Source organism: Protopterus annectens, chromosome 3.part0 (genome assembly GCF_019279795.1).
Source record: "Protopterus annectens isolate FY-2018-M chromosome 3.part0, PAN1.0, whole genome shotgun sequence".
In the NCBI taxonomy this organism is placed as follows: domain Eukaryota; kingdom Metazoa; phylum Chordata; order Ceratodontiformes; family Protopteridae; genus Protopterus; species Protopterus annectens.
Genome location: NC_056731.1, coordinates 1,857,005,827 through 1,857,150,005, shown reverse-complemented (window position 1 = coordinate 1,857,150,005; position 144,179 = coordinate 1,857,005,827).

Genomic DNA, 144,179 nt, shown 5'->3' with positions numbered 1-144,179 from the left:
ATATTGCCTATCTTCCAGAGCCATAATGAACTTATTAGGCCTCTTCGGAATGGGGTCCACTGAGTCCAGAGAGTTCCACACCATTCGACTCACCAAACCCGGGAGAGAGTCAAAAGGTGGAGACACCCAAGAGGTGGAGGGGTGAGAGACACATGCCTCCAGGTATACCGACTCATCTTCAGAAGGGGAAAGGGACTTCCAGCCACCCCTCTGCTTAAGGATCTCCAGGGTGTCTGAAAAAGAGACATCCTTAGAGGGTGACTGTGGGAAATCTTCTGAATCCTCTAAGTCAGTATCAAAAGTGACAGACTCAGGGGAGTCTATGTGCTTCCTTTTACACTGTCTCTTCAAAGGAACCTCCTCGGGGGGAATGCTCTGGAGAGGTATCAGAAGAGGAGGATCTACCCATTGTGGCTTCCTGAGGCACTGGCTGTCTACTCTGTGGGTGATGGAGGGATAATGAAGAGGTGGACACCAGTCCCTTAGGGGGGAAGAGAGGCTGGAGCCAAAGATGGAGCAGACTCAGTGGAGAGCACACTTCGCATCACCTCGAAGGCACCACGGTCCTGGGTCAAAAAAGACTCCAGCCCCGAGAAGCCAGGAGATCTCTGTGGCACCAAGGAGGGTGGCTCCGAGGCTGATGTGGGAACCAAACTCACCTGAGTCAAGGCGCCGAGTGGGAGAACCGGTTCCGACAAGGGTCCGACTTGACTCTCCCCCCAGAGCTGAACAGGGAGTGTCAGCCCCCAGGCCCCTCAATGGACGACATAGAGGAAACCAGAGCAGACGTCAGAGTGAGATATCGGTAGTGATTACTGGCTCCGGAAGTTCCAGCACAATGACTTCCATACTCTCTGGTTCCAAAATCATTCGAGTTGGGGAGGAATAGGTGTAATTGGAGGTACTGTTGTTGGCTCCATGATCCGATGAGCTGGGCTTGAGAGAATTTCTTCTAGGGCGTGGGTGCCGGAGCAACCTCTTCACTACCCACTTGACATCATTGTCCAATAGCCTGGAGGATCTAGAGGAATGACTAACGATTTGTGGCTACCTGCCACCGACTGTAATATAGGAGAGTGTGGCACTGAGCAAACAGGCTCTAAGGACAGTGACTGACTCCTTTTTTGGCTCCACAACAGTTACGATGAAGCAGATGGAACCGAGGGAGAACTATGTTTCTCAGGCCTGACAACTTTCGGAGCCGAGGAAGTAGCAACTTCGATGCTGCTTATCAGCTCAGACACAGGAGTCGATGAAGCAGCCCTTTTTGAAGTATCCAATTTGGAAGTCTGATTGCCTTCATCCACTTTCAATAAGCCCCTTAAAATGAGCTTGTTTTTCTTCTTCTGTAAGACCCTGGTGGTAAAACTTTGACAGATGGAACAGGAATCTTGGAGATGGACTGGTCCGAGACAGTACACACAATTAGTGTGTCCGTCAGTTATGGACATTTTTTAAGTGCAGGAATCGCACTTTTTAAATCCTGATTTATGTTCTATAGCTGTTTCTTTTGACATATCTACTGTAAGGAAGACACACTATAACCATAAACAAAAAATGTAAGAATTAACACAGTAATGGTAATAGAAAGGTAGTAAGACAGGAAGGTTTTTTTTTTTTAAGAAAAAAGGAAGGAAAGGAAAGAGAGGAGGAGAAGTCTTTAAGTTAAACGACTTTCTCCTCTGCCCAAGGAGACACCTCTAACTTAAACGGTGACTCCTGAGAGGGGGAGAGAAAGGGGCAAGAATCCTCTCACTAAAACAGATTCTTGAAGAGATGACAAGGCTCAAAGAAAAACAGCCGCAAGGGAAAAAATTACCAAGGATAAGAAAAAATGAGTGCAAAGGCTATTACAATAAAAACTAATAGGTTATAAGAGATGGTATTTAGAAGATTAGCAGTATTATGTTATAAATATGAAAATTTTACAAGCCTGAGCCAGTGAAGTCAATCCCGAAGCTTCAAGCAACAAACAAGATCTGGGGAGCAGTCGCTAAGCATCATGGGATAGGACTTAGCCTCGAGGCAGTAGAAGCTCTCAAGCTTTAGTATATGGCCGAGTTGGAGCCGAATTTCGGCTCCAGACCCAACCAGCAAGAATGAAGGCGAGATGGCACAATGTAACATCAACAATTTTGTAGACTCCCGTTATTCAAATCAAATCTCAGAGAAATGGAACTCTATCCCTCAGAGCATTCTCACTACAGAAAACCCAGAATCATTCAAAAAGCAAGTTATTATATACTTTAATGAAAACTGGCATGGTCCTGCACATCCCCAGGCTAATAAGCTGCATCAGCTCATTTTCCTGCAAATCTTTACTTCCCTACTCTTCCGTTTTTTTCTCTTCTGTAGCCTTAAATATCTGGGCTGCAATCTCTCGCAATACTATAAATTAAATATTGCAATCTGTTTCAATTTTTCTGCTGCATTCCCATGGCTGTTCTAAACTATTGGTTGATGTTCTGACTGGCTGAGTCCAATACATTTTTCTTTCTGGACTACAATTGAGTAACCTGTGACTAACATAAATAATTGCATGTTAGCTGAGGTAATACAAGCCTTTAATCCTGTAAACTTGTTACAGTTAAAACTATCACTGAATGCATACATTCATTGTTGGACGATATGCTGGTTAGTCTAGTCCAAACACTCTTTTGTCCTGTTGGACTTCAGTGAAAAGTATGTGACTAAATTAAATAATGTATATTAGATGTTATAACACGTCTCTTGTTCTTGTAAACTTGCAATATTTATAACTATCATTGAATGTATCTATCAGTGTTGGTTCATGTATATAACATTACATTGTATCGTATTGCATTCCACTTTATGTGGAGCTTTTCTCCCTGGGCCTCTGCTGAAAATGGGCTACTAAGCCCAGTTAGACCTCTCTGGTAAACAAATGTCAAATTAAGAAAAAATAAATAAAAATAAATTTTGTCCCTGAATTTGACTTTTTTTTTCTCTCCCCTTCCCAATATTTTTGATTTTGTCCCCAGTTCTTGAGCTACGAGGCTATGCTGTATAAGGATACACAGCCTAAAGCTAACATGTCTGTGATTAATTGGTGACCACTGTGCTCAAAACACAAAATCTATTGTAGCAGTCCAGGAATGTGGCAGTGGATTGGACAAGCTGATCACGTGTTGCCTGATATAGCAGCATACCTCCATGGTGCATGCAACTACATGGTAGTTCATCTTGTAGAGCCCAGTGTTACGATAACACCCATTACATTTGCCTCCAGCCTGGTGTCTACAGTTCGCATCTCTCAACTGTCACTTGCTGTGTAATACACAATACTGTGCAGTGGGGGGGTGGCTGAGATGCCCTTGAATGGCCAGCACTGCAGATGATACGGGAAGGCAGTGAATTACTTTTGCAATGGTGCAGCAATCAATCGTGTAACTCACTCTCCTGACCCCTCCGCCTGAGGAGTCATGGTCAAACACAGCTGCGGCATCCTGAGCGTCAACGTGTTATCGGCACTCATTGAAATTTGTAGTCTGCACATCAGACAATGTAGTTAACCGTGTGAAAATTCATATTAGTTGACATTTTTGTTTAAAAGTTTTTATTTAACTTTTCATTACATACAGCTGAACACAACAAACGTGTAGCATGTCAATCTGTCGAAGCTGACTTCAGTGAATGCAAGGATACCAAAGCCAGTTTGTAGAAACCGCTTTCGATGAAAATAGAGCTTACCTTTTTCTCCATTGTTGTGTGGCCTCACAGTTGGTATATACAATTCCAGGGGGTGTGGGTGTTCAGGGGGATTGCCCCCACCAAAAACAAATGTTTCAATGTTCACTGAAGGTAGTTTTGTTGAACTGATTTTGGTTTATTTGCATTTGTTGAAACCACCTTCGATGGAGTGACATGAATGCAACAAAGTCACCCCTGTACAAAATTGGACATGTATACAGGATTACTAATGTGCAAGTATTTAATCAGTTGTCCATACAACTATTACAGCGTATTGAACATTCAGCAGTGACAAAAGCAATAAGGACATCTGGCATCAAGAAATCATTTTATTAGCATACTTCCTTTCAGAAAACCAAATTCATATTTTGGTTTAGGTATGTAAACATTTCATCGTAGCACAATTTGTTTTTTATAAATATTTCTCATTCTGAAGATTTATGTAACTATCCTTGGTTATTTTAGGTAATCACATTTCAGCATCGGTGGTTTTCCTAATAAATATTTCCATTCCTCAGCAATAATTGATTTGAAAACAATGGATAGCATTGTTTTAACTTAAATTTCTTCCTTTATCCAAGTATTACTATGCTTTCCTCTATTCCAAAACCACATGCCTTCCATCATCACTGTACTCATTTATCAAATATTTCATACCAGTATTTTATTTTTAGTAGAATATTGATATAAACTCTTCCAAATGTATTGGCTGTAGCAAAGGATATTAGTGTATTTTCATTTTACTGATTCTAAAAACAAGCAAATGATTCATTTTTCATTTAAGCCTGAGTCAGATTTGTTGCCTTTCACTGCAAAAGTAAAATGATTTAAGCACTACTTATATTATTTACTTAATTTTATCATCTTGGCTGTATTAATTACTACATTTAACATCTTAGCAAAGTTTCAGTAAAACATATTTAAGATTAAATCAAATACAAATAAAACAAAATGTATTTGTATATTAATTGCTATGACACCAATGTTAGCATACTGTCTCATCTATTTTTTTTGTGGTAATATGGATCTTATCTTAAATAAATGGTTTACTACATGCCATTAAGGGATAATAAGGATTTGTTACCACTGATCTTTTAGCCTGTTGAGTTCCAGAAGGATTGAAATGTTTTAGAAGAGCAGTGTTCCAAAGATCTTTAAGGGTGGGAGTCTAAGATCAGATCCTAAGGTTGTCCTGGTACTTGTTAAGCTATGATTCTCCAGAAAGTAAATGGACAGCTCCTTATAAATTACTCTATAAATCCAATAAAAAATATACCCACATGACTGTTGTTCGAAAAGGATATGATAGCACAAAATTTGATCAAATGATAATTGTAATATCAATATCAACATCAGCATCCACAAAATCCAGCTGTAGTTTCAGTTCATGAAGCGCAGAACAGGAAGATAAATCACTAAGTAGCAATATCCAGTATATTACACGATGTTCCAGTGCTGTAGAGTGATAAAGCCATGAGTACAGTCGAGGCAACCGAGGTTTGATTAGGAGTAGCAGGAAAGGATGGGTGGTACCATCTTGGGTGGGGAGGGTTAGTTCTGTGGGTGTCTCCTGTGACAACCCCTGGTGGAAGCTGGGGATGTCACATTTCTGAGGCATAGTCTAAAGGGGGATAGGGTGGAGACATGACTGAGTGAAGGTGAGGAAAAAATGCTGCAAGTCCTTCTTGCATGCCCACCCATCAGTCATACCACTGGGACCACGATGGAAAGAGGAGTAATGAGGCAGGTCATAAAGGGAAAACTACTGATGGACATTGTCAGACAAACTCCCAGGATACCCTTAAGATCAGTGCCACACCAAGTCCTATTTGAGGAAGTCTGGGGGGCAGTCAGTGACTGGTAGACCTGGCTATATATGTGGAGCACTGAGTAAGAAAAGGAGGCCAGAAAAGTCCACCATACTACATTAATACCTTACACTTTATCAGAAAATACAAGTAAAGAAAACAGCATGATACTGTCAATATTCTTCCTATGAGTAAAGAGTTTAACAAAGCAAGAGTAAATGTAAATACAAGTATAACAATTAGCATTATTATGACATAAGAATAAAATTTAACAGTATAACCTGGCATCAGACATTAGTCGTACAACTGGCATGTGACTAGCACTGGTGCATAAACGATCTGATGGAACACCCACTGTCAGGGAAACAGACTAAATGGACTGGACAGTTGATAACTGATCTTGCCACCGTTGGTGACAAATATATCATTGATGATAGCCAATAACTATTGGGTGGTATGAAGAAAGGGAAGGGTCAGTGGCAGCAAAGTAATAATATGCATTCATGCAAGAAAGGTACAGCCCTCTTGCGGAAGAAATAAAGCATACCAGTACCTACAAGATTTGTCATAGTTTTAAAGATCGCTTGTGAAACTTATGACCAAAGGTCATCTTGAAGTTTGAAAGCCATTAGCTATGCTTGTAATTTTAAAACCCCATGTAAATATCTCTAGTTTTTATCCTCACCCAAATATTTTTTTTACTGCCCAACAATATGTTGGTCATCTACTATTTATTCCTTGACACTCAACTGACCCATTTATTCCCTGTGAGGTGAAACTGGCCCTTCCATTCCTGGACCCTGATGAGGCTTTACAGTCCATGAGCCTGTGGGCCCATTCATTTCCCAATGGGACAAGATTAGCTGTGGCGACAAGTTGTTATTTTGGTGGCTGTCATACCTCCTCCATCTTTCCTCCCATGTACAGCTAAGACTCCTATTAATGCCATCTTAAAAGTGTGCATACAAACTAGCATACATGCATATCCATAAAAAGAGCATAACCCTGACAAAAGAGCAGATTCTGACCCCTACAAGGACCAGCCACACACTCTCAAACTGGGCCTCCCAGCATTTCCCAAGATTTCCTTCTTCCATGCTGAGCATTTTTCGTAGATGTGAAGCCACTACCTAAACTCTGGTTGTGTGGACTAAAGCCAGGGCTTTATCCATCTTTGGCAGTGGAGCTGACCACCCAGACATGTACTGTAATTTATGCCTAAATATATTTACATCTAGAGGCTTGAAAGATGCTGGGTCATAAACACATCCATTTTCCAGCAATTTCTTGCAGATGTCAAGTAGCACATTAGGAGACTTTGGCTGAGACTTGTAAAGGTTTGCAGTTATCTACAAGGGTTAATTGCAAAAAAGCAAAGTTACAAATGACAAATCACAATTTAGAAAACTGATAGTCACTAATTATTGACAACTTGCACTTCAGTGCAAACTGAACTTAGTGCACTTAGTAGGCTCCAGCATCCAAAGCATAAACCACAAAAGATTTTGGAGAACAGTAGGCCACAGGTGTGACTATTTTATACATGAGTAGTGCATGTTGAAATTTCCCATTCCTTGTAGAGATATTATGCACTTCAGTCCATGGAAATACAATCACTCTGCTGCCATAGTTGCACAGTGTAGCTATAGTGACTTTTAGAATTAATGCTGTTGTTTTCACTTTGTTTAAAATTATGTTTTCTTTCCTAATTGTGAGATAAGCTCTTCGTGGGGCTAAGCTTCCTGCCAAGCTGCTTGGGGTGGGGATGGGGGCAAGGGCACTATGATTATGGAATACATGCAAAGTGGCACTCTGCAGGTTAACTTATAATTTCCCCAAGGACCCTTCTTTTTGAATTGTTCTTCAGGGTTTAGCAAAACATTACTTTATGCAGGCTAACATTAAGCTGTCTCGACGTTTCTGAAAATCACCCATTATATTTAATTGTTTGCCATGTAGTGCAGGTTAGATATAGGTACTAAAGCAATATGGCATCAAGAGGGGCATTAAAAGACTAAATCCAATTTTCACTCTAAATAACATGCAATATAGTAAAAACAAAGATGTTTTCAAGAAAATAATTCATAACTTTGTTTAATAAAATGTCTGTTCTCTTTTTTCTGCTGTAATGAAATGTATAATTAAATGCACAAGGCAGCATTGTTCTCAGTTATTGATCTTTAAAGATATGAAGTCTTATAATGAGGAATTAGTATGTGTGATGCTTTACTAGCAATACATGTTACAAGCATATTGCAATGTTGAATGCTTTCTTTATTGCTAAGTATAAACAGATAAAAAATGATAAATCTACTCTGTAAAATGTTTATAATATTTAATGGTTATCTGCATAGCTAAGCACTTTTTTGTTCATTATGAAATGTTCTTATCAAAAGTTAGTGTAACACTTTTGCTAACACTGAGATTTGGGCTTTTCTTGGTGTGCCATTTGTTCACTTTTTAATGTAATTGTAAAGTAGGTGTGTAACCATTGGTAACATCATTAGACTTTTTGTATGGTTACCTGTAGGAATCAAAGAAGTTACACTGGGTCCACTAGCAGGACTCTGTGCAAAATAATTTAATTCAAGAGATTAGCACTGTCATTCAAGTAAAGGACTTCTTCAGAACTGAATACAATTTACACAGATACACCTGATTGTATGAATAGTTGGTCATGTGATCACCATTGGTTTTAAAAGGCACCAGATGAAAAAAACATAAAAATCATTGTTGAACATTAAGTATAAATAACTCTCTATAAAAGTGTCTCAAAACACAATAGTATAATAAAAAAATATTCTATTGTTATAAAAATACTATAACCTTGTACCTCCCATCTGGAAAATGCTGCTGATTGAGATGCTATCATTTAGCCACGACGACATTCCTACATCCAGAACTAGCTGCCAACTGAGTTCTCAGACTTCAGTTCTTAACTCCCATGGCCCACTGCTGGGGTCAACTGGTATATTTTCCAGGATGCATTATAAATATCCATCAGCATTGCATTCTAAGGTATGTCTGTAAAAGCCATTAGTTTTCCTTCTTCTTGCTTATGTCATACAAATTATTGTATAGTCTTTTTTTGAAACTTCTTTCAGTTTTCCTGATATAAAAGGAAGTACAGGCTTTATATTTAGCCAAATAATTCACCTACTTACTGCCATGGTTGTACAATGTTGTGGCTTTTATTGACTGTATATCAGTATTTCCACCTACTGCTGCAATTTTGCAGTAATGTCAGTAACCACATTTAGTCCTAACCTTTTTTCCAGAAATATTTCATTATTTTTATGATTTCCCCAACTTCTCTTTAGTATTACTTCTGTTTTTTATGTACAAAAAAATGGTCTTTTACCTTGTGATGATGTGAGGTAGTGCAAGCTGTGCCAGGGGGAGTAGGGTAGGGCATGTGTAATATATGGCAACATAGCTAGCTGGAGTTTTGTAAAGAATTATGTCATTTGAATATCAATTTGATTTGCACAGTTGTTTGAGTTAAAAATGTATCAACAGTGGGTCCTGCTGGACAGAAAAGAAATATACATGTATGTCAGACTGTATTGTTGTAACTGATGAAATGTATATATTGTGACAGAGGATACTGGAAGGGATGGTGTTAAACTCAGCCCAGCTAACCTTAGAAAAATACGCTGAATTAAATGACTTGGTTTAGGCCATAAAGATTTTATCTGACAGGTCTGAATACAACCAGAGATGCAATGTCTGTGAAAAGCCTGGGCTGGGATCCTGCTCTATCATCTTTAGTGGTGAACTAATTGCTATGCTAAGGTGCCAGTAAATGGCTTGTTAGTTTTATCAGGAAGGGTGGAAGTGTTGGAATTGTTTTACAGTTTCCAGATACAGTAATAAGCCTTAGCTAAAGTTATGTGTGTGTTGTGACACATCAGTCCCAGATCTTGGCTCAGTTTCTAGTGAGTGGATAGCGTGGGAACCAGGTGACCATATGTGATGTCATTCTGTAGCCAACACTGAAATTGTTTTTGAATACTAGTGAGAGATGTGAGGAGTGCAGTCTGTTTTTGGACCTGATAAGACACTCTTCCACATTCATCTTGCCTGGCTTTAGTAAGTAACTAAGGAACAGTAATTCATCAGCCAGTTAGAAAAGTATAGTGAGATTAGCTATGTTTTTTTTTCTGTATCTGAGATTTTCAATCTATGTTGTTGTTTTTTTATTTACTGTGATTGAAACTCTGGTGTTTATTGTGAATAAATATTCAATATTTTCATGTTTTTTATTATACAATATTAAATATATCTAAACTTTTAATTGTGGACGGTCTTTTAGAAAATATTTAACCTTTGAGAGTACTTGCATTTATTTAATGGCACTGTTCGTAAAAGTCTTGCTGCTTGGTTAAACACTCCCATTTGTAAAACTATTAATTTTAATAAGTGTAATTGGGTACCCTGGTAAGAGCCTTAAAGTGGTTTCAGGTGTTCTGGTGGCAGCAGATCTACCATATAGTCTGTGTGGAGGTGGCAGAGCGGTTAAGCTGTGCAAGCCTTTCTAAGGTGTGTGTGTGTGTGTGTGTGTGTGTGTGTGTGTGTGTGTGTGTGTGTGTGTGTGTGTGTGTGTGTGTGTGCGCGCGCGTGTGGAGCTGGCTTGGAACACCCAGCTAAGGACTCAGCTTTATAGTGGTCAGTGAGCAGTCTTATTTAGGGTCTGTAAAGAAAGCCCAGCCCTAGGACTGAAGTGTGCATTTCCTGTGTGCTCTTAAGAGAAATTGTACTTCATGCAGAGAGCTGCATGTGAAAATATTGTGTTTGTCTATTTTTCTCACAGTGAACATTGCCCACTGGTATCAGTGGTGAAGATTGAGGCTCCTTGATCACTGGTCCAGAGGAGGGACATCACACACCTAATGTGTTTTTTACCTCAGGAAAGTAGGAGATTATCCAGCAGATGGCAATTAAAATGTGTTTGATTGCCTCAGAATCTTGGTTGTAATTAAGGATCATAGCTGTTTGGAATGAGGCCCTGAATTGTTAACGTTTTCACTCATTTTTGCTTGTTCAAATAATGACACAGATTTTGTACCCTGTCCCCAGACTATTTCCTTCCCTTTCTTGCTTAGCGAATTTAAGGAGTAACCACTCTCCAAAAACATGTCATTTAAATCTTCAGTCTCAGTTAAAAACATTTTGTAGTCTAATATTATCCTATCTAACAAACTGTATTGTGACCAGTCATTTTTATGGGGGTGGATATGGGTGCTGACTTGCATAATAGAAGTAAGAATTAGAAAATGTTGGTTTCCTGTACATGGTTGAGGTTAATGTTTTATGGCTTTATTCTTCAAAATCATAATTTTAAAGAAGTGTATTTTTTTCACTTAAAAATAGTGTGTGAATTTCAGACAGGGGGTGCTTGTGCCAAGTATTGTAAAAATTATTTCAGGTGCTCATTAGTTTAATTCCATATGATGCAGATACCACCCAAGAATATGTTATAAGAAGTTCAGCAGTTGATATATCTCAAGTTAAAGATGCATTTATTCTCCTAAACCAATAAAACTAAGTTGGCATTTTTGGGGTCATAGGCTGCCCCATAGCTGCACCTTGCTTTTGCTGATAGAATTTCCCTTCAAAGTAGAGAAAGTTATTGGTAAGGACAAGCTCCATAAATTCCACTACCAGTTTGATGTTACTAATGGAAAATAACTCATTTTTAGAAACAACTTCTTCAAGAAATTCTAGCACCTGGAATTGAGGGATGGTATAAAATAAATCAACAACATTGATGATTATGAATATTAAATCCTTTGTGTATAAATAATTTTCAAGTTTGTCAAACAAGTTCCATGAGTCTTTTAGCATGTAAGGATACTGTTGATAGAATGGCTTCAGTTTCCATCTACATAAGTGGCCATTGGTTAGGTTTTGGATGTTTCTGCAGCTAGCATTGGCCTAAGCTGATGGTCACAAATATATTATGGGTCTTAGTTATTCCAAAATGGTAAGAATGTTCTGTATTTTTGGATTTTCTATCTTTAAAAAGTCGTACATTAATGCTGCCAATATGCCCTGATGTAGCAAGTCATGTAAAAATAAATCAATGTTCATGTAGGCAGTGTTGATCTAATTTTGAGATACTGAAAAATATTTCTCTTAAGTTAGTAAGTGTATTCAACAAACAGCTGTTGTAGTCTGTGGTATTCATAATAACCAGTCGCTTGCCTTTGTTAGGTTTCATCATCTGAAGGAATCTGCCACTGGCTCACATTCATTCAGGAGTTCCCTTTCTTCTTTCTAAATATTGTGACAAGCATGTGTTATATGAGTTTTGTGAAGTACAGGTAAATCAATTTCAGCCATTTTTTTAATATAAACTAATGGCTGGATGAAGTCCTTGATTATAAGTTTTTTTTTTATATAACCCATCTTGCTATTGAGGTTTGCCTTTGCTGCAATCCTTGTAAATAATGCTAAAATTCATCTTCTATATAGTTTTAACTCAATAAAAGCAACTGTTAAATTTACCCTACTCTATGGAACAAACATCACAGTCCTTTTCAAATAATGTAGAAGGTCTCTCTTCTATGTTCACTTGGTATACTTGAATATCCTGCAGTTACTGAAAATATTTAAAATTCCATCATAGGTTCTTAGGTTCATACTTTGTTACAAGGCTAATGACCACTAGGGCCTTTACAAGCTTAGTCGCTCACTCCAAATCATTTGGGTCTCAGGTACGATGGGCATCTATAAGGGGGGCTATGTTAGTACAGACGTGTGTTAGAATAATAATAGTGTTTTTATTGATGGCCTCTGTCCATAAGGGACATGGGGGCCAGACCAGGGGTAAATATACAATTTGTCATTCAGATGTCAAGGTTTTGTTTGAATGGGGTCAAGGATGAAGTCTGTTTTACATGTATAGGGAGCCTATTCCATACTGTGTGTATCCTTTGGGACAAATAGCTCTCTTTCCAGTACATTCTATTTATGTCACAAGTGATGTTCATATCCCTGGATCTAGTGTTTCTGGTGTTGTTTATTTTGCACATGTGCAACAAATCCATAAGGGCTGGGTCTGAGAAAGCCCTATAAGCCAGGCAAAGATCCCCTCTCAGCAGCCTGTAGGAGACTGAATACAGAGACAGAGCCTTTAGGCAATCAGTGTAGGACAGGATATTTATTCCCTGAATTATCCTTGTGATAAATCTTTGTGGACATTCCAGCTGTTGCAAGTGTCTGGTTAGATGCATAGCAAAGGGACATTGTACTCAATGACAGGTCTGATAATGGTCAAAGTAGAGTGGTATTATAACGTCCATAAACCTGGATGCCATACCCTTGTCTATAAGTTGGGTGAGGTAGAATGATTTCCTTACTATCTTAGTTACATGTTGGTCAAAGGTCAGATTGTTACATACATATGTTCTCAGATCCCTTACTAATGGATCAATTCATAGAGATGTTTTATTGATGAAGTAATTAACTTGGATTGACATTTTCCCAAAGGGCATTCTAATGCATTTTTTTGGCACTGAGTTTTCAGCCGTGGCTCTGACAGCAATCATTTCTCTGTGTAAAACCCTCTTGCAAGATATTGGTGTCTTGGGAGGAATCTATGTGAAGTTCAGTGCTGCTAATAGTACCAGATTTTAGTAACTTCTTCCCCTCTCCCATCGTTGTCCTCTTACCATTGACATTTTTTGATGGATATCCCTTGATCAAGAACATTCTGTGTTCCCTATGGAAATGGGTCATTCCCTATTTGGGGGGTTGTACATTTGGTTGGTCATTGGGAACATCTTGGTGGTGGGTGTTGTAAAGGGTCATCAGGATGGAATGTGTCGAGTCTCTTCCTTGGTTTCATGTCATGTATATTAGTGTAAGTGGAGGTATAATTTGATTTATAATAGCCATGAGGTGTTTGGAGCTAATGCACTCTGTCAAAGTGAAGGACAATGGCTTTTTATCAGAAGACAATGAATTAAGAAAACTGTTAGTATTAGAAACTCTGCACCTAAACAAAAAAAATCAGGCTACATGGATAAATAATTAATACAGGTACTATTTAATTCATATTTGCAATTCTTGGCAATACTAAAGCCCATTGTACACTTCATTCAGCAGACAGATTATCATGCTATATAGAAGTTGGATGCTCAGGTGATTTACTATGACCACTTGTTAAAGTGCTGTTTTAACAATAACCAGCTTTATTCTATTGTTCTGTAGTAAGAGATTAATAGCATTTGAGATTCATTTAATTGAAAAAGACCAGTGCAGTTTGTATTGATTATCTATCATTGTTGATGCACAGTTTAATTTTATTCATCCCCCCACAGAAAGAGTGCACAATCTTGCTGTTAATTCCTACCACTGGCAGATAACATATACTGATTGCATTCTTTTGGGTTGTGTTTTGCAATGAGAGCGGGTCTACTTCAGTTAGTTGAACTCACTAATTGTCGAATCCCTCTTCATCAAATCCTATTTGTTAAAGTCTTCATCTGTCGAACAATCGTTTCAGTGAACTTTTTCCCATGGTAAGTATCCAGTGGGCCATTATCAGGAGTTTGCCCTTTACCCACTGTAGTGCAATCTCATAGTTGGTATATTTAGTTAGGGGAGTTGTAGGGGGTGCAGCCCCCACTAGGGTGGGTTTTAAAAATGCTGTTTTTGTTTCAGTCGGTAGGTTGGCCATCTTCTTATTTACCATGGCAAACAATTTCACTGAAATGATCGTTCAACAGATGATGTTTTGACAAATAGGGTTCAACGAAAAGGTGTTTAACATTCAGAGGCTTTGATGATGAGATATAAACCCAATGAGAACTTGCAGTGTAGATCAGTTATGCAGCTTCTTTTCTGTACTGGCATAATGTTCTTGTGCTGCTGAGAGCTACATTTGGATGAATTCAATCGTTACTGGCATTTACTAACTGGAATTTGGGCACTAATCTAGTAGCATTAAATATAAGAGAGAATACTTTAATCCTGCTAAATTTGTAGTGCAAGTAGCCTTTGTCCTCATATTATATATACCAGACAGTGGTTTCCATAAAAAAAAATTCTTCATCTGTTTATACATTGTACACATTTTCATTGCACATTTTGGGCAGTTGCATTTCTGCAACAGGAATAGTTTATTCAAAGTATAGAATCACAGAAAAACATGCATTAACTTGCTCACTGAATGTGAAGTACAGCAAACTTTGTTGTTCTTAATCAGTCTGCCATTTTTTTCTGTTGTTGCTAAAACACACAAAGTATTTGAAATCAGGAAGTACATGATAGTCAGCCAACATTGTCCTTTTCAACTTGCTTTAGTGACAAAATAGCTAAGGCAAAACTTTTTAAAAGGGATAGTTTTACAATATTGGACCTGGCATTAATTGTATATTTTGATTAGTATATGGGGAGTACTCTTAGCCTAATAGATTACTTTAGATCCTTCTCAATGTAACATCAGTATTCAGTATGTGCTATTATTTTTAGAAAAACTTGTATCAGCAGAGTAGTGGGCACAACCGCTAGCAAGTATTAACGGACATTCAAAGCTTGTGTTTAATGTTAAGATAATTCTATTATTATATTATTATTTGATTAATGGAGTCTGCATGTCTTCCCTGTGCTTGCGTGGGTTTCCTGTGTTTAATGCTAAGATAATTCTATTATTATATTATTATTTGATTAATGGAGTCTGCATGTCTTCCCTGTGCTTGCGTGGGTTTCCTGTGTTTAATGTTAAGATAATTCTATTATTATATTATTATTTGATTAATGGAGTCTGCATGTCTTCCCTGTGCTTGCGTTTCCTGTGTTTAATGTTAAGATAATTCTATTATTATATTATTATTTGATTAATGGAGTCTGCATGTCTTCCTGTGCTTATGGGTTTCCTGTGTTTAATGTTAAGATAATTCTATTATTATATTATTATTTGATTAATGGAGTCTGCATGTCTTCCCTGTGCTTGCGTGGGTTTCCTGTGTTTAATGTTAAGATAATTCTATTATTATATTATTATTTGATTAATGGAGTCTGCACGTCTTCCCTGTGTTCATGGGTTTCCTGTGTTTAATGTTAAGATAATTCTATTATTATATTATTATTTGATTAATGGAGTCTGCATGTCTTCCTGTGCTTATGGGTTTCCTGTGTTTAATGTTAAGATAATTCTATTATTATATTATTATTTGATTAATGGAGTCTGCATGTCTTCCCTGTGCTTGCGTGGGTTTCCTGTGTTTAATGTTAAGATAATTCTATTATTATATTATTATTTGATTAATGGAGTCTGCACGTCTTCCCTGTGCTTTGCGGTTTCCTGTGTTTAATGTTAAGATAATTCTATTATTATATTATTATTTGATTAATGGAGTCTGCATGTCTTCCTGTGCTTATGGGTTTCCTGTGTTTAATGTTAAGATAATTCTATTATTATATTATTATTTGATTAATGGAGTCTGCATGTCTTCCTGTGCTTATGGGTTTCCTGTGTTTAATGTTAAGATAATTCTATTATTATATTATTATTTGATTAATGGAGTCTGCATGTCTTCCCTGTGCTTATGGGTTTCCTGTGTTTAATGTTAAGATAATTCTATTATTATATTATTATTTGATTAATGGAGTCTGCATGTCTTCCCTGTGCTTGCGTGGGTTTCCTGTGTTTAATGTTAAGATAATTCTATTATTATATTATTATTTGATTAATGGAGTCTGCATGTCTTCCCTGTGCTTGCGTGGGTTTCCTGTGTTTAATGTTAAGATAATTCTATTATTATATTATTATTTGATTAATGGAGTCTGAACGTCTTCCCTGTGCTTTTGGGCGGGCTTCCTGTGTTTAATGTTAAGATAATTCTATTATTATATTATTATTTGATTAATGGAGTCTGAACGTCTTCCCTGTGCTTGGGCTTCCTGTGTTTAATGTTAAGATAATTCTATTATTATATTATTATTTGATTAATGGAGTCTGAACGTCTTCCCTGTGCTTGCGTGGGCTTCCTGTGTTTAATGTTAAGATAATTCTATTATTATATTATTATTTGATTAATGGAGTCTGAACGTCTTCCCTGTGCTTATGGGCTTCCTGTGTTTAATGTTAAGATAATTCTATTATTATATTATTATTTGATTAATGGAGTCTGCACGTCTTCCCTGTGCTTGCGTGGGCTTCCTGTGTTTAATGCTAAGATAATTCTATTATTATATTATTATTTGATTAATGGAGTCTGCATGTCTTCCCTGTGCTTGCGTGGGTTTCCTGTGTTTAATGTTAAGATAATTCTATTATTATATTATTATTTGATTAATGGAGTCTGCACGTCTTCCCTGTGCTTGCGTGGGTTTCCTGTGTTTAATGTTAAGATAATTCTATTATTATATTATTATTTGATTAATGGAGTCTGCACGTCTTCCCTGTGCTTATGCGGCTTCCTGTGTTTAATGTTAAGATAATTCTATTATTATATTATTATTTGATTAATGGAGTCTGCAAACTTTGTTGTTCTTAATCAGTCTGCCATTTTCTGTGTTTAATGTTAAGATAATTCTATTATTATATTATTATTTGATTAATGGAGTACATGATAGTCAGCCAACATGGTCCTTTTCAACTTGCCTTAGTGACAAAATAGCTAAGGCAAAACTTTTTAAAAGGGATAGTTTTACAATATTGGACCTGGCATTAATTGTATATTTTGATTAGTATATGGGCAGTACTCTTAGCCTAATAGATTACTTTAGATCCTTCTCAATGTAACATCAGTATTCAGTATGTGCTATTATTTTTAGAAAAACTTGTATCAGCAGAGTAGTGGTCACAACCGCTAGCAAGTATTAACGGACATTCAGAACTTGTCTTTAATGTTAAGATAATTCTATTATTATATTATTATTTGATTAATGGAGTCTGCATGTCTTCCCTGTGTTTGCGTGGGTTTCCTGTAGGTGCTCCAGTTTCCTCTCACATTCCAAAGACTGCAGTTGGTGAATTGGACAGTCTAAGTTGGCCATAGGTATGAGTGTGTGTGTACGTGTGAGTGTGTGGTGTGGAAGAACTACCATGGCAGGGCTAGCCACCCTTTGGTGTAAACCTTGGCTCTATATGATTGTCACTGTTGAAGTGACACTCCGACCCCATGTACAAACATGGGAAAAGGGGTTGTGGATGGATGGATGGATTATTATTTGATTATTCTATCAGCTAAGAGGATTTCCCCAACTTCCTTTATCAGTCTATTACAGTGTAAAATGTATAATCTAGAATGAAGTAATAAATTGCATTTATACTAAATAGGTCTGTACTTTATAGACAGTTTTTTTTCTCTTATCAAGCATTAATGTCACATTAAAGTTATAACAACATGTGTTATTCACATCTTTTAGCTTATATTTTAACACAGGTTATACAATTCACTAACTAGTCATTTTTTATTCAGAGAAAGTTGTAGCTTATCTCTATATCAGTTGTTGAATGTTTTTATTTGTTTTGCCTTTTTAAAGCTTTTTTTTTTTCTGTGAGTGACTTTTTTGAAACTCTTCTAAAGGCAATGTTGAGGCACCACAGAATTTTCTAAAGTGTGTTTTTTAGGCTACCTGTTGTTTTTAAAATCAGATTATTTCAAACTGGAATGTTTTTGCTGCAGTATGCTCATGTAGTGGGTCAGATAATACCAGTTACTCAAGCAATGTTTTCCACAGTAGTGTTCCCATTTATTATTGTTACTATTTTGATGTACTTCATTTAAGAACCTTAGCTTTACAAAATGTGCAAAATGCGCAACCTGGAGTGATGTGATGAATTACATTTATTTTAAAAAAGACACAATTGCATTATTTACCTTTGGCATGGCAATTATTTTTTTAGATGTTGGAGAAAGCAAGCTTATAATGTGTTCCATTTCATGACTGCTTTATCCAGACCAGTATGATGTTTTATAATTGATTGAAATTAATTAAGTTATCTAATAAGTACATTTTTCTTAACATAACCAATGATATTGAGCACTGTGCTGCTTTGGGATTGTGTAGTTGGATTGTGTAGTTGCTAGATTTATTTTACTGATTATTTATTTTGACACATATTAAAACCAAATCAGCTACACAACAAATTTGTTGAAATAAAACTGCAGTCCATTCACGACCCATGTGATTCTAATTGTATTATTGGTGATGCTACGCAACCTCTAGGACAAAGGAATTCTGAATTTTAATCAAAATAAAACAACTCCCTTGTCTTCATCTTTGTAAGACACCAGACTTGAAGCACCTGAAACATAAGTTAAAATGTCTGTGAAAATGAGCTTTCAGGTAGCTGGTTTTGATTTTATGTCACTCATCAAGCTCTTGTAGTTCCAATAAATGTTATTGTTTTATAAAAATAGCCTCTGCATCTTGAAATAACACACAGAAAGTTATATAACTTGAAAATTGTATGGCATGTGGGAAACAGTTAGATTTGCTCATAGCAATGAGAATAAACAGAGATGTGTAAGAACAAGTGACGATAAGACAGAGGAAAGTTGGAGAACTAGCAAGCAGGAGTAAATGCAGAAGGACTTGGACAGAGGAATATTTGAGGAGGATTAGTCAACTAAGGGAAGGTTTCACTCTTTTGATAGGGTGAATCCCCCAATTTTCATAGAGTATCAAGGAGTAATGCATAATTAAAGATGTTACAGTCACATGTTTGCTGCAAGCATGTTTATCTTTACAGGTGTTTCATGCAAATGACATTACTGTGTTTTCATCACCCACCAAGAAATAAGACAGGTGTATCAGCATCAGATGATGTCAGGCCAAGAAGGGTATATGTGCTGAGGTGGCATGCAGCATTGCTGGTGTGCAGGTGAATTGTGTTTGTGAGTTTCCTCAGCAATGAAAAGCTTTCATGCGTGCCTTTCCTGTCCAGCTAGGGTCATAAATTATCCAAAACATCCAGTAAGTTTAGTATGTGGTGATGAATGTGATTCTCACACTTACATGCAGTACATCATTTTCTTATAGCATCTACATCATAAGTACAGGCAATGCCCATAACAGGCACTATTACTGAGCCAAAATTCAGGGAGTGTGAGGCTATTAACTTACTATTAGGGGTGGACATTTTTTATTATGACAACAGTGACTTCCACAGCATGGTCATGGATACAGAGGACATGCTGCACATGGATAAGTTCCTTCCATCCACTGACAGACATTTAACATTTATGGCTCATAACCCACATTATGTGAAGGGTGAAGAGATGTAACAGAACTCTGTGTTCAGTGTTTCCAATGTAGTTATCTGGACAGGGAGGTCTCAACGCTCATCTCCTATTAGTAGGCAGAGTTTGGCTATAGAAGGTGGAGAGTCAGATTTTCTTGGTAGTGTGAGAGATGACAACAGTGAGAATCAGTGCTGTACAGAACTTATGGGATATGCATGGTCTACTTTTACACATACATGTGTTAGTAAGTCCAGTGAGCTTCTACAGATGCTGATCATGGAATTTAATGTTGGACACAGCATTGCCCTTCAAGATACGCCACATATTCTGATCATAATGCATGATGGATCCAAAAGACATTATACAATAGCATCTAGGATTTCGGAGAGGATATTTTCAAATGATAGCAAGGCTGTTAGAGTACAACAGATGCAGAAAATGACAGTACCATACACTGTTCATGACCTGGTATATGTACAGCGTGCCTTGTCATGCATCAGACCACAGCAGGGAGTTACAAGCATTGTCAGTTACCAATGACATTGCTGTGCAGTCTGTGGATGGAAGACATTCAGTCTTAGGTTTTATTGTACAACCACTGATGATTATCACCTGCTATTGGTGCCCCTCCCTAGACAATGACATCACAGTCTGCCAGACATAGCCCTCCTGTGCCCTGGATCCATCTCCCCTGCAACCAATAGCAATAGCAGGTGTTCTGAGTACAGCATGGGTGTTATGTCACAGAGGTCACCTACACTGCTTAATGTATCCTGTATGGGTCTTTAATGGCATATCCATGGTTCTAGATGTATATCTCTGTACTATACTGTAGGTACTATACTGTAGACTGTGTGATTTATATATCAGTACAGCTGATAACTGTCATGCCTACTGTGGTAACAAATAATGTATGAAAACAGAGTTTCTGTTTGATGGCACAGGTCATCACAACATAGACAGATCAATGTGCTCTGGGTTATAATTTCCATAGCAGCTGCACTCTTCTGTCATCATCTTTTTCTATGTTTGTGCATGCTGTTCAGCACTGTAGCATTATCAATATCTCTGTTTAGGTGCTAACTTAATGGTGAATGGCATTGACATATGTGTACTGAATACCCACCTGCCATGAGATGTTCCTGGTTTGCAAGACATGTTCATGTCAACATGCTCTGCATTGATAGAGCATGCTGACATGAGCAGCAGAATGCCCTGCATTAGGACTGAAATGTCAGCCAGGCCCTTATTCTTCGAATACCTGCATATATGTAGGTGTGCCAAGGTGTCCTCTGGTCATGATACCATTAACATTTTAGCTATGCTGCCAGCTATCTTCCAATTTGTGTTATAGTCACATAGGTGTCTTATTATGCCATATGTTGACAGAATATAAACATGTCTGTATGCTCTGAGAAGTTTCCGACATAATATTTGAAACATTCAGAATATCAAGTCCACCTTATGCAAATGTACCTCCTGCACATGCTATATGCCTGTGAGTCTGTTGTACAGCCTTGTCAATGCACAGATGTATGCATTGCTTGAGTATGACTTCTGCACTGTTGGAATTATAGTGGGGGTGTCTGATGCCACAGTTTGGAAGGCAAGTACAAGCTAGTGAACCCTGTGCTAGTTTTCTTAAAGCATATGTACAATAACAGGCATCATAGTTCTCTGTGTATGATGTATATGTGCACCATGTTGTGGAACAACCTGTATCAAATGTTACCTTGTCACTGAATGCTCAGACATACTGTTAGCACCTCCCTCTCACATAACAGTGTTCTTCTTCAGGAACTACCTGGATCAGTTGATGTTCCACCTTTATGCAAGAGGGCGACTGTCACTGTTCTCACTCAAACTCATCTGGCACAAAGACTATGTTGAGGTTGATATTAAATTACTTCTGTAGAGGATCTGACAAGTCATGTTTCAGACTGACCAGAAGGCAGCATACTATGTTCATAGGTTCATAGGTAGGTACTAGGCTATCAGCCCTAGGACCTATACAAGCCCAGCCAAAAAGTTCCCTGGCTTTTGCCACCCAAGAAAGTTATTTTCCTGTGCCACTGTCGAGCAGAGCCACAGAAGTGATCCCCGGGGTGAATTTCCTATTTCCCATCCAATCATCAAGATTTTACTTGATGAATCCTAATGAGGAGCTCTGTTTGATATAGATAGGTACTCTATTCCAGAGTATGGGAAGCCTCTGGAACAGGAATCTATCCCTCCGGCATGTTCTGTTTATTGTGGTGACAAGGTTTAGGTCCCTAGAGCGTGTAGCTCAGAGGGATTGGGATTTCTTTAAGTGAAGCATGTCCAACACCTCTGGGTTTGACATAGCTTATTATGTTAGGCAGAGATCACCTCTGAGTAGGCAATATGCAATGGAGTAAAGCTGGAGTTTTTGAGACGGCCAGCGTAGGGCATCTGTTTGAGGCCGGTAATCCTCTTTGTGAGGTATTTCTGCAGCCTTTCCAGTTGTTGTAGAAGTCTTGTGAGGTACATACCAAAAGGGGCGTTGTACACTATAATGGGTCTAATGAGTGATGAGTAGAGGGGAACAATGATTATCAAAGGAGACACTACTGTCCACCTGTGTCCCAAGGTCTCTTATCACACTTTCTGTGTTAAGTATACTACCACCTATGTTGTAGTTCATGGGTACAGAGTTTTTGCTAATGGGGATGACAATGCACTTTTTGGCATTGAGCTTGATGCCATAGCTTTGACACCAGGCATCTGTTTCAGTGAGGCCCTTTTGTTGGATGTCCACATCGTCAGGAGTTTCGATTATGGCTCCTAGTTTGCAGTCATCTGCGAACTTCATTAGCCAAAGACCTTCTGTGTTAGCCTGTACTTCAGAGAAGTAGATACCAAACAGGAGAGGACCCAGGACTGAACCCTGTGGTACTCCACTTGTCACTGGTCTGAGTTCGGATTTGGAGTCTGCTACTTTCACAGTGTGGGTTCTGTCAGTGAGCCAGTTGGCAACCCATCTTGTGACATAGGGATTTATACCTAGTTTAGTGTGTTTATCTATAATTCCAGAGTGGGGGATGGTGTCAAATGCCTTGGCAAGATCTAGATAGGCTGTGTGAGCCACCTTACCCTTGTCTACGACTTTGGTGACTGCTTCAAAGAAGTCTATCAGGTTTAGGAGACATGATCTGCCTTTTACAAAGCTGAACTGGGTGGGGTCCAGAGTTTGGAGATTACCAATGTCTTTGTTTATATGTTCCATGATGATAATTTCCATGGCTTGCAGACCAGGCTCGTCAGGCTAATGGGGCGGTAGTTCCCAGGGTTCATGGTGGCTCGCCCCTTGTGGAGTGGGATAACCATTGCTGTGTGCCATTCAGCAGGCACAAAGCCTGAGGTGAGGCTATGATTAAACATGGTACTTAGGTGGGGTGCCAATTCGTTCTGTAGTTCATGTAGAATGCAGCCTGGGATGTTGTCTGGTCCCATGGATGCTGTGTTCTTGGCTTTGGAGAGTGTGTTTTTTACCTGTGCAGCCATGATTGCAGGAACTTTGCATTCTTCCGCTATAGAGATGGGCTCTTTAGGGGGTGAGAGGGGGGTAAATTTAGTACTGAACCTATCTGCCAGGATGCTGACAATATCAGTTGGGTCTGTATATTTAGTGCCATTGTGCTGTAACTCAGAGCAGATCTGAGTGTTGCCATTGAGATTCTTGACATAGCTAAAGAATGCTTTGTGGCTGTCTTTAGAATCAGTGGTGATTTTGTTTTCGTAACTAGCTTTGGAGGATTTTATCAGGGATCACAGTTTCTTACTGAGGCTGACCATGAAGCTCCTCCACTCATGGGATTTTACTCTCTTTTGCAACAGTTTCTTCCTTCTGTTGTACAGTTTGTTTATGGTAGGGGGACCACCAGATTGGCTTCCTTTTTTTGGAGGATAGTGTCTTGGTTCAGTTTGGGATAGCACAATTCTACACTCATGTAAGAGCTTATAAAGTGCAATTGTGTAGGATTCAGTAGTCGTAACTGTATTGTCCATCTGCATGGGTGTCAAGAAGTTTACCACTTCTGTCTTAAAAAGCATGAAGTTGTCTTTGGAGAAATTTGTTACCATGGTTTCCTTAATGGGGGGGTGGGAGCAGGATGTGGATATCTAGGGTAATTAGCTTATGGTCAGATCGGACCAATGAGGCATTGACTTCAGGTGTGGAACACCGGTCACTTATATTAGTAATGACTAGATCTAGGATATTGTTGCCCCTGGTGGGGGTGTGGATAAGTTGATCCAGGGCATTGGAGTTCATGAATTCCAGAAAGCGTTTAGTGAAGGAGTGGGTACATGAGTTGTTTTTCCAGTTAATGGTGGGGTAGTTGAAATCGCCCATTATTAAGGTGTTTGGTTGAACCCTAATATTTTCCAGTACATCAAGAAAAGAGGAGTAGGAATCTTGGGGCATGCTACAATTTGGATTGCAGTTTTGCCCAGAGTTAGTTGCACTTGGATAACCTCAGCTGCATTATGCTGAGCAACTAGCCTGGAGGTGTGGATATCCTTAATGAATATAGACACACCTCCGCCTTTGGTGTTCCAGTCCAGGTTACATGACCGAAAAGTGTGGTATGAGTTATAGCCTGGTAGTGCAGGGGTGCTCTCTGGAGCTTGAACCAGGTCTTAGTCACTGCACAGATATCAATGTTCTCCATTTTAAGGAATGCCTCGAGTGAGTGAATTTTGAGATTTAGACTTCTAGCATTGAGTAGCATCACCCCCAGTTTTTGCTTGCCTGTTCCTGTTACAGTGGTGAATTTATCATTTGAACCTTGCCTAAAAAAAGGCACTATAGGGGTGGCAAGAACCTTAGCCAGTATCCGGAATCCCAGGGGTGACAGGTGCAGGCCATCTCTGGCAAAGCATCGTGGTCTGTCAACCATGTCATCGCAGGCAGACAGATACTGGATCCCCTTAGAATGACACCAGAAGCTTAGCCAATTGTTGAAGTCAATCATTTTGTCCTTGTACTGCAGTATCATTCTGGGTGATGTCAGAATGCTACTCAGGGCTAGGGTCATACTTGCCTGGGCTACAAGATCGGAGAGCTCTTCCATGTCTCTTTTCATGTAGTCCAGGGAGGTATGTCTCAGGTAGTTCACAGCAACATGTTATCTTGCCAGACAGAAGTAGAGTTTTTGGCCTTGGATAGTGCTTTGAGGACTTGATGCTTATTATTATAATCATTGCTGCAGTAGCCTAAGCTTTAATAGGTTACAGCCTGCATAGGCTGTAACAACCGGACAGCCTAGAAAACTTCAGGGCATCTTCCACTTGGCCAAACCATTAGTCAACTTGAGCAGAGTTGACTGAAAGTCAGGTTTTGGAGCCAAACCCATCAGTTCTTTCAAGGATTCACAGACAACTAACACTGTTCATCTCTAGGCAGATAAGTTCCCTTCAGGGAAAAAAAACTTCCACTTTACCATTTTCTTGATGAAACTTACTTTTTTTCTGAAAAAGAAGCACTTTTTAGCTATGAATAAAATACCTTTGTTGACTGTCCTGTGACTTTTATGTACTTTTAAACCAGGGTGCACGTTTTCCTTTTATGATAAAAAGTTGTTAAAAGCTGTTTAAAACTACTTTTTTCTATTGCTGTTTTATTTTTGAGGGCTGGGGAAAATGTTTGAAATGCTTTTAGGCTGTGCTTTTTTTTCTGAAAAAAAAAACTTTTCGTTACGTCCTTGTTTTCCTGACCATTGCTGCTATGCTTCTCAGGGAAACGAGCACCATTTTCAGCTTAAACTACCTGTTCATTAGTTAAAAAGAAAGAGATTGTTAAGCAGCCATTTCCACCCCAGCAGGCTGGTAATTTGCCTCAGCCACAGATTCTGGGTCACGTGGCATCCATAGTTCTCATGATACCGCTTGCAAGATTCCACATGAAAAAGATACAATGTTATCTGATATCTCTATGGTGCCAACATCTACACCGATTAACTTTCCAAATTCCAGTCTTGGGATTTGTAAAAAGCGAGATTATGTAGTAGAGGCACCAAAATTTCAGGATCCTAGTCTGTCATTCTCTTGTCCTGCTCCAAAGTAGCCAGTCAAAACATGCACCTCAGACTTTGATTCGGGGGCAGTAGTAATGGGAATAAAAGCACAGTGTCTCTGTTACAAAAAAGATAGATGAAAACACATAAACATAAAACACGTTTGCTCTCATAAATGCTCTCACCTCTGAATCTTCTTTGGCCCACAGGACCTCTTCATGTATTTACAGACAACACCAAATTTATGTGGTACATAAATAAGAAAGGGGGAACCACATCCTGCCCTCTCTGCAGATTAGCTATGTTACCATGGGATATACCTTTAGAGTACAATCTCACCCTATAGGACATGAGAGCAAAACTGTGTGGCAAACAAACTGAGTAGCACTAGGGCAGACCCTCACAAAAAGAAACTGAATTAGGATTCTTCCAAGATCTGATATGTCTGCAAGGAACATCTCAGGTAGATATTTTTGTCTCATCTCTGGAAGAGAGATGCCTTTTCTTTTTCTTTGACAGGAATGTTTTGTAGAACTTTCAACCCTTTCCCTTGATTTAGTGGTACTTCTGAACATTCAAAATGACTCCCCAAAGATCATTATGGTGGCTCCAACCTGGCTCAGGCGACAGTTGTTCTTTCTTCTTTGGCCAGTGGTAATTATCAAAAACTTACTGACCGACTAGATCTGCTCACACAAGATCAGGTGTGTTTGATACATCCTGACCCCAAACAACTGCTGCTAACTGCCTGGATGATAGCATCTTAATACTGTTTTCGGGGGACATGTAGCAGGTATTAATGGAGGCAAGAAAGACTGCTACTAGAAAATTATATATTATCAAATAGAAAAGGTTTTCTTCTTGGTGCCAATAAAAGAACCAACACTCGTTCAAGACTAGTTTTTTTATGGTTTTATATTATATGTATGAGTTACTATCCAATGGCCTGTCTTGCTCCTCAACCAAAGTTTATTTGTCTGCCATTTCAGCATATCTGTCCATGTATCCCCCTGTCACAATGCAGTCTTATGTTAAAATGTTTTTGAAAGGGATTCTGCATGAGGAGCTTCCTAGAAAACTCCAGTGGCTCCTCCTTGAGATCTTAATTTTATGTTAAGAGAAGCTAACACTTCTCCATTTGAATCAGCTCATCAGGCTGATTTAAGGTTCTTAACATGGAAGACAGTCTTACTTACTGTTCTGACTGCAAGAAGAGCATCTGAGTTGCAAGTTCTTATGGTGGGTCAACCCTATCTCAATTTATACAGATATAGGTTGCTTTGAGAACTAATCTATCCTATATCCCTCAACTGGTATCTGAGTTTACTTTAAGCCACTCTATGCATCTCACTGTCTTCTTTCCAGAATGTAAAAGTGAGGGAGAAAGGATACTTCACACCTTGTATGTCCACAGACAACTCAGGTAGTATCTTGATAGGACAAAATCTTTAATTTGTTATGACAATTTGAAGAAAGAACAATCTGTGTCAAAGCAGGCTGTTTCCAAATGGTTCCAAAAACCACAAAGCCATGATATGAAAGACACCAAAACAACTGACACCAGTTCCAAAAGTTTATTAAACTTTAGCGCCTCAGCCAAACAGCCTTCAAAAAGTAACACTCATTATGAAACCTCCCCTTTATACCCACATATCAATAAAACAATGCCTCGGTCTATTACCTTTTGTTACTCTCTCCCACAACAAAACTATTCCAAGCAGGGTCAGGGGTCACTCTACCAGGGCCTTGGTTTTATCTATGACTTTTTGGAAAGGGGTGGGTTCTAGAAGTACTCTAGAAGCAACAACTTGGTCCTTTGTGCACACATTTACAAAACAAGATGAAATAGACTCCTTCTCCAAGTCTAGGACAGGCTTTGTTAAGACCATTCCCCTAGGGTCTCATGGGCCCTTCTCCTTCCTTCTCCCAGTTTCTTTAAGCTATGGTATTCTACTCATATAGTTTAGGCTACTAGAGGTGTGATCATGATGATGAGCATAACAGAACTGTGTAAACAAATTTACAATAAATGTAGTCATTCAAATGATCACTGCTGCAGTAGCTACTCTTTCACTCCATCCCCCTTATTATTGTTTCTATTGCTTTTTTTTTTGTGCCAGGGTGTGGGCATGTATTTTTTCTTTTCCTAGAAATGTACTCTCAAAGCTTAAATTTCCTCTCTCAATTGGCATGAAAACTCTAAAGGGATTGACCACCAAACTTGAAATTTAGCCAATTCAGCTTGAGGTTGTGACATCCCCACTCTAGGCCAGTAATCAAGGAGCCTGAATCCTCACCACTGGCACTGGAGAGGGATGTTCACTTGGGACAGAAATGGATACACATAGTATTTCCAGATGCAGCTCTTTGCATCAAGCACAATTTCCCTTAAGACTACACAAGGAACACACTCAGTACAGGGTCTGGATTTCTCTAGCTGTCTCCCTCTAGGTCCTCAATAAGACTCCCCACTGGCACAGGTATAGAGTTGAGACCTCAACTGAGTATCCAAGCCAAGCTCTCCAGCACTCCCTCTGTGAAATCAGTACTTCATGTCCCTGCTCCAAACAGCTGACACACATGCACACTCTTTGAAATTTGATTTACACACACACACACACACACACACACACACACACACACACACACACACACACACACACACACACACACCTGGGAAAAGCTGACACAGATTTACTAGCTATGCCCCCTTCTGCCCAGACTATAAGGTAGTTACACTGCTAAAAGGACACTACAAAGCCACCTACTCTAAGGCTCTTGCTAGGGTAACCAATTATAGTGAGTAAAATTAATATTAATACAAATGGTAGTTTAACCAACAGCAAGGCATTCAGGAGCAGCCAAAGCTGTCAACAATTATATATAAGTACTCTCAGAAATTAAAATATTCTCTAAAAGACCAGCCACAATGAAAAGTTTAAATATATTTAATAATAAATAAGAAAAGAACATGAAAATACTAAATATCTATTTACAATAAGCACCAGAGTTCCAGTTACAGGAAATATTAAAAATAGCAGAGATTAATAGATTCACACAGATACAGAAAAACAGTACTTAACTAATCGGACTATATTTTTATGACTCATCTAAATGATTACTATTTCCTGGTTCACTTACTAGAGCAAGGCAAAATGAAGTAGGTAAGGGGTCCTTCTCTGCCAGGTTCCAAAAACAGACTGCAATGAGACTTCAGTCTCATCTAATATTAAAACATAAATTTTGTCCCAGATTACAGAATGACATCACATATGTCTGGTCATCTGACTTCTGGTTCCCATGTTACCCCCATTGCTAGAAACAGCCAGGATTTAGCACATATGTGTCAACAATGCACACACAGAGTGTTGCTCAGATCTGTTGTAGCTTTTGGAAATCATAAAACAATTTCAAACCTCCAGCCTTCCAGAGAAGCAATTAGTTCACCCCAAAGGCAATACAGAAAGCTTCCTAGTACAATTTTATTGTCACTGGCTGCTATGAGAACTGTAAAATATAATCTTTATGGCATAAGCCAGGTAATCTAATGTCAAACTATTTTTAATGTTAGGTGGATTGAGATTAACCACTTGTCTTCCAGTATCCTCTGTTAAAACATATACATTTAAGCAGTTGCAATAATATATGTATATATTTTTTCCTGTCTAGCAAGGCACACTGTTGGCGCATTCTTAAAACAAACAGCTTTGCAAATACATTTTTCAGCACAAGCATCTGTAAAAACCAGATAGATATGCAAATGACATATATATTTTTTTTAAATTCCAGCTAACTGTGCTGGCATATGTTACACATCCACTGCCCTACTTTTCCTGGCATAGCTGGCAATACCTCACATCATCACATCTCTTTCCCTCCTTTGAAGACTCAAGCTAGCTTTTCAAGTCACCCTTGAGAAATGTTGCTTGAGAGTAATGCATCTATCTGGGAATACATTAACCCATACCCTGTCTTGAGAACCCATCTGCATTGGCATTGCTAACTGCACTACAGTGCTGCATTGTCATATCATATGCCTGCAAACTTAGGCTGCAACTTATTAACTTGGTAATTTGCTGGCTAGCTCTATATAGCCGTAGATCACCCTCAGACTCCTCCTGCCTCCTACTGCAAATACTTAGCAGAAGGGCCTCCCTATCATGGTAAGGTTTCATCATGTTAACATGGTACAATTTCTGCCCCTGCCTCCTGCTTAGCAGTTCTGCCATGCAATTAATATCACTAGCATTCCTTACCACTTTGAAGGGTCCCTCCCAAGCTGCAGGCAGCTTACTGTTTCCGGCATGAATGAAAACCATAACCTGCTGTCCCACAGCATACTCTCAGGCTCGAGCATTCCTGTCATACCAGACCTTTTCCTGATGTTGGGCTCCTGCCAGGTTCTCCTGGTTCAAGACCATGAGATCCCTAATCCATGTCCTGAGGTTTATGACATATGCCACAACAGACTTAGTGTGGGATTCACACTTACCCTCCCACTCATCACAAATCAATTCTAAAGGCCCCTTCACCCTATGCCCATACAGTAACTCAAGGGATGAAAACCTGTGGATTCCTAGGGTACCTCTCTGTATGCAAACAGCAGATGTGACAAAAATGGATCCCACTTTATCTTAAACTGCTCTGCAAATGCCCATACCATGGTCTTAAGTGTAGAGTTTAACCCCTCTACAAGACCATTAGTTTGGGGATGGTAGGGGGGGTTAGGTACTTCACCCCACAGCACCTCCACAGACAAGCCAGCAGGTCTGACATGAAATTGGCACCTCTGTCAGTCAGTATGTCTCTCAGAAGACCAACCCTGCTGAAAATCTCTATAAAGCATTTGCCACATTTTCTGCCTCGATGGAGGACAGAGCCACTGCCTCATGGTATCAAGTAGCATAATGTACTACCACCAGGATATACATCTTTCCTGTTGCCTGTGGAACTTGGGATACTCAGAGGCCCCATAATATCCACAGCTACCCTCTGAAATGAATCCTCAATCACAGGCAAAGGCATCAAAAGAGCTTTGACCTTGCCTCCTGCTTTGCCTACTTTTTGGCACTGCTCACAGGTCCTGTAGTACCCTGTTACATCCCATGCAATCCCAGGCAAGTAAAGGTTCTGCATAATATGTCTCTTGGTACACTTTATGCATATATGACTTGCAAAAGGAATGTCATAGGTTATGGCTAAAAGTACCAGATGGTAGGCTATAGGCACTACAAACCACTGTATTACCTCACCCTCTTAGCCCTTTCTCAGAGGCCCACTCTCTATACAATAATGCTTTGTAGTAGTATACAGACTCCTCTTTTCATTGAGAATCAGGCACCTCCCTAGCTACCTCCCTCAAGCCTCTGAGTGTAGGGTCTGAGAACTGAGTCTGTCTCAATTCTATCTTTGTGACCCTTCCCAGCTCCCCTTGCAGTCACCCTGCCCAAGGGAACACCAGTACCTACCAGAGGCTGTGGCTCACATACAGGCTCACTGCTACAGGGTAGCTCCCTCCATGAAATAGTCACCTCACCAGCCTTGGCTTCAGGTGTGAGGTTTTTCTGGGTCTCCCCTAGGCTATTAGAACCACATGCCTGTCTCCAAGCCTGACTGCATATAACTGCATGCACACAAGGTATTGCATTATCTATCAAGACATCTGCAGGGATATCCTCAAACACACCTTCTTGCTTCCATCCTTTTCCACCCTCCCAGTCAAGGTGAACCCTGGGCAGATGCATTTGCAATAGGGTCCCTCCTCAAGCTCTGAGTTCAGTGGATTGCCCAAGCATGTACTGCTCCTCTTTAACCACTGTAGGCTTCACAATGGTTATGTCAGAGGCTGTGTATCTCTTAGCAGTGGACTGTTTTCCATCCACTAAGATAGGATACAACCTCTGGTGATAGCTTTGTACCCCTGTTGTCTCCAGACAACTTACCACTGGCTTACTGTTATTCTCACTTGCTGGCATCCCCATCTTTTGTTCCCCACCTTGCCTCCATGGACATCTATTTGATACATAGTGCCGCTGGTTAGCATCAAGGTTAACCTTTGATCCTGGCTGTGTACCTGAACTAGTGGCTTCCCCTGTTACAGGTGGACTCTGTTGGTGTGGTTTAGGCTGCGCACCATGGGTTCCCTTATATCCATGTGCAGCATTGGGTATCCATTTCCTGTGGAGTGATGCCGTGCTTGCTAAATAGAGATCCTCCTTTTACCCCAGCTCATCTGCAGAGTTACACTCTCGGTCTGCCAACCAGGTTCGCATATCCTCAGGAAAAGTGCTAAGGGCTTGTTCCCTAAGCAAAAGGTATGCCAGCCCTCTAAAAGTGGTGACCTGACACCCAGTCACCCATCTGTGAAAATAAGTGCTTAACTCAGCAATATAATCACACACACATATTCATCTGCCTTTGCCTCTATGCTCACAAATCTTTTTTTCCGGTAAGCTTCAGGTATAAACTTAAAACATTCAAGTAAACATTTCTTTATTTTATCATAGTTTATACAATCAATATCAGACAATTTGGAAACAGCAGTTACAGCTTTACCATTGAGTAAGGGGGTCAGGAACCATACCCAGAACCCTTGGTCAACATTATACTGTTTACATACGCTTTCAAATTAATGAATAAAACTATTAAAATTATCACCCTCTGTGAAATGTGGAAAAAGTCTACTGACTTTTATTGCTTCTGGGGTTCAGTTATTCCCTTCCCCATTACCTCCATGATCCTGGCAAAGAGTCAGCATCTCCCTTTCATGCTGACACTGCTTCTCATTTTCTTCCACCTCCAAACACTGCAGTCTCTCATCTTCTTTGGCCTCCAAATGCTGCAGACTCTCTGCTGATTCTAATTTCATCTGTTTCACCTTTTCTTCAGCCTCTAAATTCTGCAGTCTCTCTGTTGTTTCTAATTCTAGGTATTTTGCCTCCAGTTCAAGTCTCTAACTCCAGATGGATTTTTAAGTCCTCTTAGGGTGGCCATGGTGGTGCAGCGGTTAGTGTTGTCACCTCACAGCAAGAGGTTCCCTGGTTTGATCCTTGGCTGAGATGCCTTCTGTGTGGAGTCTGCATGTCCTCCCTGTGGTCACGTGGGTTTCCTCCGGGTGCTCCGGTTTCCTCCCACATCCCAAAGACATGCTGTAGGTGGACTGGACTCTCTAAAAATCGGCCCTAGGTGTGTGTGTGTGTGTGTATGTGTGTGTGTGTGTGTGTGTGTGTGTGTGTGTGTGTGTGTGTGTGTGTGTGTGTGTGTGTGTGTGTGTGTGTGTGTGTGTGTGTGTGTGTGTGTGTGTGTGTGTGTGTGTGCCTTCTGTGGAAGGTTGGGCACCAGGCTGGCAACTTGGCACCATAAAACTCCACTGCCAATCATGAGCGGACAGGTGATCCACTGTGGCGACCCCTAACCAGGAAAAGCTGAAAGAAGAAGAAGAAAAAGGTGAACTATCCTGTTTCTGAGGGATGCAAAGTTCCATCACCAGACTAGTTATCCTTCTGGTTGCTGGTCTGAGCTGTAACTAAGGCTGAAATAATGTCCTCCTTTGTTAGGTTGGGCATGCACCAGTTCTTTGGCTTTGCACACCTTGGACAACTGGTTCTTTGTCAGTTTGCCATAATCCTCTGCTGATATCTTTGCCTGCTTTCCCTGACTAAACTAAACTAACAATAAATAAATAAATAAACAAACAAATACAACTGTTGTGAAATGAAACACTGAATGTTACCTTGTGGCTGCTTTAGAGTACATCCACCTTCAGTGACAACTGCCTACAGGTTACAAAAGTTCAATTATTATCCACACCACTGCTCACCAATATGTGATGTTTCCATTCTGGGCCAGTAATCAAGGAGCCGAAATCCTCATTACTAGTACCAGAGAGGGACGTTCACTTTCAACAAAAATAGATGCACCCAGTATTTCCAGATGCAGCTCTCTACATCAAGCACAATTTCTGTTAAGAGTACACAGGGAACATACTCAGTCTGGGGTCTGGATTTCTCTGTCTCCCTCTAAGTCCCCAATAAGACTCCCCACTGGCACAGCTATGGAGTTGAGGCATCTGCTGAGTGTGCAAGCCAAGCTCTCCAGCACCCTCTGTGAAACCAGTGCTTCATGTCTCTGCTCCAAACAGCTGACACACACTCTTTGAGATTTGATTTTCACACACACACACACACACACATACACACACACACACACACACACACACACATCTGGGAAAGGCTGGCACATATTTAATAGCTATGCCCAGACTATAAGGTAGTTACACTGCCAGCAGACACTCTAAAGCCAGTTAATCTAAGGCTCTTGCTAGGGTTCCCAATTATACTGAGTGAAATTAATATTAAAACAAATGGTAGTTTGACCAACAGCAAGGCTTTCAGGAGTGGTCAAAGCTGTCACCATATATATATATATATATATATATATATATATATATATATATATATATCTATATCTATATCTATATCTATATATATATATATATATATATATATATATATATATATATATATATATATATATATTAAGTACTCTCAGAATAAAATATTGTCTAAAAGACCAGCCACAATGAAATGTTTAAATATATTTAGTAATAAACAAGAAAAAAACATGAAATGCTAAATATCTATTTACAGAAAACATCAGAATTTCAGTCACCGGAAGTATTAAAATAACATAGACAAACAGGTTCACACAGATACAGAATAACAGCACTTAAATAATCTCACTATAGTTTCTTGACTGATGTAAATAATTACTATTCCCTCATTCACTTACTAGAGCAAGGCAGGATGAAGTAGATGAGGGGTCCTTCTCTGTCAGGTTCCAAAAACAGACTGCAATGAGACTTCAGTCTCATCTAGTATTAAACATAATTTTTGTCCTCGATTACAGAATGACATCACATACATCTGGTCATCTGACTTCTGGTTCCCATTCTGGAATTATAGCTAAACTCATTAAACTAGGTAAAAATCCTTACATCACAAGATGGGTTGCCAACTGGCTCACTGACAGAACCCACACTGTAAAAGTTGCATACTCCAAATCTGACCTCAAAGCAGTCACAAGTGGAGTACCACAGGGTTCCATCCTGGGACTTCTCCTGTTTGGTATCTACTTCTCTGAAGTACAGTCTAACACAGAAGGCCACTGGCTAACGAACTTCACAGATGACTGCAAACTAGGAGCCATAGTCAAGTCCCCAAATGATGTGGACATCCTACAGAAGGGCCTCGCTGAGACAGATGCCTGGTGTCAGAGCCATGGCCTCAAGCTCAATGCCAAAAAGTGCAGTGTCATCCCCTTTGGTAAAAACTCTGTACCCATGAACTACCACATAGGCAGCAATCTACTTAACACCGAATGCGTGATAAGAGACCTTGGGGCCCAGGTGGACAGTAGTCTCTCCTTTGATAGTCACATCACCACAGTAGTCAGGAAGTCCTTCTACATGTCACACCTCATCATAAAAGGGTTCTCATCCAGGAAAAAAGAGGTCATTGTTCCCCTCTACTTGACACTCATTAAACCCATTACAGAGTACAACTCCCCTTTTGGAATGTACCTCACAAGACATCTGCCGCAGCTGGAAAGGCCACAGAAGTACCTCACAAAGAGGATTACTGGCCTCAAACAAATGCCCTACACTGACCGCCTCAAAAAACTCCTGCTTTACTCCATAGCGTATCACCTACTCTGAGGTGATCTCTGCCTAACATATAAAGCTATGTCAAACCCAGAGCTGTTGGACATGCTACACCTAAAGAAATCCCAATCCCTCCGAGCTACACGGTCTAGGGACCTAAACCTTGTCACCACAATAAACAGGACATGCTGGAGGGATAGATTCCTGTCCCAGAGACTTCCCATACTCTGGAACAGGCTACCCATCTATGTCAAGCAAAGTTCTTCATTAGCACTCTTCAAGAAAAATCTTGATGAGTGGATGGGAAATAGGAAATACACCCCAGGGATCACTTCTGTGTCTCTGCTCGACAGTGGCACAGGAAAATAACTTTCTTGAGGGGCTTAAGCCAGGGAACCTTATTGGTTAGGCTTACGTAGGCCCTTGGGCCGATAGCCTAGTACGTACCTATGAACCTATGAATCTATGAACCATACTATTCCCATTGCTAGAAACTGCCAGGATTTAGCACATGTGTGTCAATAATATACACACACATAGAGTTTTGCTCAGATATGCTGCAGTTTATGGAAGTCATAAAACAATTTCAAACCTCCTTCCTTCCAGAGTAGCAATTAGTTCACTCCAAACGCAATACAGAAAGCTTCCTAATACAGACATTTTGTCGCTGGCTACAATGAGAGCTGTAAGATACAATGTTTATGACCTAAGCCAGGTAATTTAATTTCAAATTATTTTCAAAGTTAGGTTGATTGAGATTAACCTCTTCTCTTCCAGTATCCTCTGTTAAACCATACGTTTACACAGTTGCAAAAACACATGTATGTTTCTTTTTCTGTCCAGCAGGGCACACTGTTGGTACATTTTAACACAAGCAGCTTTAACAATACATTTTTCAACACAAGCATCTGTACAAATCAGTTGATATACAAATGACATATAATTCTTTACAAAATTCGAGCTAGCTGTGCCTGTATCTTACACATCCACTGCCATACTGCTCTTGGCATAGCTGGCAATACCTCACATCATCACAGAGCTGACTAATGATTTGGGCATGTGTAAGGTGCCCTGAAGCTTTGGAAGCTGTCTGGCTGTTTCATCCTATGCAGGATATAGCCCATGTAGCTTAGGCTGCTGCAGCAGTGATCATTCAAATATCTACAGTTATGGTACATTTACTTACACAACTACACTTTTCAGTGAAATCTGAGGTAGGTGTAGATACAGGTATGTGAAATGGGAATATAGGAGGGGCAAGGGAAATGAAGTTTGAACTTAATTTGTCCGCTTGAGATTGGCTATGTCCACTTGATTTGAGTATCTGATATTCTTTAATACTAGCTCTCTGCAACTCAGATACCCAAGGAAGGTTTTTAATAGCCCAACAAAATAGTTTTAGATGTCTCATCAAAACAGATTTTTTTCCTAAAATAGTGAATCTGATTGCATTAGTAGCGATGCTACACTGTTTCTTGTGTGCTTAGAATTCCTGAAAATTGATTGAGTCCCATCTCTTTTTTTCATGAAAACCATACCCACTCTTTTATTTCATCCCAGTACTTCAGAGAAGTATGTATTTTATAAAATTGTATTTCCGATAATAGAAAGAGAAGTATATGCATTTGTGTTTATTGCAATGAATGTAAACTCTCCACTCTGGAAGATTTAAGTCCTTCATCAACAGTTTAAAAAGGGTCTCTGAAGATCCCTTCATGAACAAAAGTGGTTATAATTCTGCAAAGCCACATGAATGGAGATTTAAAAACAATAAAATCAATATTTGAAACAGAACTCCATAGCAGCATGAAAGTCATTCATGTAGAAATCTCATAGAAGGTAAGCTACAAACTCTAGGGTAAAAAGACAGTGTTCGGCCTACAGGTATTTCATTTAGTTCGTTATACTGCTGTTGAATCTGCACTGGTGAAATCCATTATACGGCACTTACCTCAATCAAAGGTTCAGTACTGAGAAATGAAATCTTATCTGCAGTTTGGAGAAGGTGACAATCACAGAAATTTAGTTTGCTAGCCATGTGAAAGGAAGCTGTTGGCTGATGATTATGTGGTTTGAGGGCATTGATAAAGAAGAACCATTTTCTTGTTTACATGTTTAAAGTAAAAAATATAAGATGCACAGTATTTTTGTATCCCTTTTTTTTTGTCTGACACTAGATGGTTTGAAGTCTGTCTGTATCGTAATGTGCTCAGCTAAGCTTTTTAGGTATCCCCATGTGTATTTTTTGCTGATGCAAACAAGAAAGCAATGAGCAGAAAATAGAAATGTTTTGCTGGATATAACTACAAAATCCTGCCTTTTCTAATGTTGCTATATATATGGAGGTTAGGCTACAGCCTATCTCCAATAAAGAAATGTATTGTGTTGGAGCATCTAAATAACCATTTATGTTCATAAAATAATCACAATTTGCCACACTACTGTCTGGAACGCTGGTATGGAGAGCTTTTAGGATGATTAAGGTTCTGTTAACACCTACTTGGTTCACCAGTTTAGTTACAGTGCTTAATTGCTGGACACCATATACCAAATGACTGTTATGATCCTTGGTTCTAGGTCTTGGGTGTCCTGCAGAAATAAATGAAAACAATCTAAGTAGACCACCTATACAGTAATCTCTTAGATGACCTACTGGATATGAGAATTCAGATGAAATAAGATAAAGTTTTATTCATGTTCTAGATGGGAATGTTGAAGTGTTTCTACTTTAATGCAGATCTGAATGTGCCACTGAGGAAATTTAATTGCGAAGCATGATGTTTCAATTCGGACTGCCTGTAGTACCTCTTGTATAAATTCCAGTGTGTACTGTTAAGCTCGTTATATGTTGAACTGCATTAGTTCCTTAAGGTATAGAAGTAATCAACGTGCCAAAAGGTGGACCCTACTATAATCCTGGTATTTCTTCATTGTGACAGTATCAATATGGTAAATGGATGCCCAAGAAGCAGTAACGCCGCACATTTATTTTATAAACATTGAGAAATCACAAATATTTCTATGCACAGAAATAAATGTTGCACTGTGAAGGCTTTGTGAATATTATTTTCTTTGCAATAAACAAAGTAACCCAAAGTGAAACTACTACATGTTGAGAAATTACAGCATTACTGAATGTAGGTGCCCAGACAATATATGACTGTTCTGTCTTATTTGAATTAGATTTTTTTCTCAGTATGGGCCATTTTCAGTGCAGAGCCAACAAAAGGTGTTTGATTTGCTGAACTCTTTGACCCATATTATAAAACAGTTTGATACTTAGGAATAGACATGATTTTTGGAGTTCTATGCCAGCTTCTGGAATGTTGCCATCTTCTCTCATAAGTATTGACCCCTCCCTCGTACCAAGACAGTATATATTTCTGGACAGTATGCACTTTTATTATAAAAAAAAAACAGAAATGACAAGTTAAAACAAAGAAACCAACATAAAACAGCTAACAAAACATTCTGAAAGAAGCCATTTAACAAAACATGTACATATAAGCCATGATAAGTATGGCAGTTAAAAGAATAACGTCAAGCATATCAGATATTTTTTAAAAGATGCACACTGTGGCATATGTAGCATATGCCTGGCTATGCCCATGGTTAAAATGAACACATTGGCACAATGGCTGCCCTAGATGTTTACTGCTGCATGCAGATTTAAATGTGATAAGACTGCAGGTCTAGGAGTACCTTCATAGCTGAGTGAAATCAGATACAAGTAGACTTTCTTAAGAGTATTAAGTTAATTTTAAATGTAGCTAATGATAATATTCCAGCAGCTTCATATGTTTATCATTTCGTGTTCTAGATAAATGTAGTGAGTCCATTTTAGCCATGAGTCAGGTCTGTTACATAAGTTACATTTGTGTATGACATTTAGAAATGCATCAAAGATTCAGCAGTATTTCAGTTTACAAGACAAAATAAGTGAAAGATCACACAAAAAGTGACTTACAAACAGTCCGTAAGAGGTTTATAATTACTTTGCATCTAACAATAACAGTTTTCAAAGTAGTTCAGTCTTAATTAATGATCCTCCAAGACATGCACATCAAAGGGATACAGTTAGAGTAAATCCTACCAAAACTGTTATGTTATATAGTATACAAATTTTAATTTAACCCATTAGTTACAGTAATTAGAAACAAGACATTAGGAGTCGTTTCCTATGCTTAGACATCTAAGGTGCCAATACATTCAGTGGCATCCAAATGGGTGATATTTAGGCCATATATTTACAAAATTTGTGTGAAGAGGCTATTTTCAGGGCATATAGTATTATAGATCTAAAAGTTAGGGGATCTCTATTTCCAAGACCACAAAAAAAAGTAATTCTGTTTGCTAGGCCTTATCATGGAGGAAACTTTTCATCCTTGCTAAAACCATAAGAAAATGATAAGGAGTCTAAGTGCCCCTACTATGTGGCTGTGGAAATTAATTTAGATTTATTCCTGAGTTCTGTAAGGGCAGTAGTCCCCACTTTGTAGTTTATGTAGTCAACCCTCCAAGGCAAGGGGTAAATGCAATGTAAGCACACAGAAGTTTTTAGCACTTATCTTTGATGCTAGAAAGATCAGAAGACTATGCATTTTATTAGCATACCCTCTGCTTGGTGCTATCTCCTCCACTGACAATGCCGTACAACATGTGAAGAATGCTGCATTCCTCTGGAGCCATCCTTCAGGTAAGATGTTATGCTCAGGGTTTATCTGCTCAAAGTGGTAGTAGCTAAGATAAATGTTAAAGATCCCGTGACATGTGAAAACAATAGGAGAATTCTCTGATATTCTGGCCAGTTTTCCCCTAACATGTATAAATGTCACCTTAGCTTTCAACAGAAAACATAATGGATGCATGGTGGAACTAATAGTAAATTAACAGTAGATTTCAGCCAGGTCACCTTGTTTGGTTTAAGGTAATGGCATTTCTATTTTCTTGTAATAGTCAAAAGTCTAATTTTTTTGGACACCACTTGTTGCTTTTGTCCTTAAGTGTTTGTTTATCACAAGTTCACTAAGGACATATTCTAATTTGTGGAGGAGAGTATTCTTTTCAGTGGCTCTGTTTACATTACCTATGGGGTGAAGTCTAATTTTATATTAAGCTTAAGTTGTGCAATGGTATTATTTATCATTCAATTTGTGTGGTGATGGAAATTTGTGGTAGGGTCAAATCATATCCCAGGACAGTTAGAACTTGGAGTAATTAGTTATTGTAAATACCACTAAGTGAAAGAGTTTGCAACCTTGCTTTTCTGTGACACCAAATAACATTAACCGAGTCTTAGGCTAGTTAGTTATTTGTTGGCTGTATTCAGATAACCCCATTTTATACGATCCCCAGTCTTTAAGTCCAGTTTTCTTTTAAAACTCTATACTATCCACTCGCCTAACTTCTAATAGCAATAAATTACACCTATATCCAGCGGTAATCTAAAAAACAAAAATGTTCCTCCCTGAATTAGATTTCATCAATGTCAAATTCACAGTGAACTTTTTATTCCTAGCAGATGATCATCAGTTCCTCTCTAATGGGTCTTGATAGAACTGTAGCTGTCCCACCTAGTGCCAGATGCCATTTCTCAATATGGCACCCCTGAACTACTGTAACTGGAGGAGCAAAAAAATCTGTATAGCCCCCCCCTAAAAGTCATGTGTACCTGCTTTATAGAGAAAGGATATTTTTTTCTCTCCTAGCTACACTCCTCTATCTTGTTCTTATATTAAAACATAAGCCATAACTCCTAAAGATCTTTATCACAAACCAGGGGGGCCTCCCTATGTTGTAAAAATGTAAATTTAACTTAATATTCATCTTCCTGTAATAGTAGTATAGTAACACCTACTTCACAAAATTTCAGTGAGTACAGCCGCAGCACTAATCATCACCCCCTCCTCTGCTTCATCTGCTTCTCTTATGACTTTGTAATTTCTCCACAATTCTCAGGCCATACTTCTCTTTCATCCTCTGATACTTTAAATTGTTTTGAATTGTTGGACTGTAGAAAATGTTATTATGTGCAAAATCTGTGTAACCAAATGTTGTGTACTTGTGTAACCTTTGAAGTATTGTACTCAGATCTTCTGCTCACACTTTTGGGCCTTTTGCACATAAGTCACAGCTACAAAGAGTCCAAGGTGCAGCCTACCCAGCAGGTCAACAAGGAATTAATACATAAAATAAAATATCTCCGGAGCTGTGTACTGGATGCCTGTTTATGATAAGAGGTAGTACTGCAATGCCAAACCACAGCCTTCCCCAGGATGGATAAACATGTGTCAGTCACCTGATCCCTCTCTGCTACCTGACTCCTTCACTGCCTGAGTGATTTTTTAAACTTAAATTGTCTAAGATATGATCCAGACTTAATCTCCCCATGTAACTGATACAGGCTTTGAGACTAGAATATTCTGTAAGTTCACCAGCAGGGTGATAGATAAGAAGCAAGATGCTACACAGGTACTGATATCCAGGTAAACTCCTAAATGTAGTTGGGCAACAATCCTTCTGAAGAATTAAATATCACAATGGAAGCGCAATAGCTAATCTTTATAACTGACAGTGACCCATGTTCAAGTCCACCTTAATGGAGATCACACTAAAAACAAGTATTACGTTTATTTCTAAAAACTGTTATGAGTCTGTTGTTAAGATTAAGTCAGGATTTTACTTTGTTAGCATGGGGTCTTTGCTATGATTCATCCAGTTCAGCTCATTCCTTTCATGGCATAAGCATGAATAACTTATCCACTTTTTACAACAGAGGAAGAAGATGTTTTGTGTAATGAAGTTCTGCTTTTATATCACCACTTTGCCATTGCAGTGCTTCCACACAGAAGGCAGCGCCCATTCAAAGGGCAATGTAATACTGTTGTATGTAGGACTGTATTCACTACTCTTTTTGGCAGTTTGTGCCTAGCTATTTTAAATTTAATTTTGCCAAGCATTAAGCTAACACTAGTACTACTATCTGTTATCAATACAATATTTTTGTACAAGTTTTTTTTGAAAATTTTGAATACTTGAACTGAACAATACATGAATTAAATCTTAGTATGAAATTATAAACTGCTGTAATCTTTTTGTAACTGTTGTTTTGAAGCTTTGTATTTAACCTACAAATGATTGAAATTGTAAACTGCTGTAATCTTTTTGTAACCTTTGTTTTGGAGCTTTTCTGCCCAGGACTCCATTGAAAATGGTTTCTTATTGGACCGGTGGACTATCCTGGTTAACCAACTGCAAATAAATAAATAAAAACAGAATTAAGATGAGGAAGGGATACTCAATATGAATTTTCTCAAAAAAAGTTTATAATGGCTTTTTTATCTGCCTTTTAAATCCTTACAATTCTGTTTGACCAGAGGTCTAAAGAGGTAGAGTTAATGTACGCCAGTGCCAAAAACAAAATTTACTTCACGGTCATATATGTTGCATATGATTGGTAAACCTCCCAAATTAATCCAACTTGTGGGTTAGTTAAAGTGATTAAAGATTTAAGCAGAAACTAATAATTTCTTCACAGAAAAATCTGTATGACAACTGGGCAATCTGTGAGTGATTGGGAAGTAATATTTCTAACACTTAATATTTTTCTGCAGTTTAAAATAATGGTTGAATTTTAATTTTTGTTATTTATTTTTTATTTGTTTCTTAACTAGTTAACCCCACTGGACAAACTAGGAGTGATTCTGGAATACTGTCTAGTCGAGTGACTTGCTCAAAGCCACATAGTAAGCAAATGGAAGTTTATTCAAATATAAGTTAAAAAGGGCTTATATTGTCCATAGTATTGCTTGAGTTCAAGCATGCTGTTTTGCCAGTGTAGTATTGTTAAAGTTCTTTTAAATTGAAGTACTGCTTTATTTAGCAAGCATACACGATAGGTTTGCAAATTCGTAAGAGAAGGGGTAAGCATTTGTCTTCAATCTTGTGAGACTAATTAGATAGCAAGTATTTCATGGAATGCCAAGTGACTGAGGAGATGGTTAATACCAAATCATTTAGCATCTTGGCATAATTGAAGCTGAAGTGTTTTTTCCTATGGAAAATAAAATTAAAATTAAAAGAAAAGTTATGATTCTGCCTTAATTGGAGAAGAGAAGGACTGAGGTGTCTAGAATTCTTACTCCTTTTCCAAATAGGGATGCATCATTTCCATACCTCTCAACATTTTAGCACCAAGAATCTGGAGAAAGCATAAAATAAAGAGGGGGCAAAGGCACAAAATAGGGGCATATTTTTAAATATTTCTCTTACAAACAGAAAGTTGCTAAAATAAAATGGTTTATGCTCGCATGCATTTTCTAGAGGATATAAAGTCTGAAACTCAAGTATATACAATTATTTAGTGACTTCAGTCCTCACTTATTTGTCAGAAAATCACAAAATTTTATGAGGAACAGACTGAAAATATGAAGCAAAAAATCTGGACATTCTGCAAAAATCTGTACAGTTGAAAGTTATGATCATTTCTAAGTAAGATATAGCTCTACAATGTCACTCAAACGCAAATGGAGAGACAAAAAAAAAAATGGGTACTAACCATATTAATGATAACACGCTCAGTATCATTCAGGCATACATAACGCTTTCTGGTATTAAAAAGTGTGTTTTTATCCAGTCGAGACCTGTGTATTATGATCCTGTACACCCACTATTCAGTGTTTTGGTTATCACTCAGGTGTACATGGTATATATGGCATTATATTTATACTGGACTCTTCTACCAGTTTGTAGGACATACAACATAATATGGACACCGTACTTCACTGATATTCTAGGATAAAATTAACTGTATTTATTTATTGTATTTAAACTATTCTTTATTAAGCGTTTTACATATAAAAGGTCAGATTGAAAAACATGTCTACTAAACTAAATTAAACTGACATAGGCTAATCTCAAACATAAAAATGAATATAAAGGCCAATCCCAGGTATAAACATAAAAATGAAAAAGAATGCAAAGATGTAATCTAGCACGTTGGCTTTGATTTAAGTGCACCAATTTTAAATGCTTTAAAGAAACCTTCTAAAGGGGGCCTCCAAGTCACAAGCCTTTAACAAACACAACTGATCCCAAAGGAATAACATCAGGTGTGCAAATAGCAAATGCCTGAAGTATTCATGTAGGGCCTGTCAAGTAAGTAGTACACGGATTGTGTAGCATTCGCTACATCAGTGATATGATATTAAATACTGATCTGGCAGCGATAAGCTACCAGAGCAAATCCCTCAGGAAGGGATTATATGATAACTGTGAAAGTGACCAATTAGCAACTTTGTTACAGAATGTTGCCCTTTATGCAGGTGCACCAAATTCCATTTGAGTGGCCTAGGCAGAGAGCATTGCAGTAATCCAAGTGAGATCATACAAACACATGTATCACTGTGTCAAGGTCTGCAAGTGGAATAAAGTTCATGATGTAGGTTATAGTCTTCAGACAGAAGTATGGCCCTAAATGGAGTAAAGTTCCTGATGTATTCTATAGTATTCAGATAGAAGTATGATGTGTTGATGTCACCCGACACACACCCTTTCAATGTCAGCCTCTGCTCAGGAATGACGTCTGATCATGGACTTGTAATACAAATCATGTGCATCTCCTCATACAATGAGAAGTGGGGGGGAGATGGAATGGGCATATGGTGGCATGAACCAGTATCAAACTGATCTGTATGGGGTTGAGATTCAAACAATTCTTACATAACAAGTGAGAACTGATTTGAAAATGTCTTCTGCTGCAGTAAACTATGGCAGTAATTTCAGGCAGAACAAGAGACAAAGCAGAGTGTCATCAACATAAGATGGATACAAAATACCTTTCAATCTTAAAGTGTCACTTGGTGGCAATAAATGCACAGAGAATAGTAATGGTGCTGTGAGAGATCCCTTTGGTACTCCTCACTGCAGATAATAGTCATGTGACTAATTTAATATGGACACAATCCTCAGAGAATGGCCCATGAAGTACTAGACAACCCAATGAAGCATTATTCATGTAAAAGCTAAAACAGGTTCTATGATAATCGATATCCCATGGTACTCAATGTCAAATGCTGCTTTGAGTTCAAGGAGGACCAAGATGAAACAAAACCATTGATAATGAGCTATGAAGAAATATACATACTATAATTAAAATGGCTGTGGCTAGGAAATTTATTACTAGAGAGCAGGAAAAGAATATTGTTCTTCAGTTTCAAGAATGTTTAAATTTAATCACTGATGTATACCAAAAGGAAATTAGATTACATTGTAATTTAAAGTGCTGTTACAGATTATAAGTAATCGACAAAAGTGCTTATCCAACTAGATAAATATAATATTATTTATGGTACTGAACCAGATTAAGGATTAGATAGTTGATTTGTCATATTATAAGATATTACGAATATTTTAGGAATACAGGTATAAAACCGTACCTATAAAAGGAGGGTTAGAAACTGAACATTAATTGTACAGGCAGTCTGGATTCAGTGATGACCTTTTGAGGTGGGATAATGAAGGCCTCCATTAAAACAATTGAAACAATAGTCTCAAAGAAAATGAACAATCTGGAGTATTATTAAACTAAGAACCTCCAGACAATATTTTATCAACCTGATTGGTCTTGATGAAGTCTACACTCAGTAGGATGCAAAGCTGAAAACTAATATCACGGCTTTCCTATACACAATGTAACCACAAACTAGCATGCCGATCAAAGATCTACTGCTCCTGCTGCCAATTGTTGCACTTTTGGGGAATGAATCCTTGATCTTTGCAACATTATTGGGAAAGAAACATTGATTTTTTTACAATGATTGGTACAAATGGGTTTGCCTACACACCACTCAGAAAACATTGCTCGACAAGCAGCCACCACAGATATCTCATTAAACAGTTAAAGGTCTTCTAATGTGAGATTTCTATCAGATATACAGCTTACTGCACTCCAGGAATAAATGTACCCTAGAACAGGTATGCTTCTTGCCAACTGCATTCCAGCATTTGTCCAGGAAAGGACATCCAATATGCCAGATACAGCATTGATGTTTCCCATGACAAATAACTTATTAGTTGCACTGACTATGCAAAGAAACTAGTCAAGAATGGATAATAAAATATCACAAGTTATATTTCTTAAACTCTTACATTTAGGCAACTATCAGGCGAAATCACTGGTGAAAGTCTAGGACTCAAGCAAACCAGGTAATTGTCTAATCAAGAAATTGATTTTACCACCAAGTCACTGGCTACCCGACCAAGTAAAAAGATTGTGCCGAGAGAGTGTCTCAATTTATGGGTAGTAGAGATTATGTGAGGGAAATCAAGGATATTCAAAAGTTCAGAATTTTCATGGTGAGTTCACAGTTGCTCACATCAAGCAAGGCACTGAAATTACCAAACATAAGCTATCTTGGTGATTCACTGACCAAGTCAACAAAACGATCCTTCAACTCCTGAATATAATCCTCCAGATAGCCAAATGGGCAGTGAATAAGGAGTCTCTGCAGTTAAATCCTGTCATAAGAGCATACTCAAAGGCATATCTCTCAACTGTCCAGATTTATGTCTTGTATTTTTGGTCATTTCCTCAAAAAATATGTGGTTTTCTGGCAAATCAGTGAGGGCTAACATCACTAAATAATGACATATGTTTGATTTTCAGAGTTTATATCCTTCAGAAAATGCATCCTAATGCAAAATCTGCTATTCTAGCAACTTTCTAAATTTATAAAAGCAATACCTAAAATCTGTCCCTATTCTTTTTTTTTTTTATTTTTAAATATTTTTATTCATTTCCAAAAACAAGAAAACATGAATGCAGGTTATTTATGACAATGAAGTATTTACAAATTATTTAGAAAGGTAGGCTAAAACCACTAAACAGATATCAAACATTAAAACCAAAATAAAGTATTTACAAGGGTGTCTATTGTTGACATATAATTGACTTTCTATACAATTGTTTCCTGATTATAATCTGCTGCAGTCATTATTCTCCAGTATTTCAGTTACTTTTTGCCATGCTACGTATAATGATGTAGTTCTTTTAGTTCTTCCTTTAATAGTGTTCATTTCCAATTGTGATACTGCTGACACCATATTCATGAATTGCTTAAAAGTTGGAGAAGCTTTGGATTTCCAGTTTGATGTAATGTTCTTCCTTGCAATAGCTAGGAGAGTCCATAAGATTACATATTTTGTTCTTGGCACACAGTCGGGTACAGGTGCATTAAACAAAATAATAGATTTGGAAATCTGGAATTTATCATTGAATACCATTTGCAGAAAATAATTTATTTTATCCCAATATGGTTTAATCAAATGGCATTCGTAGAACATATGTTGCCAGTCTGCTTTTATTGATAAATCACATCTCCAGCAGCCAATATTTTTCTTAAACATAAGTTCCATTTTATGAGGGGTTACATAAGATCTGTGTATGAATTGCCATGTAAAAGTCTCTAATGTAATGAAAGTGATGTCTGCTTTGGAGAGAAGAATTAGTTTTTATCTCTGTCATTTGGCACATGTCCATTAACTGATCTATAATAATTCCATATTTTGTCATTATTATGCATTTTATTTTTTTGTTTGTTTTATAAATAGATGATAAGTATCCCTTTCCAGTAATGGGTTGATTCGTTAGTAATATTATATGTTCTATAAGGTTAGGAACATTTTGTCTTATTGATGGTTGCATTGTTTCTTGTTTGCTTAATATATACTGTCTTAATTCTTGTACATGTAACCACGAACTATCTTCCATATTTCATTTCTGTTTAATCTGGTCTATTGTCAGAGGTTTTCCAGAGTTTAGCAATTGATGCCAATATATTAATCCCTTTACTTTAGGCATGTTGACTACTTCCATATTAAATGTTACTATATTACCTTGTGTGTACGCTACTGGATATAAAAGAAATGACCATGCTTTAATATCAGGATTGCTATTAATAAGATTTTGGAAAATTTTTAATGTATAAGTAATGTATTTGGAACTTATATTTTTATTCTTATGTATCATCATATATTCCTTCATCAGCCATAGAAAATTGTTTGGTATGAAATCTGTATACTTATTTGCTACTACAAATCCTGATTTTAACCAGATTCTCTCATGAACTAGCTTCCATTTTGATGTATATTTTGTATTTAGCCATAATGATATTGTTTTAATAATGGATGAATGCAAATATATTTCTATGTCTGGTAAACCTATGCCACCTATATCCCAATCATCTAGATGATACTTCATAGCTATCCTTGTTTTTTTTGGATACCATAGGAGTCTTACCATTAAATCATTTAATTGTTTTAGGTGCGATTTAGCTGGTGGCAAAGAACAAGCTTGTATGACATAAAGAATTTTTGGAAATATAATCATTTTAATTATATAAAGCCTTTCTTCCATTGAAAAGAGGAATTTATTCCATCTTTGTATTAGATTTTTAATATTATTTAAGGTCTCTTTATAATTTGTTTTAATTGTAGTATCTAGGTTTTTAGTTATTATAATTCCCAAGTATTTAATTATATTATCGGTAGAGATATATTTATGGTATTTTTTATTTAGATCTTATTTATTAGTATTTATAAGCAATACATTTGTTTTGTTCTCATTAAATTTAAGACTTGAAAAGTTTTGAAAGTTTTGAATTGAGTCCCATAATGCTTTTAAACTGCTATTATTATTTTTTAAGGTAATTAAAATATCATCAGCAAAAAGTTGAATTTTAAGCTCTAGGCTGTTGTCTAGTTGTATTCCTTCAATATTTTTATCCATACATATATTATTTGCTAAGGGTTCAATGACTAGTGCAAACAATAACGGAGAAAGAGAGCAGCCTTGTTTTGTGCCCTTAGTTATTTTAATAGATTTAGACAGACAAGATCCCAGTTTTATATAAGCCAATGATTTTTCATATAATGATTTTATTAACAAAGTGAAGTTGTTTGAGAAGCCATATTCTTCTAAAACTAACCACAGATAATCCCAGTTCACTGAATCAAATGCGCTATTTATGTCTAAGCTAATAACATTAATTTTGTTTTTTGTGACATTTATATAACCAATTAAGGAAATAATTCTTTTAATGTTGTCATAAGTGTTCCTATCTTTTATAAAACCTGTTTGATCCTCCTCTATCAAAAGTGGTAGTAATTGTTTTATTCGAGCAGCATGTATTGCCATAAAATTTTATAATCTATATTAAGAAGTGAAATGGGTCTGTATGATGAACATTCACTGGGATCTTTATTTTGTTTCAGAATTGGTGATATTAATGTGTACTTCCAAGAAGGAGGAATGTCTTTACCATTTTTAACTGATGTAAAGACATTCAATAACAACAGCAAAGCCTCATTTGATAGTAATTTAAACATTTCTGGGGTGATATTATCTATACCTGGAGCTTTGTTTAATTTTAGCTTATTTACTTCAGCTTTAAGTTCTGTCATTGTTATTTGTTTATCTATTAGTTGTACCTGCTCCTCTAATAACCTAACTTTAACATTGTTTTTGAGAAAAGATTTCATGCTGAATGTGTTTCTGTTTTCTCATTTTGATTATTAAGTTTATGAAAAAATAGCCTAAAAGCTTCTAGTATTCCTTCTAAATCAGATACTTTCTTTTTGGTTTCTATATTATGTATTTCCTTGATTTGATTTGTTTTAGTAATCTTTTTAGTCCTATTTGCTATTCTTCGTTGGTTTTTAGGGTTCATTGAATAGTAACATAGTTTAATTTTTTCTAAATTGATCATTGTTTTGTGGTGTAGCGTCTCTGAGTATTTTTTATTAGTATCTTCTAGTTCTTTATTAAGTTGGTGTTTCCATTTTGAATATCAAGCTTTAAATTATCTACTTTTGACTGTAATTCCATTAATTCCTTATTCCACTGTTTTTGTTTATTTTATACCATCCCACCGCTCTTCCATATAGGTATGCTTTCAATGCATCCCATATATATATTTCAGATACATCTTTTGTAAGATTGATATCTAGGAATGTTTGTGTCTCTTTAATATAAAATTCCTTAAAATCTTTGAGATTTGTTATGTAAGATGGTATTCTTGTTACTGATATCCTTCTCTTGAAACATAAGTCTATCTCAAACGTTATGGTGTTATGGTCCAAAAATGGACATGAAATTGTCTTGACTTTATTTAATTTAGAGGTTAAATCATTTGTTATGTACACTCTATCTATTCTAGAGTATGTATTATGTCTATGGGAAAAATGTGTAAAGAGTCCCTATTCTGGGGGCTTTGTCACCCATTATTTTAAGCTTTGTTGAGATTTCTTGCACTAAGAAGGCAAGATGTATGCTCAAGGGTGTTAGTCATTTCAACATTTACCTGATTTAAATCATGACCTGGATTACAACAAATAATGACTCCCCCACTGATACTGAAAGGCAGAGGAGTGTGATTAGCACGATGATCTGTTAAGATAACCAATGTGATTTTAGATAAGATGATAGGTAAGACCATCCCTTGGCTTGGAGAATGTTATAACAGATGAAGTAATAGGAAACATTTATATCTAAAGATAGTCTGCTATATATTTGAATGACTGTCTACTCTGCTGTCTGACCTTGCCTTGTCTTTGTTGAACTTAGATATAGAGGGCTTCTTGCCCATTGGTTAGTCTTTTTAGTCATAATTTCATCTTCTAAAATGGTTGCTTTTAAGTCAAGTCATTACCATGTTGGTAAGGAAATTGAGAGAGGGTCAAAGAAAGGCCTACTACAGAAGCAGAGCACTCTTTTCCTGTCACATCACATTGTTTTGCATTTTTCCGGGAATATTAATGCTTATCTTCACTTAAACCCAATCTCATCTAAGTTGTAAGTGCTTTGACTAGAAAGTCTCAAATCTGATATAAAAAGATTATCAAAGTGTTTAGCTTCACTCAGAAGTGATGAAACTGCAAAGGAAAATTCTGATCTAAGAAACAGCAGCTGCCCATTTTTTTATACTCACTTTAAAGTTAGAAGTTTTAAGGGTGCCAACCTGAATGATCTGCACAGAGAAGTTTTTCCTAATGTGAAAATACTTCTTCATGGGACAAAGAGTATTAAACATCTAAATTATACTAATTACATACATTGTGAATAATAAAAGCTTCCCTAAAAGTACTTGGTCTTAGCCAAAATAAGGTCATCCAGCAGAATCATTATAACATAAGTAAGGTAGGATCTAATTTTATAAATGAGCCCAAACCTTTTCTGAAATGGTGAAGCAAAAATTTCTAAAACAGTTTGTTTCACCAAAACTGAAGCAAGATGTGACAGCTATCCTAAATCCCTTGCTCATCCTGAATTAGAGGGAGTGATGTTGGCATAATGGTTAATGTCATTACTTCGCAGATACAAGGAACGAGGTCTGATTTATGCTGGCTGTTAGCTTATTCTGTAAAGAAACAGACTAGCATGCATATATCTAGGTGAGATAAGGGTTCAAATCACATAGGTGAATGCTCTCACTATGGGACTGCAAACTGCATAATGGTTAAGGTGTTTACCTCACAGAAAAAAAGTACAAGATTTGATCCTCAAAAAAGAAAAATTGGCCAGGGTTAAATTGGTCCAAAAGCACAGCCAGCATAGTATTTACCTATGAACATATGAATGAACTAGACAAAGTGAATGTGCTATTCCCCACATCTAAATTTCTTGACACTTTTTTTCCTAGCATTAAATCCTGTCCTTCTCCTACTAGTACTAAATAACCAACTTTCTCTCAGAGACTTTCACTCCTGTCTCCATTGAGTGAAGCTTTTATTATGGCTCTACCATACAGGGTAAATGGCAAGAAAGTCAAAGTTCGTATCATACCTTATCCCACAGTCATGCAGATTCTAACTTACATGCAATTGCATTTTCCACTAAACTTAACTAGATGACCTTATTAATCTACCATTTAAAAATGATTTCCTTTGATTTATTTCACTTCTTTGCTGGTTATCTCAATGGGATGCAAAATCACTAATAAAGAGACATCATAGTGACATCTACCTTACCATACGTACTATACTAAGGATAGTCTACACTATACTAAGGATGGTATACACTATTATAAGGATGGTTTACACTATACTAAGGATGGTATACACTATACTAAGGATGGTTTACACTATAATAAGGATGGTTTACACTATACTAAGGATGGTATACACTCTATAAGTATGGCCACACACACTAATGATATGGGTACTACTATACTACGGATGGTATACACTATACTAAGGATGGTTTACACTATACTAAGAGTGGTATGCATGGTTTACACTACACTAAGGATGGTTTATGCTATAATAAGGATGGTATACACTGTATTACGGATGGTATACACTATACTAAGACTTGTACACACTATTATAAGGATGGTATACACTACACTATGGATGGTATACAGTATACTAAGGATGGTATACACTATACCAAGGATGGTATACATGGTTTACACTACACTAAGGATGGTTTACACTAAACAAAGGACGGTATACACTGTACTAAAGATGGTATACACCATACTAAAGATGGTATACACTGTACTAAGGATGGCATACACTATACTAAGGCTGGTTTACACTACAATAAGGATGGTTTACACTATACTAAGGATGGTATACACTCTATAAGTATGGCATACACTACACTATTGATGGTATACACTATACTATGGATGGTATACACTATACTAAGGATGGTTTACACTAAACCAAGAGTGGTATGCATGGCTTACACTACACTAAGAATGGTTTATACTATACTAAGGATGGTATACACTGTACTAAGGATGGTATACACTGTACTAAGGATGGTATACACTGTACTAAGGATGGCATACACTATACTAAGTATGGTATACACTGTACTAAGGATGGTATACACTGTACTAAGGATGGCATACACTGTACTAAGGATGGTATACACAATACTAAGGATGCTTTACAAGAATGGTTTACACTACACTAAGGACTTCATACACAACACTAAGGATGGTATATAGTACACTAAGAATGGGATACACTATACTAAGGATGGTTTACACTATACTAAGGATGGTATACACTGTACAAAGGATGGCAAAAACTATGCAAAGGATGGTTTACACTGTACTAAGGATGGCATACACTATTATAAGGATGGTATAAACTACACTAAGGATGGTATACACTAAACTAAAGATGGTATACATTATACTAAGGATGGTAAACACTATACTAAGGATGGGTTACACTATACTAAAGATGGTATAAACTATACTAAGGATGTTTTACACTATAATAAGGATGGTATACACTATACTAAGGAGGGTTTACACTACACTAAAGATGGTTTACACAATACTTAGGATGGTATACACTATACTAAGGAAGGTTTGCACTGTACTAAGGATGGTATACACTACACGAAGGATGGTATGCACTATACTAGGGATGGTATACACTATACTAAGGATGGTATACACTATACTAAGGATGGTTAACACTATACTAAGGATGGTATACACTGTTATAAGGATGGTATACACTACACTAAGGATGGTATACACTATACTAAAGATGGTATGCACTACACTATGGATGGTATACATTACACTAAGGATGGGTTACACTATACTATGGATGGTGTACACTACACTAAGGATGGTATGCACTATACTAAGGATGGTATACACTATACTAAGGATGGTTTGCACTATACTAAGGATGGTATACACTATAATAAGGATGGTATACACTACACTAAGAATGTATACACTATACTAGTGATGGTATACACTACAGTAAGGATGGTTATCACCATACTAAAGATGGTATACACTGTACTAAGGATGGCATACACTATACTAAGGCTGGTTTACACTACAATAAGGATGGTTTACACTATACTAAGGATGGTATACACTATTATAAGTATGGCATACACTACACTATTGATGGTATACACTATACTACGGATGGTATACATTATACTAGGGATGGTTTACACTAAACCAAGAGTGGTATGCATGGTTTACACTACACTAAGAATGGTTTATACTATACTAAGGATGGCATACACTGTACTAAGGATGGTATACACTATACTAAGGATGGTATACACTTTACTAAGGATGGTATACACTATACTAAGGATGGTTTACACTATAATAAGGCTGGTTTACACTATACTAAAAATGGTATACACTATTATAAGGATGGAATACACTACACTAAGGATGGTATACACTATACTAAGTATGGTATACACTGTACTAAGGATGGTATACACTGTACTAAGGATGGCATACACTGTACTAAGGATGGTATACACAATACTAAGGATGCTTTACAAGAACGGTTTACACTACACTAAGGACTTCATACACAACACTAAGGATGGTATATAGTACACTAAGAATGGGATACACTATACTAAGGATGGTTTACACTATACTAAGGATGGTATACACTGTACAAAGGATGGTAAAAACTATGCAAAGGATGGTTTACACTGTACTAAGGATGGTATACACTATTATAAGGATGGTATAAACTACACTAAGGATGGTATACACTAAACTAAAGATGGTATACATTATACTAAGGATGGTAAACACTATACTAAGGATGGGTTACACTATACTAAAGATGGTATAAACTATACTAAGGATGTTTTACACTATAATAAGGATGGTATACACTATACTAAGGAGGGTTTACACTACACTAAAGATGGTTTACACAATACTTAGGATGGTATACACTATACTAAGGAAGGTTTGCACTGTACTAAGGATGGTATACTCTACACGAAAGATGGTATGCACTATACTAGGGATGGTATACACTATACTAAGGATGGTATACACTATACTAAGGATGGTTAACACTATACTAAGGATGGTATACACTGTTATAAGGATGGTATACACTACACTACACTAAGGATGGTATACACTATAGTAAAGATGGTATGCACTACACTATGGATGGTATACATTACACTAAGGATGAGTTACACTATACTATGGATGGTGTACACTACACTAAGGATGGTATGCACTATACTAAGGATGGTATACACTATACTAAGGATGGTTTGCACTATACTAAGGATGGTATTCACTATAATAAGGATGGTATACACTACACTAAGAATGTATACACTATACTAGGGATGGTATACACTACAGTAAGGATGGTTATCACTATACTAAAGATGGTATATACTATAGTAAGGATGGCAAACACAATTATAATGATGGTCAAAACTACACTAAGGATGGTATACACTATACTAAGGATGGTACAAACTATACTAAGGATAGTTTACACTATACTAAGGATGGTATACACTGTACTAAGGATGGTATACACTTTATAAGGATGGGTTACACTATACTAAGGATGGTACACATAGTTTACACTGCACTAAGGATGATTTACACTATACTAAGGATGGGTTACACTATACTAAGGATGGGTTACACTATACAAAGGATGGTATACACTATTATAAGGATGGTATAAAATACACTAAGGATTGTATACACTACACTAAGTATAGTATACACTATACTAAAGATGGTAAACACTTAACTAAGGATGGTTTACACTATTCTAAGGATGGTATACACTATACTAAGGATGGTTTACACTATACTAAGGATTGTGTACACTATACCAAGGAGGGTTTACACCATAATAAGGATGTTATACACTATACTAAGAATGAATTATACTACACTAAGGATGGTTTAAAGTATACTAAGGTTAGTATACACTATACTAAGGGTGGTTTACACTATACTAATGATGGTACACACTATACTAAGGATGGTATACACTACGCTAAGGATGGCATGCAGTACACTAAAGATGGTATACACTATACTAAGGATAGTTTACACTATACTAAGGGTAGTATATACTATTATAAGGATGGTATACACTACACTAAGTATTCCATACACTATACTAAGGATGGTATACACTACACTAAGGAAGGTATACGCTACATTAAGGATGGCATACACTACACTAAGGATGGTATGCACTATACTAAAGATAGTATACACTATAATAAGGATGGTTTATACTATACTAAGTGTGGTACACTAGTATAAGGATGGTATACACTACACTAAGGATTGTATACACTACACTAAGGATGGTATACACTATACTAAGGATGGTATACACCATACTAAGGATGGTTTCCACTATACTAAGGATGTTATACATGGTTTACACTACACTAAGGATGGTTTGCACTATACTAAGGATGGTATACACTAAAATAAGTATGATTTACACTACACTAAGGATTGTATACACTATACTAAGGATGGTATAAACTATTATAAGGATGGTATACACTACACTAAGGATGGTATACACTATACTAAAGATGGTATACACTATACTAAGGATGGTTAACACTATACCAAGGATGATATACATGGTTTACACTACAATATGGATGGTTTATACAATACTAAGGATGGTATACACTATATAAGGATGGTATACACTATACTTAGGATTGTTTACACTATACTAAGGATGCTATCCACTATTATAAGGATGGTATACACTATACTAAGGATGGTATACACCATACTAAGGATGGTATACACTATACTAAGGATGGTTTCCACGATACTAAGGATGGGTTATACTAAGGATGGTGCACCCTGTGCTAAGGATGGTATGCCGTATATCAATGATGGTTTACACTATTCTAAGGATGGTATACATGTTTTACACTACACTAAGGATGCTTTACACTATACTAAGGATGGTATACACTACAATAAGGATGGTTTAAACTATACTAAGGATGGTATACACTATACTAAGGATGGTATAAACTATTATAAGGATGGTACACACTACACTAAGGATGGTATACACTATACTAAAGATGACATACACTATACTAAGGATGGTTTACACTATACTAAGGATGTTATACACTATTATAAGGATGGTATACACTACACTAATGATGGTATACACTATACCAGAATGGTATACACTATACTAAGGATGATTAACACTATACTAAGGATGATATACATGGTTTACACTACAATATAGATGGTTTATACAATACTAGAGGTGGTATACACTGTACTAAGGATAGTATACACTATACTAATGATGGTATACACTATATAAGGATGGTATACACTATACTTAGGATTGTTTACACTATACTAAGGATGCTATCCACTATTATAAGGATGGTATACACTACAATAAGGATGGTATACAGAATACTAAGGATGGTTTACACTACACTATGGACAGTTTACACTACACTAAGGATGGTATACACTACACTAAGGATGGTCTACACTTCACTAAGGATGGGATACACTATACTAATGATGGTTTACACTATACTAAGGATGGTATACACTGTACTAAAGATAGTATACACTATACTAAGGATGGTTTACACAATACTAAGCATGGTATAAATGGTTTGCACTACACTAAGGATGGTTTACACTATACTAAGGATGGAATACACTATACAAAGGATGGTTTACATTATAAGAAGAATGGTATACACTATTATAAGAGTGGTATGAACTACACTAAGGATGGTATACACTAAACTAAGGATGGTATACACTATACTAAGGATGGTATACACCATACTAAAGATGGTTTACACTATACTAAGGAAGGTTTACACTATACTAAGGATGGTATACACTGTACTAAGGATTTCATACACTATCTAAAGATGGTTTACACTATACTAAGGATGGTATACATGGTATACACTATGCTAAGGATGGTTTACACTATACTAAGGATGGTATACACTACACTAAGGATTGTTTACACTACACTAAGGATGGTATACACTACACTAAGGATGGTTTACACTATACTAAGGATGGTATACACCACACTAAGGATGGTTTACACTATAAGAGGATGGTATACACTATTATAAGGATAATATAAACTACACTAAGGATGGTATACACTAAACTAAGGATGGTATACACTATACTAAGGATGGTATACACCAAACTATGGATGGTTTACACTATACTAAGGATGGGTTACACTATACTAAGGATGGTATACACTGTACTAAGGATTTCATACACTATCATATGGATGGTTTACACTATACTAAGGATGGTATACATGGTTTACACTACACTAAGGATGGTTTACACTATACTAAGGATGGTATACACTGCACTAAGGATGGTTTACACTGTACTAAGGATGGTATAGACTATACTAAGGATGGTATACACTATTATAAGGATGGTATACACTACACTAAGGATGGAATACACTATACTAAGGATGGTATACACTATAGTAAGGATGGTTTACACTATAATAAAGATGGCATACACTATTATAAGGATGGTATACACTACACTAAGGATGTTATACACTATACTAAGAATGGTTTACACTATACCAAGGATTTTATACATTGTTTACACTACATTAAGTATGGTTTACACTATATTAAGGATGGTATACACTACACTAAGGATAGTTTACACTATACTAAGGATGGTATACACTATACTAAGGATGGTTTTCGCTATACTAAGGAAGGTATACACTACAATAAGGATGGTTTACACTATACTAAGGATGGTATAGACTATACTAAAGATGGCATCCACTACAGTAAGGATGGTTTACACTATAATAAGTATGGTAAATACTACACTAATAATGGTTTACACTATACTAAGGATTGTATACACTATACTAAGGATGGTTTACACTATGCTAAGGATAGTATACACGATACAAAGGATGGTTTAGACTATACTAAGGATGGTATACACTGTACTAAGGATGGTATACACTTTAGTAAGGATGGTTTACACTATACTAAGGATGGTATACATAGTTTGCATTACACAAAGGATGGCTTACATTATAGTAAGGATAAATTAGACTATACTAAGGATGGTATACCCTTTGCAGAAAGGTATTCACTATACTAAGGGTGGGTTACACTCTACTAAGGCTCGTATACACTATTATAAGGATGGTATAAACTACACTAATGCTGGCATACAGTAAACTAAGGATGATATACACTATACTAAGGATGATATTCACTATGCTAAAGATGGTATACACTATACTAAGGATAGTTTACACTATTCTAAGGATGGTATACACTGTACAAAGGATGGTATACACTATACTAAGGATGGTTTACACTATACCAAGGATGGGATACACTACACTGAGGATGGTTTACACTATACTACGGATGGTATACACTATACTAACGATGGCTTACAAAATACTAAGGAAGGGATACACTATACGTAGGATGGTTTACACTATAATAAGGATGGTAAACACTATACTAAGGATGGTTTACACTACAAAGGATGGTTTACACTATACTAAGTATGGTATTCATTATACTAAGGATGGTTTACACTATACTAAGGATGGCATACACTATGCTAAGGATGGTATACACTACATTAAGGATGGTATACGCTATACTAAAGATGGTTTACACTATACTAAGGATGGTATACACTATACTAAGAATGGTTTCCACTATACTTAGAATGGTATACACTATACTAAGGATGGCTTACACTATGCTAAGTATAGTATACACTATACTAAGGATGGTTTACACTATAATAAGGATGGTATGCACTATACTAAGGATGGGTTACACTCTAAGGCTCGTATACACTATTATAAGGATGGTATAAACTACATTAAGGATAGTATAGACTTCACTAAGGATGGTATACACTATACCAAGGATGGTATGCACTATACTATAGATGGTATACACTAATCTAAGGATGGTATACACTGTACTAAGGATGGTACACCTGATTTACACTACACTAAGGATGTTTACACTATACTAAGGAATGTATACACTACACTAAGGATGGTTTACACTATACTTAGGATGGTATGCACTTTACTAAGGATGGTATACACTTTACTAAGGATGGTTTACACTATACTAAGGATGGTAAAGAAGGTTTGCACAATACTAAGGATTGTATACACTATACTAAAGACTTTATCCACTATACTAAGGATGGTATACACTATTATAAATATGGTATAAACTACACTAATGATGGTATGCACTAAACTTAGGATGATATACACTATACTAAGGATGATATACACTATACTTAGGATGGTATACACTATAATAAGGATAGTTTACACTATTCTAAGGATGGTATAGATTGTACAAAGGATGGTATACACTATACTAAGGATGGTTTACACTATACTAAGGATGGCATACACTACACTAAGGATGGTTTACACGATACTAAGGATGGTATACACTATACTAACGATGGCTTACACAATACTAAGGAAGGGATACACTATACTTAGGGTGGTTTACACTATAATAAGGATGGTAGACACTATACTAAGGATGGTTTACACTACACTAAGGATGATTTATACTATACTAAGGATGGTATTCATTATACTAAGGATGGTTTACACTATTCCAAGGATGGTATACACTATACTAAAGATGGTTTACACTATACTAAGGACGATATACACTATACTAAGGATGGTTTCCACTATATTTAGTATGGTATACACTATATTAAGGATGGTTTACACTATGCTAAGGATTGTATACACTATACTAAGGATGGTTTACACTATAATAAGGATGGTATACACTATACTAAGGATTGTTTACACTACACTAAGGATGGTTTACACTATTCAAAGGTTGGGATACACTATGCTAAGGATGGTTTACACTATACTAAGGATGGTGTACACTCTACTAAGGATCGTATACACTATTATAAGGATGGTATAAACTACATTAAGGATAGTATACACTACACTAAGAATGGTATACACGATACTAAGGATGGTATACACTATACTATACATGGTATAAACTAATCTAAGGATGGTATACACTGTACTCAGGATGGTATATCTGGTTTACACTACACAAAGGATGGTTTACACTATATTAAGGAATGTATACACTACACTAAGGATGGTTTACACTATACTAAGGATGGTATACACTATACTAAGGATGGTATACACTTTACTAAGGATGTTTTACAATATACTAAGGATGGTAAACAAGATTTACACAATACTAAGGATTGTACACACTATACTAAAGATTTTATCCACTATACTAAGGATGGTATACACTATTATAAGGATGTTATAAACTATACTAAGGATAGTTTACACTATTCTAAGGATGGTATACACTGTACAAAGGATGGTATACACTATACCAAGGATGGTTTACAATATACTAAGGATAGTATACATGGTTTACACCACATTAAGGATGGTTTACACTATACTAAGGATGGCATACACTACAAAAGGACGGTTTACATGATACTAAGGATGGTATACACTATACTAATGATTATTTACACAATACTAAGGAAGGGTTACACTATACTTAGGATGGTTTACATTATAATAAGGATGATCAACACTATACTAAGGATGGTTTACACTACACTAAGGATGGTTTACACTATACTAAGGATAGTATTCATTATACTAAGGATGGTTTACACTATACTAAGGATGGTATACACTATACTAAGGATGGTATACACTACACTAAGGATGTATACACTATAATAAAGATGGTTTACACTATACTAAGGATGATATACACTATACGAAGGATGGTTTCCACTATACTTAGGATGGTATACACTATACTAAGGATGGTTTACACTATACTAAGGATTGTGTACACTATACCAAGGAGGGTTTACACCATAATAAGGATGTTATACACTATACTAAGAATGGATTATACTACACTAAGGATGGTTTAAAGTATACTAAGGTTAGTATACACTATACTAAGGGTGGTTTACACTATACTAATGATGGTACACACTATACTAAGGATGGTATACACTACACTAAGGATGGCATGCAGTACACTAAAGATGGTATACACTATACTAAGGATAGTTTACACTATACTAAGGGTAGTATATACTATTATAAGGATGGTATACACTACACTAAGTATTCTATACACTATACTAAGGATGGTATACACTACACTAAGGATGGTATACGCTACATTAAGGATGGCATACACTACACTAAGGATGGTATGCACTATACTAAAGATAGTATACACTATAATAAGGATGGTTTATACTATACTAAGTGTGGTGTACACTAGTATAAGGATGGTATACACTACACTAAGGATTGTATACACTACACTAAGGATGGTATACACTATACTAAGGATGGTATACACCATACTAAGGATGGTTTCCATTATACTAAGGATGTTATACATGGTTTACACTACACTAAGGATGGTTTACACTATACTAAGGATGGTATACACTAAAATAAGTATGATTTACACTACACTAAGGATTGTATACACTATACTAAGGATGGTATAAACTATTATAAGGATGGTATACACTACACTAAGGATGGTATACACTATACTAAAGATGGTATACACTATACTAAGGATGGTTAACACTATACCAAGGATGATATACATGGTTTACACTACAATATGAATGGTTTATACAATACTAAGGATGGTATACACTATATAAGGATGGTATACACTATACTTAGGATTGTTTACACTATACTAAGGATGCTATCCACTATTATAAGGATGGTATACACTATACTAAGGATGGTATACACCATACTAAGGATGGTATACACTATACTAAGGATGGTTTCCACGATACTAAGGATGGGTTATACTAAGGATGGTGCACCCTGTGCTAAGGATGGTATGCCGTATATCAATGATGGTTTACACTATACTAAGGATGGTATACACTACAATAAGGATGGTTTACACTATACTAAGGATGGTATACACTATACTAAGGATGGTATAAACTATTATAAGGATGGTACACACTACACTAAGGATGGTATACACTATACTAAAGATGACATACACTATACTAAGGATGGTTTACACTATACTAAGGATGTTATACACTATTATAAGGATGGTATACACTACACTAATGATGGTATACACTATACCAGAATGGTATACACTATACTAAGGATGATTAACACTATACTAAGGATGATATACATGGTTTACACTACAATATAGATGGTTTATACAATACTAGAGGTGGTATACACTGTACTAAGGATAGTATACACTATACTAATGATGGTATACACTATATAAGGATGGTATACACTATACTTAGGATTGTTTACACTATACTAAGGATGCTATCTACTATTATAAGGATGGTATACACTACAATAAGGATGGTATACAGAATACTAAGGATGGTTTACACTACACTATGGACGGTTTACACTACACTAAGGATGGTATACACTACACTAAGGATGGTCTACACTTCACTAAGGATGGGATACACTATACTAATGATGGTTTACACTATACTAAGGATGGTATACACTGTACTAAAGATAGTATACACTATACTAAGGATGGTTTACACAATACTAAGCATGGTATAAATGGTTTGCACTACACTAAGGATGGTTTACACTATACTAAGGATGGAATACACTATACAAAGGATGGTTTACATTATAAGAAGAATGGTATACACTATTATAAGAGTGGTATGAACTACACTAAGGATGGTATACACTAAACTAAGGATGGTATACACTATACTAAGGATGGTATACACCATACTAAAGATGGTTTACACTATACTAAGGAAGGTTTACACTATACTAAGGATGGTATACACTGTACTAAGGATTTCATACACTATCCTAAAGATGGTTTACACTATACTAAGGATGGTATACATGGTATACACTATGCTAAGGATGGTTTACACTATACTAAGGATGGTATACACTACACTAAGGATTGTTTACACTACACTAAGGATGGTATACACTACACTAAGGATGGTTTACACTATACTAAGGATGGTATACACCACTAAGGATGGTTTACACTATAAGAGGATGGTATACACTATTATAAGGATAATATAAACTACACTAAGGATGGTATACACTAAACTAAGGATGGTATACACTATACTAAGGATGGTATACACCAAACTATGGATGGTTTACACTATACTAAGGATGGGTTACACTATACTAAGGATGGTATACACTGTACTAAGGATTTCATACACTATCATATGGATGGTTTACACTATACTAAGGATGGTATACATGGTTTACACTACACTAAGGATGGTTTACACTATACTAAGGATGGTATACACTGCACTAAGGATGGTTTACACTGTACTAAGGATGGTATAGACTATACTAAGGATGGTATACACTATTATAAGGATGGTATACACTACACTAAGGATGGAATACACTATACTAAGGATGGTATACACTATAGTAAGGATGGTTTACACTATAATAAAGATGGCATACACTATTATAAGGATGGTATACACTACACTAAGGATGTTATACACTATACTAAGAATGGTTTACACTATACCAAGGATTTTATACATTGTTTACACTACATTAAGTATGGTTTACACTATATTAAGGATGGTATGCACTACACTAAGGATAGTTTACACTATACTAAGGATGGTATACACTATACTAAGGATGGTTTTCGCTATACTAAGGAAGGTATACACTACAATAAGGATGGTTTACACTATACTAAGGATGGTATAGACTATACTAAAGATGGCATCCACTACAGTAAGGATGGTTTACACTATAATAAGTATGGTAAATACTACACTAATAATGGTTTACACTATACTAAGGATTGTATACACTATACTAAGGATGGTTTACACTATGCTAAGGATAGTATACACGATACAAAGGATGGTTTAGACTATACTAAGGATGGTATACACTGTACTAAGGATGGTATACACTTTAGTAAGGATGGTTTACACTATACTAAGGATGGTATACATAGTTTGCACTACACAAAGGATGGCTTACATTATAGTAAGGATAAATTAGACTATACTAAGGATGGTATACCCTTTGCTTAGAAAGGTATTCACTATACTAAGGGTGGGTTACACTCTACTAAGGCTCGTATACACTATTATAAGGATGGTATAAACTACACTAATGTTGGCATACAGTAAACTAAGGATGATATACACTATACTAAGGATGATATTCACTATGCTAAAGATGGTATACACTATACTAAGGATAGTTTACACTATTCTAAGGATGGTATACACTGTACAAAGGATGGTATACACTATACTAAGGATGGTTTACACTATACCAAGGATGGGATACACTACACTGAGGATGGTTTACACTATACTACGGATGGTATACACTATACTAACGATGGCTTACAAAATACTAAGGAAGGGATACACTATACGTAGGATGGTTTACACTATAATAAGGATGGTAAACACTATACTAAGGATGGTTTACACTACACAAAGGATGGTTTACACTATACTAAGTATGGTATTCATTATACTAAGGATGGTTTACACTATACTAAGGATGGCATACACTATACTAAGGATGGTATACACTACATTAAGGATGGTATACGCTATACTAAAGATGGTTTACACTATACTAAGGATGGTATACACTATACTAAGAATGGTTTCCACTATACTTAGAATGGTATACACTATACTAAGGATGGCTTACACTATGCTAAGGATAGTATACACTATACTAAGGATGGTTTACACTATAATAAGGATGGTATGCACTATACTAAGGATGGGTTACACTCTACTAAGGCTCGTATACACTATTATAAGGATGGTATAAACTACATTAAGGATAGTATAGACTTCACTAAGGATGGTATACACTATACCAAGGATGGTATGCACTATACTATAGATGGTATACACTAATCTAAGGATGGTATACACTGTACTAAGGATGGTACACCTGATTTACACTACACTAAGGATGTTTACACTATACTAAGGAATGTATACACTACACTAAGGATGGTTTACACTATACTTAGGATGGTATGCACTTTACTAAGGATGGTATACACTTTACTAAGGATGGTTTACACTATACTAAGGATGGTAAAGAAGGTTTGCACAATACTAAGGATTGTATACACTATACTAAAGACTTTATCCACTATACTAAGGATGGTATACACTATTATAAATATGGTATAAACTACACTAATGATGGTATGCACTAAACTTAGGATGATATACACTATACTAAGGATGATATACACTATACTTAGGATGGTATACACTATAATAAGGATAGTTTACACTATTCTAAGGATGGTATAGATTGTACAAAGGATGGTATACACTATACTAAGGATGGTTTACACTATACTAAGGATGGCATACACTACACTAAGGATGGTTTACACGATACTAAGGATGGTATACACTATACTAACGATGGTTTACACAATACTAAGGAAGGGATACACTATACTTAGGGTGGTTTACACTATAATAAGGATGGTAGACACTATACTAAGGATGGTTTACACTACACTAAGGATGATTTATACTATACTAAGGATGGTATTCATTATACTAAGGATGGTTTACACTATTCCAAGGATGGTATACACTATACTAAAGATGGTTTACACTATACTAAGGACGATATACACTATACTAAGGATGGTTTCCACTATATTTAGTATGGTATACACTATATTAAGGATGGTTTACACTATGCTAAGGATTGTATACACTATACTAAGGATGGTTTACACTATAATAAGGATGGTATACACTATACTAAGGATTGTTTACACTACACTAAGGATGGTTTACACTATTCAAAGGTTGGGATACACTATGCTAAGGATGGTTTACACTATACTAAGGATGGTGTACACTCTACTAAGGATCGTATACACTATTATAAGGATGGTATAAACTACATTAAGGATAGTATACACTACACTAAGAATGGTATACACTATACTAAGGATGGTATACACTATACTATACATGGTATAAACTAATCTAAGGATGGTATACACTGTACTCAGGATGGTATATCTGGTTTACACTACACAAAGGATGGTTTACACTATATTAAGGAATGTATACACTACACTAAGGAAGGTTTACACTATACTAAGGATGGTATACACTATACTAAGGATGGTATACACTTTACTAAGGATGTTTTACAATATACTAAGGATGGTAAACAAGATTTACACAATACTAAGGATTGTACACACTATACTAAAGATTTTATCCACTATACTAAGGATGGTATACACTATTATAAGGATGTTATAAACTATACTAAGGATAGTTTACACTATTCTAAGGATGGTATACACTGTACAAAGGATGGTATACACTATACCAAGGATGGTTTACAATATACTAAGGATAGTATACATGGTTTACACCACATTAAGGATGGTTTACACTATACTAAGGATGGCATACACTACAAAAAGGACGGTTTACATGATACTAAGGATGGTATACACTATACTAATGATTATTTACACAATACTAAGGAAGGGTTACACTATACTTAGGATGGTTTACATTATAATAAGGATGATCAACACTATACTAAGGATGGTTTACACTACACTAAGGATGGTTTACACTATACTAAGGATAGTATTCATTATACTAAGGATGGTTTACACTATACTAAGGATGGTATACACTATACTAAGGATGGTATACACTACACTAAGGATGTATACACTATAATAAAGATGGTTTACACTATACTAAGGATGATATACACTATATGAAGGATGGTTTCCACTATACTTAGGATGGTATACACTATACTAAGGATGGTTTACACTATACTAAGGATTGTGTACACTATACCAAGGAGGGTTTACACCACAATAAGGATGTTATACACTATACTAAGAATGGATTATACTACACTAAGGATGGTTTAAAGTATACTAAGGTTAGTATACACTATACTAAGGGTGGTTTACACTATACTAATAATGGTACACACTATACTAAGGATGGTATACACTATGCTAAGGATGGCATGCAGTACACTAAAGATGGTATACACTATACTAAGGATAGTTTACACTATACTAAGGGTAGTATATACTATTATAAGGATGGTATACACTACAATAAGTATGGTATACACTATATTAAGGATGGTATACACTACACTAAGGATGGTATACGCTACATTAAGGATGGCATACACTACACTAAGGATGGTATGCACTATACTAAAGATAGTATACACTATAATAAGGATGGTTTATACTATACTAAGTGTGGTGTACACTAGTATAAGGATGGTATACACTACACTAAGGATTGTATACACTACACTAAGGATGGTATACACTATACTAAGGATGGTATACACCATACTAAGGATGGTTTCCACTATACTAAGGATGTTATACATGGTTTACACTACACTAAGGATGGTTTACACTATACTAAGGATGGTATACACTAAAATAAGTATGATTTACACTATACTAAGGATTGTATACACTATACTAAGGATGGTATAAACTATTATAAGGATGGTATACACTACACTAAGGATGGTATACACTATACTAAAGATGGTATACACTATACTAAGGATGGTTAACACTATACCAAGGATGATATACATGGTTTACACTACAATATGGATGGTTTATACAATACTAAGGATGGTATACACTATATAAGGATGGTATACACTATACTTAGGATTGTTTACACTATACTAAGGATGCTATCCGCTATTATAAGGATGGTATACACTATACTAAGGATGGTATACACCATACTAAGGATGGTATACACTATACTAAGGATGGTTTCCACGATACTAAGGATGGGTTATACTAAGGATGGTGCACCCTGTACTAAGGATGGTATGCAGTATATCAATGATGGTTTACACTATACTAAGGATGGTATACATGTTTTACACTACACTAAGGATGCTTTACACTATACTAAGGATGGTGTACACTACAATAAGGATGGTTTACACTATACTAAGGATGGTATACACTATACTAAGGATGGTATAAACTATTATAAGGATGGTACACACTGCACTAAGGATGGTATACACTATACTAAAGATGACATACACTATACTAAGGATGGTTTACACTATACTAAGGATGTTATACACTATTATAAGGATGGTATACACTACACTAATGATGGTATACACTATACCAGAATGGTATACACTATACTAAGGATGATTAACACTATACTAAGGATGATATACATGGTTTACACTACAATATAGATGGTTTATACAATACTAGAGGTGGTATACACTGTACTAAGGATAGTATACACTATACTAAGGATGGTATACACTATATAATGATGGTATACACTATACTTAGGATTGTTTACACTATACTAAGGATGCTATCCACTATTATAAGGATGGTATACACTACAATAAGGATGATATACAGAATACTAAGGATGGTTTACACTACACTATGGACGGTTTACACTACACTAAGGATGGTATACACTACACTAAGGATGGTCTACACTTCACTAAGGATGGGATACACTATACTAATGATGGTTTACACTATACTAAGGATGGTATACACTGTACTAAAGATAGTATACACTATACTAAGGATGGTTTACACAATACTAAGCATGGTATAAATGGTTTGCACTACACTAAGGATGGTTTACACTATACTAAGGATGGAATACACTATACAAAGGATGGTTTACATTATAAGAAGAATGGTATACACTATTATAAGAGTGGTATGAACTACACTAAGGATGGTATACACTAAACTAAGGATGGTATACACTATACTAAGGATGGTATACACCATACTAAAGATGGTTTACACTATACTAAGGAAGGTTTACACTATACTAAGGATGGTATACACTGTACTAAGGATTTCATACACTATCCTAAAGATGGTTTACACTATACTAAGGATGGTATACATGGTATACACTATGCTAAGGATGGTTTACACTATACTAAGGATGGTATACACTACACTAAGGATTGTTTACACTACACTAAGGATGGTATACACTACACTAAGGATGGTTTACACTATACTAAGGATGGTATACACCACACTAAGGATGGTTTACACTATAAGAGGGATGGTATACACTATTATAAGGATAATATAAACTACACTAAGGATGGTATACACTAAACTAAGGATGGTATACACTATACTAAGGATGGTATACACCAAACTATGGATGGTTTACACTATACTAAGGATGGGTTACACTATACTAAGGATGGTATACACTGTACTAAGGATTTCATACACTATCATATGGATGGTTTACACTATACTAAGGATGGTATACATGGTTTACACTACACTAAGGATGGTTTACACTATACTAAGGATGGTATACACTGCACTAAGGATGGTTTACACTGTACTAAGGATGGTATAGACTATACTAAGGATGGTATACACTATTATAAGGATGGTATACACTACACTAAGGATGGAATACACTATACTAAGGATGGTATACACTATAGTAAGGATGGTTTACACTATAATAAAGATGGCATACACTATTATAAGAATGGTATACACTACACTAAGGATGTTATACACTATACTAAGAATGGTTTACACTATACCAAGGATTTTATACATTGTTTACACTACATTAAGTATGGTTTACACTATATTAAGGATGGTATACACTACACTAAGGATAGTTTACACTATACTAAGGATGGTATACACTATACTAAGGATGGTTTTCGCTATACTAAGGAAGGTATACACTACAATAAGGATGGTTTACACTATACTAAGGATGGTATAGACTATACTAAAGATGGCATCCACTACAGTAAGGATGGTTTACACTATAATAAGTATGGTAAATACTACACTAATAATGGTTTACACTATACTAAGGATTGTATACACTATACTAAGGATGGTTTACACTATGCTAAGGATAGTATACACGATACAAAGGATGGTTTAGACTATACTAAGGATGGTATACACTGTACTAAGGATGGTATACACTTTAGTAAGGATGGTTTACACTATACTAAGGATGGTATACATAGTTTGCACTACACAAAGGATGGCTTACATTATAGTAAGGATAAATTAGACTATACTAAGGATGGTATACCCTTTGCTTAGAAAGGTATTCACTATACTAAGGGTGGGTTACACTCTACTAAGGCTCGTATACACTATTATAAGGATGGTATAAACTACACTAATGTTGGCATACAGTAAACTAAGGATGATATACACTATACTAAGGATGATATTCACTATGCTAAAGATGGTATACACTATACTAAGGATAGTTTACACTATTCTAAGGATGGTATACACTGTACAAAGGATGGTATACACTATACTAAGGATGGTTTACACTATACCAAGGATGGGATACACTACACTGAGGATGGTTTACACTATACTACGGATGGTATACACTATACTAACGATGGCTTACAAAATACTAAGGAAGGGATACACTATACGTAGGATGGTTTACACTATAATAAGGATGGTAAACACTATACTAAGGATGGTTTACACTACACAAAGGATGGTTTACACTATACTAAGTATGGTATTCATTATACTAAGGATGGTTTACACTATACTAAGGATGGCATACACTATACTAAGGATGGTATACACTACATTAAGGATGGTATACGCTATACTAAAGATGGTTTACACTATACTAAGGATGGTATACACTATACTAAGAATGGTTTCCACTATACTTAGAATGGTATACACTATACTAAGGATGGCTTACACTATGCTAAGGATAGTATACACTATACTAAGGATGGTTTACACTATAATAAGGATGGTATGCACTATACTAAGGATGGGTTACACTCTACTAAGGCTCGTATACACTATTATAAGGATGGTATAAACTACATTAAGGATAGTATAGACTTCACTAAGGATGGTATACACTATACCAAGGATGGTATGCACTATACTATAGATGGTATACACTAATCTAAGGATGGTATACACTGTACTAAGGATGGTACACCTGATTTACACTACACTAAGGATGTTTACACTATACTAAGGAATGTATACACTACACTAAGGATGGTTTATACTATACTTAGGATGGTATGCACTTTACTAAGGATGGTATACACTTTACTAAGGATGGTTTACACTATACTAAGGATGGTAAAGAAGGTTTGCACAATACTAAGGATTGTATACACTATACTAAAGACTTTATCCACTATACTAAGGATGGTATACACTATTATAAATATGGTATAAACTACACTAATGATGGTATGCATTAAACTTAGGATGATATACACTATACTAAGGATGATATACACTATACTTAGGATGGTATACACTATAATAAGGATAGTTTACACTATTCTAAGGATGGTATAGATTGTACAAAGGATGGTATACACTATACTAAGGATGGTTTACACTATACTAAGGATGGCATACACTACACTAAGGATGGTTTACACGATACTAAGGATGGTATACACTATACTAACGATGGTTTACACAATACTAAGGAAGGGATACACTATACTTAGGGTGGTTTACACTATAATAAGGATGGTAGACACTATACTAAGGATGGTTTACACTACACTAAGGATGATTTATACTATACTAAGGATGGTATTCATTATACTAAGGATGGTTTACACTATTCCAAGGATGGTATACACTATACTAAAGATGGTTTACACTATACTAAGGACAATATACACTATACTAAGGATGGTTTCCACTATATTTAGTATGGTATACACTATATTAAGGATGGTTTACACTATGCTAAGGATTGTATACACTATACTAAGGATGGTTTACACTATAATAAGGATGGTATACACTATACTAAGGATTGTTTACACTACACTAAGGATGGTTTACACTATTCAAAGGTTGGGATACACTATGCTAAGGATGGTTTACACTATACTAAGGATGGTGTACACTATACTAAGGATAGTATACACTACACTAAGGATGGTATGCAGTACACTAAGGATGGTATATGCTATACTAAGGATGGATTACACTATACTAAGGATGGTATATAGTATTATAAGGATGGTAAACACTACACTAAGGATGGCATACACTATACTAAGGATGGTATACACAACAGTAAGGATGGTATACACTATACTAAGGATGGTATACACTACACTAAGCATGGTATACACTACATTAAGGATGATATACACTACACTAAGGATGGTATACACTATACTAAGGATGGTATACACTATAGTAATGATGGTTTATTCTAACCTAAGGGTGGTATACACTATTATAAGGATGGTATACTCTATACTACGGATGGTATACACCATACTATGATGGTATACACCATACTAAGGATGGTTTCCACTATAAAGAAAAAACCGACAGCATATACACCTCCGCTAGCATATACCATAAAGGGTCTCCTCCTCTGTATGTATCGTAACACACAAAAATATATTCCTCGAGTTATAAAAGCAAATTTATTGGAACAACAAACAGCACAGTAGGATTGAGCGCGCTTTCATCTATAAGACTTCATCAGAATCCACCATTTCCAAAGTTAAACTGCCCTTAAATACAAATCTAATTAGTAAATAAATGAGTTAATTGATGAAACATGATAGTATTTAACTATGCACTCAAGTAATACAAACATAAATATATGTAAAATAATACATTTCACTATGTATATTGAATGGATAAATGCAATGAATATTGTTGTGCCTACTAAATATAAAATGAAGCATTGTTAAAAAATATCTATATGTAAATTCATGAATAAAAATGTACATAATACATAAATAAGTACATATATAACCAATCTAGTTATAATAATATTGCAGTGATGACCCTAACAACAAAATAAAAATAAAAATATTGAAGAATATGTATGTATTAATAACTAGATTATATGAAGTTATATAAAAAACACATGTATGTATATAGAAGACATACACCAGATGTCATCCTATAGTATCCACAAACCAATAATGTGCATCTTACTAATAACTAAATGTGTTTGTATTGTGTAAACCAATAACTAGTTTAAATAATATTATACAAAGGACAAAGTTGTATGATGTTAATGCATAACAAGACAAGTAGTTCATGTTATTCCAAAAACAACAATCTTTGTATTTTTTATATATTTTTTGTATATTTTTGATTCTAAAAATATACCTTGACGTACCCATTAAATCAATTTCAATATTATTTTTTGGTGTTAATTAATAAATTTTGGGTTGTTGGATAAAAGTTTAAGTGCAGGTTTAATGGAGAGGTGATCATTCATTCCATGTGGACCACATGCGTCCAGCCTTAGCTGCCATATCATTTCCCTAAACTCGAGAAATGACTCCCAATCACCTCCCCTCTCATTCCTTGTGACCTCTTCCAACACCCAAAATTTTATGTTTGTTTTTTCACACACTTCAGTATGCCTGTAAAGTGCATTATTCATATTCCTTGTATTTATGTCTCTTATGTTCTCATAGACCCTTTATTTTAACTTACGCTCTTACCAACGTAGTAATTTCCACAAGTTACACATAGAGCCAAGTAAACTACCCCTTTGGTATGACAAGTATGGTAGCCCTTACTTTTTATTTTCAAATTTAATTTCTCAAGCCAAAGTATTTTTTCCCCCAATATAAAGGCACACTGCCCACATCTACCACATTTGTGGGTCCCCATCTTTTTTTGTGTACCATTGACACAGGGAGGTCTCTTTTTTTCAAATAAATTTTTGAAATTGTTATTTTTCCTAAACCCAAACCTAAGTGGGTGTTGAAAAATGGAGGTATCACTGCTAATGTGGGAGAACATATTCCATACTTCATTTATGCCTCTTTGTAACCAGTGTATTCCTCTATAATAAGTCAAAAGTGTATTATTGATGTTGTCTATGTTGTTTGTCCTACGGCTCTATCACAACCTGTCCATCATCACATGTGTTGTATAATAATAATGGCTTATACTGTATATGCTTAATACCTCACGTTTGACATTTCTAATTAGTGCTCCTGGATAACCTCTGTCCCTAAAAAACTTTTGTATTAAATCCATTTCCTTACTACAGGAACTGTCTTCGCTTGTCATACGTGAGGCCCTAATCATTTGTCCTTTGATTATATTTTTCTTTAGGTACAGGGGTGATCACTCAAAATGGACATAGGAGTTCGAAAAACATTCCTTTCTAAAGATTCTAGACTCATATCTATTACTCACTGTATTCTTCGTGATAGTCACATCTAAATAGTCAATTTGTTCAGTATTACATTGAAACGTAAACTCCAAAAAAGTAGTGGTTGTATGTAAATAGTCAATGAAACTTTTCACTTCCTCAATGGTCCCTTTCCACACCATAAAGATGTCGTCAAGAAACCTAAAATATGTGATAACTTTTGTCCAAAAATCAGATTTAAATACATATTCAAGCTCCCAGTACAACATAACAATGTTGGGAGCACAGGCTGATCCCATAGCCACCCCCCCCAACTGATGGTATATATCTCCTTGAAAAAATAAAAAGTTATTTTTCAACACAAGTTCCATGTTCTCAAGAATTAACCTGAAGTCAGTTGAGTTTAGGAAATTAAATTCAGTCAACATATGTTCAAACCAGGTTAACCCAATGTCATGCGGTATGACTGAAAATAAATCACGAACATCAACAGTCACAAATACAAAATTTTTGTCATATGGAACTTCATTATATTTAGTAAGGAAATCCCATGAATCAATAAGTAAATGTTTATAATTTAGATGGAAATTCTTCAATTTCATATCTATAAAATAGCAAGGGTTGTGTCTTAGAACACTGTGAAGTGACAATTGGCCTGAAAGGGGGGTTTTGTACATCTTTATGAATTTTGGGGATACCGAATATTTCCGGAATCACTGGTTTTGGAACCTTAAGATAGTTATACAGATCCAAATCTATTAGACCTAAAAGATTGTCCTCCAACCAGTAGTCAATTTTACTATAACAAATGTTCATTTCATTTCTCAAGCAATCCGCATCTATCCCTTTACTAAGGATGTCAAGCATCCTCTGAGTGTAATCCCAGTGGTCCATCAGGACCACACCACCCCCCTTATCAGGCTTCATGATTCTAATTTTGTCGTTACCCTGTAATTTCTTCAGGATAATATTCTCTTCATATGTTAAGTTACTATATTCCTTGATTCCATCATCACCTTTGTAGCCCTGCCTCACCATATATAGCACCTGGGTCTCGAAACTGGCTATATCTCGTTGTAAAGGGGGGTTAAATGTACTCTTCCTTTTGAAAGTATGTATCTCTCTATTAACCCCTATTATACACTACACTAAGCATGGTATACACTACATTAAGGATGATATACACTACACTAAGGATGGTATACACTATACTAAGGATGGTATACACTATAGTAATGATGGTTTATTCTAACCTAAGGGTGGTATACACTATTATAAGGATGGTATACTCTATACTACGGATGGTATACACCATACTATGATGGTATACACCATACTAAGGATGGTTTCCACTATAGTAAGGATGGGTAATACCAAGGATGATACACACTGTACTAAGGATGGTATAAGTTATACTAAGGATGGTTTACACTATACTATGGATGGTACACATGGTTTAAACTACACTAAGGATGATTTACACTATACTAAGGATGGTATACACTACAGTAAGGATGGTTTACATTACACTAAGGATGGTAAACACTATACTAAGGATGGTATACACCATTATAAGGATGGTATACACTACACTAAGGATGGTATACACTATACTAAGGATGGTATACACTATACTAGAATGGTATACACTATACTAAGGATGGTTAACACTATACCAAGGATGATATACATGGTATACACAACAATAAGAATGGTTTACACTATACTATGGGTAGTATACACTGTACTAAGGATGGTATACACTATACTAAGTATGGTTATACAGTATAGAAGGATGGTATACACTATACTAAGGATGGTATACACTATTCCAAAAAAACACTATTATAAGGATGGTATACACTACACTAAGGATTGTATACACAATACTAAGGATGGTTTACACTACACTAAGGATGGTTTACACTACATTAAGGATGGTATACACTACACTATGGATGGTATACACTACACTAAGCATGGTATACACAATACTAAGGATGGTTTACACTACAATAAGGACGGTTTACACTACATTAAGGATGGTATACACTACAGTAAGGATGGTATACTCTACACTAAGGATGGGATACACTATACTAAGGATGGTTTACACTATACTAAGGATGGTATAAACTATACTAAGGATGGTATAAACTACACTAACGATGGTATTCACTATACTAAGGCTGATATACACTATACAAAGGATGGTATATGGTGTTATTCACTAGTTAACTGCAATACTCTATACCTCCTAGTCTGCAGTATTATCAGTTTATTCCTAAACATATTTGACCGGATAGAGGTTTATTGTGTCAATCCTTCTTAATAGATACTGTGTCTTAAATGTGATGGTAATGGACTACCAAGCCTTTTTATAGAGTCCTGATATTGCAAAATCTATGTTGAAATGCTTGCATTTATGGATACTGTTAATATCTAGATTTTTGTTTTTTTAGCCTAAAGTGGAATTGTGGATTAAGGTCTTACTGAGCTTGAAACAGTATATTACTGCAGTATAATTTTTCTTTTTTTAGCTACTGTTTTATATAGACAAGCTTGCTATTTATGTTATGTATCAATAATAACTGTTATTAATGTTAACAAACATACCCAATCATGTCCTAACTCTTTGCTTTTGCTCCCCACTCCATTGTTGTTATATATATATATTTTTTTCTCTCCTCCCAGCACCATACTCTCCTGTGCAATTTCCTGCACTAGTCTCTTGAAACATACCTGCCTTGTGGAATGAACTCTTTCTGAATGCTTGCAGTGGTATCACAAAGCCTAATCTCCCTACAACCTCTCTCAAGTTAACAAGAAAGTATGTTGTTGGTCTCTCTATCCTGCCAATAATTTTCTGTAAATCTTTGTTATAAACCCTCCAGGAAACCAGGTGCAGGCTTCAGGCCAGCACAGACAGCAGTCTCCACCATCCTTTCCTAACATATTAGTGCCCCTCTTACCTCCTAACCTACACAGACATCCCTTTTTACTTGTAGTCACCCCTCCCTAGTTTTACAACCTCACATTCCCCCTCTCCTATCTCCTGTAATAGCAAACCCAGCCATAGGTCTCACCCCTAAACCTCAGCTTAATCTCTTGGGTACCTCCTGCCCACTTGCTTCATTTCATATTTCTTTGGACTCTTATGACCACCTAACCAAACCTACTACTTCCTCACTCTTTTCCTACCCTGGTCTCATCCACCGACTCTATTCTCTGACTCCTCACTTATCTCAGCACTTACATACTGCTGACTTACCTTAGTATACAGCTTTTCTGATTGTTTTCCTTACAAACAGTTTCACTAACTGTTTCTGTCTGCTCCGTTCAAGCGGGCTCACTCCACTCTCCCTACCCCCCTCCCACCCACCCCCAAGGGTCCTACCTTTATACTTCCTAGACCACACCTCCTCCACCACACCCCTTCCTCTCTCATCACTGTCCAAACACTTAATTTCCTTTCCACCACTTTTATCCTATTACTTACCGTGTCCCTTCAGCTTACTCTACATAAACACTCTTCTCTTTATACTTCATCCTTTCACACTATTCAGCAATCTATTTCCCTAATTACACCCTACACATTCCCTCCCAAATATAATTGATACTGTCCTCTCTCCCTCCTCCTCTCAATACAGTTTAGCTTCTAGCTACATAGTACCAATTAATACTCCTACAATGAAGAATCAAAACATCTCACCCTTTATCTCAGTCGTACTAATACTTTCACTCCTACCTCCCCTAATTCTCACTCATCTACTCACCTTTCTTGAAAGCCCACTTGACCCATTACTAAATTATCCCAAAACAGAAACTATCTCACTAAACCCACACCCAAATTTAACACATGCTAATATCACATTCTCTTCTAAATACATATTTCCGAAATTTCATCGAACACAACACACAAAATATAATAACCTCAACCCCAGGAAATGTCTATTTCATTACTGTAGAATCCATAACCTTTACTTTCTAAACCTAATGCTCTCTAATAGATGGCGACATCCACCCAAACCCAGGACCTTCACTTTCTCCTTCCTCACCCCTCAACTCCAAAATGTTTCCTACCCATATATTTTCTAAAAAATCTAACTCTCTCTCTATTGCTCATCTTAATATACGCAGCATAAACAATAAAGTTACACAATTACAAGCCCTCACTGAAGTCTACTCCTTTGATATTCTATGCTTAACTGAAACTTGGTTAAAACCTACAACCAAGGACAATCAGATCATCCCACCTGGATATAATATCCTAAGACTCGACCGAACCTCCAAAAAGGTGGAGGAGTTGCTATCCTATATAAACCTTGCCTAAATTTAACCACCCATAACCTCAAACCACCTCTAGACTCCAATGCAGAGATTCTTATCACAAAGCTTCTTATCAACAACTCCAAATCTATCTATATCATTTGTTTATACATACCCCCTGGTAACAATATAGCAACTATGGAAAATATTCTCTCCTGGCTATCCCAAAACCTACCTCAAGAAACTATCATCCTAGGTGATACAAATATAGACTGGACCTCCTCTGCAGTAACCTCCTTCTAACCACATAAACCTATATGGGTATTCCCAAACTATCACCTCCCTACCAGAATAAATAGATCCAACAAAAATCTAGCCTATTAGACTGGATTCTTATTAACCGTCCTCCCCATACTTATGACTCAGGAACTCTCCCAGATGATTTAAGTGACCACTCACTTACCTACATCATCAAACATAAAACTAACTGTCCCTCTCCAACATCCACAATAAGCATCAGATCCAAAAAGAACTTTAACTTGGAACTATTCCAGATGGAACTAAAAGCATGTAACTGGTTACCACTGCTTAATTTATCCTTAGACGATGCCGTTACTTACTTTAACTCCAACTTTCTTACCATCCTGGACCGCCATGCCCCAACCAGACAAATTAGAACAAAAAACAAACATGCGCCATGGCTATCTAAAGAAACCAAACAAAAAATCAAAGATAGAAACAAACACTGGGGAATTTGGAAAAAGACTCAAAGTCCTATCCACCAACAAACCTTCAGACAACTAAGAAATCAAACTAAAAGAGCTGTAATATCGGATAAAAAGAATTACTACCTACTTTCCCAACAAGCAAATCAAACCAAACCACAGAGGTTCTGGTCCAGCATCAACCAACTACTCCACCCAGGGCAAACTACCACTCCTAGCCCTCAAAATACTGAACACAAAACTTCAATAAATATAGCTAATGAATTTAACACATTCTTCACTAACACTATACAAACACTAGCTAGCCAGCTCTCACCTGATAATTTCACTTTACCTACTAATAAAACAAACTCTTCTCCTTCCTTCCAACTTCAACCCATCCCTACATCATATGTACTTACCCTCCTTCAGAAATTGAAACCATGCTCCCTCGGCAGACCAACTACCTGCAGAATTTCTGCAACTAGCCGCTAAATCCATTGCCTACCCTATATCAATCCTAATCAACAGAACCATTACTGAAAGCTATATCCCCTCCATTTGGAAAATCTCCCATATTATCCCCCTCCACAAAGGTGGCCAATCTACTGAACTTTCCAACTTTTGACCAATTGCCCTCCACTCACCTATAGCTAAAATTATGGAAAAATGCATACATAAACAACTACTTCAACATTTAACACAAAATAATCTTCTAGCTAACTGCCAGCATGGTTTTAGACCTTCACACAGTACCTCCACTGCCCTTCTCTCCTTTACAGATATTATCAACAAACACCGTAGTCTAAACAAACTCTCTTCTGCCCTATTCATTGACCTATCTAAAGCTTTTGATATGGTGAATCACCAAATTCTCATCACCATAATAAAATCCCTATCACTTGACACATCCTCCATTAAGTGGTTCCAGTCCTACCTTGACAAAAGACAGCAGGCCGTACTATGGCACAAGTCTCTCTACCCACCTACCAGTCAACCTAGGTGTCCCCCAAGGTTCCATCCTTGGACCTCTACTTTTTTCCATTTTCATCAATGACCTCCACCTGGCTATCCCTCAAGCCTCTTGTATACAATATGCAGATGATTCCACACTTATATGCTCAGCCTCATCCTCTTCAGACCTCCTACACCTTACCCAACAAGTCTTCAACACAATTGAGAAATGGTTCACACATAGATGCCTTCTCTTAAACCCCAAAAAGACTAAACTCCTTCTTTTCTCTCCCAACAGTAAATTCCCACATTAGATTTCTCAGTCACTTCCACCAACAATACTATTATATCCCCAGAACCTACCACTAAACTGCTAGGAGTCACCATCGACAATAAACTAAACTTTGATATACATATAAACAATACTATTAAATCTGTTAATAGAAAATTAGGCTCCTGTATCGGATTAAATCTTTTCTCCTACCCTCTGCTCGTACAACAATAGCACACACACATCTAATATCTCCTCTTCTATATGCTTCACCCATCTTTACTAAACTTTCTAAAACAATCTCAGCAAACTGGAAATGTCCTATAATAACATCGCCAGATTTGCCACAGGAAACCCTTATAGAACCCATCATTGCCTCAATTTAAAACAGCTAGGCTGTCTTGAACTACAGAACCTAATTAAATTCCATCAACTAACTATAGCTCACAAAACCCTTTACACACCATCCAAAACACCTGCTCTATCCACACTAATCACTCCCTATAAAAACCTAGATTCCCTAAGGTCCTCACATAAACTCTTAGCACATACTACCAAAATAAACAACAAGGCCAGTGACTCTCTTTTCTCTAATACTGTAGGGAAAGCCTGGAATCTTCTACCAAATGATATTTCTACACTTCCCTCTCTCTCCAGTTTCAAAAACAATCTGAAAGTATATCTCAAATCTCACTGGCTATGTCATTGCTCCAAACCTGACTAGCTCTATAGTTACTTAACTGCATCCTATACAGATTATTTAGCTAGAATTGTTATTTTTATCCTGTAATTTAGTGCTGTTTATGCTTATTTTTTTGTATTTTTTCTTTTGCATATTTGTGTTACTCATAGATAGAAATAAGTTAATTAGCTGTATGTATCTAGGAGCTTTTCTCCCCGGGCCTCTACTGAAAATGGACATGTATCCAGTTAGACTAGCCCGGTAAACAAATGTAAAATAAAATAAAATAAATAAATAAAATAAAAGTATACACTATACCAAGGATGGTTTACACTATACTAAGGATGGTTTACACTATACTAAGGATGGCATAAACTACATTAAGGATGGTATTTACTATACTACGGATGATATACACTATACAAAGGATGGTATACACTATACCAAGGATAGTTTACACTATGCTAAGGATGGTATACATGGGTTACACTACACTAAGGATGGTTTACACTATACTTAGGATGGCATACACTACAATAAGGATGGTTTACACTATACTAAGGATGGTAAAAACTATACTAAGGATGGCTTACACAATACTAAGTATAGTATACACAATACTAAGGATGGTTTACACTATACTAAGGTTGGTATACACTATACTAAGGATGGTTTACACTATAATAAGGATAGTATACACTATACTAAGGATGGTTTACACCATACCAAGGATGGTATACACTACAAGAAAAACGGTTCAGGAAAAATGCCAGCGTCCACAAACAAGTATTTAATAAAATCAATGTCCTTTAAAAACCAATGTTGTGATGGAAAAAAGTCCAAAATAAGCCAAAAAACAAGAATCAACAAATCCAAGTGTAAAGCGCTTTTCGTCTGTTAGTATAAACATACTTCTTCAGACAAATGCACTCTGTAAGTCAAAGGGAATTTAAATGCAGCACAAGTAGTCACATGACAGATGTTACTTAAAGTTAACTCTTTCAGAGTCAGAGCTATGCTGACTTGCTTTTCACCTTTTAAAGAGAAAGACAATATGCAAAAATCAAGAAAACCTAACAACAAGTAATTTGAGTTAAACACAGTGGTTCAATGTGTTTCATGCATTGCATTCTAGTTATGTTACACTCTACTTCTCAAAAGCGAGAAGTGTATATGTGTATTACTACAGACCAGGATATTATATCAACGAGCATTAACATATAAAAACATACAAATGCTAATGTTGAATGTGTTGTCAGTGCCTGTGTGTGAAGTACTGAACAGGGCTACAGTTATGTCCCAGATGTATAATAAGTCTAAATGTTAAAAGGGTGCCCATATATGTAACGCTATCGCACTACATCCCCCCCAAAACAACAACAATATATTAAACCGTGTTATACTATACTAAGGATGGTTTACACTATACTAAGGATAGTATACGCTGTAATAAGGATGGCATACACATTACTAAGGATGGTTTACACTATACTAAGGATGGTATACATGGTATACACTACAATAAGGATGGTTTACACTATACTAAGGATGGTATGCACTATACTAAGGATGGGTTACACTTCACTAAGGATGGTATAAACTGTTATAAGGATGGTATAAACTACACTAAGGATAGTATACACTACACTAAGGATGGTATACACTATACTAAGGATGGTAAAAACTATACTAAGGATGGTACACACTAATCAAAGGATGGTATACACTGTACTAACAAAGGTATACACTATACAACAGATGGTATACCTGGTTTACCCTACACCAAGGATGGTTTACATTATACTAAGGATGGTATACACTACACTAATGATGGTTTACACTATATTAAGGATGGTATACACTATACTAAGGATGGTATACAGTATACTAAGGATAGTATGCACTTTACTAAGGATAGTTTACACTATACTAAGGATGGTAAACATGGTTTACACTATACTAATGATTGCATACACTAAACTAAGGATGATATACACTGTACAAAGAAAGGTATACACTATACTAAGGATGGTTTACACTATTCTAAGGATGGTATACACTGTATTAAGGATGGTATAAACTATACTAAGGATAATTTACACTATACTAAGAATGGTATACATGGTTTACATTACACTAAGGATGGTTAACACTATACTAAGGATTGCATACACTACAATAAGGATGGTTTACACTATACTAAGGATGGTAAATATTATACTAAGGATGGTTTACACAATACTATGTATGGTATACACTATACTAAGGATGGTTTACACTATAACTAAGGATGGTATACACTCTACTAAGGATGGTTTACACTATAACAAGGGTGGTATACACTATACTAAGGATGGTTTACATTACACTAAGGATGATATTCACTATTCTAAGGATGGAATACACTATACTATGGATAGTTTACACTATACTAAGGACGGTATACACTGTACTAAGGATGGTTTACACCATACTAAGGATGGTAAATACTACACTAAGGATGGTTTACACAATACTAAGGATGGTATACACTATACTGAGAATGGTTTACACTAAACTAAGGATGGTACACACTATACTAAGGAGGGTTTACACTATACTAAGGATGGTGTACATTGTACTATGGATGGAATACACTTTACTAAGGATGGCTTTCACTATACTAAGGATGGTATACATGGTTTACACTACACTAAGGATGGTTTACACTACACTAATGATGGTATGCACTCTGCTAAGGATGGGTTACACTATACTAAGAAATGAATATACATTTATAAGGATAGCTTCATAGGTAGGTACTAGGATATCGGCCCTGGGGCCTATACAAGCCCAGCCTAAAAGGTACCCTGGCTTTTGCCACCCAAGAAAATGATTTTCCTTTTCCACTGTCGAGCAGAGCCACACTATACTAAGGATGGTTTACACTATACTAAGGATAGTATACGCTGTACTAAGGATGTTATACACTTTACTAAGGATGGTTTACACTATACTAAGGTTGGTATACAGTATACAAAGGATGGTGTACACTTTACTAAGGATGGTTTACATTACACTAAGGATTGTTTATACTATACTAAGGATATTTATGCACTATACTAAGGATGGTTTGCACTATACTAAGGATGGGTTACAATCTATTAAGGAATGGTATAAACTATTATAAGGATGGTATAAACTACACTAAGGATAGTATACACTACACTAAGGATGATATACACTATACTAAGGATGGTATAAACTATACTAAGGATGGTATGCACTAATCAAAGGATGGTCTACACTGCACTAAGGAAGGTATACACTATACTAAGGATGGTATACCTGGTTTACACTGCACCAAGGATGGTTTACACTATACTAAAATGGTATACACTACACTAATGATGGTTTACACTCTACTAAGGATGGTATACAGTATACAAAGGATGGTGTACACTTTACTAAGGATGGTTTACATTACACTAAGGATTGTTTATACTATACTAAGGATGGTATGCACTATACTAAGGATGGTTTGTACTATACTAAGGATGTATACACTATACTAAGGATGGTACACACTATACTAAGGAGGGTTTACACTATACTAAGGAGGGTGTACACTGTACTAAGGATGGTATACACTTTACTAAGGATGGTTTACACTATACTAAGGATGGTATACATGGTTTACACTACACGAAGGATGGTTTACACTATACTAAGGATGGTTTACACTATACTAAGGATAGTATACGCTGTACTAATGATGGTACACACTTTACTAAGAATGGTTTACACTATACTAAAGATGGTATTCATGGTTTACACTACAATAAGGATGGTTTACACTATACCTAGGATGGTATGCACTATTATAATGATGGTATAAACTACACTAAGGATGGTATACACTAAACTAAGGATGATATACACTATACAAATGAAGGTATACATTATACTAAGGATGGTTTATACTATTCTAAGGATGGTATACACTGTATTAAGGATGATATAAACTATACTAAGGATAGTTTTCACAATACTATGAATGGTATACATGGTATACATGGTTTACACTACACTAAGGATGGTTTACACTATACTAAGGATTGCATAAACTACAATAAGGATGGTTTACACTATACTAAGGATGGTAAAAACTATACTAAGGATGGTTTACAGAATACTAAGTATGGTATACACTATAGAAAGGATGGTTTACACTATACTAAGGATGGTATACACTATACTAAGGATGGTTTATACTAGTATAAGGCTGGTATACACTATACTAAGGATGGTTTACACTACACTAAAGATGGTTTACACTATACTAAGGATGGTATGCACTATATTAAGAATGGTATACACTATACTAAGGATGTTATATACTATACTATGGATGGTATACACTACACTAAGGATGGTATGCACTATTGTAAGGATGGTATACACTATACTATGGAAGGTTTACACTATACTAAGGACGGTATGCACTGTACTAAGGATGGTTTACACTTTACGAAGGATGGTATATGCTATACTAAGGATGGTTTACACTATACTAAGGATGGTATACACTTTACTAAGGATGGTTTATACTATAATAAGGATGGTATACACTAAACTAAGGATGGTTTACACTACACTAAGGAAGGTTTACACTATACTAAGGATGGTATACACTATAATTAGGATGGTTTACACTTTACGAAGGATGGTATACACTATATACTAAGGATGGTATACACTGCACTCAGGAAGTTATACACTGTACTAAGAATGGTTTACACTATACTAAGGATGGTAAACATGGTTTACACTATACTAAGGATTGTATACACTATACTAAGGATGGTTTACACCATACTAAAGATGGTAAACACTATTATAAGGATGGTATAAACTACACTAAGGATGGTATACACTAAACTAAGGATGATATACACTATACAAATGATGGTATACACTATACTAAGGAGGGTTTACATTATTCTAAGGATGGTATAAACTGTACTAAGGATGGTATAAACTATACTAAGGATATTTTACACTATACTAAGAATGGTATACATGATTTACACTAAACTAAGGATGCTTTACACTATACTAAGGATTGCATACACTACAATAAGGATGATTTACTCTCTTCTAAGGATGGTACACACTAACTAAGGATGGTTTACACTATACTAAGAATGGTATTCACTATACTAAGGATGGTTTACACTATAATAAGGATGGTATACACTTTACTAATGATGGTTTACACTATACTAAGGATGGTATGCACTACAATAAGGATGGTTTACACTATACTAAGGATGAAATGGACTATACTAAAGATGGTATCCACTACACTAAGGATGGTTTACACTATACTAAGGATGGTAAATACTACACTAAGGATGGTATACACTATACTAAGGATGGTATACACTATACTGAGGATGGTTTCACTATACTAAGGATGGTTTACACTATACTAAGGATAGTATATGCTGTACTAAGGATGGTATATACTTTACTAAGGATAGTTTACACTATACTAAGGAAGGTATGCACTATACTAAGGATCGGTTACACTCTACTAAGGATGGTATAAACTATTATAAGGATGGTATAAACTGCACTAAGGATGTTATACACTATACTTAGGATGGTGTACCTGGTTTACACTACACTAAGGATGATTTACACTATACTAAGGATGGTATACACTACACCAGGGATGGTTTACGCAATACTATGGATGGTATGCAATATACTCAGGATGGTATACACTTCACTAAGGATGGTATACACTATAGTAAGGATGGTAAAAATGGTTTACACTATATTAAGAATTGTATACACTATACTAAGGATGGTTTCCATTAGTAAAGATGGTATACACTATTATAAGGATGGTATAAACTACACTAAGGATGATGTACACTATACAAAGGATGGTATACACTATAGTAAGGATGGTTTACACTATTCTAAAGATGGTATACACTGTATTAAGGATAGTATAAACTATACTAAGGATAGTTTACACTATATTAAGAATGGTATACATGGTTTACACTACACTAAGGATGGGTTACACTATACTAAAGATGGTAAAAACTATACCAATGATGATTTACACAATAATAAGTATGGTATACACTATACTAAGGATGGCATATACTATACTAAGGATGGTTTACACTATGCTAAGGACAGTATACACTATACTAAGGATCGTATACATAGTTTACTCTACATTAAGGATGGTTTTCACTATACTAAGGATGGTATACACTTCTAATGGTGCTTTACACTATAATAAGGATGGTTAACATTGTTTACACTACACAAAGGATGGTTTACACTTTACTAAGGATGGTATACACTATACTAAGGATGGTTTACACTATACTAAGGATGGTATACACTCTCATAAGGATGGTATAAACTACACTAAGGATGGTATACACCAAAATAAGGATGGTATACTCTATACTAAGGATGGTATCCACTATACTAAGGATAATTTACACTACACTAAGGATGGTATACTCTATACTAAGGATGGTTTACGCTATACTAAGGATGATATGCACTATACCTAGGGTTTACACTATACTAAGGATGGTTTGCACTATACTAAGGATGGTATACATGGTTTACACTACATTAAGGATGGTATACATGGTTTACACTACACTAAGGAATGTTTACACTATACTAAGGATGGTATACACCATACTAAGGTTGGCTTACACTATACTAAGGATCAGTTACACTATACTAAGGATGGTATACACTGTACCAAGGATGGTATACACTATACTAAGGATGGTTTACCCTCTACTAAGGATGGTATACACTATACAAAGGATGGTGTACACTATTATAAAGATGGTATACACTACACTAAGGATGGTTTACTCTCTACTAAGGATGGTATACACTATACAAAGGATGGTGTACACTATTATAAAGATGGTATACATTACACTAAGGATGGTTTACACTATACTGAGGACACTATACACTACACTAAGGATGGTTTACACTATACTAAGGATGGTATACACTATGCTAATGATGGTTTACACTATACTAAGGATGGTTTACACTTTACTAAGGATGGTATACACTACAATAAGGATGGTTTACACTGTACTAAGGATGGTATACACTATACTATGGTTGGTATACACTACACTAAGGATGGTTTACACTATACTAAGTATGGTATACATTACACTAAGGATGGTTTACACTATACTAAGTATGGTATACACTATAATAAGGATGGTTTACATTATACTAAGGATGGTATATACTATACTAAGGAAGGTATACACTGTACTAAGGATGGTATACACTTTACTAAGGATGGTTTACACTATACTAAGGATGGTATACATGGTTTACACTACACTAAGGATGGTTTACACTACACTAATGATGGTATGCACTCTGCTAAGGATGGGTTACACTATACTAAGAATGGAATACACATTTATAAGGATAGCTTCATAGGTAGGTACTAGGCTATCGGCCCTGGGGCCTATACAAGCCCAGCCTAAAAGGTACCCTGGCTTTTGCTGCCCAAGAAAATTATTTTCCTTTTCCACTGTCGAGCAGAGCCACAGAGGTGATCCCCGGGGTGAATTTGATATTTCCCATCCAATCATCAAGATTTTTCTTGAAGAGTGCTAATGAGGAGTTTTGTTTGATATAGATAGGTAGTTTATTCCAGAGTATGGGAAGTCTCTGGGACAGGAATCTATCCCTCCGGCATGTTCTGTTTATTGTGGTGACAAGGTTTAGGTCCCTAGAGCATGTAGCTCGGACGGATTGGGATTTCTTTAAGTGGAGCATGTCCAACAGCTCTGGGTTTGACATAGCTTTGTATGTTAGGCAGAAATCACCTCTGAGTGGGCAATATGTAACAGAGTAAAGCTGGAGTTTTTTGAGATGGTCTGCGTAGGGCATCTGTTTGAGGCCGGTAATCCTCTTTGTGAGGTATTTCTGTGGCCTTTCCAGTTGTTGTAAATGTCTTGTGAGGTACATACCAAAAGGGGCATTGTACTCTATAAGGGGTCTAATGAGTGATGAGTAGAGGGGAACAATGACCTCTTTTTTTCTGGATGCGAAACCTTTTGTGATGAGGTGTGCCACATAGAAGGATTTCCTGACTTCTGTGGTGATGTGATTATCAAAGGAGAGACTACTGTCCACCTGTGTCCCAAGGTCTCTTATCACACTTTCGGTGTTAAGTATACTACCGCCTATGTTGTAGTTCATGGGTACAGAGTTTTTACCAAAGGGGATAACAATGCACTTTTTGGTATTGAGCTTGAGGCCATGGCTTTGATACCAGGCATCTGTCTCAGTGAGGCCCTTTTGTAGGATGTCCACATTGTTAGGAGTTTCGATTATGGCTCCTAGTTTGCAGTCATCTGCGAACTTCGTTAGCCAAAGATCTTCTGTGTTAGCCTGTACTTCAGAGAAGTAGATAGCAAACAGGAGAGGACCCAGGACTGAACCCTGTGGTACTCCACTTGTCACTGGTCTGAAGCCGAATTTGGAGTCTGCTACTTTCACAGTGTGGGTTATGTCAGTGAGCCAGTTGGCAACCCATCTTATGACATAGGGATTTATACCTAGTTTAGTGAGTTTATCTATAATTCCAGAGTGGGGGATGGTGTTGAAGGCCTTGGCAAAATCAAGATAGGCTGTGTGAACCACTTTACCCTTGTCTACGGCTTTGGTGACTGCTTCAAAGAAGTCTATCAGGTATAGGAGACATGATCTGCCTTTTACAAACCTGAACCTTTGGTGTTCCGGTCCAGGTTACATGGCCGAAAAGTGTGGTATTAGTTATAGCCTGGTAGTGCAGGGGTGCTCTCTGGAGCCTTGTACCAGGTCTCATTCACTGCACAGATATCGATGTTCTCCATTTTAAGGAGTGCCTCCAGTGAGTTCATTTTGAGATTTAGACTTCTAGCATTGAGTAGCATCACCCTCAGTTTTTTCTTGCCTGTTTCTGTTACGGTGGTGAATTTGTCATTTGAATCTTGTCTAAAAAAGGCACTATAGGGGTGGCAAGAATCAGGATGGTATAAACTACACAAAGGATGGTATACACAACACTTAGGATGTTATACGCTATAATAAGGATGGTTTACACTATACTAAGGTTGGTATACATTGTACTTAGGATGGTATACATTATACTAAGGATGGTATGTATGGTTTACACTACACTATGGATGGTTTACACTATAATAAGGATGGTATACACTATACATAGGATGGTATACACTTTACTAAGGATGGTTTACACTATACTAAGGATGTTGTACACTATTATAAGGATGTTATAAACTGCACTAAAGATGGTATACACCAAACTAAGGATGGTATACACTATACTAAGGTTGGTATACACTGTACTTAGGATGGTATACACTATACTAAGGATGGTTTACACTATAGTAAGGATTGTATACATGGTTGACACTACACTAAGGATGGTTTACACTATATTAAGGATGGCATACACTACAATAAGGATGGTTTACACCTTACTAATGATGGTATACACTATACTAAGAATGGTTTACACTATACTAAGGATGGTATACACTATACTAAGGATGATTTACACTCTACTAGGGATGTTATACACTATACTAAGGATGGTTTACACTACACTAAGGATGGTTTACACTATACTATGGATGGTATGCATTATATTAAGGATGGTTTACACTATACTAAGGATGGTATACACTACACTAAGGATGGTATGCACTATTGTAAGGATGATATACACTATACTATGGAAGGTTTACACTATACTAAGGATTGTATAAACTGTACTAAGGATGGTTTACACTATACAAAGGATGATATACACTATACTAAGGATGTTTGAACTTTACTAAGGATGGTTTACACCATAATAAGGATGGTATACACTATAATAAGGATGGTTTACACTATACTAAGGATGGTATACATTATACTAAGGATGATGTACACTACACTAAGGATGGTATGCACTGTACTAAGGAAGGTATACACTAATCAAAGGGTGGTATACACTGCACTAAGGAAGGCATACACAATACTAAGGATGGTATACCTGGTTTATACTACACTTGTTTGTTTGTGTCTTTCGGCTTTTCCCAGATAGGGGTCGCCACAGCGGAACTCTGGTCCGCTAATGATTGGTAGTTGATTTTTACATGCCGAGTTACCAGCCCAGACACACAACCTTCAATGAAGATATGCTCATTCACGCATGTCTCCATGCAGAAGACGCTCTAGCTGAGAATCGAACCGGACAGTGTCTTACTGTGAGGCAACAACGCTACCGCAGCACCACCACTACACTACAAAAAGGATGGTTTACACAATACTAAGGAAGGTATACACTACACTAAGGATGGTTCACACTATACTAAGGATGGTATACACTATACTAAGGATGGTATACACTTTACTAAGGATGGTTTACACTATACTAAGGATGGTAAACATGGTTTACACTATACTAAGGATTGTATACACAATACTAAGGATGATTTACACTATACTAAAGATGGTAAACACTATTATAAGAATGGTATAAACTACACTAAGGATGATATACACTATACAAAGGATGGTATACATTATACTAAGGATGGTTTACACTATTCTATGGATGGAATACACTGTACTAAGGATGGTATAAACTATACTAAGGATAGTTTACACTATACTAAGAATAGTATACATGGTTTACACTATACTAAGGATGGTTTACACTATACTAAGGATGGCATACACTACAATAAGGATGGTTTACACTATACTAAGGATGGTGCACACTAAAGATGGTTTACACTATACTAAGAATGGTATACACTATACTAAGGATGGTTTACACTATAATAAGGATGGTATACACTATACTAATGATGGTTTAAACTATACTAAGGATGGTATGCACTACCATAAGGATGGTTTACACTATACTAAGGATGGTAAATACTAGACTAAGGATGGTTGACACTATGCTAAGGATGGTATACACTATACTGAGGATGGTTTACACTATACTGAGGATGGTTTACACTATACTAAGGATAGTATACGCTGTACTAAGGAAGGTATACACTTTACTAAGGATGGTTTACACTATACTAAGGATGGTATGCACTATAATAAGGATGGGTTACACTCTACTAAGGATGGTATAAACTATTATAAAGATGGTATAAACTGCACTAAGGATAGTATACACTACACTAAGGATGGTATACACTATACTAAAGATGGTATAAACTATACTAAGGATGGTATACACTAATCAAAGGATGGTATACACTGCACTAAGGAAGGTATACACTATACTAAGGATGGTATACCTGGTTTACACTACACTAAGGAGGTTTACACTATACTAAGGATCGTATACACTACACTAATGATAGTTTACTCAATACTAAGGATGGTATACACTATACTAAGGATGGTATATACTTTTCTAAGGATGGTTTACACTGTACTAAGGATGGTAAACATGGTTTACAATATATTAAGGATTACATACACTATACTAAGGATGGTTTACACTATACTAAGGATGGTGTACACTACAATAAAGATGGTTTACACTGTACTAAGTATGGTTTACATTATACTAAGGATGGTATACACTACACCAAGGATGGTTTACACTAAACTAAGGATGGTATACCCTGTACTAAGGATGGTATACTCTGTACTAAGGATGGTTTACACTATACTAAGAAAGGTATACATGGTTTACACTACACTAAGGATGGTATACTCTATACTAAAGATTATATACATTGTACTAAGGATGATCTACACTTTACTAAGGACGGTTTACACTATACTAAGGATGGTATACATGGTTTACACTACACTAAGTATGGTATGCCCTATAATAAGGATGGGTTACACTATACAAAGTATGGTACACACTATTATAAGGACTGTATAAACTACACTAAGGATGGTATACACAACATTAAGGATGGAATACACTATACTAAGGATGGTATTCACTATACTAAGGATGGTTTACACTATACTAAGGATGGTATGCACTGTACTAAGGATGGGATACACTATACTAAGGATGGTATATATGGTTTACACTACACTAAGGATGGTTTACACTATACTAAGGATGGTAAACACTTTTCTAAGGGTGCTTTACATTATACTAAGGATGGTTAATATTGTTTACACTAAACTAAGGATGGTTTACACTTTAATAAGGATGGTATACACTATACTAAGGATGGTTTACACTATAAAAAGGGTGGCATACAGTATTATAAGGATGGCATAAACTACGCTAAGGATGGTATACACCAAAATAAGGATGGTATACACTATGCTAAGGATGGTATCCACTACATTAAGGATGGTTTACTCTATACTAAGGATGGTATACACTAAACTAAGGATGGTTTACACTACACTAAGGATGGTATACTCTATACCAAGGATGGTTGACACTATACTATGGATGATATGCATTATACTTAGGGTTTACACTATACTAAGTATGGTTTGCACTATACTAAGGATGGTATACACTTTATTAAGGATGCTTCACACTATACAAAGGATGGTATACATGGTTTACACTATACTAAGGAAGGTATACATGGTTTACACTACACTAAGGATGATTTAAACTATACTAAGGATGGGTTACACTATACTAAGGATGGTATACACTGTACTAAGGATGGTATACACTATACTAAGGATGGTTTACACTATACTTAGGATGGTACACATGGCTTTACACTACAATAAGGATGCTTTACACTACACTAAGGATGGTATACACTACACTAAAGATAGTTTACACTCTACTAAGGATGGTATACACTATTCAAAGGATGGGTATACACTATTATAAAGATGGTATATACTACACTAAGGATGGTTTACTCTATAGTAAGGACGCTATACACCACACTAAGGATGGTTTACACTATACTAAGGATGGTATACACTATGCTAAGGATAGTTTACACTATGCTAAGGATAGTATACACTATACTAAGGATGGTTTACACTATACTAAGGATAGTATACACTACAATAAGGATGGTTTACACTGTACTAAGGATGGTATAAACTGAGGGTGGCCTAATGGTTAAGGTGTTTGCCTTACAAACACGAGGTGCAGAGTTTGAGCCTCACAAGTGATGTGTTAGGCTTAAAATGGCTCGCAAGAGCAGTCAGCTTAGTACTAATCTATGAACCTATGAACCTATACTAAGGTTGGTATACACTACACTAAGGATGGTTTGCACTATACTAAGGATGGTATACACTACGATGGTTTACACTATACTAAGGATGGTATACACTACACTAAGGATGGTTCAAACTATACTAAGGATGGTATACACTATAATAGGGATGGTTTACACTATACTAAGGATGGTATATACTATACTTAGGATGGTATACACTATACTAAGGATGGTATACATGGTTTATACTACACTATGGATGGTTTACACTACACTAATGATGGTATGCACTATACTAAGGATGGTATACACACTTATAAGGATGGTATAAACTACATTAAGGATGGTGCACACAACACTAAGGATGGTATACGCTATAATAAGGATGGTTTACACTATACTAAGGATGGTATACATTGTACTTAGGATGGTATACATTATACTAGGGATGGTATGCATGGTTTACACTACACTATGGATGATTTACACTATAATAAGGATGGTATACACTACACTAAGGATGGTATGCACTATACTAAGGATGGTATACACTATACTTAGGATGGTATACACTTTACTAAGGATGGTTCACACTATACTAAGGATGGTGTACAGTATTATAAGGATGTTATAAACTACATTAAGGATGGTATACACCAAACTAAGGATGGTATACACTATACTAAGGTTGGTATACACTGTACTTAGGATGGTATACACTATACTAAGGATGGTTTACACTACAGTAAGGATTGTATACATGGTTTACACTACACTAAGGATGGTTTACACTATACTAAGGATGGCATACACTACAATAAGGATGGTTTACATCTTACTAATGATGGTATGTACTATATTAAGAGTGGTTTACACTATACTAAGGATGGTATACACTATACTAAGAATGGTATACACTATACTAAGGATGGTTTGCACTACACTAAGGATGGTTTACACTATACTAAGGATGGTATGCACTATATTAATGATGGTTTACACTATACTAAGGATGTTATACACTACACTAAGGATGGTATACCCTACACTAAGGATGGTATGCACTATTGTAAGGATGGTATACACCATACTATGGAAGGTTTACACTATACTAAGGACGGTATACACTGTACTAAGGATGGTTTACACTATACGAAGGATGGTATACACTATACTAAGGATGGTATACACTTTACTAAGGATGGTTTACACCAGAATAAGGATGGTATACACTAAACTAAGGATGGTTTGCACAACACTAAGGAAGGTTTACACTATACTAAGGATGGTATACACTATAATAAGGATGGTTTACACTATACTAAGGATGGTATACACTATACTAAGGATGGTATACACTACATTAAGGATGGTATGCACTATACTAAGGATGGTATACACTAATCAAAGGATGGTATACACTGCACTAAGGAAGGTATACACTATACACTATACTAAGGATGGTATACCTGGTTTACACTACACTAAGGATGGTTTACACAATACTAAGGATTGTATACACTACACTAAGGATGGCTTACACTATACTAAGGATGCTATACACTATACTAAGGATGGTATACACTTTACTAAGAATGGTTTGCATTATACTAAGGATGGTAAACATGGTTTAAACTAAACTAAGGATTGTATACACTATACTATGGATGGTTTACACTGTACTAAAGATAATAAACACTATTATAAGAATGGTATAAACTACACTAAGGATGGTATACACTAAACTAAGGATGATATACACTATAGAAAGGATGGTATACATTATGCTAAGGATGGTTGACACTATTCTAAGGATGGTATACACTGTAATAAAGATGGTATAAACTATACTAAGAATGGTATACATGGTTTACACTACACTAAGGATGGTTTACACTATACTAAGGATGGCATAAACTACAATAAGGATGATTTACACTATACTAAGGATGGTACACACTAAGGATGGTTTACACTATACTAAGAATGGTATACACTATACTAAGGATGGTTGACACTATAATAAGGATGGTATACACTATACTAATGATGGCTTATACTATACTAAGGATGGTATGCACTATAATAAGGATGGTTTACACTATACTAAGGATGAAATAGACTATACTAAAGATGGTATCCACTACACTAAGTATTGTTTACACTATACTAAGGATGCTAAATACTACACTAAGGATGGCTGATATTATACTAAGGATGGTATAACTATACTGAGGATGGTTTACACTATACTTAGGATGGTTTACACTATACTAAGGATAGTATATGCTGTACTAAGGATGGTATACACTTTACTAATGATGGTTTACACTATACTAAGGATTGTATACATGGTTTACACTACAAAAAGGATGGTTTACACTATACTAAGGATGGTATGCACTATATTAAGGATGGGTTACACTCTACTAAGGATGGTATAAAGTACTGTAAGGATGGTATAAACTACACTAAGGATAGTATACACTACACTAAGGATGGTATACACTATACTAGGGATGGTATAAACTATACTAAGGATGGTATACACTAATCAAAGATGGTATACACTGCACTAAGGAAGGTATACACTATAGGAAGGATGGTATATCTGGTTTACACTACACTAAGGATGGTTTACACTATACAAAGTATGGTATACACTACAATAAGGATGGTTTACACAATACTAAGGTTGGTAAACATGGTTTACACTATATTAAGGATTGTATACACTATACTAAGGATGGTTTACACTATACTAAAGATGGTATACACTATTATAAGGATGGTATAAACTACACTAAGGATGGTATACACTAAACTAAGGATGATGTACACTATATAAAGGATGGTATACACTATATTAAGGATAGTTTTCACTATTCTAAGGATGGTATACACTGTATAAGGATGGTATAAACTATAATAAGTATAGTTCACACTATACCAAGAATGGTATACATGGTTTACACTACACTAATGATGGTTTACACTATATTAAGGTAAACTCTGTACCCATGAGCTACCACATAGGCGGTAGTCTACTTAACACTGAAAGTGTGATAAGAGACCTTGGGCCACAGGTGGACAGTAGTCTCTCCTTTGATAATCACATCACCACAGTGGTCAGGAAATCCTTCTATGTAGCACACTTCATCAAAAAAGGTTTCTCATCAAGAAAAAAAGAGGTCATTGTTCCCCTCTACTCATCTTTCATTAGACCCATTATACAGTACAACGCTCCTTTTGATGTACCTCACAAGACATCTACAACAACTGGAAAGGCCGCAAAATTAGCTCACAAAGAGGATTACTGGCCTCAAACAGATGTCTTACGCAGACCGTCTCAAAAAACTCCAGGTTTAACTCCATCGCATATCACCTACTCAGAGGTGATCTCTGCCTAACATACAAAGCTATGTAAAACCCAGAGCTGTTGGACATGCTCCACTTAAAGAAATCCCAATCCCTCCGAGCTACACACTCTAGGGACCTAAACCTTGTCATCACAATAAACAGAACATACTGGAGGGATAGAGTCCTGTCCCAGAGACTTCCCATACTCTGGAACAGACTACCTAAATATGTCAAATAGAGCTCCTCATTAACACTCTTCAAGAAAAATCTTGATGATTGGATGGGGAATAGGAAATCCACCCCGGGGATCACTTCTGTGGTTCTGCTTAAAAGCGGCACAGGAAAATAATTTTCTTGGGTGGTGAAAGCCAGGGTATCTTTTTGGCTTGGCTTGTATAGGCTCTAGGGCCAGTAGCCTAGTACCTACCTATGAACACTATACTAAAGATGGTATACACTGTACTAAGGATGGTATACACTATACTAAGGATGGATTACACTATACTAAAGATGGTTTACACTATACTAAGAATGGTATACATGGTTTACCTACACTAAGGATGGTCTACACTATACTAAGGAGGCTCTACACTACACTAAGGATGGTTTACAATATACTAAGAATGGTATACACTACGCTAAGGATGGTTTACCCTATACTAAGGATGGCATACTCTATACTAAGGATGGTTTACACTATACTAAGGATGGTGTACACTACACTAAAGATGGTTTATACTGTACTAAGTATGGTATACACTATACTAAGGATGGTATACACTATACAAAGGATGGTTTACACTATACTAAGAATGGTATACACTATGCTAAGTATGGTATACACTATACTAAGGATGGTATACACTACACTAAGGATGGTTTACACTATACTAAGGATGGTATACACTACACTAAGGATGGTTTACCCTATACTAAGGATGGTATACCCTGTACTAAGGATTGTATACACTTTACTAAGGATGGTCTACACTATACTAAGAATGAGATACATGGTTTACACACCATTAAGGATGGTTTACTCTATACTAAGGCTGGTATACACTGTACTAAGGATGATATACACTTTACTAAGGATGGTTTACACTATACTAAGGATGATGTACACTGCAATAAAGATGGTTTACACTGTACTAAGTATGGTATACACTATACTAAAGATTGTATACACTACACTAAGGATGGTTTACACTATACTAAGGATGGTATGCACTACACTAAGGATGGTTTACCCTATACTAAGGACAGTATACCCTGTACAGAGGATGGTATACACTTTATTAAGGATGGTTTACACTATACTAAGAATGGTATAAATGGTTTACACTACACTAAGGATGGTTTACGCTATACTAAGGATGGCATACACTACAAAAAGGATGGTTTACACCTTACTAAAGATGGTATACACTATACTAAGACTGGTTTACACTATACTAAGGGTGATATACACTTTACTAAGGATACATTACACTATACTAAGGATGATATACATGGTTTACACTACAATAAGGATGGTTTACACTATACTAAGGATGGTATGCACTATATTTAGGATGGGTTACACTCCACTAAGGATGGTATAAGCTATTATAAGGATGGTATAAACTACACTAAGGATAGTATATACTACACTAAGGATGTTATACACTATACTAAGGATGGTAAAAACTATACTAAGGATGGTATACACTAATCAAGGGATGGTATACACTGCACTAAGGAAGGTATACACTATACTAAGGATGGTATACATGGTTTACACTACACCAAGGATGGTTTACACTATACTAAGGATGGTATACACTACACTAAGGATGGTTTACACTATACTAAGGATGGTATGCACTATACTAAGGGTAGTATACACTATACTAAGAATGGTATACACTATACTAAGGATGGTATACACTTTACTAAGGAGGGTTTACACTATACTAAGGATGGTAAACATGGTTTACACTACACTAAGGATGGGTTACATTATACTAAGGATTGCATACATAATACTAAGGATGGTTTACACTATACTAAGGATGGTGTACACTATAATAAGGATGGTATAAACTACACTAAGTATGGTATACAGTAAACTAAGGATGGTATACACTATACTAAGGATGGTAAACACTATATTAAGGATGGTTTACACTATACTAAGGATGGTATACATTGTTTACACTACACTAAGGATGGTTTACACTATACTAAGGATGGCATACAATCTACTAAGGATGGTATAAACTATTATAAGGATCGTATAAACTACACTAAAGATAGTATACACTACACGATGGTATACACTATACTAAGGATGGTAAAAACTATACTAAGGATGGTATACATTAATCAAGGGATAGTATACACTGCACTAAGGAAGGTATACACTATACTAAGGATGGTATATACTTTACTAAGGATGGCATACACTATACTATGGATGGTATACATGGTTTACAATATATTAAGGATTGCATACACTATACTAAGGATGGTTTACACTATACTAAGGATGGTGTACACTACAATAAAGATGGTTTACACTGCACTAAGTATGATATACACTATACTAAGGATGGTATACACTACACCAAGGATGGTTTACACTATACTAAGGATGGTATACACTACACTAAGGATGGTTTACCCTATACTAAGGATGGTATACCCTGTACTAAGGATAGTATACACTTTACTAAAGATGGTTTACACTATACTAAGAAAGGTAGACATGGTTTACACTACACTAAGGATGGTTTACTCTATACTAAAGATTATATACATTGTACTAAGGATGATCTACACTTTAATAAGGATGGTTTACACTATACTAAGCATGGTATACATGGTTTACACTACACCAAGTATGGTTTACACTACACTAAGGATGGTATGCCCTATAATAAGGATGGGTTACTCTATACTAAGGATGGTATACACTATTATAAGGATTGTATAAACTACAGTAAGGATGGTATACACAACATTAAGGATGGAATACACTATACTAAGAATGGTATTCACTATACTAAGGATGGTATACACTTTACTAAGGAGGGTTTACACTATACTAAGGATGGTAAACATGTTTTACACTACACTAAGGATGGGTTACACTATACTAAGGATTGCATACATAATACTATGGATGGTTTACACTATACTAAGGATGGTGTACACTATAATAAGGATGGTATAAACTACACTAAGTATGGTATACAGTAAACAAAGGATGGTATACACTATACTAAGGATGGTAAACACTATATTAAGGATGGTTTACACTATACTATGGATGGTATACAATCTACTGAGGATGGTATAAACTATTATAAGGATCGTATAAACTACACTAAGGATAGTATACACTACACTAACAATGGTATACACTATACTAAGGATGGTAAAAACTATACTAAGGATGGTATACACTAATCAAGGGAGAGTATACACTGCACTAAGGAAGGTATACACTATACTAAGGATGGTATATACTTTACTAAGGATGGCATACACTATACTATGGATGGTATACATGGTTTACAATATATTAAGGATTGCATACACTATACTAAGGATGGTTTACACTATACTAAGGATGGTGTACACTACAATAAAGATGGTTTACACTGTACTAAGTATGATATACACTATACTAAGGATGGTATACACTACACCAAGGATGGTTTACACTATACTAAGGATGGTATACACTACACTAAGGATGGTATACACTACACAAAGGATGGTTTACCCTGTACTAAGGATGGTATACCTTGTACTAAGGATAGTATACACTTTACTAAGGATGGTTTACACTATACTAAGAAAGGTAGACATGGCTTACACTACACTAAGGATGGTTTACTCTATACTAAAGATTATATACATTGTACTAAGGATGATCTACACTTTACTAAGGATGGTTTACACTATACTAAGCATGGTATACATGGTTTACACTACACTAAGGATGGTATACCCTATAATAAGGATGGGTTACACTACAATAAGGATGGTATACACTATTATAAGGATTGTATAAACTACAGTAAGGATGGTATACACAACATTAAGGATGGAATACACTATACTAAGAATGGTATTCCCTATACTAAGGATGGTTTACACTATACTAAGGATGGTATACACTGTACTAAGGATGGCATATACTATACTAAGGATGGTATACATGGTTTACACTACAATAAGGATGGTTTACACTATACTAAGGATGGTAAACACTTTTCTAAGGGTGCTTTGCATTATACTAAGGATGGTTAACATTGTTTACACTAAACTAAGGATGGTTTACACTTTACTAAGGATGGTATACACTATACTAAGGATGGTTTACACTGTACTAAGGGTGGCATGCAGTATTATAAGGATGGCATAAACTACACTAAGGATGGTATACACCACAATAAGGATGGTATACTATGCTAAGTATGGTATCCACTACATTAAGGATGGTTTACTCTATACTAAGGATGGTATACACTAAACTAAGGATGGTTTACACTACACTAAGGATGGTATACTCTATACTAAGGATGGTTCACACTATACTATGGATGATATGCACTATACTAAGGATGGTATACACTGTACTAAGGATGGTATACACTTTATTAAGAATGCTTCACACTATACAAAGGATGTTATGCATGGTTTACACTACACTAAGGATGGTATACATGGTTTACACTACACTAAGGATAGTTTAAACTATACTAAGGATGATATACACCATACTAAGGATGGTTTACACTATACTAAGGATGGTATACACTGTACTAAGGATGGTATACACTATACTAAAGATGGTTTACACTATACTTAGGATGGTACACATGGCTTACACTACAATAAGGATGCTTCACTATACTAAGGAATGTATGCACTACGCTAAGGATAGTTTAAACTATACTAAGGATGATATACACCATACTAAGGATGGTTTACACTACACTAAGGATGGTATGCACTACACTAAGGATGGTTTACACTCTACTAAGGATGGTATACACTATTCAAAGGATGGATATACACTACTATAAAGATGGTATACACGACACTAAGGATGGTTTACTCTATAGTAAGGAAGCTATACACTACACTAAAGATGGTTTACACTATACTAAGGATGGTATACACTATGCTAAGGATAGTTTACACTATGATAAGGATAGCATACACTATACTAAAGATGGTTTACACTATACTAAGGATGGTATACACTACAATAAGGATGGTTTACACTGTACTAAGGATGGTATAAACTGAGGGTGGCCTAATGGTTAAGGTGTTTGCCTTACAAACACGAGGTGCAGGGTTTGAATCTCACAAGTGATAATTTGCTAGGCTTAAAATGGCTCGCAAGAGCAGTCAGCCTAGTACTAATCTATGAACCTATGAACCTATACTAAGGTTGATATACACTACACTAAGGATGGTTTACACTATACTAAGGATGGTATACACTACGATGGCTTACACTATACTAAGGATGGTATACACTACACTAAGGATGGTTTACACTATACTAAGAATGGTATACACTATAATAGGGAAGGTTTACACTATACTAAGGATGGTATATACTATACTAAGGATGATTTACACTATACTAAGGATGGTATACATGGTTTACACTACACTAAGGATGGTTTACACTACACTAATGATGGTATGCACTATACTAAGGATGGGTTACACTATACTAAGGATGGTATACACACTTATAAGGATGGTATAAACTGCACTAAGGATGGTATACACTATAATAAGTATGGTTTACACTATACTAAGGATGGTATACATTGTACTTAGGATGGTATACATTATACTAGGGATGGTATGCATGGTTTACACTACACTATGGATGGTTTACACTATAATAAGGATGGTATACACTACACTAAGGATGGTATGCACTATACTAAGGATGGTATACACTATACTTAGGATGGTATACACTTTACTAAGGGTGGTTCACACTATACTAAGGATGGTGTACACTATTATAAGGATGTTATAATCTACATTAAGGATGGTATACACCAAACTAAGGATGGTATACACCATACTAAGGTTGGTATACACTGTACTTAGGATGGTATACACTATACTATGATTGGTTTACACTATAGTAAGGATTGTATACATGGTTTACACTACACTAAGGATGGTTTACACTATACTAAGGAAGGCATACACTACAATAAGGATGGTTTACACCTTACTAATGATGGTATACACTGTACAAATAATGGTTTACACTATACTAAGGATGGTATACACTATACTAAGAATGGTATACACTATACTAAGGATGGTTTGCACTACAGTAAGGATGATTTACACTATACTAAGGACGGTATGCACTATATTAAGGATGGTTTACACTATACTAAGGATGTTATACACTATACTAAGGATGGTATACCCTACACTAAGGATGGTATGCACTATTGTAAGGATGGTATACACCATGCTATGGAAGGTTTACACTATACTAAGGACGGTATACGCTGTACTAAGGATGGTTTACACTATACGAAAGATGGTATACACTATACTTAGGATGGTTTACACTATACTAAGGATGGTATACAATTTACTAAGGATGGTTTACACCATAATAAGGATGGTATACACTAAACTAAGGATGGTTTACACAACACTAAGGAAGGTTTACACTATACTAAGAATGGTATACACTATACAAAGGATGGTATACACTACATTAAGGATGGTATGCACTATACTATGGATGGTATACACTAATCAAAGGATGGTATACACTGCACTAAGGAAGGTATACACTATACTAAGGATGGTATACCTGGTTTACACTACATTAAGGATGGTTTACACAATACTAAGGATTGTATACACAACACAAAAGATGGCTTACACTCTATTAAGGATGCTATACACTATACTAAGGATGGTATACATTTTACTAATGATGGTTTACATTATACTAAGGATGGTATACATGGTTTAAACTAAACTAAGGATTGTATACACTATACTATGGATGATTTACACTGTACTAAAGATGATAAACACTATTATAAGAATGGTATAAACTACACTAAGGATGGTATACACTAAACTAAGGATGATATACACTATAGAAAGTATGGTATACATTATACTAAGGATGGTTTACACTATTCTAAGGATGGTATACACTGTACTAAGGATGGTATAAACTATACTAAGAATGGTATACATGGTTTACACTACACTAAGGATGGTTTACACTATATTAAGGATGGCATACACTACAATAAGGATGATTTACACAATACTAAGGATGGTATACACTAAGGATGGTTTACACTATACTAAGAATGGTATACAGTATACTAAGGATGGTTTACACTATAATAAGGATGGTATACACTATACTAATGATGGTTTACACTATACTAAGGATGGTATGCACTACAATAAGGATGGTTTACACTATACTAAGGATGAAATAGACTATATTAAAGATGGTATCCACTACACTAAAGATTGTTTACACTATACTAAGGATGGTAAATTCTACGCTAAGAATGGCTGATACTATACTAAGGATGGTATACACAATACTGAGGATGGTTTACACTATAATGAGGATGGTTTACACTATACTTAGGATGGTTTACAATATATTAAGGATAGTATACGCTGTACTAAGGATGGTATACACTTTACTAAGGATGGTTTACACTATACTAAGGACTGTATACTTGGTTTACACAACAAAAAGGATGGGTTACACTCTACTAAGGATGGTATAAACTATTATAAGGATGGTATAAACTACACTAATGATAGTATACACTACACTAAGGATGGTATACACTACACTAAGGATGGTATACACTATACTAGGGATGGTATAAACTATACTAAGGATGGTATACACTAATCAAAGGATGGTATACACTGCACTACGGAAGGTATACACTATACGAAGGATGGTATACCTGGTTTACACTACACTAAAGATGGTTTACACTATACGAAGGATGGTATACACTACACTAAGGATGGTTTACACAATACTAAGGATGGTAAACATGGTTTACACTATATTAAGGATTGTATACACTATACTAAGGATGGTTTACACTATACTAAAGATGGTATACACTATTATAAGGATGGTATAAACTACACTAAAGATGGTATACACTAAACTAAGCATGATGTACACTATGCAAAGGATGGTATACACTATAGTAAGGATGGTTTACACTATTCTAAGGATGGTATACACTGTATTAAGGATGGTATAAACTATAATAAGGATAGTTTACACTATACCAAGAATGGTATACAGTGTTTACACTATATACAGTGTTTACACTACACTAATGATGGTTTACACTATACTAAGGTAAACTCTGTACCCAAGTACTACCACATAGGCGGTAGTCTACTTAACACTGAAGGTATGATAAGAGACCTTGGGCCACAGGTGGACAATAGTCTCTCCTTTGATAATCACATCACCACAGTGGTCAGGAAATCCTTCTACGTGGCTCACGTCATCAAAAAAGGTTTCTCATCCAGAAGAAAAGAGGTCATTGTTCCCCTCTACTCATCTCTCATTAGACCCATTATAGAGTACAATGCCCCTTTTGGTATGTACCTCACAAGACATCTATAACAACTGGAAAGGCTGTAAAAATACCTCACAAAGAGGATTACTGGCCTCAAACAGATGCCTTATGCAGTCCGTCTCAAAAAATTCCAGTTTTACTCCATCGCATATTGCCTCCTCATAGGCGAACTCTGCCTAACATACAAAGCTATGTCAAACCCAGAGCTGTTGGACATGCTCCACTTAAAGAAATTCCAATCCCTCCAAGCTACACACTCTAGGGACCTAAACCTTGTCTCCACAATAAACAGAACTTGCTGAAGGGATAGAGTCATGTCCCAGAGACTTCCCATTCTCTGGAACAGACTACCTATCTTTGTCAAACAGAGCTCCTCATTAACACTATTCAAGAAAAATCTTGATGATTGGATGGGTAATAGGAAATTCACCCCGGGGATCACTTCTGTGGTTCTGCTTGAAAGGGGCACAGGAAAAATTTTTCTTGGGTGGCGAAAGCCAGGGTACCTTTTTGGCTAGGTTTGAATAGGCCCTAGGGCCAATAGCCTAGTACCTACCTATGAACATTATACTAAAGATGGCATACACTGTACTAAGGATGGTATACACTATACTAAGGATGGTTTACACTATACTAAGGATGGTATACATGGTTTACATTACACTAAGGATGGTTGACACTATACTAAGGATGGTATACACTATACAAAGGATGGTTTACACTATACTAAGGATGGTATACACTATACTAAGGATGATATACAGTATTATAAGGATGGAATACACTACACTAAGGATGGTATAAACTATACTAAGGATGGTATACGCTATACTAAAGATGGTTTACACTATACTAAGAATGGTATACATGGTTTACCCTACACTAAGGATGGTCTACACTATACTAAGGATGCTATACACTACACTAAGGATGGTTTACAATATACTAAGAATGGTATACACTATGCTAAGGATAGTTTACCCTATACTAAGTATGGTATACAATATACTAAGGATGGTGTACACTACAATAAAGATGGTTTACACAGTACTAAATATGGTATACGCTATACTAAGGAGGGTATACACTACACTAAGGATGATTTACACTGTACTAAGGATGGTGTACACTATTATAAGGATGTTATAAACTACATTAAGGATGGTATACACCAAACTAAGGATGGTATACACCATACTAAGGTTGGTATACACTGTACTTAGGGTGGTATACACTATACTATGGATGGTTTACACCATAGTAAGGATTGTATACATGGTTTACACTACACTAAGGATGGTTTACACTATACTAAGGATGGCATACACTACAATAAGGATGGTTTACACCTTACTAATGATGGTATACACTGTACTAATAATGGTTTACACTATACTAAGGATGGTATACACTATACTAAGAATGGTATACACTATACTAAGGATGGTTTGCACTACAATAAGGATGGTTTACACTATACTAAGGGCGGTATGCACTATATTAAGGATGGTTTACACTATACTAAGGATGTTATACACTATACTAAGGATGGTATACCCTACACTAAGGATGGTATGCACTATTGTAAGGATGGTATACACCATACTATGGAAGGTTTACACTATACTAAGGACGGTATACGCTGTACTAAGGATGGTTTACACTATACGAAAGATGGTATACACTATACTAAGGATGGTTTACACTATACTAAGGATGGTATACACTTTACTAAGGATGGTTTACACCATAATAAGGATGGTATACAAAATGAATGCAAACTGGAACTCACAACAGCAAAAAAGTATAATAAGCACAAAAATAGTTCCAGTTTAAAAATCACGATCCACGATTTATTTTCTGTAATACAAACACCAATAAAAGTCACTGGTTTAGCGCTAATAAGGACGGTATACGCTGTACTAAGGATGGTTTACACTATACGAAAGATGGTATACGCTATACTAAAGATGGTTTACACTATACTAAGAATAGTATACATGGTTTACCCTACACTAAGGATGGTCTACACTATACTAAAGATGCTATACACTACACTAAGGATGGTTTACAATATACTAAGAATGGTATACACTATGCTAAGGACGGTTTACCCTATACTAAGTATGGTATACACTATACTAAGGATGGTTTACACTATACTAAGGATGGTGTACACTACAATAAAGATGGTTTACACTGTACTAAATATGGTATATGCTATACTAAGGATGGTATACACTACACTAAGGATGATTTACACTATACTAAGGATGGTATACACTATACAAAGAATGGTTTACACTATACTAAGGATGGTATACACTATACTAAGGATGGTATACAGTATTATAAGGATGGTATACACTACACTAAGGATGGTATAAACTATACTAAGGATGGTAAACGCTATACTAAAGATGGTTTACACTATACTAAGAATGGTATACATGGTTTACCCTGCACTAAGGATAGTCTACACTATACTAAGGATGCTATACACTACACTAAGGATGGTTTACCCTATACTAAGTATGGTATACACTATACTAAGGATGGTTTACACTATACTAAGGATGGTGTACACTACAATAAAGATGGTTTACACTGTACTAAGTATGGTATACGCTATACTAAGGATGGTATACACTACACTAAGGATGATTTACACTATAGTAAGGATGGTATACACTACACTAAGGATGGTTTACCCTATACTAAGGATGGTATACCCTGTTCTAAGGATTGCATACACTTTACTAAGGATGGTCTACACTATACTAAGAATAGGATACATGGTTTACACTCCATTAAGGATTGTTTACTCTATACTAAGGCTGGTATACACTGTACTAAGGATGATATACACTTTACTAAGGATGGTTTGCACTATACTAAGGATGGTGTACACTGCAATAAAGATGGTTTACACTGTACTAAGTATGGTATACACTATACTAAAGATGGTATACATTACACTAAGGATGGTTTACACTATACTAAGGATGGTATAAATGGTTTACACTACACTAAGGATGGTTCACGCTATACTAAGGATGGCATACACTGCTAAAAGGAAGGTTTACAACTTACTAAAGATGGTATACACTATACTAAGAATGGTTTACACTATACTAAGGATGGTATACACTTTACTAAGGATAGTTTACACTGTACTAAGGATGGTATACATGGTTTACACTACAATAAGGGTGGTTTACACTATACTAAGTATGATATGCACTATAATTAGGATGGGTTACACTCTACTAAGGATGGTACAAACTATTATAAGGATGGTATAAACTACACTAAAGATAGTATACACTACACTAAGGATGTTATACACTATACTAAGGATGGCAAAAACTATACTAAGGATGGTATACACTAATCAACGGATGGTATACACTGCACTAAGGAAGGTATACACTATACTAAGGATGATATACCTGGTTTACACTACACCAAGGATGGTTTACACTATACTAAGGATTGTATACACTACACTAAGGATGGTATGCACTACACTAAGGATGGTTTACACTATATTAAGGATAGTATACACTATACTAAGAATGGTATACACTATACTAAGAATGGTATACACTATACTAAGGATGGTATACACTTTACAAAGTATGGTTTACTCTATACTAAGGATGGTAAACATGGTTTACACTACACTAAGGATGGTTTACACTATACTAAGGATTATAACACTATACTAAGGATGGTTTACACAATAAGGATGGTATACACTATAATAAGGATGGTATAAACTACACTAAGGATGGTATACAGTAAACTAAGGATGGTATACACTATACTACAGATGGTAAACACTATACTAAGAATGATTTACACTATACTAAGGATGGTATACATGGTTTACACTACACTAAGGATGGTTTACACTATACTAAGGATAGCGTACACTACACTAAGTATGGTTTACACTATACTAAGGATGGTATACACTATACAAGGATGGTTTACACAATACTAAGGATGGTTTACACTATGATAAGGATGGTATACACTATACTAAGAATGGTATACACTATTATAAGATGGTACACACTACACTAAGGATGGATTACACTGCACTAAGGACGGTATACACTATACTAAGGATGGTATACTCTACACTAAAGATAGTGTACACTATAGAAATGATTGTATACACTACACTAAGGATAGTATACACTATACTTAGGATGGTATACATCATACTAAGGATAGTTTACACTATACTAAGGATGGTTTACACTGCACTAAGGATGGTATGCAATATACTAAGGATGGTATACACAATACTAAGGATGGTTTACACTATACTAAGGACAGTATACACTATACTAAGGATTGATTACACTATACTAAGGGTGGTATAAACTATACTAAGGATGGTATACACTATACTAAGGATTGTTTGCACCATAATAAGGATAGTATACACTATACTAAGGATGATTTACACTACACTAAAAAAACTTTTACAATATACTAAGGATGGTATACACTATAATAAGGATGGTTTACAATATACTAATGATGATATACACTAAACTATGGATGGTATACACTATACTAAGGATGGTATACACTACAATAAGGATGGTATACACTACACTAAGATGGTATAAACTATACTAAGGATGGTATACACCATACTAAAAATGGTTTATACTATACAAAGGATGGGATACACTATACCAAGGATGGTATGCACTGTACTAAGGATGGTATACACTATAATAAGGATGGTTTACACTATACTAAGGATGGTATACATGGTTTCCACTACACTAAGGATGGTTTACATTATACTAAGGATGATATACACTATACAAATGATGGTTTACAGTATACTAAGGATGGTACACACTATAATAAGGATAGTATACACTATAATAAAGATGGCATACACTACACTAAGAATGGTATAAACTATACTAAGGATAGTATACACTATACTAAGGGTGGTTCACACTATACAATAGATGGTATACACTATTATAAGAATGTTATGCACAACACTAAGAATGGTATACACTATACTAAGGATGGTATACACTATAGTAAAAATAGTTTACACTATATTAAGGATGGTGTACATGGTTTACACTACACTAAGGATAGTCTACACTATACTAATGATGCTATACACTACACTAAGTATGGTTTACACTATACTAAGGATGGTATACACTATGCTAAGGATGTTTTACCCTACACTAAGGATGGCATACACTATACAAAGGATGGTTTACACTATACTAAGGATGGTGTACACTACAATAAAGATGGTTTACACTGTACTAAGTATGGTATACACCATACTAAGGATGGTATTCACTACACTAAGGATGGTTTACACTAAACTAAGGATTGTATACACTACACTAAGGATGGTTTCCCCTATACTAAGGATGGTATACCCTGTACTAAGGATGGTATACTCTTTACTAAGGATGGTTTACACTATACTAAGAATGGTATACATGGTTTACACTACACTAAGGATGGTTTCCTCTATACTAAGGATGTTATACATTGTACTATGGATGATATACACTTTACTTAGGATGGTTTACACTGTACTAAGAATGGCTTACACTACACTAAGAATGGTATACACAACATTAATGATGGTATACACTATACTACGGATGGTATTCACTATACTAAGGATGGTATTCACTATACAAAGGATGGTTTACACTATACTAAGGATGGTTAACATGATTTACACTACACTAATGATGGTTTACACTATACTAAGGATGGTATCCACTATTATAAAGATGGTATAAACTACACTAAGGATGGTATACACCAAAATAAGGATGGTATACACTATACTAAGGATGCTATCCACTACACTAAGGATGGTTTACACCATACTAAGGATGGTACACACTACACTAAGGATGGTTTACACTATACTAAAGATGGTATATGCCATACTAAGTATGGTTTACACTATACAAAGGATGATATGCACTATACTATGGGTTTACACTATTATAAGGATGGTATACACTACACTAAGGATGGTATAAACTATACTAAGGATAGTATACACTATACTAAGGGTGGTTTACACTATACAAAGGATGGTATACACTATTATAAGAATGTTATACACAACACTAAGGATGGTATACACTATACTAAGGATGGTATACACTATACTAAAGATGGTTTATACTATACTAAGGATGGTATACATGGTCTACACTACACTAAGGATGGTCTACACTATACTAAGAATGCTATACACTACACTAAGGATGGTTTACACTATACTAAGGATGGTATACAATATGCTAAGGATGGTTTACCCTATACAAAGGATGGTATATACTATACTAAAGATGGTTTACACTATACTAAGGATGGTGTAAACCACAACAAAGATGGTGTACACTGTACTAAGTATGGTATACACTATACTAAAGATGGTATACACTAGACTAAGGATGGTTTACACTATAATAAGGATGGTATACGCTACACTAAGGATGGTTTACCCTATACTGAGGATGGTATACACTTTACTAAGGATGGTTTACACTATACTAAGGATGGTATACACTATACTAAAGATGGTTTACCCTATACCAAGGATGGTATACATGTGTTACACTACACTAAGGATCGTTTACACTATACTAAGGATGCTATACACTACACTAAGTATGGTTTACACTATACTAAAGATGGTATACACTATGCTAAGTTTGATTTACACTACACTAAGGATGGTATACACTATACTAAGGATGGTTTATACTATACTAAGGATGGTGTACACTACAATATAGATGGTTTACACTGTACTAAGTATGGTATACACTATACTAAGGATGGTATACACTACACTAAGGATGGTTTACACTATACTAAGGCTGGCATACACTACACTAAGGATGGTTTACCCTATACTTAGGATAGTATACCCTGTACTAAGGATGGTATACACTCTACTAAGGATGGTATACACTATACTAAGGATGGTATGCACTATTAAAAAGATGGTATACACTACACTAAGGATGGTATCAACTATACTAAGGATGGTATACACTATATTAAGGATGGTTTACACTATACTATGGATGGTATACACTATTATAAGGATGGTATACACTACACTAAGGATGGTATACCCTGTGCTAAGGATGGTATACACTTTACTAAGGATGGTTTACACTATACTAAGAATGGTATACATAGTTTACACTACACTAAGGATGGTTTCCTCTATACTAAGCATGGTATACATTGTACTAAGGATGATATACACTTTGCTAAGGATGGTTTACACTATACTAAGGACTGTATACATGGTTTACACCACACTAAGGATGGTATGCATTATAATAAATAGGGGTTACACTATACTAAGAATGGTATACACTAATATAAAGATTGTATAAACTACACTAAGAATGGTATACACAACATTAAGGCTGGTATGCACTATACTAAGGATGGTATGCATTATACTAAGGATGGTTTACACTATACTAAGGATGGTATACACTGTATTAAGGATGGTATACACTATACTAAGGATGGTATACATGGTTTACACTACACTAAGGATGGTTTACACTATACTAAGGATGGTATACACTTTACTAAGAGTGCTTTACACTATACTAAGGATGGTTGACATGGTTTACACTACACTAAGGATGGTTTACACTTTACTAAGGATGGTATACACTATACTAAGGATGATTTACACTGTATTAAGGGTGGTATACACTATTATAAGGATGGTATAAACTACACTAAGGATGGTATACACCAAAATAAGGATGGTATACATTATACTAAGAATGGTATTCACTACACTAAGGATGGTTTACTCTATACTAAGGATGGTATACACTAAACTAAGGATGGTTTACACTTTAATAAGGATGATTTACACTATACTAAGGATGATATACATGGTTTTCACTACACTAAGGATGGTTTGCACTATGCTAAGGATGGTATACACTGTACTAAGGATGGTATACACTTTATTAAGGATGGTTCACACTATAGTAAGGATGGTATACATGGTTTACACCACACTAAGGATGGTTTACACTATATTAAGGATGGTATACACCATAAAAAGGATGGTTTACCCTATACTAAGGATGGGTTACACTATACTAAGGATGGTATACACTGTACTAAGGATCTTATACACTATACTAAGGATGGTACACATGGCTTACATTACAGTAAGGATGCTGTACACTACACTAAGGATGGTATACACTACACTAAGGATGGTTTACACTCTACTATGGATAGTATACACTATACTAAGGATGGTATACACTATTATATGGATGGTATACACTACACTAAGGATGATATTTAACATTATTCAGTGAATGCTAAGAATAGCGAAGCAGCAGAACAGCTAATTCTTTCTTCAGGAAAGAATTTGGTTGGCCGTTTCTGTGGCTTCATTATTCTTAGCGCAGTGGTGGAAAATTACAGGTTGGGTTCAGGTAAGTGTGTGATTGTTTGTACTTTCGGGTTAGTGGCAGGTTAAGTGAGTTAGGCTTAAGGCGCAGTTTAGGCATGTGTGCGATAGTGACAGACTTTAGGGCTAGGGGTGGTTTAAGTGAGTTAGGGTTAGGGCGCGGGTTAGGTGTGTGTGCGATACTGACGGACCTCAGGGTTAGGGTTTGTGTTAAGGTAAGTGAGTAGATAGTAGTGTATGTTTAGTTTAGTGTAGCGTTAAATGTAGGAATTTAAGTGTATGTGTGTGGCTGCTGTTTGTTTGATGTGCTTGTGTTGTGTGCATGTGTTTCGGAGCAGCGAATATTTCCATGGGAAAAAAATTGCTGTTCTGAATGTCTGATATTTTCATGTTTGGATGTTTTGGGGCCGATGAAATAGCGTTCGCTATTTTCATCTTTCGATAACGTGATATAAACGCATACACTATACTAAGGATGGTATACACCATACAAAGAATGGTTTACACTATCCTTAGGATGGGTTACACTATACTAAGGATGATATTCACTGTACTATGGATGGTATACAATATACTAAGGATGGTTTACACTATACTAAGGATGGTATACATGGTTTACACTACACTAAGGATGGTTTGCACTATTCTAAGGATGGTATACACCACACTAATGATGGTTTACACTAAATTAAGGATAGTACACACTACAATAATGATGTTTTACACTATACTACGGATGGTATACACTATACTAAAGATGGTATACGCCATACTAAGGATGGATTACACTATACAAAGGATGATATGCACTATACTATGGGTTTACACTAATATAAGGATGGTATACACTACACTAAGGATGGTATAAACTATACTAAGGATAGTATACACTATACTAAGGGTGGTTTACACTATACAAAGGATGGTATACACTATTATAAGAATGTTATACACCACACTAAGGATGGTATACACTATACTAAGGATGGTATACACTATACTAAAGATGGTTTATACTATACTAAGGATGGTATACATGGCCTACACTACACTAAGGATGGTCTACACTATACTAAGAATGCTATACACCACACTAAGGATGGTTTACACTATACTAAGGATGTTATACAATATGCTAAGGATGGTTTACCCTATACAAAGGATGGTATATACTATACTAAAGATGGTTTACACTATACTAAGGATGGTGTAAACTACAACAAAGATGGTTTACACTGTACTAAGTATGGTATACACTATACTAAAGATGGTATACACTAGACTAAGGATGGCTTACACTATAATAAGGATGGTATACGCTACACTAAGGATGGTTTACCCTATACTGAGGATGGTATACACTTTGCTAAAGATGGTTTACCCTATACCAAGTATGGTATACATGTGTTACACTACACTAAGGATCATTTACACTATACTAAGGATGCTATACACTACACTAACTATGGTTTACACTATACTAAGGATGGTATACACTATGCTAAGTTTGATTTACACTACACTAAGGATGGTATACACTATACTAAGGATGGTTTATACTATACTAAGGATGGTGTACACTACAATATAGATGGTTTACACTGTACTAAGTATGGTATACACTATACTAAGGATGGTATACACTACACTAAGGATGGTTTACACTATACTAAGGATGGCATACACTACACTAAGGATGGTTTACCCTATACTTAGGATGGTATACCCTGTACTAAGGATGGTATACACTCTACTAAGGATGGTATACACTATACTAAGGATGGTATGCACTATTAAAAAGATGGTATACACTACACTAAGGATGGTATCAACTATACTAAGGATGGTATACACTATATTAAGGATGGTTTACACTATACTATGGATGGTATACACTATTATAAGGATGGTATACACTACACTAAGGATGGTATACCCTGTGCTAAGGATGGTATACACTTTACTAAGGATGGTATACACTATACTAAGAATGGTATACATAGTTTACACTACACTAAGGATGGTTTCCTCTATACTAAGCATGGTATAAATTGTACTAAGGATGATATACACTTTGCTAAGGATGGTTTACACTATACTAAGGACTGTATACATGGTTTACACCACAATAAGGATGGTATGCATTATAATAAATAGGGGTTACACTATACTAAGAATGGTATACACTAATATAAAGATTGTATAAACTACACTAAGAATGGTATACACAACATTAAGGATGGTATGCACTATACTAAGGATGGTATGCATTTTACTAAGGAGGGTTTACACTATACTAAGGATGGTATAAACTGTATTAAAGATGGTATACACTATACTAAGGATGGTATACATGGTTTACACTACACTAAGTATGGTTTACACTATACTAAGGATGGTATACACTTTACTAAGAGTGCTTTACACTATACTAAGGATGGTTGACATGGTTTACACTACACTAAGGATGGTTTACACTTTGCTGAGGATGATATACACTATACTAAGGATTGTTAACACTCTACCAAGGATGGTATACACTATTATAAGGATGGTATAAACTACACTAAGGATGGTATACACCAAAATAAGGATGGTATACATTATACTAAGAATGGTAATCACTACACTAAGGATGGTTTACTGTATACTAAGGATGGTATACACTACACAAAGGATGTTTTACACTTTAATAAGGATGATTTACACTATACTAAGGATGGTATACATGGTTTTCACTACACTAAGGATGGTTTGCACTATGCTAAGGATGGTATACACTGTACTAAGGATGGTATACACTTTATTAAGGATGGTTCACACTATACTAAGGATGGTATACATGGTCTTATTAGTTAAGAGCAGCGATTTCTGCAGAGACAACAACGTAGTGAATGGGGGTGTTCAGGAATTGGGAAGTGATAGTAACCACCACAATAAAAACCATGGAAAAAGTATTCCCTATTTAACCCTTACGTACTATCAAGGGATAGGTCAACTTAGGAAATGTATAAATGAGACATGGGATATGTTTAGAGAAATGGCTACTAAAACTGATGTATTCAAAAATGATATAAGTTATAGTTACAGGAGGAACAGAAATATTAAGACCATCTTAGAAAAACAAGGTAACAATATACAAGGGGCAAATAAGAAATGTGGGACATTTAAATGTGGTAGATGCGCACAATGTGCGTTTATAGCAGGTCAAAAGGAGATTAGAATACCTAGTCTTAGAGCAACTCTGGTTGCCAAAACTTATAGTAGCTGTTATACAAAAGGGGTGGTATACCTTGTTTTTTGCAAAATCTGTTGGAGCTACTATGTTGGGAAAACTGAACGACACTTACGATCCAGAATCTATGAACACATGAGAGACATAAGCAAACAAAATGTCAATAATGCTATGTACAGACATGTATTGATCTGCCCAAAAGCAGATTTTAAATTCTGGGTAATAGAGGAAGTGAAATGTTTTGAGAGAGGTGGTGATTGGGAAACCCAACTGGAGTTAAAAGAAATGATGTGGCAGCTTAGATTGGACTCTTGTTGTGGCAAGGGCCTTAATGACCACATCTCTATTACCCCAGCATTGAAAATGCTCGCAGGTGATTCTAAGAAACATAAGAATAAATAATAAATAATAAAAATAAAATAAAAATATGAATATTACTATACATATTTATTTAAATGAACATTATTAGAGAACAATAATCACTATAGATGTTGTTTTTCTCATGTTTTGTTAGGTTTTTTACATTTTTTATTTCCCATAAAAACTGAATAGATGTATATATTTTTAGTTGTGCCTAGTAATACACATATTGTTGGTAATAGTTCAACCTTTTATTCAACTGTGCTTTTTATTGGAAACAATTTTAGTGGGATTGATTTTCATATATTCAAATACACGTATATAGTCATTGGTCTTTCATTTTTTAAGTTACATCATTTTTTAAGTTACAACATTTGAAAAAGTACTATATGTTTCATATTTTATATATATATATATATATATATATATATATATATATATATTTGATATGTTTATGAAATTATATATTTATATATTTATACATTTATACACTTTATATATTTTTATGTACCTGAATTTATATTTATGCATTTTACATTTTTTATATATTTATATTCATATATATATATATATATATATATATTTTTACATATATTTAGGTTTGACATATTGCTTTACATGCATATGTTTTTAAACAATATTTTTAAACAATATCCTTAAACAGTACAATTGGTACAACAGTATGGCATATGCTTTTTATGATTCTTTCTATTTATCATGATTTTATTCCTACTTACTATGTATTTCTCAAGGTTGTTATTCATACAGGTTTTCAAATGCTTTTACAATGTCTCCAGGATTTGTCAGCATGCATTTTGTGTGGCATGGTCTTTTAAGACAAAATGAGGTTATTGATTCATTAACTTATTTACTTATTATCTAATTAAATGTTAGCTAATTGGATGTATTTAGTATATAAGGGATGTGGTGTTGTGCTACCCTAGATTCTGATGAAGTCTCCGTGTTGGAGACGAAAGCGCTTAATCTGACGGTTGGATGAGTAATTTTCTTCAATAAACTGTTTTCGTTTGTCTACTTCTGGCTGCCGTTGACTTTATCAAAGAAGACGTCCTTCATTGTGTTCGGGATCGCTTGTTGCTGTATGGTTTACACTATATTAAGGATGGTATACACCATACAAAGGATGGTTTACCCTATACTAAGGATGGGTTACACTATACTAAGGATGGTATACACTGTACTAAGGATGGTATGCACTATACTAAGGATGGTACACATGGCTTACATTACAGTAAGGATGCTGTACACTACACTAAGGATGGTATACACTCTACTAAGGATGGTATACACTATACTAAGGATGGTATACACTATTATATGGATGGTATACACTACACTAAGGATGATATTGAACATTATTCAGTGAATGCTAAGAATAGCGAAGCAGCAGAACAGCTAATTCTTTCTTCAGGAAAGAATTTGGTTGGCCGTTTCTGTGGCTTCATTATTCTTAGCGCAGTGGTGGAAAATTACAGGTTGGGTTCAGGTAAGTGTGTGATTGTTTGTACTTTCGGGTTAGTGGCAGGTTAAGTGAGTTAGGCTTAAGGTGCAGTTTAGGCATGTGTGCGATAGTGACAGACTTTAGGGCTAGGGGTGGTTTAAGTGAGTTAGGTGGTCTTGAGTGTGTGTGTAATGAATACTGACGGACCTCAGGGTTAGGTTAGGGTGCGGGTTAGGTGTGTGTGCGATACTGACGGACCTCAGGGTTAGGTTTTGTGTTATGGTAAGTAAGTAGATAGTAGTGTATGTTTAGTTTAGTGTAGCATTAGATGTAGGAATTTAAGTGTATGTGTGTGGCTGCTGTTTGTTTGATGTGCTTGTGTTGTGTGCATGTGTTTCGGAGCAGCGAATATTTCCATGGGAAAAAAATTTCTGTTCTGAATGTCTGATATTTTCATGTTTGGATGTTTTGGGGCCGATGAAATAGCGTTTGCTATTTTCATCTTTTGATAATGTGATATAAACGCATACACTATACTAAGGATGGTATACACCATACAAAGAATGGTTTACACTATCCTTAGGATGGGTTACACTATACTAAGGATGATATTCACTGTACTATGGATGGTATACAATATACTAAGGATGGTTTACACTATACTAAGGATGGTATACATGGTTTACACTACACTAAGGATGGTTTACACTATTCTAAGGATGGTATACACTACACTAATGATGGTTTACACTAAATTAAGGATGGTACACACTACAATAATGATGTTTTACACTATACTACTGATGGTATACACTATACTAAGGATGGCATACACTATAATAAGGTTGGTTTACACTATACTAAGAATGGTATAGAGTAATATAAGGATGGTATACACTGCACTAAATATGGTATACACTATACTAAGGATGGTATATCCTATACTAAGGATGGTTTACACTTTACTAAGGATGGTATACACGGTTTACACTACACTAAGGATGGTTTACACTATACTAAGGATGGTATACACTACACTAAGGATGGTATACACTATACTAAGGATGGTATACACTACACTAAGGATGGTTTACACTATACTAAGGATAGTATACTCTACACTAAGGATGGTTTACACTATACTAAGGATGGTATTCACTATACTAAGGATGGTTTACACTATAATAAGGATGGTATACATTGTACTAAAGATGGTATACACTTTACACAGGATGGTTTACTCTATACTAAGGGTGGTATTTACTGTACTAAGGATGGTATACACTATAATAAGTATGGTATACACAATACTAAGGATGGTTTACACTATACTAAGGATGGTATACACTGTACTATAGATGGTATACACTTTACTCAGGATGGTTTACTCTGTACTAAGGATAGTATACATGGTTTACACTACACTTAGGATGGTTTATACTGTACTAATTATGGTATACACTGTACAACAGATGGTTTACACTATACTAAGGATGGTATTTACTGTACTAAGGATGGTATACACTTTACTAAGGATGGTCTACACTATAATAAGGATGGTATACATGGTGTACACTGCACTAAGGATGGTTTACACTATACTAAGGATGGTATACACTGTACTAAGAATGGTATACACTATACTAAGGATGATATACATGGTTTACACTACACTAAGGATGGTGTACACTATACTAAGGATGGTGTACACTATACTAAGGATGGTTTACACTATACTAAGGATGGTAAACTTGGTTTCCACTACACTAAGGATGGTTTACACTATACTAATAGGATGGCTTATACTATACTAAGGATTGTATACACTATACTAAGGATGGTTTACACTATACTGAGGATGGTATACACTATAATAAGGATGGTATAAACTACACTAAGGATGGTATACACTAAACTAAGGATGGTATACACTATACTTAGGATGGTATACACTATACTAAGGATGGTTTAAACTATACTAAGTATGGTATACATGGTTTACACTACTCTAAGGATGGTTTACACTGTACTAAGGATGACATACACTACACTAAGGATGGTTTACACTATACTAAGGATGATATACACTATACATGAAACTGGTTTACACAATACAAAGGATGGTTTACACTATATAAAGGATGGTGTACACTATACTAAGGTTGGTGTACACTATTATAAGGATGGTACACACTACACTAAGGATGGTTTACACTACATTAAGGACGGTATACACTATACTAAGGATGGTATACTCTACACTAAAGATAGTAAACACTATACTAAGGATGGTATACACTACACTAAGGATGGTATACACCATACTTAGGATGGTATACACTATACTAAGGATGGTTTACACTATATTAAGGATGGTATACATGGATTACACTACACTAAGGATGGTTTACACTATACTAAGGATGGTATAAGCTACACTAATGATAGTTTACACTATACTAAGGATGGTATACACTATACTATGGATGGTATACACTATTATAAGGATGGTATACACTACACTAAGGATGGTATACACTATACTAAGGATAGTTTCACTATACTTAGGATGGTTTACACTTTATCAAGGATGGTATACATAGTTTACACTACACTAAGGATGGTTTACACTATACTAAGGATGGTATACACTACACTAAGGATGGATTACACTATACTAAGGATGGCATACACTATACTAAGGATGGTTTACACTATACTAAGGATGGTATAGACAACAATAAGGATGTTTTCATTATACTAAGGATGGTTTACACTATACTTAGGATGGTATACATTAGACTAAGGATGGTTTATACTAAACTAAGGATGGTATACACTATACTAAGGATAGTTTACACTATACTAAGGATGGTATACACAATACTATGGATGGTTTACACTATAATAAGGATGGTATGCATGGTACTAAGGATGGTATACACTTTACTCAGGATGGTTTACTCTATACTAAGGATGGTATACATAGTTTACACTACACTAAGGATGGTTTACACTATACTATGGATGGTATACACTATACTATGGATGGTTTACACTATACTAAGGCTGGTATACACTGTACTAAGGATGGTATACACTTTACTAAGGATGCTTTACACTATACTAAGGATGGTATACACTACACTAATGATGGTGAACACAATACTAATAATGGTATAGACTATACTAACGATGGTTTACACTATATTACGGATGGTATACACTATACTAAGGGTGGTTTACACTACACCAAGGATGGTTTACACTGTACTAATGATGGCATACACTATACGAAAGATAGTTTACACTATACTAAGGAAGGTATATACTATACAAAGGATGGTATACACTACACAAAGGATATTATGCACTCTGCTAAGGATGGTATACACTATACTAAGGATGGTTTACACTATACTAAGGATGGTATACACTATACTAAGGATGGTTTACACTATACTAAGGATGGTATACACTATTATAAGGATGGTATACACTACAGTAAGGATGGTATAAACTACACTATACTATGGATTGTATACACTATACTAAGGATGGTATACACTATACAAAGGATGGTATACACTAAACTAAGGATGGTATACACTATACTAAGGATGTGATACACTACACTAAGGATGGTATTCAGCATACTAAGGATTGTATACACTATACTAAGGATGGTTTACACTATACTAAGGATGGTATACATGGTTTACACTACACTAAGGATGGTTTACACTATACAAAGGATGGTATACACTACACTAAGGATGGTTTACACTATACTAAGGATGGTTTCCACTGTACTAAGGATGGTATACACTATTATAAGGATGGTATACACTACACTAAGGATGGTATAGACTATACTAAGGATGGTACACACTATATCTAAGGTTGGTTTACACTATACTAAGTATGGTAACACTATTATAAAGATGGTAAACACAACACTTTGGATGGTAAACAATATATAAAGGATGGTATACACTATTCTAAGGATGGTTTACACTATACCAAGGATGGTATACATGGTTTACACTACACTAAGGATGGTTTACACTATACTAAGTATGCTATACACTATACTAAGAAGTGTTTACACTATACTAAGGATGGTGTACACTATGCTAAATATGTTTTACACTATACTAAGGATGGTATACACTATACTAAGGATGGTTTACACTATACTAAGGATGGTATACACTAAACTAAGGATGGTTTTCACTATACTAAGGATGGTATACACTATACTAAGGATGGTATACATGGTTTACACTACACTACGGATGGTTTACTCTATACTAAGGATGGTATACACTTTACTAAGGATGGTTTATACTGTACGAAGGGTGGTATACATGGTTTTCTACACTAAGGATGGTTTACACTACACTAAGGATGGTATGGACTATACTAAGGATGGGTTACACTATACAAAGGATTGTATACACTATTATATCGATGGTATAATCTACACTAAGGATGGCATACCCTATACTAAAGATGGTATACACTATACTAAGGATGGTTTACACTAAACTAAAGATGGTATACACTGACTAAGGATGGTATACACTATACTAAGGATTGTATAAATGCTTTACACTATACTAAGGATGGTTTACACTATACTAAGTATGGTATACACTACACTAAGGATGGTTTACACTATTCTAAGGATGGTATACACTATACTAAGTATGATACACACTTTACTAAGGATAGTTTATACTATACTAAGGATGGTAAACATGGTTTACACTACAATAAGGATGGTTTACACTGTAATAAGTATGGTATACACTATACTTAGGGTGGTTTACACTATACTAAGGATGGTATTCACTATTATAAGCATGGTATAAACTACACTAAGGATGGTATTTACCAAACTAAGGATGGTATTCACTAGACTAAGGATGGTATAACCTATACTAAGGATGGTTTACACTATACGAAGGATGATTTTCACTGCACTAAAGATGGAATACATGGTTTACACTACACTAAGGATGGTTTACACTATACTAAGGATGGCATACGCTATTCTAAGGATGGTTTACACTATACTAAGGATGATATACACTATACTAAGGATGGTTTACACTATTGCAGGGATGGTATACACTATACTAAGGATGGTTTATAGTATAATAAGGATGGTATACACTTTACTAAGGATGGTTTACACTACACTAAGGATGGCTTACACTATACTTAGGATGGTATACACTGTACTATAGATGGTATACACTTTACTCAGGATGGTTTACTCTGTACTAAGGATAGTATACACACAATACTAATAATGGTAGCCACTATACTAAGGATGGTTTACACTATTCACTGATGGTATATACACTATACTAAGGGTGGTTTACACTACACTTAGGATGGTTTATACTGTACTAATTATGGTATACACTGTACAACAGATGGTTTACACTATACTAAGGATGGTATTTACTGTACTAAGGATGGTATACACTTTACTAAGGATGGTCTACACTATAATAAGGATGGTATACATGGTGTACACTGCACTAAGGATGGTTTACACTATACTAAGGATGGTATACACTGTACTAAGGATGGTATACACTATACTAAGGATGATATACATGGTTTACACTACACTAAGGATGGTGTACACTATACTAAGGATGGTGTACACTATACTAAGGATGGTTTACACTATACTAAGGATGGTAAACTTGGTTTCCACTACACTAAGGATGGTTTACACTATACTAATAGGATGGCTTATACTATACTAAGGATTGTATACACTATACTAAGGATGGTTTACACTATCCTGAGGATGGTATACACTATAATAAGGATGATATAAACTACACTAAGGATGGTGTACACTAAACTAAGGATGGTATACACTATACTTAGGATGGTATACACTATACCAAGGATGGTTTAAACTATACTAAGTATGGTATACATGGTTTACACTACTCTAAGGATGGTTTACACTATACTAAGGATGACATACACTACACTAAGGATGGTTTACACTATACTAAGGATGATATACACTATACATGAAACTGGTTTACACAATACAAAGGATGGTTTACACTATATAAAGGATGGTGTACACTATACTAAGGTTGGTGTACACTATTATAAGGATGGTACACACTACACTAAGGATGGTTTACACTACATTAAGGACGGTATACACTATACTAAAGATGGTATACTCTACACTAAAGATAGTAAACACTATACTAAGGATGGTATACACCATACTTAGGATGGTATACACTATACTAAGGATGGTTTACACTATATTAAGGATGGTATACATGGATTACACTACACTAAGGATGGTTTACACTATACTAAGGATGGTATAAGCTACACTAATGATAGTTTACACTATACTAAGGATGGTATACACTATACTATGGATGGTATACACTATTATAAGGATGGTATACACTACACTAAGGATGGTATACACTATACTAAGGATAGTTTCACTATACTTAGGATGGTTTACACTTTATCAAGGATGGTATACATAGTTTACACTACACTAAGGATGGTTTACACTACACTAAGGATGGTATACACTACACTAAGGATGGATTACACTATACTAAGGATGGCATACACTATACTAAGGATGGTTTACACTATACTAAGGATGGTATAGACAACAATAAGGATGTTTTCATTATACTAAGGATGGTATACACTATACTAAGGATGGTATACACTACCCTAAGGATGGTTTATACTATACTTAGGATGGTATACATTAGACTAAGGATGGTTTATATAAACTAAGGATGGTATACACTATACTAAGGATAGTTTACACTATACTAAGGATGGTATACACAATACTATGGATGGTTTACACTATAATAAGGATGGTATGCATGGTACTAAGGATGGTATACACTTTACTCAGGATGGTTTACTCTATACTAAGGATGGTATACATAGTTTACACTACACTAAGGATGGTTTACACTATACTATGGATGGTATACACTTTACTAAGGATGCTTTACACTATACTAAGGATGGTATACACTACACTAATGATGGTAAACACAATACTAATAATGGTATAGACTATACTAATGATGGTTTACACTATATTACAGATGGTATACACTATACTAAGGGTGGTTTACACTACACCAAGGATGGTTTACACTGTACTAATGATGGCATACACTATACGAAAGATAGTTTACACTATACTAAGGAAGGTATATACTATACAAAGGATGGTATACACTACACAAAGGATATTATGCACTCTGCTAAGGATGGTATACACTATACTAAGGATGGTTTACACTATACTAAGGATGGTATACACTATACTAAGGATGGTTTACACTATACTAAGGATGGTATACACTATTATAAGGATGGTATACACTACAGTAAGGATGGTATAAACTACACTATACTATGGATTGTATACACTATACTAAGGATGGTATACACTATACAAAGGATGGTATACACTAAACTAAGGATGGTATACACTATACTAAGGATGTGATACACTACACTAAGGATGGTATTCAGCATACTAAGGATTGTATACACTATACTAAGGATGGTTTACACTATACTAAGGATGGTATACATGGTTTACACTACACTAAGGATGGTTTACACTATACAAAGGATGGTATACACTACACTAAGGATGGTTTACACTATACTAAGGATGGTTTCCACTGTACTAAGGATGGTATACACTATTATAAGGATGGTATACACTACACTAAGGATGGTATAGACTATACTAAGGATGGTACACACTATATCTAAGGTTGGTTTACACTATACTAAGTATGGTAACACTATTATAAAGATGGTAAACACAACACTTTGGATGGTAAACAATATATAAAGGATGGTATACACTATTCTAAGGATGGTTTACACTATACCAAGGATGGTATACATGGTTTACACTACACTAAGGATGGTTTACACTATACTAAGTATGCTATACACTATACTAAGAAGTGTTTACACTATACTAAGGATGGTGTACACTATGCTAAATATGTTTTACACTATACTAAGGATGGTATACACTATACTAAGGATGGTTTACACTATACTAAGGATGGTATACACTAAACTAAGGATGGTTTTCACTATACTAAGGATGGTATACACTGTACTAAGGATGGTATACCCTTTACTAACAATGGTTTACACTATACTAAGGATGGTATACATGGTTTTCTCTACACTAAGGATGGTTTACACTACACTAAGGATGGTATGGACTATACTAAGGATGGGTTACACTATACAAAGGATTGTATACACTATTATATCGATGGTATAATCTACACTAAGGATGGCATACCCTATACTAAAGATGGTATACACTATACTAAGGATGGTTTACACTAAACTAAAGATGGTATACACTGACTAAGGATGGTATATACTATACTAAGGATTGTATAAATGCTTTACACTATACTAAGGATGGTTTACACTATACTAAGTATGATACACTACACTATACTAAGTATGATACACACTTTACTAAGGATAGTTTATACTATACTAAGGATGGTAAACATGGTTTACACTACAATAAGGATGGTTTACACTATAATAAGTATGGTATACACTATACTTAGGGTGGTTTACACTATACTAAGGATGGTATACACTATTATAAGCATGGTATAAACTACACTAAGGATGGTATTTACCAAACTAAGGATGGTATTCACTATACTAAGGATGGTATAACCTATACTAAGGATGGTTTACACTATACGAAGGATGATTTTCACTGCACTAAAGATGGAATACATGGTTTACACTACACTAAGGATGGTTTACACTATACTAAGGATGGCATACGCTATTCTAAGGATGGTTTACACTATACTAAGGATGATATACACTATACTAAGGATGGTTTACACTATTGCAGGGATGGTATACACTATACTAAGGATGGTTTATAGTATAATAAGGATGGTATACACTTTACTAAGGATGGTTTACACTACACTAAGGATGGCTTACACTATACTAAGGATGGTATACACTATACTAAGGATGGTTTACACTATACTAAGGATGATATACACTGCACTATGGATGGCATGCACTATTTTAAGGATGGTATACACTATACTAAGGATGGTCTACACTATACTAAGGATGATATACCCAATACTATGGATGGTTTACACTATACTAAGGATGGTATGCATGGTACTAAGGATGGTATACACTTTACTCAGGATGGTTTACTCTATACTAAGGATGGTATACATAGTTTACACTACACTAAGGATGGTTTACACTATACTACTGATGGTATACACTATACTATGGATGGTTTACACTATACTAAGGCTGGTATACACTGTACTAAGGATGGTATACACTTTACTAAGGATGATTTACACTATACTAAGGATGGTATACACTACACTAATGATGGTAAACACAATACTAATAATGGTAGCCACTATACTAAGGATGGTTTACACTATACTATGGATGGTATACACTATACTAAGGGTGGTTTACACTACACCAATTATGGTTTACACTGTACTAATGATGGTATACACTATACTAAGGATAGTTTTCACTATACTAAGGAAGGTATATACTATACAAAGGATGGTATACACTACACAAAGGATGGTATGCACTCTGCTAAGGATGGCATACACTATACTAAGGGTGGTTTACACTATACTAAGGATGGTATACACTATACTAAGGATGGTTTACACTATACTAAAGATGGTATACACTATACTAAGGATGGTATACACTATTATAAGGATGGTATACACTATACTAAGGATGGCATACACTATTCTAAGGATGGTTTACACTATACTAAGGATGGTATACACTGTACTAAGGATGGTATACACTATACTAAGGATGATATACATGGTTTACACTACACTAAGGATGGTGTACACTATACTAAGGATGGTGTACACTATACTAAGGATGGTTTACACTATACTAATAGGATGGCTTATACTATACTAAGGATTGTATACACTATACTAAGGATGGTTTACACTATCCTGAGGATGGTATACACTATAATAAGGATGATATAAACTACACTAAGGATGGTGTACACTAAACTAAGGATGGTATACACTATACTTAGGATGGTATACACTATACCAAGGATGGTTTAAACTATACTAAGTATGGTATACATGGTTTACACTACTCTAAGTATGGTTTACACTATACTAAGGATGACAAACACCACACTAAGGATGGTTTACACTATACTAAGGATGATATACACTATACAAGGAAACTGGTTTACACAATACAAAGGATGGTTTACACTATATAATGGATGGTGTACACTATACTAAGGTTGGTGTGCACTATTATAAGGATGGTACACACTACACTAAGGATGGTTTACACTACATTAAGGACGGTATACACTATACTAAGGATGGTATACTCTACACTAAAGATAGTAAACACTATACTAAGGATGGTATACACTACACTACTGATGGTATACACCATACTTAGGATGGTATACACTATACTAAGGATGGTTTACATAATATTAAGGATGGTATACATGGATTACACTACACTAAGGATGGTTTACACTATACTAAGGATGGTATAAGCTACACTAATGATAGTTTACACTATACTAAGGATGGTATACACTATACTATGGATGGTATACACTATTATAAGGATGGTATACACTACACTAAGGATGGTATACACTATACTAAGGATAGTTTCACTATACTTAGGATGGTTTACACTTTATCAAGGATGGTATACATAGTTTACACTACACTAAGGATGGTTTATACTATACTAAGGATGGTATACACTACACTAAGGATGGATTACACTATACTAAGGATGGCATACACTATACTAAGGATGATTTACACTATACTAAGGATGGTATAGACAACAATAAAGATGTTTTCATTATACTATGGATGGTATACACTATACTAAGGATGGTATACACTACCCTAAGGATGGTTTATACTATACTTAGGATGGTATACATTAGACTAAGGATGGTTTATACTAAACTAAGGATGGTATACACTATACTAAGGATAGTTTACACTATACTAAAGATGGTATACACAATACTATGGATGGTTTACACTATAATAAGGATGGTATGCATGGTACTAAGGATGGTATACACTTTACTCAGGATGGTTTACTCTATACTAAGGATGGTATACATAGTTTACACTACACTAAGGATGGTTTACACTGTACTATGGATGGTATACACTATACTATGGATGGTTTACACTATACTAAGGCTGGTATACACTGTACTAAGGATGGTATACACTTTACTAAGGATGCTTTACACTATACTAAGGATGGTATACACTACACTAATGATGGTAAACACAATACTAATAATGGTATAGACTATACTAACAATGGTTTACACTATATTACAGATGGTATACACTATACTAAGGGTGGTTTACACTACATCAAGGATGGTTTACACTGTACTAATGATGGCATACACTATACGAAAGATAGTTTACACTATACTAAGGAAGGTATATACTATACAAAGGATGGTATACACTACACAAAGGATATTATGCACTCTGGTAAGGATGGTATGCACTATACTAAGGATGGTTTACACTATACTAAGGATGGTATACACTATACTAAGGATGGTTTACACTATACTAAGGATGGTATACACTATTATAAGGATGGTATACACTACAGTAAGGATGGTATAAACTACACTATACTATGGATTGTATACACTATACTAAGGATGGTATACACTATACAAAGGATGGTATACACTAAGGATGGTATACACTATACTAAGGATGTGATACACTACACTAAGGATGGTATTCAGCATACTAAGGATTGTATACACTATACTAAGGATGGTTTACACTATACTAAGGATGGTATACATGGTTTACACTACACTAAGGATGGTTTACACTATACAAAGGATGGTATACACTACACTAAGGATGGTTTACACTATACTAAGGATGGTTTCCACTGTACTAAGGATGGTATACACTATTATAAGGATGGTATACACTACACTAAGGATGGTATAGACTATACTAAGGATGGTACACACTATATCTAAGGTTGGTTTACACTATACTAAGTATGGTAACACTATTATAAAGATGGTAAACACAACACTTTGGATGGTAAACAATATATAAAGGATGGTATACACTATTCTAAGGATGGTTTACACTATACCAAGGATGGTATACATGGTTTACACTACACTAAGGATGGTTTACACTATACTAAGTATGCTATACATTATACTAAGAAGTGTTTACACTATACTAAGGATGGTGTACACTATGCTAAATATGTTTTACACTATACTAAGGATGGTATACACTATACTAAGGATGGTTTACACTATACTAAGGATGGTATACACTAAACTAAGGATGGTTTTCACTATACTAAGGATGGTATACATGGTTTACACTACACTAAGGATGGTTTACTCTATACTAAGGATGGTATACACTTTACTAAGGATGGTTTATACTGTACGAAGGGTGGTATACATGGTTTTCTCTACACTAAGGATGGTTTACACTACACTAAGGATGGTATGGACTATACTAAGGATGGGTTACACTATACAAAGGATTGTATACACTATTATATCGATGGTATAATCTACACTAAGGATGGCATACCCTATACTAAAGATGGTATACACTATACTAAGGATGGTTTACACTAAACTAAAGATGGTATACACTGACTAAGGATGGTATACACTATACTAAGGATTGTATAAATGCTTTACACTATACTAAGGATGGTTTACACTATACTAAGTATGGTATACACTACACTAAGGATGGTTTACACTATTCTAAGGATGGTATACACTATACTAAGTATGATACACACTTTACTAAGGATAGTTTATACTATACTAAGGATGGTAAACATGGTTTACACTACAATAAGGATGGTTTACACTATAATAAGTATGGTATACACTATACTTAGGGTGGTTTACACTATACTAAGGATGGTATACACTATTATAAGCATGGTATAAACTACACTAAGGATGGTATTTACCAAACTAAGGATGGTATTCACTATACTAAGGATGGTATAACCTATACTAACGATGGTTTACACTATCTGAAGGATGATTTTCACTGCACTAAAGATGGAATACATGGTTTACACTACACTAAGGATGGTTTACACTATACTAAGGATGGCATACGCTATTCTAAGGATGGTTTACACTATACTAAGGATGATATACACTATACTAAGGATGGTTTACACTATTGCAGGGATGGTATACACTATACTAAGGATGGTTTATAGTATAATAAGGATGGTATACACTTTACTAAGGATGGTTTACACTACACCAAGGATGGCTTACACTATACTAAGGATGGTATACACTATACTAAGGATGGTTTACACTATACTAAGGATGATATACACTACACTATGGATGGCATGCACTATTTTAAGGATGGTATACACTATACTAAGGATGGTTTACACTATACTAAGGATGGTATACACAATACTATGGATGGTTTACACTATACTAAGGATGGTATGCATGGTACTAAGGATGGTATACACTTTACTCAGGATGGTTTACTCTATACTAAGGATGGTATACATAGTTTACACTACACTAAGGATGGTTTACACTATACTACTGATGGTATACACTATACTATGGATGGTTTACACTATACTAAGGCTGGTATACACTGTACTAAGGATGGTATACACTTTACTAAGGATGATTTACACTATACTAAGGATGGTATACACTACACTAATGATGGTAAACACAATACTAATAATGGTAGCCACTATACTAAGGATGGTTTACACTATACTACGGATGGTATACACTATACTAAGGGTGGTTTACACTACACCAATTATGGTTTACACTGTACTAATGATGGTATACACTATACTAAGGATAGTTTTCACTATACTAAGGAAGGTATATACTATACAAAGGATGGTATACACTACACAAAGGATGGTATGCACTCTGCTAAGGATGGCATACACTATACTAAGGGTGGTTTACACTATACTAAGGATGGTATACACTATACTAAGGATGGTTTACACTATACTAAAGATGGTATACACTATACTAAGGATGGTATACACTATTATAAGGATGGTATACACTATACTAAGGATGGCATACACTATTCTAAGGATGGTTTACACTATACTAAGGATGGTATACACTATACTAAGGATGGTTTATACTATACCAGGGATGGTATACACTATACTAAGGATGGTTTATAGTATAATAAGGATGGTATACACTATACTAAGGATGGTTTACATTACACTAAGGATGGCTTACACTATAATAAGGATGGTATACACTTTACTAAGGATGGTTTACACTACACTACGGATGGTTTACACTATAATAAGGATGGTATACACTATACTAATGATGGTATGCACTATACTTAGGATGGTATACACTATCCTAAGGATGCTTTACACTATACTAAGGATGGTATACACTATTATAAGGATGGTATAGACTACACTAAGGATGGTTTACACTACACTAAGGATGTTATACACTATAGTAAGGATGGAATACACTACACTGAGGATGGTTTACACTATACTAAGGATGGTATACACTACACTAAGGATGGTATACACTATACTAAGGATGGTATACACTACACTAAGGATGGTATACACTTTATTAAGGATGGTATACACTATACTAAAAATGGTTTACACTTGACTAAGGATGGTATACACTATACTAAGGATGGTATACACTGTACTAAGGATGGTATACACTATACTAAGGATGGTTTACACTATACTAAGGTAGGTATACACTATACTAAGGATGGTATACACTACTAAGAATCCAAGTTCTCAGTCAGCTGCAGTCACCAACACAGCAGGAAAAGCTTCATATAAAATACTTTTTGTAGGAGCACAACTCCTCTCTGCCATCACATGGGAGAAAGCATTCTCTACATCCAATGTTCTTTATTTGTATACCATATTTTTGATTGTGGAATCCAAGATAAATAAGAACAATCTGAACACCAGATATAGGACTGTGTTTTCTCTATCCCAATGGTCTGATCTCAATATGTATACTGTTAGATGAGTAAGAGTCTGAATGAATGAAACAGATTTTGATAAGTATTCCCTCAATATGATAAATGCTCCTAACATACTAAGGCATGATATAGTACTGATCATATCCCTCTATTTACTAAAGTTATGGGTATGTATGACTAAATAGTTTCCAGTCTTGATGGGACAAAATAAATATAAGCATATGGCTAGATTTTAGGACTCTACTATGGAAGAAATTCTGACCATGACTCTCAAGCTAAAATTAATATATATCTATATGTATGCATGTGTATAAATGTATATATATATATATATATATATATATATATATATATATATATATATGGGTCTACCTGATTTAACCAAAAGCTGCAAACGCCGACAACAGGAACATTGACACCAGAAGATTGACAATGGAGAAGAATGAAAGGTGAAAATCCCGACGCTGAGAACACTGACATGTTAAGGCAAGTGTGCGGTAGGGACAGACGTTAGGGTCAGGGTGCTGGTAAGGTAAGTGTGTGACAGTGACAGACATTAGGGTTAGGGTGCGGGTCAGTTAAGTGTGCAATAGTGATGGACTTCAAATTTAGGGACAGGTTAAGTGAGTTAGGGTTAGGGTGCGGGTAAGGTAAGTGTGCAATAGTGACAAACTTAAGGGTCGGGGCGAATTAAGTGAGTTAGGGTTAGGGTGCGGCTAAGGTAAGTGTGCGATAGTGATGGACCTTAGGGTCAGGGTTTGGGTTAAGGTTAGTGCATAGATAGTTGTGTATGTAAGGTTTAGTGTAGGTTTGGAAGGTGTTTGGTGTGCTTGTGTTGTGTGTGTGTTTTCCGGAAAAGGTATTTGTTTTGTTGATTGTCGGGATTGTGGTTTGCCCATCATGTGAAGTATCGTGTTTTTGAGCTTGGTTATTTCGTTGTCGGTGTTTTGGCATGTCAGCGTTATCAGGTAGACCCATATATGTATATATATATATATATATATATATATATATATATATATATATACACAATATATATATATATATATATATATATATATATATATATATATATATATATATATATCTATATACATATATATATATATATATATATATATATATAGAGAGAGAGAGAGATATAGATATAGATATACAGATAGATAGGCTATAAGTACTAATGCGGACATTAAATTATCAGATCTAGCTATATTTTTGTATCACAAATAAATTATATTTATATAGCCTTTGGTCTGGACAGCAGTATTTCCTGTCACCTTGTAATGTAACACTCTTATACCTGTTATTCAAGTTAATTCAGAATTATATCTTTATTATAATTCATGAGGTCTTACCAATGACTCTAAGACATAACTTTACAAAAACAGTCCAGAAAGATGTATTATTTTCCACCTAATTATATTCAATGTTCTATGGTCCCTCCTAAAATTACTTTTTTCCTCTCTTATAGAGGTAGTAAATTTTTCAACAAGCCCTAAAGGCTTTGATCATCTCATGTAAGATATTAAAAGCTTAGAAAGGTTTGTCAGTGCCCTAGATAATCAGATGGGATAACTCCAAGCTTCTTATCAATAAAAAATTTTCCACCTGGAAATGTTTGTACACCTAAGATGTAATTAATTATTTTTCCTCAATGAGCAGTTTCCTTTTTTCTCGCTCGTTTCTCTGACATTTTTCTTTTTCCGGGGGGTGTCACTAAACTTGTTATGGGAAAATGTCTGTAACTAAGGCCCGCCATCCATGACTGGCACAGTGGCATTTCATTGTTCTAAAGTAGATCCATATATATATATATATATATATATATATATATATATCTGTGTATATATATAAATATATATATATATATATATATAGAGAGAGAGAGATAGATATTGATATAATTCCTCTAAGCTCCTATATAATCCAAGGAAATTTCTTGCATGCCACTGACTGCAGTTCAAAATGTCCATCTTTTGAAGACTTTCTAAAAATTAGTGCTGGCTAAATCCCCAGGAAGAGAACAAAGCAATAAAAAAAATCTTCACATAATTGTAAATAGACGATATAATGTACTTGTTATATTATATATGGACATCTGAAATTTGAAGGAACTCGAAAAGTTAAATAAATCTGTGATTCTTCATCTGTTTCTACTTAAATGGTTATGTGATCATTTTTATACCATAATATATATATATATATTGCTAATTTTATTGAGCGTATACACTCAGGCAGGGTCTGAAACAGTCCTGAGACATTCATGTTCTAGAAGAATTTTACATTTTAAAATAATAAGTAAAGCAGTTTGCCATGACAAAAAAATTCAGTGGCAAAGTGAACAATTTGTCAGTTATAAAAAATCACTCTGCTGTAATCATTTTAATGTTGCCACCTTGGATACATTGGGAATCAGTAAGACCACAGTATTAAGTTATTTGCAGATATTAAACAAAAGAGTTTTCTGATCAGATTTGCTACTTCATTCATAAAAAAGATTTCTGCTTAAGGTAAACCTGAAAAGTAGCCATAAAATACTGTATGAAGAACATATGTTGGTTCCCTGACTGGAAAGACAAGAAATTTTTGTAATCTTCTATTAAAATTTTTTAAAGATAAAATAAAATTAATTAAAATATGTTATACATACTCTGTCAAGGATATTTAGGAATGCACTAGGAGGATATATGACTTCAACTGCTTCAGGGTACATTAGTAACAGCAATATGTATTTTTTTAATTATATCAAAATTGTGGATAAACTGTAGCAATCCTGCAAGAAAAAATATGAAGCCCTGCCTAACACATTGCCTGCCCTGTAATGTTGGCATTTGTTCAGATGAATGCTGTGTTCATTCAGAGTCACAGCACACAGCATCTGAAGACTGTCTCTGTTAAGTCAACTGATCAAAAACACAATGGAAGAAATGCATTTTTAATCATGACCAACATGCTATTTAGCATTCCTGTAATCACTTTATTGGCTTGTAAAACCATGTGACTTTGGTTGCATCATGGTATTGGTCTTGTGGAGATGAATACTGTATTCATTTAAGTATACACTGGATGGCTGTGTGGCCAGTAAGTTAGAGCATGCGGAAGATGTATTATTTCAACCATGTAAAAATGTTTCTACCAAGTGATGATTATGGAGAAGCAACATACAGCATTACACTTTTAATGGTTTGATAAATGCTGCTCTGTAATACCTGAAAACCAGAAATAAGAGGCAAATACTGACAACAGGATTATTTTACTTTACTTGAATAAAGTATCATTTAATGTACTGTCTACATACTACTGAACACAATGACTGTTCTAGGATGCTGCTCCTTGCATGGTTGAATGCTAAGTTTTTTCAAGAACCTTAGGCTCCTGGGGCCAGTGAAATATAGAATCCTGAGACTGTATTAATAATACCATTCAACAATTTAAAAAAGATGATCTTGGCAAGCCAAAAAACAGCATTAGGGTTCTGATGCTTCAATAAATGTCAATCTCTGACTCCAGATAGTGAGAAGTAAGAATTGACCCAGTTGTTTGGGATTTGGGAATTTATGTGGACAGTGATCTAACGTATGCCCAGCATGTGTCCGTTGTTGTAAGAAAGTATTTCTATATTGCACAGTTTATAAACAAAGGGACTATGTCTAGATCTAGGAGCGTCACTGCTCTTTACTCAGCCCTCATTCAGCCAACCATTAAATATAATTCCCTCCCTTTGGCATGTTTCTGTCCAGCCACATGCAACAGCTAGAATGTTCACAGAGATACATTAATAAACGGATGCAAGGGCTAAACAACATGTCCTACATGGGCTGACTCAAAGCTCTGTCACTATATTGTGTCCTACAGACTAAGAGGTGACCTGTGTGTGACATACAAGTCATCCTCCAACCCATTACTGATGTATTTACTGCATATCCACAAGTCAAATGGCATCAGAAATACTCAAGTCTAGGGATCCAAACCTCTTCTGTAACATCAACAGAATGGTTTGGTGGGATAGGTATATCTCACAGCAAATACCACTACTGTGGAACTCCCCATCCACATAAAACAAAGTTCATCCCTATCCATTTAAAGAGCAACTTCAAACTCTGGATGGGAAACAGAAAATTTACCCCAGGGTTACCCCCTATTCTACTAATGGACAAAGGCAACCCCTAAATGCTTTATCCTATGCATGGATCTTTGCAAATTATCTCTAGTATGATTCCAGTTATTCTCATTAGGGGTAATATATAATTATCAACTACAGGATGGGTACGACTAATCTATAACCAAATGGGATAGTTTTGAGCACAAAAAGGGAAAATGACTATGCTGAAAATTACACTATCTTATTAATTACCCATGAACTGATGAACTTATATTAGGCAGATGTAAGAAATCGGAATATTTCACTCTCTTTTAACATAATTGCAAATATAATTTAGCATAGTATTTGTCTGGTATACATCCTAGTTCTGTGTGCTATTTAAACCACAGGCATTGTTTTTATTTTGTTTTATTTTATTATTATTATTATTGTTGTTATTATTACTATTACTATTCTTATTATTATTATTACAATCATTATTTGCATTCAGCCACCATTTGCAAGGCCACTATACTGCGTATGCATAAAAAATCAATGCTTAATGACTCCATTGCAGTGAATCTGAAGCAAAGTCTTAGCTTTTTCATAATTTACTTCCTGCCCTGTTTATATACTGCCTGTCATTAATTGGTAATATATGCAGGCAAAGACCTTCACCTCAAATAATGTCATGATATTAGGAATTGGGATCAAACAGAAATACAGTAAAATATTTTAAAAATATTGCAATGCCTTCAGAACTGCTTCTAAAAGCATTACTAAATATCACCTCTAATATAATAAAATTCAGTAACTTCTTATGCAGTGTACTGGACACTGAGAATTAAGATACACATACACAACTGTTTAACAGCACTTCTTAGAGTAGCCAGGAAAGGAGGCTGGTTGATTGCTTCCTCTTTGCACACATGCCCTGCTTATTGAAAGGCTGAATGAATAATGTATTTATTCCACTGAGTGTGGCCATGTCATTTCTTTTCTACCCACTACCCATTATATCATGCTGCAGACGTACCAGAGTACTACAAACCAATATTCAACAGTGACAAATTTTTATTTTGCTTTTGACCACCCATTTACTCTATATTAAGACCTGCATTTGTCTTCTGACTAGAACTTTTGAAATATATTATTTGTTTCACTGCTTACCTCCACAGAACTCATTAGAATCTTTGTTTTTCTTATTTATTGATAATTTCTGGATGGATCTTCTTTGACATTTTGCAGGCAGCCACGTTTCATTTCACTGAATATATTTTGTTATTTTTGGGATTATCTGTTTTACTGTGCCTGCTTGTCCCTAATTCCCTTAGTCTTGGGCTGTTCTGATGTTTTTAACACTGTCTGCATTACTATTAGAAACATTAAATGACAGCTGTTATCGGTTGTTGGTTTTAGCTGATATGCTTTAATGTTTAGAATGGGCTATCCACTTTTTCATGTATTTACTGTAATAGTTATAGGTTTGGGTCATGTTCACTTTATATAAGGTTTCTATCTTATTACAGAGGTTTATAGTAATGGGTTTGTCCAACCATGTTATAATTTTAAGGTGGTAATGCTCTTTTACAGTTCTACTGTAATGTTCTTTTCATCTGGATACTGAAATATCCCATGTATTGGCAAGTTTTGGACCAGTTCTTATCTAAACAAGGATTTCATACCAGTTCACCTACCCAGTGCTTAATTTTGTTTTACTTAGAGAGATGGTGGCTAACTTGGTTTCTTTCCCTGCTGAAGTGCTCAGTAGAAGTCCTGCACATCTTCAACACCCTTCCAGAAGTTTCTTCACTCTTAGTAACAGACTGAGAGAAGCCTTGCTGTCACTATGGCATCAGTAAACCTCAATCACTTGCCTGACTAACACTGCGTAGTCCATGGCATTGTCTACACATACAGTTATTTTTATGTATTTTACTGATGTTGCTCAGCATCTCTTTGCTTTCAAATAAACTTGATAGACAATATAGCCAGTATTGTATTATGTTAGAATTTACTGCATGTATGCATGCGTGTGTGTGTGTGTGTGTGTGTGTGTGTGTGTGTGTGTGTGTGTGTGTGTGTGTGTGTGTGTGTGTGTGTAGGGAGAGGCCTGGGGAAAAAAAGCTTCAAATGTAGAAGGTGTAAAGCTAAGCATAAACATTACATGATAATGTTAGTTTAGCACAATAATAGCATAAAACTATCCAACATGAAAAAGCAGCTGACATTAATGAATAACATATAAGAAGCATTATCATTACCAAATTTATAAACAATGATACTGGAGGTCTGAAGTCCCACAACCCTAACCAGTATGGCTTTGTGAAAGCCAGATGTTGCCTACTTAACCTATCTGCCTTCTTTGAAAAAGTCTCTGTGGCTACTCATGAAAGCCTTACTGCATTGGTCAAACACTATCATTGGTATTACTAATCAAAATGCATGTTGTGTGATGTATTATTATGATATTCTATTTGGTTTCTTATGGAGCTTTTCTCTATGTGCCTCCACTGAAAATGGGCTCTGCTTAGCCCAATGGATTTTCCTGGTAAACATATCCCAATAAATAAACAAATATTAATTTCACTCAGTATAATTGGGTACCCTTGTAAGACCTTTAGAGTAGCTGGCTTTAGAGTGTCGTGTGGCAGTGTAAACTACCTTATAGACTGGGAAGAAGGGGGCATAGCTAATAAATCTGTGGCAGAATTTCCCAGGTGTGTGTGTGTGTGTGTGTGTGTGTGTGTGTGTGTGTGTGTGTGTGTGTGTGTGTGTGTGTGTGTCAGCTGCTTGGAGCAAGGACATGAAGCAGTTTCACAGAGAGGGTGCTGGAGGACTTGGATTGGACATTTGGCTGAGGACTCAACTGTACAGCTGTGCCAGTGGGGAGTCTTACTGGAGACCTGGAGAGAGACAGACAGAGAAATACAGACCCTGGACTGTGTGTTTTCCCTGTGTGCTCATAAGGGAAATTGTACTTGATGCAGAAAGTTGCATCTGGAAATAGTGTGTGTATCTATTTTTGTTCCAAGTGAACATCCCACTCCAGTGTCAGTGGTGAGGATTCAGGCTCCTTGATTACTGGCCAAGAGAGGGGACCGGGATGCTACATAATGGTGAGCAGTGGTGTGGATATTCATTGAACTTCTGTAGCCTATAGACAGTTGTCACTGAAGGTGTGTGTATTCTCACCAGACACAAGGTAAACATTCAGAGTTTCATTTCATAACAAATTTATTTATTTATTTATGTATTTATTTATTTATGTATGTATTTATTTATTTATTGATTGATTGTTAGTTTAGTTTAGTCAGGGAAAGCAGGCTAAGATGTCAGCAGAGAATTATGGCAAGCTGACAAAGGATCAGTTGGCCAAGGTGTCCAAAGCCAAAGGACTGGTGCATATTAACCTGACTAAAGAGATGATTTCAGCCTGAGTCGCAACTCAGACTAGCAACCAGGAAAATATTCAGTCTTGTGATGGACATTTGCAGCCCTGAG